At 39.2% G+C, this 105,628-nt stretch overlaps 8 protein-coding genes across 11 annotated transcripts; 4 read left to right on the top strand and 4 right to left on the bottom strand.

The window, feature by feature from the left end:
* The first annotated feature begins 12,820 nt into the window (after positions 1-12,820).
* On the top strand, positions 12,821-24,134 carry GPRC6A (G protein-coupled receptor class C group 6 member A). The gene is made up of 6 exons (XM_054630509.2): positions 12,821-13,014; positions 14,629-14,932; positions 16,771-17,598; positions 19,987-20,199; positions 21,562-21,685; positions 23,014-24,134. The coding sequence occupies exons 1-6, from the start codon at positions 12,821-12,823 to the stop codon at positions 24,132-24,134; spliced, it is 2,784 nt and encodes a 927-aa protein (XP_054486484.2).
* Positions 24,135-28,858: 4,724 nt separating this feature from the next.
* Positions 28,859-32,929, top strand: FAM162B (family with sequence similarity 162 member B). Its single transcript, XM_054628811.2, has 4 exons — positions 28,859-28,999; positions 29,429-29,540; positions 32,217-32,325; positions 32,519-32,929. The coding sequence occupies exons 1-4, from the start codon at positions 28,882-28,884 to the stop codon at positions 32,615-32,617; spliced, it is 438 nt and encodes a 145-aa protein (XP_054484786.2). The 5' UTR covers positions 28,859-28,881; the 3' UTR covers positions 32,618-32,929.
* A 132-nt stretch (positions 32,930-33,061) lies between these two features.
* KPNA5 (karyopherin subunit alpha 5) lies at positions 33,062-53,348 on the bottom strand. Its single transcript, XM_054628810.2, has 14 exons — positions 53,190-53,348; positions 50,991-51,124; positions 48,611-48,712; positions 48,428-48,527; positions 47,563-47,657; positions 46,625-46,756; positions 46,268-46,356; positions 45,003-45,102; positions 43,268-43,431; positions 42,173-42,251; positions 41,079-41,204; positions 40,095-40,222; positions 38,278-38,456; positions 33,062-36,714 (listed from the first exon to the last, which is right to left on the bottom strand). The coding sequence occupies exons 1-14, from the start codon at positions 53,191-53,193 to the stop codon at positions 36,527-36,529; spliced, it is 1,620 nt and encodes a 539-aa protein (XP_054484785.1). The 5' UTR covers positions 53,194-53,348; the 3' UTR covers positions 33,062-36,526.
* A 22-nt stretch (positions 53,349-53,370) lies between these two features.
* Positions 53,371-62,246, top strand: ZUP1 (zinc finger containing ubiquitin peptidase 1). 3 transcript variants are annotated; one of them, XM_077175218.1, is made up of 9 exons: positions 53,371-53,635; positions 55,327-55,443; positions 56,377-56,486; positions 57,239-57,407; positions 58,911-59,099; positions 59,412-59,580; positions 60,212-60,363; positions 60,701-60,921; positions 61,532-62,246. In XM_077175218.1, exons 1-9 carry the CDS (start codon positions 53,509-53,511, stop codon positions 61,577-61,579), a joined length of 1,302 nt encoding a protein of 433 aa, XP_077031333.1. In that variant the 5' UTR covers positions 53,371-53,508; the 3' UTR covers positions 61,580-62,246. The 3 variants fall into 3 exon arrangements, with proteins under 3 accessions (XP_077031333.1, XP_077031332.1, XP_054485540.2); XM_077175217.1 differs by lacking the exon at positions 59,412-59,580 and adding an exon at positions 59,180-59,252 and having other exon boundaries at positions 53,371-53,803; XM_054629565.2 differs by having other exon boundaries at positions 53,373-53,803.
* Positions 62,247-63,430: 1,184 nt separating this feature from the next.
* RWDD1 (RWD domain containing 1) lies at positions 63,431-74,250 on the bottom strand. 2 transcript variants are annotated; one of them, XM_054629395.2, is made up of 7 exons: positions 74,090-74,250; positions 72,364-72,429; positions 71,007-71,137; positions 69,898-70,041; positions 68,776-68,908; positions 67,609-67,671; positions 63,431-65,862 (listed from the first exon to the last, which is right to left on the bottom strand). In XM_054629395.2, the coding sequence occupies exons 1-7, from the start codon at positions 74,160-74,162 to the stop codon at positions 65,750-65,752; spliced, it is 723 nt and encodes a 240-aa protein (XP_054485370.1). In that variant the 5' UTR covers positions 74,163-74,250; the 3' UTR covers positions 63,431-65,749. The 2 variants fall into 2 exon arrangements, with proteins under 2 accessions (XP_054485370.1, XP_054485371.1); XM_054629396.2 differs by lacking the exon at positions 74,090-74,250 and adding an exon at positions 73,281-73,418.
* Positions 74,251-76,974: 2,724 nt separating this feature from the next.
* Positions 76,975-80,538, bottom strand: CALHM4 (calcium homeostasis modulator family member 4). Its single transcript, XM_054630388.2, has 2 exons — positions 79,256-80,538; positions 76,975-78,489 (listed from the first exon to the last, which is right to left on the bottom strand). Exons 1-2 carry the CDS (start codon positions 79,811-79,813, stop codon positions 78,085-78,087), a joined length of 963 nt encoding a protein of 320 aa, XP_054486363.2. The 5' UTR covers positions 79,814-80,538; the 3' UTR covers positions 76,975-78,084.
* Positions 80,539-85,725: 5,187 nt separating this feature from the next.
* On the top strand, positions 85,726-103,404 carry TRAPPC3L (trafficking protein particle complex subunit 3L). The gene is made up of 5 exons (XM_054630588.2): positions 85,726-85,954; positions 87,791-87,888; positions 90,524-90,623; positions 101,185-101,370; positions 102,426-103,404. The coding sequence occupies exons 1-5, from the start codon at positions 85,733-85,735 to the stop codon at positions 102,543-102,545; spliced, it is 726 nt and encodes a 241-aa protein (XP_054486563.2). The 5' UTR covers positions 85,726-85,732; the 3' UTR covers positions 102,546-103,404.
* On the bottom strand, positions 90,980-100,565 carry CALHM5 (calcium homeostasis modulator family member 5). The gene is made up of 2 exons (XM_054630587.2): positions 99,945-100,565; positions 90,980-97,215 (listed from the first exon to the last, which is right to left on the bottom strand). Exons 1-2 carry the CDS (start codon positions 100,482-100,484, stop codon positions 96,826-96,828), a joined length of 930 nt encoding a protein of 309 aa, XP_054486562.2. The 5' UTR covers positions 100,485-100,565; the 3' UTR covers positions 90,980-96,825.
* Positions 103,405-105,628: the final 2,224 nt, after the last annotated feature.

Here is a 105,628-nt window from a genome sequence, read left to right as displayed (position 1 = left end):
GATGTGGAAGTGAAGGGAGGGCACCAGGCAAGGGAAGTGGCATCCTTCAGTGTGGGGCTGGAGACTTCTGCTCTCAGTGGGGACAAGAAGGAGAGGATCTTTCATTGCCCACCTAGTCCAGCTCAACAGCTATAGCAGGGCTGCACTGGTGCCTTTTGACCCCAGCAAGCTCTGTGAACTGCCAGCCCTGATGCTGTAAAATCACAACAATATGGTTGAACTTTATCTGTGCAGCCAACAGAGTGAAAAGTTAATATGGAACTGCAATAAGCACAGACTACCCAGGAGGAGAATCATTCAGCTCCATCAGGAACATGTGCGTGTGTATCTACACAAAAATTCCACAAGAAGGTAAATTGATTACCCAAAGGATGCTATTGCCTCCATGCATGACTATTCCCACCTTCTTTTTATAGGTTCTCATTCTGCCTTATTAGCCATTTCATAGCTTTTGTTATATCATCCTAAACTTTCTGAGTTTCTGTAATTTTGAAAATCTTTTCCCAACTTGGTATGGAAAAGATGGACAAACCTTGCCCTGCCAATAACTTTAAAAGCAGGGCCAGGTCTGTGGAAGCATCAGCTTGTCTGACAAGTTAATTCAGTATAGAAGCTTACAGTTTCCTTTATAAGGAACAATTGCTGGCATCCAGTAGATGGTGATGTTTAATAAGGTATTTCCTGGTCTGTCTCCAGCTGATAAAGCCAGACCTGTCTCTCTGTCTCTTTATGTCTGGATATTTTACTCACTGCCTCTTCCTATGATCTTCAAATGAAAACCCATTCTGTTTTATATAGAAGTGGGCCTTTCTGTTTTTCTTCCCAAAGAACAAACTTCAAAATAAATAAACCATACAATTACACTAATCCCTTTCACAGTTTACATGTCTCTGTCCTCTACAAACCCAGAGAGACTCTATGCTCTGTAGGTTAGTTGAGGTAAACTGTACAGTTCTGACCTTATGTGGCTACATGTAAGCAAAAAATCTCAATGCTTACCTCTCTCTTCATCTCTCTTCAGGTAATGTTAAACAGTTGTCTCAGGTTACTTATCTTGATTTTGAAATGCCATTTTTGCCAAGTATGTATTCTTTTTTCCTGTGCCAAATTGGGACAAAATGTTTGTATTCATATAAGTACATGCTCCTACAAGCTTACAGACTGAACAGCCACTTCACCATTCATGTATTTGCACTGTGCTTTGTTGGGCACATTCAGGGAAAAAGATATTAAGGAGGCCAGCAGAGTTTTGCACTCAGCAGCTATTCAAACACCTTGTGTTCCTCTATGAATGATCCAAGAGTAGAGCTGAGCTTAGAGGATATGTTCACCCTTAAAGAAGTGATTCTGAGAGTTTCTGCAGGTACTCCAAACAGGTCTATTAGCATCAGTTCTTGTATAACTAGCCTATCTGCAAACAACTTCTAAATAGGTGTTAACAGAAGCAAACCACTAAAGTCAAGGGACTATTCTCTCTATGCAAAGCTGAGTCCTGAAGGTTCTACCACCAGCTGGGTGCAGCTCACTAAACTGCTCCATTCACAGAGAGCTCACCACTTCTCAAAACAAGTTTTGTGTCCCCCTCTGTGTCTGCCTGTCCACCCTGTTCCTAGCCACGCACTCCTTCTGCTAGCATTCAGCACTTGTCGACGCTGCTGTATCAGTTTAATTTAGTGAAGTAACAGGAAACAAGGCCAAGAGAAAACAATGAAGGGCTTTCTGATATTTCAAATTGTTAAATGAGCCCAGAAGTGTGATCAGAGCCAGAACGTGCGTGGGATGGTACCACTAGGACTGAGGGAAAGGGAAGGAGGATGGTCAGGATAGAGGACATATAAGAATGGAGGGGAGAAAGATTTCCTCACTTTTGCAGCAATAAAATCTGCTGAACTGCCTATGAAACCACAGACCTATTAATGGGTGATGTGCAAGATGTGCTTTTTAGATTAATGAAGCTACCTTTAAACAAATAATCTCACATAGTTACTGTGCAACTTAACAATTCTGTCACCTCTTCCTTTTTCCTTTCCTTCTTTCCTTGCTTTGCCTTGCTTTGCCTTTCTATTTTAAAGGAATATTATCAATGTTTTTCCAGCTAGGCATGAACAGAAGCATGCTGCACTAGGAATCTACTAAGTGCTCTGTATCTGAATCTAGTGTTCTATTACTCTGAATAATTCTGGTTTCCTCTCCAGAATTTTTTTTTTCTTGAGATCAATTAGCCACACTACACAAAGGCACAGGGACAAACAGTGCCTTCACCTGGAAGTTGCTCAGGCCCTCAATTAATCTGGAAACAAAAGCACTGCTTGTCCCTTTGCATATTCCCATTTCTAGCATATGCTGTGCTTTGAGATGGAGGAGTGAGGCTTTGAATGATGAGGAGGTGAGGCTGTTTCCTGCATGGAGAGACACTCATGCACTGCTAGCCTCTGATTTGCTTCAGACAAGTGTTTTCTAAGGTCAAGAACCAAATGTTTGCTGTTGCTGTCCCCTGTTTTTCACTGATGAAATGGTGTTTCCCAGTAATGAAGAAGTTATAGCCAATTATTTTAAAATTTGGGACAGAAGAAAAAAATATTTTTTCCTTCATTATATATTTGGGCAATATTTTAAAAAGTATTTAATAGATACATTATATTTAAGACAATGTGAGAGCAATTCAGTGCCTGATGCAAAAGCAATAGTATCCTTCCCACTGACTTCAATGGGCTCTTGATTAGGTCCTTATTTGCTAAGCAAACACTTGATGAAAGTTCACATTGTCACATGTACACAGTCAGAGAGGTATTGTGCTCTAAGAAAATTCACAGCTTCTTGCTGGTAACAGATTCTGGAATCTGGTCTGGAGGAAAATTACCTCAAATATCTGCATAAGAGGAGTTAATGTTGCTTGCTGTCAAAGGTCTAACTTCAACCACAAAGTGGTCATACTGTTTTCAGCACTTCTGAGCATAAATCCTGGCCAAGGACAAGATCCTTGGGGTAGCTGGGATAGTGGACAGAAAGCCAGGCATGCCCTGGGGAGGGCACAGTATGAAACCTTGCATGATGCAGAGGATCTAAATTGATAAGGATTTTTTTGATAAAGGGATACTGGATGTGCTCAGTAGCAGGCAGGTTCCTGGTGGTCAGGGTGCCTCCCAAATCCCTGACATTAAATGAGCCACCTTGCCTGTTTCCTGCTCTGTTTAACACACCAAGCTGAAGGAGGCTGAGTATCTCCTCAGCTCCAGCCAGCCTGAGCTAGTCCTTTCCTTCACCCAGAACACCTTCAACACCACCTGTTCCACCTGCTACATGTTTTGAAAACACCAGAAAGGTCTTTGCTGTGTGTCTTATCAACAGATGGACTTTGTGATTAAGGGCAGAGAGCATTTGTGCAGGATTTAGCAGTACATCCCACTGCAATCTGAACTAACTCAAGGTAAGGGCATCCTGAAGTGATGCCTGTGTTACTGTGATGGTAGTAAGGGGTGCTCCAAGAAACAGGTTTATTCCATGCTTTTAGCGTGTTGGATTTACCCTTCTCCAGTTCTGTTGCCCTTGTTTGAATTATAGGATCATTTTCATAGATTATAGAATCATTAAGGTTGAAAAAGATCTCCAAGATTATCAAGTCCAACTTTTGACTGAATACCACCATGGCCACTATACCATATCACATTATTTCAACAGCCAGGGCATTTCCACAGAGAAACTTTGTAGATATCATAATACATTCTATTTCGGGGTGAAGAATGGTAACAATGGCAACAGAGGCCAGCCCTTGGTCTTTATCTAGCTACATTTTATTTTTTCATATATTTGCATATAAGCTTGCAGAACTACACATGGATGTATGTGCACATTTATCAAAATTCCAATCAAATACTACTGCTACACGCCATTAAAAACAAGGCACTTGGAAATGCTCAGTTTAGGAATTGGAAATAACATAAATAAATCAGACTGAATAAGGGTTAGACCTTTGGAGAAAGAGAAAGCTCTCATGGGAATTAAATTCCTGATGAGAAACTCTGGTGACTAGGTTTTTTTTTCAAAATATTTGTGTTGGATATATGGGATTAAACAATTCTGACTCTAAAATTCACTTTCCATTTCTCTTCTTTTATGTTTCCCTTACATTTATTTCCTAATAATGTGATGCATATGCTACATTGCCACATATTAAAACTTGTGTCTGCAAAGCCTTGGTACTTTATAGATCACATTGTGATCTTTTATTGTGATCTTTGAATTGGAAGGCATATTGGGGCATTTCTGAACATGATAGTCTCACACCTTATCTGGAGATCTATCATGTTTCAGTCCTGGGGGGTACAGATGAGTGTAGTTTAAACACCTCTGCAGAATTAGGCTGTAAATTACTCTGGTGTAATGCAGAAAATAATTTAGTTTTCTGTTTTCTAATTTCTCATTAATGAGATAGGACTAAATGTGGCACCTGTGCAGAGACCTTTTTTACTGCCTCACTTCTTGTAATCATGATATTACGAATCACTTTTCATTAACCTGCAGATATATCCACAGACTCTAATGAGAACTACCATCATCATCATCATTTTATTATCATCATCAGATTTTGATTGTGCCTTGTTGGTGATTTGTGAATGCATTTGTGTGGAAATAATGGCATTACCTTTTTTAACCAAGATATTATCTCAGGGACAATAAGAAAATATTTGCAGTCTTTCAGTACATAAAAGTGGCTTACAAGAAAGATGAAGAAAGACTTTTAAGCAAGTCCTGTAGTGATAGGACAGGAAGCAATGACTTAAAAGTGAGAGAGGGTGGATTTGCATTGTTTATATAAGGAAGACATTTTTACAATGAGGGTGGTGAGGCACTGGAACAGGTTGCCCAGGAAGCTGTGGATGCCCCATATCTGAAAGTGTTCAAGGCCAGGTTGGATGGGGCTTTCACCAGTCTGGTCTAGTGCAAAGTGCTCCTGCCCATGGCAGGAAGTTTGGAACTTGATGATCTTTAATGGTCCTTTTCAGTTCAAACCATTTTATATGTCTTGACAGTCTTCTGCCCTTATTAAACTGCTTAGACAAATGAATGTCAAAGGATTCTGCATCTAAGTACATTCTGCATATAAGTACATTTATTCTACAGATCTAGAAGAAGCAGTATCTGCATTTCAATGTATTAGAGGTAAAGATTTTAACAATTTAGACATTAGATGCCCCACAAATATGATTTTTCTTGTCACTAGGAGTGACATTAAAACAGAGCTCCCCCAGTGGGTGGTGGAAATTTACATAAAAGAATTGATGTGTGAAAAGAAGTAAACCATTCTAATTTAAAATCAAACCAAACCAAACAAACCAAAAACCAAACCAAAACAACAGATGGAAAAACACTATATGAATTGACCTCAAACTCCTTAAGTTCTTTTTCTTGCTGCCCCTCTGGATTATTTCTAAATGATAGAAGCCCCTTTTTCTATTGAAAGAAGGGGAATCCTTAGAACAACCTGTAGTACAAGGTTTTTTACTTATCTTTTCAAACTTTGGAGTGGCCCCATCTAACAGAAAAGACTGGTAAATATTTCTATCTTTTAAACACAGAAGTATTTAAGTATCCCTCTAGGAAAATACTAACTTTTTTTCTTTTTTTTTTTCAGATGAAACTTCCTTGCTTTTCTATGAAATCATGAAATTTCTGTCTGGCAGTGTGGCAATAACCATTTCATTTATGTAGGCCATGATGGAAGTACCTGAAAACCGCCGAAAACTGAATGCCTGAAAATCTACTGGAGAAAATATCAACCAGTCTCTGGCAACAAGTAAAAGAAAAATTCACATAGCTAATGTAATTTTGCTCTGTTATTGGTTGATCCTAGTAAATTTTTGCTGTCTTTTGGATAGCTGCTGGCATAACTTGTTTCTTCCAGTTAATAGAGGTCATGCTAGTTGTTCTATCACCCTCAGCTTTAAAGGCTGGGTGATTGCAAAGAGATTTAATGCCAAACTTAAGATCAAATTCATTTGTGTGCTGGTAGCCATTTCATATTGTATTTCTAAAAGAATGTGGATAAGCAGAATGCTTGTGAGAATAAGCGCAGATTAATTGGTGTATCCATCCTTGAGGTATTTCTTCCAAGATAATTTCTTGTCAGGGAACAGAAATTACAGCAAAAATTTTTTTGCTCTTTTCTTGTTAGTCAAAGTCACCAATGCAGTATTTTTGAATATGTAAGCTGTCCTTGAACAATAGTGCACAATATTCTGTAGGAAGTGTATAAAATGTTATATTACTCTACAATATCGTATCTGTGAACTTTTTAGATATAAACATTCCCAATGGTGTTAATGTGTGAAACTTTTTTTCTTTTTTCCTCAGTCTTTCAATCTGAAGGTTGAAGTCAGCCTCCAGAGTGATTCATGGATTTACTATTTTGGGTTCTTTTCCTTATCTGAAAGGAATTTTTATGAGCGTCACCTGTTCTGCCTGTACTCTCTTTGCAGGTGTATGTTTACTTTTATAACACAATCAGTTAAATCTTGTAAGGTGAACTGAAATCTTTTAAGATCTCAAAAGATCTTAACCAAAGTCAATTAAAGAGTCCAAAATAAGGGTGACAATGACAACCTTGAATCAATAAGCATCAAACCTGGACTAGGGCATAAAACCTCTCTACTTTTGGGAATCTTGTTCCTTTCCTGCAGAGCTCCTCACAGCTGGGGAAGGAGCTCTTAACAGCTTATCTCCTGTACAAACATAAGGAGATTTAAATTCTAAGAAACAGAGTTCCCCAAGACCTGCTGGCTGAGCTCAGGACTGCCTAGAGTAGTTTGTCCTGGGAGGAGCCTCAAATCCCATTTGCATCTTCTACAATTTGGCATTTATGGGCCCCTATTCCCAGATGCTGTTGAGTGTGGCATTATCACAGAACTACACAATAGATGAAGTTGGAAGGGACATCTGGCAATTCTCCAGTCCAATCCCAAAGCATCTTTCTCTGTGTCAGATAACTAAGTATTCAGGGAAAAGATACATGGTTTCGAGACAGTGACAAGATAAAAGTTTATGGAATGGAAAAGTGAAGACCTTCTCTTTTCCTGGTGTGCCATTCTAGGTCCTGTCAGCCAGCATGTTTCGGAGACATGGACTTGATTTTCTTTTCTATCTGAAGAGTTTTAAGTCCTTGTTTTCCAAATGGGTTCGTGTTAAAGTATACTGAGGCACAGAAGCAAATTAATCCTCTCTTCTTATTATTGCTGATATTTGAATAGATATCTTCTGATATTTGAATAGACGTGAACATTTGGGTGAGTACTTTCATGATACATTTTAGTAATTAAGGCATTCCCTTAAAATTAAGGTCGACCTGACTTTCAGTCCCTGCTTCCAAAACCTATTTTCATTTCTCTTATTCAAGTTACTGTTTAATATTAGCAGTTCTCTTTTATCTCCAAAATGACTGAAGAAAAATGTGAATATTTTTAAGGAACTTAGGTGGGACAAGAAGTGCATATTTTAAGGAACTTAGGTGGGACAGAGTTAAAAAATCACTAAATGCTCTTTGCAAAGTGATTTAATGAGAATAAGCACAAGGTCACTAAGATGGCTATCTGGATTTCTGTGGTTACCTGTCCCTCTAACAGCTCGTATTCAAAACCAACACTCTCAGATCCTCCACAATCAATACCCTTGGAGATGTCTAAAATGTGTAACCATTTACATTTTTTAATTACTATAAACCTAATTTTATTTTGAACTCTATTCCTTATTAATAATACTGAGAGTTGCTTAGCACACACTTCATACTTGCTTGCCATTGGCATTTTTGTGTGACGTGATCTTCAGCCCAACTTTCTTACTGAGAGGCATTTCCAAAACATGCTAGATATACAAGGGAATACAACCCCAGGCATTTCTGAATTTGCTGGGTCTCTTAGGAAGGTTCTTACTGCTCTGGCAAGAAGGGCTTTCTCAAACAAATTTTCAATGACATTCTAGTAAGTATGGGACACTGGAAGAAGAAAGATTTGAGTCCCCTCCTTTTATGCAGCAAAGATGTAACTCTAGGATTGAGAGCAGTCACGGGCAGAAGGACCCTTGGCCTCCAGCCTCTCAGGAGAAAGCCCAAATACCTAAGTTAGAGCTTTTCTTTCCCTCTGAGTGACCTTTTCACTACAGGCTGGGACCAAATATTTGCATTGTCAACAGATGAATAACATTTTTGCTCTCTTGTTTTTCAATTAAAAGAGGGGGAGATGGAACAAAGGAGAGACATAAAACCCGAAAAATTCTGAAATGTCATCTCAATAAGTTGGGTCATGCCTACCATGCTGGCTTTTATGAAAAATTGTCCTGCATCCAACCAATGTAGCTGACTGTCTTGGGTGGGTGGGATAGGATTAGGTTTGCTGGATTATTTAAAAAAAACAACCAGGTCCTTTACAAGTAAATTCAATTTTGGAACAGCTAAAAATATATTCTATCAACATCAGAAAATTCAAATCCCCTTCATTTTTTCACAATAAAATTGTGTTTGACTTGAAATTTAATCTAATTATATTAAAATATCAGAGAAAAGCTAAGTGAAACAAACATATCTGACCAGAACTAAAAAAAATAAATATAGGCATTAGTTCAAATGTAGGCCCTTTCACATCTCTGTTTTAATTTCTTGTACTCTTTTCCTAGCATAAACAGCAGAGGTGCACTGAATGAGTACAACATGGACTAATTACTAAAACACTTTCTGTAAAAGAAATTGTTGTGAGACTGCCCAGGATATCCCTGACAGTCCAGGGAGGAGGAGGAGGTTGAAGGCACTTCCATGCCCCAGCATCTCAGTTTTCAACCAGAAGTACTCCAACAAGGTCATTTGCATCAGGGGAAATTCAACTTTCAAGGAGCATCAGGAGACACGTTACAACATTGTGACCTGGTAAAGAAATATAGGATTTGTCCTTCCCACCATGCAGCTCAGCTGACATCCTCTAGAGGACAAACTCAATGAACTTGAAAATTGAGTTAGTTTGTTTCTCAGGAATTAATGTGAGCTGTTGGCTTCCATCCAAATTCCATTTCACTGTTCATGTATTTTTTTATTTTTATCTTTGTTTTTTATAACAGACCAGAGATAAAAATAATGGATATTTATCTTCCCATTTTTAATTTTCATATTTAATATTAATCTATATCAGTCCTAATAAATTTGAGAATTTTTAAATGTACTTGAAATTAAATCATTAAATGCCTCCTTCTTTTTTTTTCTCCCATTGTTTGAACTTCCTTAAAAGAAATTTAGTAAATCAAAATCACTGTGTTAAAGACTGTGGTCCTATTGATGAAGAAAGCTGGCAATCCTAACCAATATTTAATCTTTTTAATTTTATTTGAATGTTGCTGGCTTCTTCAAAAAGGACAATTGCCATTGTGTCAGTGTAAGTTGTGGCTGAGTGAGGGGGGACTACCCTACTCAAATGAAATTCAAATGTTATTCAAATGAATAACAGTGAGAATATCCAATTTTTTCTTTCTTCCCTTAGCTATCGTGCATGTCTGGCCAAGGATTTTGCTATCTGATGTATGTTTGGAAACACCACAATTAAAACCAGTTTAAAACAGAAAGTCATGAAAAATGTCTTTCTCCTTTAACAGTACCTGACTGGATGGGCTTCAGATAAAAGATTTTCCTGTTGGAATCTAAGCCAGTATCATCTCCATGAGAAACAACAGCTAGGACAAAGAAGTTCAGCCAAAATGTTGGTCTTTGTTTCATGTAACAGTGTATAGTCCCTCTTTGCTGGACAAAGCAACTGAGAGTTGCAAAACTTCCTTCTGCACAAAAGCAGAGGGATGTGCCTGTCCAGGTCTAGAGGCTGCAAAGACAGGAGGAGCAGGTGATGCATTCCCAGGTGTCCACTGCTCTGAGGCTACACCCTGTTGGTCTCACACTCAAGTCATACCCAGCTTCTCTTGCACGTTGTTAATTGTGGGTCTTTTCAACACTTTGTCAAAAATTAATTAGGCATAAATTTACAGGAGGTTACCTGAAGGATTAGTGCTGAGGGCTTGCAAGGGCCATCCTCCAAACCCCACCAATTCTGGTCTTTCTCAAAGTCCAGGTGGGAGTAACCACTTTGTCATGGCAACCAGTAACTCTGGGGCACACAGAGATACTGACAGGATTTCTTTGTCTCCTACAAGATCCTCTAAGGCCTCTTAGAATTCACCTATGGCTCTCACAGGAGCTTTGGGATTGTTGGGTCCTGTTTTCCATCTTTGCACAGTCCATTAGAGGCAGCTTTTGAGAGATGATGGTACCAAATTTTACCAAATTTCCCCAACCCTTATGCTTCAATCTACCTGCCAGGAAATATTCCTGTGCTGACAACTGTGAAAGTCTGGTGCTGTGCCCATGAGATGCCACTACATTTGAAACAAAGAACACTTTGTACTGTACAATTATTTCTATTGCATCCAAGTGCTGAAGAAAGGATATTTGCAAATGGTTCAAGTCAATTCTGCAATACTAGGCTGAGATATATTAGTAAAACTATTGCATACCTCTCATTGCTAGTAGTAATTATGAGATATAGGTCTTGAAAATAAACAAAACCAATAAACCCTCTTTCTTTTGAAAACAACACTGTGACATAAAATCCGTGAAGTTGACTTGAAAGCACACCTCTTTTTATGGTGTTTTTATAAATAACATGAAATTATGCATCAATTATATGTGATGTTTATTTTGTCAACTTCCACTTTCCAAAGTGATCAAGTAAGGATTTTCTATTTGTAGCTAAAATCCTCTTCTATAGAAATTAATATGCTTTTAGAGACTGGCCAGAGTAAAGTTCCTTTTTTGCTTCTAATAATAAACCATAACAAATTTGAAGTTTAAAATTATCAGTACTGTGTTTCCATTGAGTCCTTATAATAATATTTAGCGTTAAGCCCTTAAAAGCTACATTTTATACTAATATTTCTTACGACTTGTTTAAGGAAATAGCTAGCTCCAGTCTTATGCCTTACTTACATCTAAGTATACACAAGTTTTATATACAGAATTATATGCAAGGTAAAGGAAACACTAGAGTATGTGGAACCAGGCTTTAGTTTGCATTACATGGCTGGAAAGGAGCAAGTACGTGAATATTTGCAGGTGAATATCTCATAGCTCAAGGCCAGCATCTGACTACAGTTAATGCTGTTGTAAGTCAAGAGGAAAACCTTTGGAATAGCTGGAATTTTTGTGAGTCAGAGCAGAAGCAGAATAAACTGGTATCAACATCTGCCCATAAATAAATATGTTCATATTTATTAAAGAAAAGGCACACAGCTGTTTACTATTTGCACTGACCCAGCAGTGAGAATCCCACATGGAAAGAAAGAAGGCAGATGAAAGAAATACAAACTGTTTTATTAAAATAAAAAGACCAAATGTTAACTTGAGATTAACATTTTTACGCATGCAAGTATTTTGCCTATTTCATTTGCATTTACAAGAAGTATCTTGGTTGTAAATAGATATTTTACTACAAAGAGACTATTGAGAAAACAAGCAAAATATAGTAATTTGAATAATTTATACAGTATGCATTATGGTTATCAGAAATAATGCATAACAGACAAACTGTTTCTAATTTCCTTTGCCAGTAAATAAACCTTGGTTGAAATTTTCTGTGTAAACCTAGATTTTATACAATCACAGACAATATATGCTATGACTGAACCCATTCTTTTGGGAGTGTTTTGGCATACTGCCAAAAGAAGCAAAATCTGAAGAAGCCATTAAAAGAAAACAGGAAATAAACCAATGTCAGAAACAGAGATCAGATCAGACCAGAGATCAGATCTGTGTCTCTCACATGAATTAACTTATTAGCATAAGTCACGTTTCTGTCCTAAGGAGGTTCACTTTGATGTTTAAGATTGGGGTTTATGAAAACTGAGAGTCCAGTTTCTGCTTCTCTTTTCCCTGAGTTTCCTTCTGTCACAGCATCTGATTCCTGTGGGTCTGAGGGGAGCAGTGATGGTGAGAACAGCCACTTCCCATTCCTCCCACAGCACAGGAGCTGCTGTTCGTGCACTGGTGTCCTCAGTCAGACAGGGAGGAAAGCAAAAACTGGGACTAATGTTATTGATTCCCACTGTTCTTGTGTTTATCACATTAACCAGCAGCAGACTTGGCCTGGTTTGTTAATATGGAACCTGATCCAAAACCCACTGAAGTCCCTAAGACATGTACCTCAGAACCATGAAGATTAACTTATCCAAATGATTTTTATACAAGGATTTAAAAACATATAAGGGTTTGAGAGAAAAGCAGTCTTTTGGTAGTTTGGGGTTGGGATTTTTGAACCAGAGTCTGATATAAAGCACATTGTGACAGGGTTTTTTTTTTATTTTAGCATTTTCAGACCAGGCTCTTAAAACATGGTCACAGCAGTATCACTACTACCATATTATATAATTACTTCTTTGCACACTGCACTCAGCTGGAAGGAATTCAAAACAAGCCCAAATTTATACCAAAATATTTGCCACGTGTTTCAGATAAGATATCAGAAACTTTGAACACAACATGAGAGATTTAATGTCCAGCACTTCCTTTTAAACCCATTTATCTTTCTCCCTCCCTCTCCACTCTCACACCACTGCACCCTCACATTTTATTTGACAGCACTGCTTTAGTACCTTCAATAAAAAAGCCTTGTCCAGTGAGACAAATACAAGCACCTTATGAGGTGTGACCAGCTTTTGAGTGCAGCCTTTGTGCTTTGCTGCTCTTTACAGATGACACAAGGGCCCTTGCTGGCACTGCAGACCGATTGACTCAAAGCTGGGACACATGGCATTTGTTATCTTTTTGATCCCCTGCTTCGTGGTCGGCACCGACATCGCTTTCTCCTGCCAGAATGCTGAGGACTTTGTGGGTGCCAGTTCTCCAGGAGACATCATTATTGGAGGCTTGTTTGCAGTTCACAGTGAAATGCTGCATCCAGAAGAAGATCCCATCAAGCCGGTGATTCAGAATTGTGCTGGGTGAGTAATACTGGAAATTAAAAATACAGCAAAGAAGAGAGCACTGACACTGGACATGTAACTCTTATGTTAAGGTCAACAAATTCTGGTTCTTTTGCTTTGCTTAGACTTTAAAAATTCCTTGGACATCACATAAATTTCATGTAAATTAATACAGGATGACAAAATATGGCCAAGTTACAATAAAAAATACTGCAGTTTACTGAGGAAGGGAATGAGCATTTTGATCCTATTTCAATCTTCACAGGTAATCAAATAGCCTTGGATGTTTGTATTATCATCTGATTTCCATGTATATATATTCCATATAGCTAATTTGCTATAGGTCTGACAGACTCAGCTGGGCATCTATTAATTAGTTTTTATGAAGCTGAACCTACATGATCTGGACACAGGCAGACTATTCCATTTTTCCCAAGCCCATAGGAAAGTCTGCCTCCCATCTCTTGGGCAGCTCAGTTATAATCTATTATAGTACCTTGCTGGTGAGACTGTAGTTATTTTTTAAATGACCATAATTATTACACTTATAGTATAATTGTGGCTTTATATTATATGGTAGCCTACATATAAACACCTTGTCATGCATGCATTCTTTGCATCAGAATATTTATTCTGTTGCCTCCAAATCCTACTGTGCTTGAAACGTCCATTTTTCTGGAATATATAAAAAGGAAACCTGGTGAAGAATTTTATTTTAAGTACAAAATAAATATTTCCTAAGACCAGGAATTCCAAACATGCATTTTTTAAAATTAAAATATAGGTGCAAATCCACAAATTTTATTTGAATTTTACAAATTTTACAATTCCCACATCTGAATCTAATAATTAGCTAGGCATGCAGGTATCCATCTGGATTTATGTCAAAATGTTGAGTAAGTTGATAATTCTGTCTGTCTTCCATTATTTTTCTATGGAGACATAAATTATCTCCAGTCCATCTGAAATTAAATTTAGATCACAAGATTTGTAATCTTTAGAGAAGTTTGCCTGAGAGGAGAGTTTGTCATATTGTAGACATTTTGTGCTATCTCAGTTTTGATTAATCACCTATTATAACATCCACTGGAGATCAGGGGAAATATCTGGGCTAACTTCATCAGGTCTGAAGAGTATGTTAGAAACATCAATGCAACCACTACAGACCTTGACCTCTGAAATATTTTCTTCTATTCTGAAATATTTAGTACTTCCTTTTCTTTTCTTCATGCCTTTGGTAAAAATAAATACATTTTTAAAAAACTTAGTGGGCAGGTATAGTAAACTAGAATATCTTCACTGACTTTGACAGATGCTTCCTGAAGATATCACTTGCAAATTTTCATATATCATGAAAGTTAAACTTTTAGTACCTTTTTCTTTTCCAGAAAAACACTTTTGTTCAAGTATATTTTCAGCTTTGTGTTTATTTTACTTATTCTCCTGTTAAATGAGAAAAAATGGTTTTTAATCTTTTGTGCACTAAACCCAAGCAAAACACACAAAACTTACTACCCATCAGTTCTTTTCAGCAGTTGTAAAATTCTAAGGGATATGCTCAAAACAGACTTTGCTTCACCCTTACTTCCAACAAAGTTTTTCTAAAAAACACCACCTATATTTCTCTGACAGCTTTGAAATTCAAGTTTTTCTTCAGACACTTGCAATGATACACGCTATTGAAACCATCAACAACTCAACGCTGTTGTCTGGAGTTACCCTGGGCTATGAAATCTACGACACGTGTGCAGAAGTTACAAAAGCCATGGCGTCTGCCCTGAGATTTCTGTCTAAATTCAATTCTTCTGAGGATGCCGTGGAGTTCAAGTGCAACTACTCAGACTACATCCCAAGAGTCAAGGCAGTCATTGGAGCCAGCTACTCAGAGGTGTCGATGGCAGTGTCAAGGCTGTTGGCTTTGCAATTGATCCCACAGGTAGGTTTGAGGCAACTATTTTATTTTGGACAGAGGGTCAGATTTACCATGCCAAGAATTAAGGCTCTAATCACAGGACTTGCAAAAGCCACATATTTACTGCAGGGCAGGATTTGGTTTATCCTAAGGACATCAGGATGGGTGGGCTTCAGCTCCAAGTGGAGGCCTTGATTCACTTACCCCAACAAAGGCAGTAAGGGATATTTTATATACCCAAGGCACATTTATCCAAGTGTTTTTCCAGGCTCATGCTGGGCTCTTGTCAGTCTGGCAGTGCCTTTGGTCAGTCCTGGTTTCTCCAATGTACCTTGGATGATACTCAAGGACGTTGTTCAGGCAGCACAGTTACAGCTGACATGAACACTTTGCCTGGTGGTGAATATGATAATACTCAATCTCAAGCTGAAAAAAAAAAAAAAAAAAGAGACCAGATCAGATCTGATCTGTCCAGAAATTCAGGAATTCTCTCCAGCCCAAGAGAAATTAAATTTGAAATCAGTAAAAATTATGGACAGGGAAGTGAGGAAGATTGCTCTAAAACAAAGATTTTCTCCTAGTACTCTTCAAACAATTGTAGAAGTGAAAGAGTACAACAGTTTAGATCCACACTAGTCCTTCCCAAAACATTCTTTTCTATTTCTGACCTCTCTAGGACTAGTAGAGTCCCACATTTGTGCTTAGGCTGTGCTAACCTTTTTACTGTCACCTTTGTAAAAAAATTGGGGTCAAGGTCAGGATTAAGAAGGAAGAAACAGATCCACTTCCACACCATCCTGTCTTGCACTTTGGTTTTGTCAATAGATATAAATTAACCAAATAAGTGGAAAAGACATAAAATCTGAACTAAAGATAACTTCTAACTGAATCTTCTCCTCTGCAACGGTAGGAAGTAATTCTGACCTCCAACGCCACCACAGGAACTGTAGTGAGTATGAAAACTAAAGTGCCACACTTGAACATAATCAAAAGGCAAGTGACTAAAAAAATCTGCAGTAGAGCGTAGATGGAAAATGGGAATCCACAGATTTTTCTTATCAATAGCATCTGTAGTGTTCTGACACATAAGATTTTGGTATCCCCTCCAGACAGGTGACTCTTGTTTTGGAAAGCTTAAATTTACTTTTTAAGAACTGTCAAGAAATATAGGGGAAAAAAAAGTTCCAACAAAAAAATAAGAAAGGATTAAAACTGGAGAGATTTAAATAGCAATGTTCTTTTTTTGTTTTTCCAGCTACATTCACAAGAAAAAGATAATAAATCTTTTGCATGAAAAAATTATAACGTTTTGTATTATTGGTTACTGTTTGTTTGTCTGTGAGGTTCTTCCAACCTATTTAATGATCCTTTTGAAATATAATAGTTAAATATTGGGGAGAAAATATGTGTGTGTGTGTGTGTGTGTGTGTGTGTATACCATACTAAAGCACTCAGTGATAGGAAAATACTACAAAATATAAGAGTACTAGCAATTTGAAAAGAAACTCAAAAAATAGCCAATATTTAAAATATTGTTTTGAAGAGCATATTGATGGTATCTGAACAGAGTAAAACAAAATCTTTATATCATCATTACTGTCATATCTATTTTGAAAGATTTTGCTCTCAGCCTTCACTGAATTATGTGGAAGGGAAAAAGTGTAACTAGTGCTGGGCACAAGTCTGCATCCTAAGAGCAGGGAGAGAGAACCTGCCCCCTTTAGCTGCAGCTTGTAGATGCTCATTCACAGGAGGAGGGAGCCTGGGTCAGGTGGGAAGAAAGAGCAATCATGGCAACTTTGGAACTCTTGGCATCCTTTGGAGGAGAACATATCTGTAACTAAATTGTTCACTCTTCCTAGGTCAGTCCTGCATCATCAGCTGAAATCCTCAGTGACAAAATCAGGTTTCCTTCTTTCTTCAGGACTATCCCCAGTGATTTTCACCAGACAAGAGCAATGACTCACTTGATCTGTGAATCTGGGTGGAACTGGATTGGAGTAATAGCCACTGATGATGACAATGGGCGGTTCGCTCTGGAGAGCTTTGGGGTCCAGGCCATGGCAAACAATGTTTGCATAGCTTTTAAAGAGATGCTGCCAGCCTATCTCTCTGACAGCACCTTTCACACCAAAGTTGATCAAGCAATTGAGAAGATTGTCAAGGAAAAAAGAGTAAATGTTATTGTTGTCTTTATGAGACAGTTTCATGTGCTCAAACTATTCAAGAAGGCAATTGAGAGGAACGTTAATAAAATCTGGATTGCAAGTGATAACTGGTCAGCTGCAGTCAAGATCAGTACAATTCCCAATATCAGACAGCTGGGAACCGTTGTGGGATTTGGATTTAAAAATGGAGACATCTCCTCATTCCAAGAGTTTTTGAGAAACCTTCATAAAAAGCCCACTGAAAACAACAAGTTTTTACGTGAATATATGATGCTTTTGTCAGTCTGTGCACACCTGGAATTTCATGACTTTCAAACATGCATTGCAAACCAGTCCCAGGATAATCTATTGGAAAATGATGGGAGTAAGCCTCAGATCTGGAGAGATGATTTTTTGAATGCTAATGTTGAACCAGGATTTATCCATAGTACTATGCTTGCAGTCTATGCTATAGCTCATGCCATTAAAGGGCAATGCAAAGACAGAGACTGCAAGGATCCATCTGCCTTCACTCCCTGGGAGGTATGATGCTAATTCTTACAGGTCTCATTCTCTCTGCCTAGGTTTCATTGCATTTTTGCCACTATATTCCTGGAGATAAAAACTTGGTCCTTTTACCAAATTACTTCTTATCAGCTATTTGACTATAGTGGTTGGTCCCATTGCTACAAACCACCGTGATACATATCGTGAGTGCTCTTGAGTGATGGGGATACTGCAGGATAGGAGCATCCACCAAAGAGTTACAATTTTCCTCTCTCCTTTCTCTCACCACTGTATCTGTTTTGTCTTAATTCAAGTATTATCCTCCATAATGAGCCTCTACCTGAAACTGAAAATGCAATACATTGTACCTCTATCTGATCTTGACTTATATATAAAGACATAATCTTTAAGAGGGGTGAGGTATTTGTTATCACACTACTGGGTGGGAAAAGAAGAGGAAAAATCAGACAAGTAAACCTGACCTGACCTTTTACCCAAGAACCTGCTCAGGACTATTCACTTTTACACACTTTTACTCAGAAGATTAAACAAATATTCACTTAAAAGTCAAACAACCTCTGAAGCACTCTGATTTGCCCTGACCTCTTACCCTAGGTCAGGATAGGTCAAACCAAGATATAGGATTTGAAATAAAAACCAACTAACCAATAACCCAGTAACAATCAGACTAATTACACGAATTAGTAAACACTAATAGGACAAATTCAGGGCTGTTTAGCAGGAATGCAGCTTTATGGAGCTACATTTACACCATAAATGGACTAAAAGCCAAGCCATTCAAATTAACTCCTTTTAAGTTGTTAAGCACTCATGAAGAGAACTGAGAGATAATTATTTCCCCTATGATGTTTTCATAACATGTTTCTTCTACATGAAAATTCAACCCTCTAGGAAAGAAGACATATATGTACAGAAAACTCTTAGGATCTAAATAATCCATATCATACATCTCCAAATACAGAGAAACAATAAAATGATTGTTATTACAGACTTTGCAAAAAATACTAAAAACCAGTTGCACCAAGAGGTTGCTAAATATTAGCCCCTTCTGTCTGAAGCTCAAGATATATTCAAAAAGCTCTGGTGTTCTATTGTTAGACAAATTGAAAAAGTGGAGAACAGAAAAATTAATTTACTAATCTAAGCATATAGAATGAAAAAACCCTACTCAGTTCCAGAAAACTATGCAGCATCCAAATAAAATGCACCAATCAAATTGATTAGAAACACACGGGTTCTTCATAAATTATTATAAAGATTTATGTATTATAAATACATTTTTAATATATAAATAAATATAAATAATATATATTTATATATATTATTTATATATTTATATATTTATATATTATTATAAAATTTATATTATAAATTATAAATGCCCAATAAAATTGCATTATACATGACAAGATGGCATATTATATACACTAGATGCGTATGTGTTACTAGATGTGTTACATACATTTGACAAAGCCTATTGAGGTAGTATACATGTCAGCATATTTGTTAAATGCTATGAATATCACAAATGGACCCCTGTAACAGCACGATTTTCAAATGCAGTTGAACTCAGTTTCACCAAACATTGAATTTTTTTCTTGTCAGTTAATTACTGTTGCCAAAAAAATCACTAGGCCTTCAAAATAATAAAGCTTTTGCTTCAATTAAGAGCCATGGCAGCTAATGGGAGTACTTCAATGATCTCCCCATGAGCTAGGAGTGGAGATATATAGTGTGCCTTAACCTGTCCTTCTCTAGACTCACACAGACCTGTTTCAGCTGTCTGTTTGTGATGAGGGAGGCAGAAGTTTTTCCCCTCTTGAACAGAATGGATTGCAATATGAAGCTGGACAGTTGCCTTGACAAAGCATATATATTGTTCATTGATTATTAACAGTTCTGAGTCTCACCTTGCCATACAAAATTTCAGTCTGAGTCACTGAAAGTATCTAGCTGGGAACAGTGCTAGATACTCCCAGTCATGCTGGGAGAATTTACTCTGGAAGCAAATGTTGCCCAGATTGACTCTGCTGACAGTGAAGTAACAGCAGGAGCACTGCTCACCACTGGTCTTTACAAGAAGGGGAGGGCCGAAAGATTCTTAGGTTATACAAGCAAAAATATTTGTTCTGAATATTACACAAAAGTTTTCAAGGCTGGAAAAAAATACTATTATTATGATTTTATGAAATTATGATTCTTTTTAGTGATAGATTTTTACGGCCAGCATGATTGTCTGTATAATATAACTCCATAAACAAAATGAATTCAAATTTTAATATTTTCCTTTGTCGTAAAAGCATTTCTTTTTAACTTGATATTATCATACGTGTGCTAAACTACTCAGGTTGTCACACTGACATGATACTGGTGTATGTTATCATTCCTTAAACTTATGTGCAGCTCCTTGAAGAACTTAAAAGAGTTGTAGTCATTGATGGTGATAAGGAAGTCAAATTTGACTCCAATGGCGATATGAGCACCAGTTATGATGTCCTCCTTTGGAAAGAAATTGATGGCCACATGGAAATCACCACTATGGCAGAATACAATGCAGAGAAAGGTGGCTTTATCTTTGAGGATGAAGAGAAAAAAAAAGATTTTCTGGCTTTAAAGGTAACTTTTAATTTGTTGACATAACGTGTGAAATTTATTTTAAAACATTCTCCCTGCAGCACTTGCTACTGAACATGTGCCAGCTAGAAATCTCTTGTGTGATTTAATATTTTCATCTTAGAGCAAAGAAACCTTTCTGAGTTTATTCAACCCCTTTCATGCACCCTGAGATGCATGTTAGTCTATGAGCAGGCTCAGTGATACAAAATCTATTTATTTATTTCTCCTAGAATGTTAGGTCTGTCCTAAGGACGATATTACAGAATCTTACAAAGAGATTTTAAAATAAAAAATGATGTTATATAAAAAAGCTCTCACACACCACATCTTTTTTTTAAACATGAAGATTCAGATGTGTTGATTTCATTGTTTAAAAAAAAAAGTTTTGTTGTTTATTAGAGCTGGGGTCAGTAACATGAGTAGGTGTTGCCACCTGGAGCCCCAGCACTGGTGTAGACAGGACTAGCGGGTGGCCCTGGCCAGTTCCAGCTGGACAATCTGTCCTCTGTGCATGGGTGGATGTCTGAGCTCATGGCACAGCTCTGTGCTGCAAGGCATTCCCCACTAATGGGACAGGGAGAGGCTGCTAACTAGGTGAGCTGGATTCTGGTCTCCACATGTGAACTTAGCTGAGTAGAGAAGGAAACCTCAAACCTTGTCCCTCTTTGCGGTGCAAGGAATGTCTCCACCTCCTTGTAAAATATCATCTTAGAAGGAGATGAGATTGCAGTGTGCCTCGGGACAGATAATTTGAGCAAAAAAAATGTCTTTGGAAGGAGGACATGAAGGGAGACCTCAAGACAAGGCCCTGATCACAGACCCAGGAGTGGAGCTTCATGACTCAGGGACAAACTGGCGAGGGTCAGGAGTGTTAGAGCTGCAGTACAGAGCACCCTCCAAAGCATCTCCTTCCAGCCAAGGTGTCCCTCCTGGGCTCTGATCAGCTGAGCAGAGCATCAGGATCTCATTTTTGAAGCAGTTCACTCAAATTTCCCTTCAGATGCTTCTGTGCATTCTTTGAAGGTGATCCTCTGTAGCCTAAATGCAAGTTCAAAGCCGAAAGAAAGACTTTGATCTTGATTTTAAAGGTATACACAAATCCAGAAATTAGCATTCAGGGCCCAAAAATAAAATTATTAGGTAAATAATGCCCCATTACTCATTGACTGTGTGGAGAAAATACAACAAACATGGACCCTACAATGTCTGTTTTTCAACATAATTTTCAGGTTTCCTTAAAATATGTATGATTAAAAAAAAAAAAAAAACTTCAAATATCCTGGAGGTTTCTATTAATGTTCCCTTATAATTAGCTGTACCTAAGATGATGATCTCTTTTTTTTTGCCCTCTGCACACTGCAGAAGGTTCAGTCAACATGCTCCCAGCCCTGCAGTCCAGGCCAGGTGAAAAAGGTTACAGAAAGTCCACACACATGCTGCTATGAGTGTATTTACTGCCCAGAAAACCATTACAGCAACCAAACAGGTAAAAAAATAGTATTATCCAAATAAAGGCTTATTTCTACATCAATGCAATTGTTTTGCTTGGATATAATGTGCCTTGAGAACCTTGGGTTAAATTTTTGAATGGGATTTAAATATTTATTTATGACCACTGTCCTGTAAAACTTGGTATAAATGCTTTTTTAAAGGCCAAGTCTAAAGTAATTAGATTGTCCAGCTGACTAGCATTATCCTTTGCTAGGATGGAAATTCTGGCTGATTTATCAGTGAGATTTACTCTCATTAAATAGAGCCTTTCCTCCCTGTCTTCCCTTAGTACATTCAGTCTAGTCAGGAGCAATTCCTTGACTTTGAGGGTGGTGAGGCACTGGTTGTCCAGAGAAGTTGTTGTGGTTGCCCCATTCTTGGAAGTGTTCAAGGCCAGGTTTGACAGAGCTCTGAGCAACCTGGTGTAGTGAAAGGTGTCCCTGCCCCTGGTGCAGGAATGGGAATAGATGGTCTTTGAAAGTCCTTTCCAACCCAAAAGGTTGGAAGCCTATGAATCTATTAAGTTCAAGGGTTATGTAATTTACTAAGCAGCACATTTTGTGTCTTACCACAGAGTACTGTGTAATTTGATAGAATTGTACAGCAATATTTTCTAGTATCAAATCTGATGTATACTTTACCACTGGTTTAAGCAAAATCTTTTAAAGGTGAAAATTAAATATGGAGAAGAGAGATGGAATTAAGAAAATTAAGGTAGCATGTATTTTAATATCCTGAGAACAGAAGAAAAGTAAATTTTATCTGCTTATTCAAATAATTGTGAAATTTCTCCATATCAGAAAATAGGAATTGCAAAGCAAAAGTACCTTTCAAATCATTATCTAAAGCAATGTTTGTTCTTACTGTTGTATTTTAAAAGCTATCTGTAAAGAGAATATTATGGTGTTTTCTTGTTAAAATGGCAAATGAAAGAAAAGCAATTCAAATTTTTGCAATAGAATTCATTCCTCTAGAGTCATTGTTCAGTTTTCAATAACAGTTTCACTGGTCACTTTTCACTGGTCAGTGATGAGCAAGACAGTTTTAGAAGCCTGGTCGTTTTCCCTCCTCGCCCCGGTCTGCAGGCAAGGCAGGGAGCTCCAGGCATTTGTGCTTGGCTCCTTGTGCCTGTGCCACCGCAGCCACCGCAGCCCTGCAGCTCCTCCCCCTGGACAGCGACAGCCGGACTCAGAGCCAGGCAGACCCATCTTTTCCCTTTAGCATCCTTTCCCACGTTGCTCCTGTATCTCAAATCCCTACAATCCGCTTTGCAGTTTATTAACTTTAGGGTTCTAAGATATCTTCCCTTTTTTCTGCTTCCAGATATGGATTACTGCTACCGATGTAACAACAAAACCTACTGGGCTCCCGTCAACAGCAGCACATGCTACAGGAAGACAATCTATTTCCTTGCCTGGACTGACTGGTTTGCTATCTTCCTCCTCCTCCTCTCTGCTTTTGGGGTTGTGTTGGTCTTGTCCATTTGTGTAATATTTACCAAAAACTTGGACACACCAGTAGTAAAGGCGTCTGGTGGTCTGACTGTCTGCTATATTATTCTCTTCAGCCACTTCTTAATTTTTTTAAGCACTGTCTTCTTCATAGATATACCCACAGAATTCAAATGTAAAACTAGGCAAGCACTCTTTGGTATAAGTTTTACACTCTGCATTTCATGCATTTTAATAAAGTCACTAAAAATTTTACTAGCTTTCAGCTTTGATCCCAAGCTTCAAAATTTCCTGAAATGCATGTATAAACCTATTCCCACTGTGGTCACTTGCACTGGAATTCAAGTTATCATTTGCACCTTCTGGTTAATATTTAGGACACCTTTTGTAAATCAAAATTTCTCAATCCCAAGAGCAATAATTCTGGAATGCAATGAGGGATCTATTGTAGCTTTTGGGATTATGTTGGGCTACATCGCTGCCCTAGCATTTATTTGCTTCATATTTGCCTTTAAAGGTAGGAAGTTGCCAGAGAATTACAATGAAGCTAAATTCATCACTTTTGGCATGCTAATTTACTTTATAGCATGGATCGTGTTTATCCCTGTCTACGCAACCACATTTGGCAAATACTTGCCAGCAGTGGAAATCATTGTTGTTTTAATATCTAATTATGGAATCCTCTGCTGCACTTTTCTTCCAAAATGCTATATCATCATTTACAAGCAAGAAACAAACACAAAATCTGCCTTTCTCAAAATGGTTTACACTTACTCCTCTAAGAGTGCAGGCAGCGTTGCTGTTAGTCAGGCTTCTCTAGATTCAAAGTCTTCCAGCTTCCGAGCCACTATCACAGACTCGTGTAAAACTGAGATTGACTCTGTGAATGGAAACTGCCATTTCCAAGTGCCTGGGCAGTCACTAATAAAAGGAAAAGTTCTTTCTAAAAATGCTGCAAGGACTATGGTTAGGAAGAGAGTCTCCAGCATATGACTGGCCAATGTTAAAGTACCAGAAGTTAAAAAGCCATTTTGGGGAGCCATTTTTCTTTCAGATCTCTTTCCTTTTGCTGTCTGCAAGGAGGGCAGGCCACATTAAACATCTTTTCCTGTACTTAGGCAGTTATCCACTACCAGATCTGAAAGACTTTCCTGACTCCCAGAGTCTATCCCTTGCTACTGCAAACTCGCTGATGTGCAGTCCCCTTCAGCAGCTCCCCTCCTTCCCCATCCAGCCCGCATTGACCTGTGGGAAGCTATTCTGCAACCTCCCTTCCTCAAGTGAGGCAGAAGCAGCACAAAATTATTATTTGTCACAGTCATGTAAGTGGGACCACATGAGTTTCCCCACTTCTTTCACCTCTTTGATGCTCAGCTGTTTAAGGAGCTCTTCTTCTCATCTTGGCCCCATTTTACAGATCAAAGAGAGCCTTGTCCCAGCCTTTGTTTGCCAAGATAAACAAGTCCAGTCCCTTAGTCTCCACTTTTAAGACAGGCTTTCCAGTCTTCTGAACTTCCAAAAGTAACTCTTTTCATCTGGTATAAATGAATCTTTTTTTTTTCCTCCCCAAAATTGCACTTCTTATTCCAGATGAGTACTGTAGTAACATTTAAGTTTTCTTGTGTTTACTTTCATGGTAATGAACTAGAGACAGAGCTATAAAGAAATTAGAGAATTCTGCTGGAGCTCTGTAGTTATACATATGTTCATCTGCCTTTTTTCCCCATACTCAGGAGAGACACATTGATTCACCTCATGCACCTCCTCTGATGCACAAGGAGAGTGAGCCCCAGGTGTCCTTTTATTTGAGAGTGTAAAGTCAATGTGTAATGTCAAAACTTAAAACCACCAATTGATTCCTCTCATTAGCATAAATAATGTAATGACCAGTATCAGCATGAGGGTATCCTGGAAAATTCATGGGGGTTGATATATATTTTAAAAAATGTGATTTTCAATGAGAACATGACAATGCACCGATACAGAGAAATAGCACAAGGATGACCTGGCATGATCTGCACTGAATGAGTCTCTGCTCTGTAGCTCCATGAGCACAGTTGTGCTGTGCCTTCTGTATGAGAGGGAAAGGGCACATTCAGAGGAGGAAGAATTTTTCTGTCAGGATAATGGCACCACAGAGCTTTTTCAGACAGAGCTTAAACAGCAGAACTACATTGTCGATACAGGAACAGGAAAATACTTCTCCATATTCATAAAGCCCAGAACACAGAAACTTTGCTACTTAAGTTCTGTGCCATGTTACTATAAAATAATACTAAATCCTTGTTATTGTGTATCTATTAAGGTATTTTAAAGTCATTTGAAAGGCAAGAGTGCAATTCACATACAGATTTGTGTAAATACATATGTTCTATTGCTGATTGCAGGAATGAAGGTTTATGTGTATATATTTGTATGTTGAATGCTATTTATACTTCAGTTGTTGCAAATACTTTTCTGCATATGAGGTTATGTATGATAAGGTTAAAATGCCTGCAGTGTGACAGCCAATGCAGCAAGAAGTCTTCCCCTAAAAGAGAGAAGCAAAGCTTACATTTCACAACTGTCAGCAAATAGCTGGTTAGAAAAGTTAATTTGGCTGGAATGTTGTACCTGTATTTACTGTTTTCAAAAGTGTTGAGTGTAGCATGCCTTGAAGCTATATGAAAGGGAATGATTAAAGCCATATTGATGTTTAAAATTGAGTTTGCTTACTTAATTTCCTTACCTCACCCCATGAGCTTCTGTTTGGCCTTGAACAACAGCAAAGCACACACCTGTAAGGTTTTTTCCACTATGGACCTCAGCCTGCTTAGAACCATCCTTTAGATTGAAAGCTGTGTGTGGTCAGGGATTCCTCCTGTGGGACAATGAGGAGAATGTGTTGATGAACAGGGCCTGGTGACAGCAGTATGAAGGTCTCTACCAAGGTATCTCTGAGAAAGGACATCACATATGGCAGCATTTCAAGGAGCCTTACATGCTCCATCTAATTCTCCATGTCTTTTGTACAAAGCACAGTCCATGGTGGAGCAGAGAGGATGTAACAGGTTTGGGAGCTTGACTTGACAGCAAAAAAGAGACTTTATACCAAGATGTGCTACATGGCTTTAAATGCCTTGTCTGTGAGAAGCAAGTGATCATAAATGTAGATAGAACATAAAGGGATTTTGCTACCCTACACAGAGGATATGAAAAAGCTTAAAATAGGAGTTTATTATGCCAAAGTAGCCTTTGTGCACATTCTCCTGCCGAGGGCAGTAAGTATTCCAGCAATCTAACTATTCCTCTTGTCAGCCATGGGGACATTAAATGAGCCTGAAACAGATTTTCATCCCCAGAGCACAGAACAGGAATCACCTTCCAGAGTCATAGCCAAGTCTTACCCTGGTGTTCCCAGAGCCATGGCCCATAGGTCAGGCCAAGTGAGGCCAAAGGGACCAGCTCTTTTTTCTGGCCCAGAGCACACTCTGCTTGCTTACTTTGGAAAGATTTGAAACCTTTGAGAGGTTTCAGGGTCTTTCCAAAAACTTCTCAAAGCACTAACATCCCACAGGCATGTTTTCCATCTCTGAGATCAATAGAGAGAACAAATGTCTCCAAATACAGTGCTGTTCACAGAGAAATCAAAGGGGAAAATGCAGTTTGTTAAGGTCAGCAGGAGGCTGCTCTGGATGTAAACATTATTTAACATTTTTAGGGCTTATGTCATCCACTGTTAATAATGCTAAATGCTGCATTCTGAAGCCACTATCATACTATGTAGAATATCTTCAGGGAGAATGAAGACCACAAAGGTCACCAAGTGTTTGACATCCTCTTCTCCAGAGCATAATTCCCTCAAGATTTCAGTAACTCTGGCTGTGTAGATGGCTTTCAGCTGCCCACATTCTTTAGAGCAGTTCTTTGGTGAGTGCTGGAAACTACGTGAACTCCAGGCTCCCTCGCAGCAGCTCTTCTGATGGCCATTGGAATTCTAAATGTGTGGGTGACTGTCAGGAGGGGCAACTGATAGCTGTGTCTGGGATGCTGCTCATGATGAATGACACTGAGCCCAGCCCAGATGTGCTGACTCTTCCTACCCTTCCCAGCTGTGTCTTCAGGGACAAGGAGCACTGCTTGACATAGTCACACTATGCCACTCTCTTTGAGCAAAGGTAAAGTATCATCCTCTAGGTCATTTCTGTTGATGTGTCTTCATCTCCTTGACAACATTCTGAAAGAGGGCACAGCTGCTCAAGGAGTGCGTGTGTGCATGTAAAGAGGTGCATCTCCTCCTTTTTCTTGTATGCTCTGCTCCTGAAGAAAAGATAGCTGGAGGTTTTGGCTACAAATTGTTCAAAACTCCTCTTTTGGGCTGTCACACTGAGCACAGGACTTAGGCTGTTGCCAGACAGTGATCTCTCCCTGGGGAGTGGGACTTCCTCTGTTCATCTGCAGCTATTCTGGCTTTGGCTGATGCACGTAAAATCTTCCACTGCTTGGTGCATCAGACACAGCTGTGTTGAGACAGTCGTAAACTGTCATGAATATCACGCTGACACAGGCTGTTACTTACTAAATGTCTATTCTGTGCTGGTTTCTCTGAATTTTTTTTATGGTTTGTTTCTTTGTTTTATTTTGGAGGGGTTTTTTGGTTGGTTTTTTGTTTGCTTGTTTTGTTTTTTAATCAAAATCTGTCCAGGATGTGAAGAGAAAAACAACAATTTTTATTTTTTTTTCAGTTGAAGTAGATGGAAAAGCCTATGATGAGAATCAGTATATTTGAGCATGAAAGCAGTAAAATGACAGAAACACAGATGTGGGCAGGTTTGTGTCGCAGAACTTATACTCTACCTAGTATCATAAAATGGTTTGGGTTGGAAGGGACCTTAAAGATCATCTAGTTGCCATGGGCAGAAACACCTTCCACTAGACCAGGTTGCTCAAAGCCCCATCAAACCCTCCAGGGATGCGGCATCCACAACCTCTCTGAGCAACCTGTGCCAGCGTCTCATCAACCTCACAGGAAAGAATTTCTTCCTATTCTAAACCCATTCTGATTCAGCTTAAAGCCATTACTCCTTGTAATGGGAATATAGGAATCACTACATGCCCTTGTAAAAAACCCTTCTCCATCTTTCTTGTGGGCCACCGTTAGGCACTGGAAGGTGCTTTAAGGTCTCCCTGGAACCTTCTCTTCTTCAAGCTGAACAACCCCAGCTCTCCCAGCCTGTCTTCACGGGAGAGAAGCTCCTGGTCTCTTGTTCTTGTGGCCCTCCTCAGGACTCGCTCCAGCAGGTGCACGTCCTAACATGAAGCTGAACTACCGCGTCTGTTTCCTTAGCTGAGTTTTGTCTCGGACGGTGGCCTTTCTTCACTTGAGTTGCAATCCGTGAGTGTAGTAAGTGAACATGATGCCTTTTCGGGAGGACCGATCTCGCCGGGTGTCGGCGAGAAGGAAGGGTTGGCTGGAAGGGTTCGCGGGGCGGGGTTGGGCGGGGCGGGGCTGGGGTCGCTCCCGCTGCGACAGAGGGTCCGGCTGCGGCAGAGGGTCCGGCCGAGGGAGAGGGTCCCGCTGCGGCAGAGGGTCCGGCCGAGGCAGAGGGTCCCGCTGCGGCAGAGGGTCCGGCCGAGGCAGAGGGTCCGGCCGAGGCAGAGGGTCCCGCTGCGACAGAGGGTCCGGCCGAGGCAGAGGGTCCGGCTGCGGCAGAGGGTCCCGCTGCGGCAGAGGGTCCCGCCGCTCCTCGCCATCCTGGCCATGCTGCCGGCGCGCCTCCGCCCGGGGCGGCTGCTGTCCGCCGCGCCGCTCCGCCCGCCCGCGCCGCGGGGAGCGGCGACCACCGGGGATCCCACCCGGAGCCCGGGCACCACCCGCGGTAAGGGGCTGCTCGCCGAGCCGGGGGGAAGCGGAGGCGCCGGGATCGGCCCCGCGGCGGCGTCCCGGGGCTGACGGGGAGATGGGCGGGCGGGCGGCTCGGGACCGGGACCGGGACGGAGCGGGGCTGCGCTGCCCGGTGGGGCGGCCCGCTCGAGTGGTCCCGAGCGCTCTCCTGCTCGCTTGGGTAGCCACAGCCGCGGGCGGAGGGGAGGTCGAATCAGACCCGCAGAAATACTCGCTGCGTGCGGGGATATTCCAGAGACGGCGCGGAGGTGACTCTGCGTAGCCGAAACCCGGAGATCTAATCCCTAAATTACTCTTACAACAACCAAATGGGTAGGGTTTTTCCCTTCTACACCTTACTGTCAGTCATAATTCTCTTTTAGTGCACGGTTTACAAAGTGGGGTTTTTTTCTTACTCTTTAAGCTGAGCAGGCTCACAGGGTGGTTGCAAGTTGCAAACCTTCGAAGTTTGACAAGAAAATCCTCCTCTGGACTGGACGTTTCAAGACAGAAGAAGAGATTCCTCTGAGGATCCCGTAAGTGCACTGGCCTTGTCCAAGGGTAACATGGAGCTGAAGGGAAAGCAGTGCTGTGATCCTGATTCTGTGGAAGATTTAAGGCTTTTCCACAGAGCTTAAAACGATCGGTTTTACAACACTGAGACTTGGAAACAAATTAGAGGGCAAGAGAATTTCCTGTCCTGGTTAGAGGTTAAGATGAGAAAATGTTCCTTGCTGGAGTCCCTAGAGCCTGGGATTAAGAACGGATCCATCTGAGTAGACAGCCTTGGTTACATTTATATACTGGCTTGTTTGTTTTGCTTAGTCCTAACACACAATCAGAGAGAGATGTTGTTGGTAAACAATATTTTTTGTTTATAGCTTGCATAAACTGTTCTAAGGGAGCTGTCACTGAATGACTACATACAATAAATTATTTTTTATCATAGAATTTGAGGAAAAATAGGGAAGGAGGTAATGAGAGAAGAAGCCCTCATCAAGGAAAACTGAGCACTTGACATGGCTTTAGTCTCCTATTCTTGCTGACCCACTGGACTAGATGATCCTAGATGATGAAGGTCCCTTCTCACCCAAACCACATAGACTCTACAGTTCTCTGACTTGCTGAAAATTAGCAACCCCTAAGGGAGTCAGGCACTAAACACCTGAAACCCCTCTAATGTTTAAGGCTCCCTTTTCTTAGGATGTTAGATAAAGACATGGCATTTGTCAGTCATACAGACACATGCAAAAAAATCACTCCTTTCTGGCCTGGCAGGTGAGTGTTACCACTGTGCTTTCTGGGTAAGCAAAGTAATTTTAGAACTGTAAGACTATACTACACAATACAATACTGTAAATAGTAATATACTAGAAGTAGTTGATTGTTAGTAATTGAGGCTCAACTGTGGCACTGTTTTAACTCGTCAAACGAAGAATTGCAAGGTGTGAACACAACCTAACTGCTGAAGATTGTTTGTACTATGAAACAAATCTGCAGGCTTTTTTCAAGGCTATTGTGGTTTCTTTGGGATTTTTCTTAAAGCCCCAGCTGTTGCTCACTTCAGCAGAGGTTTGCCTGGAGTCATGATTAAGGACTGCATAGCAAAGACCCTAATATGCAATTAGGGAAGAACATTGTCTGTTTTCCTTAAAGCAGATGCAGAAAGCAGGGAGAAAGTGAAAATCTGCCTCAGAGGAGTTTCAATTAGTGCACTGTGAAATATAATTAGGCTAATACATCAGACTAATAACATTTACGGTTTTGCTTTTGTTGCCACAAATGGATTATTGGATTAACGATCCTACGTGCCAGTCTGATGTGCAGTTTGTTTTGAAGATGATTTTTATCATTGTACAAACCAGAAGCAGCTCCTTAGAACTGCAGGCATTGTTAGTCACCTGCAAGAAACAGTGTGCTCAACGTGCTCCTCCTGTGTGCGCTGGCAAAGAGGGGTTGGTACAGCACTGCCACCCACGGGATCTGTTCTCTTCCACCACACTGAACCTTAGAGCAAAGCACTGCAGCACTCAGCCTTGGTGCAGGCTTTCATGGGCACTCCCAAATCCCCAGCTCTGCCCCATCCCACCACATTAAAGTAAATCTAAAGGTTTTTTGAAGGAAAGAGAGCATTACAACATGTTTACTTAGAACACAAAATCAATTCTTTATGCAACTATTCTTTTTAGACACATAGTTCTGGGTTTATACATATGTATAAAACATATATCTTACAAATATATCTGTCTATATATATATAAAGCATTCCCATGATGAATTATGAAAGGAAAATGGTGCACAACCAGTATTATTATGAATATCTTAAAAATTGTACTCCAAAGTATAATGTTTGACTTGGAAAAACTTAGCTGAAGGTTTTGGGACAATTTTCATGATTTCTGCTACTGCTGGTTCCCCAGGGCCACACTGCTGGCTCAGAAGAGAGGAGGGTGGAAATGGGAGCTGTACCAAAGCAGATTGCTGGGATGTAAAATGCCTCCTTTGCACTGACTACTGCCAGAGGACAGCAGTTTTCACTATTTTTGCCTTTGATGACCAGCAAAAACAATCCTGTTGATTGTTCTTGTTTAGGTCTGTGCTCCTGAAATAGCAAGGTGGCTGACATCAGCTGCCCACTTCTGTCAGGCTGCTGCTTTAATAAAGAACTTTATTAAATAAAACCTTTAACTCATAGGTAGTACAAACTCTGCTTTAATCAACAATCCAAGGATGTAAAGTCCTTAGCCTACAGAACACCATCTGAACAGGTTAGATACAGCAGTAATTGATTTCTAAAGTTAACTTTGAATAAAGGGAACTTGCTTTTACTCCATCCAACACCACATATACATGGTAAACTCCATCTGTTTTAAACTGATAACCCCACTCAATTTTCACTATGTTTAGAGTTTAAGGTGTGATTTCTGGTGTATTTATCCCAAGCATTAAAAGCAAACATTTATTGCCTGAGCAATTTTTTTCCCAGCTTAAAAAACCCCAAAAACAGTCTAAATCCACTAAATGTTGCTTTGCCACGGGAAATGGATTAGGATCAGAAAAATGGCTGATACATAACTAACCGCAGCAAGCTGAAGATGCTTGTTTCAGAAGCTAATTCTATATTTATTTTTTAATTGTGATGTTATGTCTGCAATGCTTTGAAGAGATACTTTGCCTTTTTTAATGACTCAATTCAACTACTTTAATTGCAGGCCAGAGATGCTAGACAAGGCAAGAAACAAAGCTCGAGTGAAAGCCTGTTACATCATGATTGGGCTCTCAATTATTGCCTGCTTTGCGGTGATTGCCTCAGCTAAGAAGGTGAGGTATGACCATGGAGCGTACTTTAAAATAATGGAATTCTGTGAAAACCAAGAGCAGCAGCTGAGAGCTGCTCAAGCTTTAGCTAATGTAGTCTCTGTCACCCCCGCCACCCTAAGTGGCTGTTGCCCATTCCTGAGGCTGGGCAGCTTTCCCTGGGTGCACTCTTACTCCTACGCTTTTACTTCCTCAGGCAGCGGCGCGTCATGAGTCCTTAACGAGCCTGAACCTGGCAAAGAAGGCCAAGTGGCGGGAGGAGGCTGCGCTGGCCGCGGAGGCGAAGACCAAGTAACTTCACCTGAAAGTCCTTGGAAGAGCAAAATTAACTGCTGCTGAGAGGAATTAGTGAGTTTCACCCCTAAATGGACAACTGTAGTATGCACACCCTAGAGCCAGTAAGGGCAGTTACAGCATCACAAAAAGAAAAGGAATGGCTCTTTCATTAGGAAGATATTAAGGATATTTGTTGCATAGAATTAAAACTATTTAGAATGTTTTGCATATGATTAAAAGCAGTAATTAGTTTTAAAGGGGATGAGGTAGTTTCCTAAGAATGTCAGGTACCTTTGGTTAGATAACCACAAAATTTTTACACCCAAGAAATTTTCTGTCTGGTGACAGTGCACAAATTGCCACTTGGAACTCATTGGCATCAATGCTGTATTCAAAATGGTATTTGCATTTTTTAGCTTTAAGAAGCAACACTTACTGAATCACTAAATAAATACAGTAAACATCTGTAAAATAGGTTTTATTGGTTTCTGTATGGTATTTGGAGATTTAACATTCCATAATATTGCATACTACTTATATGTGTTCTGTTACAGTAATGGGCCTTTGGCCTGGACTTAAAGATGCACTATTACTATCTGAAGTTAATACAGGTAATTTAGATTTCTGACATTATATATGTAAGACATTGTGCCATAAGTAACTAGAATTTCTTATTCCAGATTTCAGTGAAATCCTGAGGTCACAGTTTAAGTCCACGTATCAATTTGCAGACCTTTTGCAAAAATCCTCAGCTGTACAATTTAATAAATTCAAACCTACTGAGAATTAACCACGGAGGAAAGACAATAGTGCATCTTTACTTGTTTTTAAAGACAGGCCCAACAATAAATAGTTTCCAGTTGCAAACTTGTTCTACAGCAAACATTTCTGTGCCAACATTATTACTATTTTCTGATTGCTGCTACGAACAGTGTGTAAAGCAAATACTAGAAAATTAAAAAGCTGTATGAACCAATCCTCAGACAAAAGTGCAATGATGAAAAAATTAGATATGATTCATTGTAACAAGAGTAGAGAACTAATAAAAAAATCTTATGCTCTGCATAGTTGCATAGATTAGCTGGTTAGTATTCACATTTAAGCAGAACAAATGGTACCCTTTTAATTAAACTCAAACCCCTGTATTTTTAAAAAGACTTTGTAACTGATGGGACACTTCACATTGCATATAAAATGCCAAACTTAGAGATTTTCATATCACAGTTTTGTTTCTCTCTCCATACTAGTTTAATCTCTTTAGATATCATCATAATCATGCCCCTACCTGCAAATGAGTACACCGGAGCTGACCTTAAGTCATAATCTCTGGTTTTATTTTGTTCATTTATGTGCTTCTAACAAAACATGATATAAACCCAGTGATAAAATAGGAGAGACCATCCTTTAAACGATTTTCACTAATATTTTTTAACAATATCAGGGTAAACCAAATGTTGAGTTTAAAAAAGATTTTCATCATCCTAAGTCCATCAATTTTAGTCCCCTTTCAAACTATTCCATTAAATGTATCAGAGGCATGAAATATAGTTTGTCTAAATGTGTAAAGTGCAGTCACTAACCGTCCACAAGATAGAATAATATATCCACACAACTGAAGACATTCTTTCAAAACAAATATAACACTTTAAATCTCCCCTCTTTTCTTAATTTTCAAGTCTTTCAATTAAGATTTTCATAGTTGAGATTTGGTTTAAATAAGAGAGGTTTATAAATGTAGTTTTACAGGGTTCTCCAAATAAAAAGCAGGCACAGCTGGTTGTTATCAAAACAAGGTTGTTAGAAACAAAGGAATACCCTGTTACCTGAATATTTCTCTTACGCTAGAACACTGAAATTCAGCATTTGCTAGTAACCTTGGTAGATTTCCATGATTGTTACCCTGTTCTTTAATAGATGGGCAGTGGGGAGATCATGGGAAAGAATGAGGGTTGGTGTATGAAAACCTAAAACTATGAGAGTAAAAAGGGCGTAAGTACAATCACCTAACATTATATGGAAATTTGGCAGCTGTACTCAATATTATCACACTATTCAAAACTGTTGTATGCTGTACAAATCTAGGTTTAAAGTGTCATTTGCTAAAATATCTCATTATTCAGAGTTCATAAAGTAACAGCACTCCTATATACACTTCTTACACTTCTATCTTCCACTAAAAAGACTTCAAAGGGAGGTTGCTTCCCTCCCAGTTATATCTTAGTCAAAACTGACCATTAATTTAGAAAATCCACTTCAAGTCCCACATTCAATTACAATATAGAATATATTGCTGTAACATCAAAGTGAAACATCTTAGAATCTTAACTTGCATGTAAAAAAAATTCTAAATATAAAATGGTACTGTAAATGATACCACCTTTAACCTGTATTTTTCAGTGCATTAAAATATTATTTAGTGACAAGCACAGTGCCATGGGTAAGTGATTTGAAGTTAGAATTGCAGCCTTTTATGAAGCACGAAATGCTCTCATATGTCACAGATTTCACTTAACCCAGGAGTTTGATGTTAATACATTAATTACAGGTAATAAAAAATAGCATACTTCAGAGTTAACCCAAAGTATTAATTTCTCCAAATGAGATATACTACTAATACACCAGAAACACTACTTATATGCAAGTCAAAGCAGAGCATACATTTTTCTGTACTCAAAACTGTTAGCATAAATATTAGAATTCTGTATCTTTTAGTGTTTAACAGCAAACACTGTATATTGTAGAACCTAAATATTTAGATGACAGTAACTTCTAGTTAGTTTTGGTGTCCACATACTTAATGCTATTTACAGTACAACAAACTTTTCCTTCCACTGGTGTGATTAACTATTCATTTTTCACTGCAGTATTTCTATTGTCTTACCAAAAGCAAACCAAATTCATTAACCTAAGGAACAATTCAAGTGGCAGTAGCATACTTGGTCAAAAAACAACACCTACTGTCTAAACTTTTAAGAAGCTATTGTACTAAAAGGCAAACATTGCAATGTTTCTCAAACTAAAGTGGTGTTACCACATCTTGACAGAAGACAGCTCTACAACATCAGCTTGGTGATTGGTGCACATCACCCTTCTGTCAGTCCTAATTGCAGCTTTCTTGTGGTAACTGCAGCGGGTGCTTCCACTGCAAAGTACTGCAGTTGTGGCTGACTTGTAATGCCATTTAGCAGCTTTCATTACAGAGCCAACATCTAATGACCAGCAAGGTCTCTGCTGATTCCAATTTGAAAACCTCTGAAATAGTCCTCTTCCCACATAATTCAGAAAGAACTTTTTCATATATTCAATATTATATTAGGTAATTAGCATTATATATGTATATCTATTATGTCTTTAAATACATTTTATAAATAAATTCCAACAGTGTGTTGTAAAGTAAGTAATGCATAAAAGTTTCACAATTTAAATAAATATTTTTCACATTCCAATTCAGCTTCTTACAAGCTCATCTTTATTTCATGCCTTAGTTTTGAAGCAATGTTTCTGCTTCAATACAAGAGGTAGATTTGATAGAGACTGGGCAAGTCAAGCCTACTGCCAAAAATTCAACTGTCAGTAACTGTATTGCTGATATGAAGTTTGAGACTACATGAAAAATTCAGAACTACTACCTAAAATCCTACCAAGTCTTAGCTAAACAGTTCTTGTTAAATCACATTTAATGCTTTTAGACATGATTACTCACAGTTTTTTTCTGTACATAAGAGATAATGAAGAAAACAAATACAAAACAGAGAACAGTTGTCCCTAACACAATATATAAAAGTGCATGAGCTGTTTCTTCATCTATTTCTGTAAAACATATTCTGCTTTTCCTCTAACTTTGGCCATAAAGAAAAGACCTCTGAGAAAAAAAAAAACCCAAACCATACAAGTGTTTAAATTTTATGCTTATATTCACTTCAGTAGTTTAGAGCTGAAACCCCTCCATTGGAGCCTCCTGCTGTTGAAACACAAACTGCTGCTGACTTTCATCCACCTGAGGTGCAATACTAGAGTCCTCTTCTTCGACACCAAAATAATGTTCTATGAGTTCAAAAGCCTTTTGGTAGATCTCTTGGTTTTCATGCCTCTGTAGAAATTCAATTTTATCAAGTCCTAAATTCAAAACAGAAAATTTTCAAAAATATAGTTGCTTAAATTAATGATTAATTCAAATGGAAAAAAGCTTATAGTATAACAGTACTTCTTAAAACAAAAGATGCAATCCCAAGTCACCTCAATTAATTTGCTATCACTAGTTCTTAATATCCTAACCAATGTATTTCTAGTCTTCATTTTCTGCTGTCCAAACTCATTTTAAAACTAAGCTAGAAGCATTTCAATTAAACAAATATCCCAATTTCTGTTCTTCTACTCTTAAGTCTCCCCCAAGTCTAAATTCTATCTCCACTCATGGAGCAGTCACTAGACACAGTCCGGTATCTTTTTTTGAATTAATTGTAAGATTTAAAGATTCTACCTTTTGGAAAGCTTATCATTTTGCAAGTAGAGGACATAATTCAGCAAAAGGAGCAGAGGTTAAGTGCTAGGCAGTTAGTTAGATTAATATAAAATTTCTGTTTAGCTCTTTAAGGTAATGTAGTTTCCACTTAGGTTGGATTAGAAAGAGCTCAAATGAACCCTTCTGGTGACTGCAGAGGCCAAAGCAATGATGGTGATATAATCAGCTGTTTTCCTTACTTGAACTTATACTCTACATCTTCAGCAGCCTATGCTTAAGTGCTAAAGAAAAGAAAAGAACCTAAAGAGTCAATACTTAAAATTATGAATGGACAGAAAATCTATAATACAATAAATTCCATTAAAGTCTTCAGTACTTACTCCTCTTATGCATTTAATTGTTAAGTTCTGCAAGCATGCATTTGATTTAAAAAAGTGAACTCAGTAACAGGGAATTCAGATGTAAAGACAGCTTTACAGTAAAGTTAATACCACCTAATCAGATGCAATGTGGTCAATTAGAACAACAGTTCTATTAGTTACTAGCAGTTTCTGAAATATAAATGTCTGACAATTTTGTCAGAGCTACAAAAAAGGCAATTCTCCAAAAAGTATGCCAGTTTCATTATAAGCCAATTGTAAAAGAATCCAGTCATGAGATTCCACAAATTAGAATGCATTTATATAGAGGTTTAATTCAAGAACTTTTATAAGAGACTAAACAAAATACTTGCAAAAGTAAAAACTTACTTTGTTTTATGACCTGAAGTTGATTTTGCTGTTATTGATATTTACTATATTAAAAAGCAGTCCAACTTTAGTATCAATTAAATAAACCCTGATCTTACATCCCTGCTGGTAATGAAACTGTATCAGACAGGACTATGTATCAAAAACTGTATTTAGGAATGGCTGATAAATGTATGCAAAGCATGGTTCCAATAGACTGGGATACCTGGGTTAAACCCTTCTGAGAATGCTTCTCTAGAGGGACATTTAAACTGTCCGCAGACAAACACCCAGATGTTTTCTGCATTTAACCACTTTCCCCTAAATGTAACACTACTTACTTTGTGATACTTTATGTCTACTTCTGCTTGGAGTAATTCTTGTATTAAAACTTACCTGCAAATTTCAAAATGACTAACAGTGGTCTTGTTTTCACAGCCTGGAATAAGGAAGTTCATGTATGCAGTTTTACAAGAAGTGTGTTCTTACCATAGGCTTCCTCTATGAGGGCACAGTAAGGATTAACGCCGATTCCATTTTGCTTTGACTCTTGTTCTCCGAGACGCAGAATATTTTCAAGTCCATTTAAAGCCACCTGTACTATTTTTGAATCCATCACAGTCAGGAGGTCACAAAGAGGCTTGGTACAACCTAGTGCTACCAAATACCTTTATAACAGAAACAAAACAGAGGAAGGGGAAAAGAACTGATAATCCAGAACGTTTATTCTGACATAGCAGTCTACTGCTATAAATACTTACTTTTGCTAAAAAAAGTGGCTGAAACAACAGAATTTCTAAAACATGCAAGAATACAAAGAGAAACTTAGCCCAAAATGAAATAAATATTACAACTTATCTTAATAAAACAACATGAATGTGTGTATTCCTAATTGAAGTGTGAAATCTGTAGTCTTTTAAAATTCTTTTTACTACAGTCTTCAGGTGGGCTTAATTTAATATAAAAGAAAAAAAATTTATCATGAATTTCTTTTCTCAGGCAGTTGAAATTTTTTAGTGGTAAAAATATCAAGTAAACACATTAGATACATGTAAGAACACTGGGCACTGTTCTGTGCTAACACAGTCCACACTAGCAGTCCATTAAGATTTTGGCATCACCTACTATAAAGAGAAGGATGTAACTGTAAATACAAGGACAAAAATATTGGGATTCTGAGTACCCACTCCTTTTCACAATTTTGAAAAAAAATTGTGTATAAACTTTCACAAGTCATAACCTGTGTCTCTGCTTCTCTAGCATGTAAGTAAAATGATGACAGCAATGTTTGCCTAAATACAGTTTAATTCAGTTTAATTTAATTCAGTTTAATTTAAAACTATCCTGCAGTTAGGCAGAAGTACCCTGAGGACATTAGGAGGACTAAAACTTCATGACACTAGTAATATAAATGTATTTTTGATGAAGAGCCAGCCATTGCTATGGTATTATATGCATATCTACCATTTGAAGATCCTGAATTAAAATTTATTTTTAAAATGCTGGATTTTGAAATGTTACATTATAAGCAATTAAAAGAGATTCAAAAAACCAAGATACTTTGTTATCCCAGTTATCCCTCTGATAACACTTAGTGGTTATAAGAAAATCAGGATTAGTTACATTATAAATAAGAACATACTTCTTGCAACAGATCTCCCAAATATGCTGGAAAAGTTGTCACATCACTTTCAGTTCTGGCTTTCATATAATACAGTAACTTTTAAATCAAATTATCAGCTAATGATTCAAAGTGATCATTATTCTACAGTATTCAGATAAACCAGAGAGTATTTTATTCTATCTTTGCAGCACATAAATAGCTACTGACAATAAAAGTTTAATCAAACTCATTTCTAAGCAAGTTTAGATACCGGCCTTAAAATAATGGTGATAGTGAAGTTAAAATACATGAAGAAACAACTAAAATCCCTGAAGTCTGTCCCCAAATGTACAATCCCACTGCACAAGCTTTCTAAAGAACCCCCCCCAGTTTTCCATTTTCAAACACTGAAACTGTTCATCACTATTCCAATTGTGTTTGACAATGTAATATCCGCTGTAGAAGATAAGCCTGTTGCACCCTTTAGGTGCAACACCCCTGAAAAAAAGTAGTAATTATTTATTAAGTTTGTTGCATGTACTTCTTGATTTTTCTGAATTTCTACATTTTCAAGTTGGATTTTCAAGGAAATCAGGCTATGTTTAGGATTTTGTTGCTATGACTGTCAAGATTCAAATGCAGAAATCCATATGCCCTATAGAAGATCCTTAAGCAGAAAAAATAGTAACACACACAAACTCACCTGATCTGTTCAGGGGTTCCTCCTGACGTTGCATTAGTTATGGCCCACGCTGCCTCTTTTCTGGTGCGAAATTCAGCTTTTTGGAGAATTTCAATCAATATTGGAAAAATATTTGCATCTATAACAGCCTAAGAGATGAAATGGTAACAATTTACAACCATTTATAAAGATTTCAGAACACTTACAGCCTTAAGTACAAGAATCAGTGATGCCTGCTGATATTAAAGCAAAGAATATTTTGTTTAGATGATGCCATACAAACTATAAATGCTAAAGTGAAGTTCAGAACTATTCCAACATTGCACAGCAGTGGCCATCAGAAAACCTTTGGTTTTTTATTTCTCTGTCTCTGGTGGGCAGAGCCCAGCTTACTGGATTGGCCCATTTAAAAATCATACAACACATGCTGAGTTTTTGAACTGAAGATCAAGCCTCGGAACAAAATTTTTAATTTTACGGAGGTCCTGTGGACTCCATTGAGAGACCATGTCTGTAATTGGAGACTTTATTACATGTTTTAAGTTACATCAGGAAGTGACATTTTCTTCTCTGATTGAAGCAGAAGGGAAAAAATAATTTTGGAATACGTATTCTGATTCAGGATTCTCATTTTTATTGATCAGAACCTTCTTTCAGATAGCCCCAGTCACCTGGAACAATACTCAGGATGCAGTAGTTTCCACAAAAGTACAACTCAGTGCTAGTGACATCATGTCGGGCTTTTATCCAAGCAAAATATTCACCATTTATAAACTAATTCACTTTTCACTGGACAAATTTGTAGTAGAAATTGTGACAGCTATTTCTATTTAAAATAATATCTCAAAGTTTGGAAGAAACAATTTAGGTTAGGTAAAATTATAGACAGTTAGGACTAAAACAAATAATACAGAGTCAGTGCACTATCCATTTACATCTTGTGCAGGAAAATCAAGTAGTAAAATGAAAACAAAACCAACCAAGTAACAAATTCCCAGGCTTTACCTGAATCTGAGCTCTGTTTCCTGCAGTTATATTAGAAACAGTCCAGCATGCTTCTTTTCTGATAGATTCCTTGGGACTACTAAGCAAGTGCAAGAGACACGGTAATGCAGAGCAGTTTAGAATCACCTAAAATAATTTAAAAATTGAAAACTGGGTTGTACTATATATAGCCTTGTGCAATATACATATATATATATATATAAATATAAAAGCATTTTACAGAGGACTTCAAAAGATCTTGCAACACATTTAGATTATACGAAGTGCCATATCCTGCAAAATTAAAGTGTTCAATGCTGTAGTGTGTGATCAGACAATCCAGCAATTTGAAAGAATCTGCCTTCAATTAAATTCAGACCAAAAGACCGACAATAGCAAAACTAAGTAAGGCTACTTAAGGCTAAAATATGAGTAAGTCAAAATGACTGACAAATGCACATCTAATTTGTATAGTTATTTGTTAATTTTTTAAGAGATAAGGTTTTTCATTTAATTCCTTAGCAAAATCTTTTTTTCTAGGGCTCACAAATTATGCAGGTAACATTTTTCCTTATGTTCTGTTTACACTAGTACTGCCAGCCTTTTAGAGACAATTATTTTTAAAGTAGGACCTGTCATCCTATTTCCTGCATTACTTCAAAATCAATGCCATTGTCTAAAATTAATAAAATAGATCTTTAGAATAAATTACATCAGTAAGACTATCACATACAAATTCATGGACAAATTAAGTATAAGCATAGCTTAGAAGTGAAAACCTTGATTGCTTTAATACTTGAAAAAGGGGAGCCATAATAAGTAACTGAACCCCCTAAAAGGAAGGGAAAAAATCCAAAAAACAAAAAAAGGAACAGTCAAAGTACCATACAGAAACGAAGCAATCCTTTATACACAATGCTGTAAAAAAAAAAAAAAGTTCATTCTTTTATTAACTTGATGCTTAAAATAGCTTAAACTATCAAATCAACAACACAGATTTCTAGAAAGCCTCTTTCAGTGACATATGCAGATACCTGTACTGGACATGTATTTTGTTAAAGTTTTCACAAAATTCTGTCATGCCAAATAACTTTTCTTAAATCAACTAGTCTTACCTGTGTTTGGATATCATCCCCAGTAACAATATTTCCAACTGCTCTTAATGCAGGGGATACCACCTTGTAATCATTATGCCTGGAGACAAATATTATATTGCTTGATATTACCAAGTGTTAAAACAATAATTTTGCATTTTCAGCAAACAAGGGTTTACTTCAGATGCTAAGTATTTAGTTATCAAAAACACTGTATTACTAATTGCACTTTCCCTGTTTAGCCAAATTTGACTACTACAACCCCACAACTGAATTGTTGATTCAAAGACTGAGCACCTCTATGGAACAACACAACTTAGAGCAATCTGCTCAGCAGATCCATTTCACTAAGCTCAAGTATTATTAAATACGATACTGGAACATGTGTCATTCAACAGCAACAGAAACAGAGGGGGTGTTATGAGGTGTATACTGAAGTTTACTGTGTTTTGTAAGCAAAATTACCCCTTTTGTGAGTCAATAATCCTATAAGCCAGCACATGAAGTCCATTTTCAGCTGCCTGATGTGTGGGGGAAAGAAATTACACAGTTGTCCTAGAGCTTCTATGGAAGAGAAAGCAATCTTCCCCTGTGCTGGGAACTACTATCCCAGACCTACTCTGCAGTCCCATGTGAACAGAGGGACTTAGTCTCCCTTTCCAGGAAAATAATGAACCATAACCCAAATATACTGGAACAGTTTAAAAATGGCTCTAGCCAGCCTCTGGACTTCACTGAGTACAAGAACTGTCTGTAAAGCAATTATACATCCTAGAAAGGAAAGTACAACAGTGAAATAAAAAAAAAAAAAGAAAAATTAATTTACAATTCAACATTGGTCTTCAGTCTTTGCCCTTCTATTCCTTCATGTATATGAATTCCCTCATTAAATTTTAAGGAATATAAGGAAATACTTTGGAGAAAATTTTTTTCACTGTCAATGTCAGGAATAATTGCAAGAGCCAAGTAAGCTAGCAAGCAGCTTAAAAGATTTCAGACTGAATTCATGTTCATCACTTTCCATAAAAGTAAATTATGACATCAGGTGAGAAAACACAGCTTAATTTTAACATTAACAGTACTATAAGACATTTATTTGGTGAGAAGAAGACTTACATAAGCAGCTCTACCAATCTTCGACACACTCCAGAATCAATAACAGCCTGAATTTTATCATTGGGACCATCTGAAAGGTAAGAGAGGGCCCAGCAAGCATCTGCTAATACATCCGGGTCACTGCTAAACAACAGTCTTGATAAAACATTTAAGCAAGGGGCAACCTAGGTTAAAGAAAAATATTGCATAAAATTAGGTGTTCCATACTTTTCAAGTTTCAGAGAACACTCTGCAAAGGCATAAATGTGCAAAACCATTTACTGCTCAGGTACACAAGGTCATTAATGAATGAGGACCCAGGTGGAACACTTTCTAATTAAACCAGATATCCAATTCAAAACAGCAAATTGGATAAATTCTGATTCACAGCCTATTTATTGAGAGGTACTGTATTAAGTATATAATTGTTCAGCTTAAATAAAAAATCATCTGCTTTTACAGGAATTGCGGATGCTTTTTAATCATTCACGGAGCAGAATCTCTAAGTAATAAAAGTTTGGGTTTGTTTTTTTTTTTTTTTGCTGGCTTTGCAGAAGTACTGGCAGTTATTTGTAATAACCAACCTAGAGTAACTCACACAGCACCCAACATTCACTGTACTGGTGAAACAAACAATGTCTCATTTCAGTTCTCACTGCCACTGTACCCTCAGGCCTTCATCCCTGTAACTTCTGCGCAGAGCCAAATGAACTATACCATCTTAGCACCATTTGGAACCTGACAGGTGTCTGCTGCACAGCCTGGGAATTACATATTCTTTGTAGAACTTGATTCTTTACCCTACATGGGTTATGCAAATTCAGTCTCTATTATGTGTCCAACTGCTGCTATGGAAAAGGGCAAAAAGCAGAAGACTTAGTCTTATTAGCAGCTGCCTATAGGGCATCCTTTTCCTGTGAGGTTTTGTATTCAGGCAGCAAAAAATCTTTTTTTCACTACCAGAACAAAACACTAGTAAAGGACATAGGTTAGGCAGAGTCATTGTGAGCTGATCAGTTAACATAAGAAATCCCTTTTTGTTAATATTTCTTAAAAAATTAATAAGTAGCAATAAATACTAGTTAGTAATCACTAACTCATGAGGTAAAACTCTCTCTAGATTAACTTTAATGATCGTTTAAACTCAGTCTCTTCGACCAGAATATCCAGTGTTAATCATTTTTAAAGTCATTAACCTTACCAGAAATTAATTTCATATTGAAAAAAAGCTAGAAGTCCTACTAGTCTCTAGAGTCTTTACAGCCACATACTAGAGAAAAGAAAAAAAAGGGGAGAGCATACAGGCTCTCTCTGTCATCATAGTCTGATTTAACTGCATCTGACAGAGCAGGAAACTCACAATTTTATTCATGCAGCATGCACTCACAATTATAGAACAACAAAATAAAAATTGAGGAAGCTTCAACTATAACTCACATTCTCTACAACAGTTCTGGAGAAAATACAGTCCCACATGGTTAGTGCTGAATGTATAATTTGTCCATCACTTCACACCAGTGTATGACTATTTGCACCAGATTATAGTCTCAAGTTTTTAAGTGATATGATTTTATTGCTGATCAGTGCCAAAGTAGATGATTTTTCACAGATACAACAGATGGGCAAGACTGTGTGATGACATTAAAAACATAGAAAGTATGTCTATATTCAGATTCAAAGATTCTGTTTTATAAAATATTACAAACATAAATATTCTTTAGCTTTCTGATTTCTCAAAATTACTACTTTATTATACCTTACTGAAGTCTGGAGGTGGGTTCTTTCCTCTACAAAGATTTGAGAGTGCCCAGACTGCATTTCTAGTTGTTGTAAGACGATTCGAATTTGTTAACAATCTGTGCGAAACAACAATAAGAAAAAAATTAATTTATTTTTAAAATTTAGTTAATTTTCTGGGTATTGTTACCAAAAGAACATCACATAAGGAAGAGAAATTCTATTATTGATCACTAGTTTAAATTTATTTATCTTCATATCTTACATGCTGCAACTATTTTCTTAAAATCAACTGAATCTGAGATTATTTTGCATAATTTTGGGAGGTCTCGCTCCCAAATCACATACAAGCATATAAAGTAAGCAATTGCTTATATGAAAGATCATTCAACTAAACCTTTCTGAGGGTCTTTAGAAGGGGCTAGGAGACGCAATCCTGCATGAAATGAACTTTGATGTTTTCATTCAGAAAATGCATATAATAATAATAATAAAAATACTTCCATAAAAAGCTGAAACTTGAAAGTTCTTGTAAAAAAATTAACACATTACTTCTGCTTTTGCCAAATAGAACATGAAATATTCAACACCTGAAAAATCAGGTATATAACAAAATGTCTAAAATGTTAATTCTTTAAGCCCTTGGTGAAGGTAATCATGTTCTCCCCTGCTATTTTACAAATGTTTCATTTTATTACTTTAAGTGGTAATAAACTGAGTAACATTTGTCTTGTGCAAATTTTTCCCTGTGATAAAAATACAATGGTAAGCACTAGTAAATGCTGGAATGATATTCCTAGTGAAGATAAATCTTGTGGAATACAGCTCATGTAACAACTATTCTGTCAGCTCATCTCAGCAAGCAAATAGATAAATAGGAAGACTAGAGCTTGGAACTACTGAACAATAGCGGGGAAAACAGCCCATTGCCTAGGCAGATGGAAACGTACAAGAGGGAATCAAATTATGTCTCGCACCCCATACATTCAGAAATCTGACAACACCGAGTTGGCACAATACAGAAATTTCATACCTGTGAAGTAACACTTGCCTCCTTTTGAAAACATAGAAAAGCTTCCAGTCATGAACTAATTAAAGATATGCATGAAGCTCATGTAATCCAAAACATTAAATTGCTTCTTATTATGTTGTTATGATTCTCAAATTAGACAAAAAACTTTATTTAAAAAAAATTACTTATATTCTTTGCAAGTAAATTCTAAGCTGAAGTTTTCATTTATCAATACACATACAATATATTATAGTATAGTTTACAATACTTACTCTAAGAGAGGTGGCAATATTCCACAGTTCAAAACAAAGTCTCTGCATTCTGCATTATCACCAGCAATGTTCCCAAGAGCCCACACTGCCTTAAAAAGCAAAGCATCCAAGTAAATTTATACATACTTGCAAATCAACTTTTACAAATATTCTATATTTTTACAGCAAATATTACAGAATAGAAAAAAAATCCATGATGGGAAAAAATAGTGACAGTAAATTTTTATCTTCCTGCAGGCAGACCAAGTAGCTAGTAGGCAAATGGGGGTCAAAGCCTCTGTAACCCCACACACCCCAAAAGAGATATTCATAACTGAATTTTAAGTAGTTATAAAAACCCCTCAAGAAGACAGTTACCTGCTCCTGTACATCTTCATGTTCTGAACTAAGCAACTTAATAAAAATGGGAACAGCTCCAGTTTCAATTACAACTTTGGTGTGTAAGAAAGTTCCAGATGCTATGTTTGTCAAAGCCCAAGCTGCTTCAAACTGTTGAGGAACACAAACATAACCATGTTAAACCACTCAACAGTAAAACTTAGAATCATGACATGAAGTTTGACACAAGAGTTTCAGAGGTTCATTTTCCAAGTTTTTTTCCTTTCCATTGACATGCAGTTATTTTTATAGTACTCTACACACTAAAAAACTTGGCATTGACAAAATCTCTATTTAGTAAGAACTTCCATTAACTACATTATTTTTAGGTTTTGGCTTACAGAACTAAGAAAGATTTTGAGTCACTATTAACTAGTACAGATACCTTTTATTTACTCAATACTAAGTTAATTCTTCTAGAACAAATGTCCAAAAGGCCTAAGTGCTACTCCAACGGAGGAGTAGACAGAACTAGTTACTCCTACCACTAATTAGATATTTTATCAAAGATTTTCTAAAAGGATTTTAAACAAGCCTGTCAGTTTCCTGTATTTTTTCCTAAGATTTTAGCTGAAAAGTACTACAATATATTAAACACTTAGTAAGACAGATTCTGCTCACATATCATTGCTGATAATCTTAATATACCGCTCTGTAAATCCACTTGAACACCTTTTGCTTTCAACACCCAAGTTTTTGTCCAGCTGAATACATGACCCTAAAGACTACTATGAAATTCACAAAGTCAAGTCACATTTTTAGCAGCAATAATGAAAACATATGGCTTCAGTGGTGAAAAATAATTATATTTGGTTATTCAAAACCCCCACCAAACAAAACAACATGCGCCTTCCAAAGCTCTTTTGGAAGGTTTCTAATCCCATTTGAAACTCCCAATCAGTACAAGCTGAACTCACTTGTAGAGTGTAATTTTCACTTCTCTCTAGAAATTTCACAAATCTCTGTACTACTCCCGGTTTTTGAATGACTTCATCTATAGGTGGATTAGGCTCTAGGGAATAAAAATAAACATATTTGTGTTAAAAGACCAAATAAGTTCCTTTTTCAGTATGACAAAAAACATGAATATGATTTGTAGATCTTATCAAAATTTCATTCAATCCTTTTCTTTCCAAAAGGAGTTACAAACTTTTCACCTGCAGAATATTCTCTATGAAGTGGTACAATGTAGTAAACACCCTGTTACATATAATAACAGTAACACATACTTTTACCATTTGCATGTTAGTAACATCACAAAACACTCTTCCTTCAAGCTGAACAACACTTCAGGTTGGTGGAAGAGCAATTATGGTTACTGGATGCTATTTTAAAAGACCAAGCACACCCTTACCTATCATGCTGTAAGCATACCAGCATCACCTTAAGACTGCATGTTTTACAGCCCCAACAAAAACAAGTTACAACTCTTCTTTGCCAGCCATGTAATTTTTTTTCCCCCATGAGGAGAGAATGGGAGGAGAAGCTGAATCACTGCAACAATTATTCTAAATATGTTAGTGTGCAGTTAAGTTACTGCCCTGGACACCTCAATCAAAAACATCCTTGTTTTTTACTTTGAAAGACTTAACATTGAAATAATGAAGATTTCTGTATTTAGCCATTAGGTCAGAAGAGATTTGGCACAGTTTATAAACAGAACTACAAATTTCTGCAAGATGTATTTCAAAATAAAACATAACTAAATGTTAACTGACTCTAAGTATAATTCATAATAACACAAAAGGAAGCAACTAGAAAAAACAGGCAATGTTTACCTACCTTTAGAGAGCAATTTTCTGAATTTCTGAGTTGCTGTGAGTTGCTGATCAGGATCATCTGAAAAAATCATCTGTACCATATCTACAGTAATAACTTCTTCCTAAAAATGAAAGGAAGATTTCTTATAGTGTAGTACTACACACACTAATAGATAGCATTCTAAACACACTCTGAAGTATTTACCTCTGGAATAGGAACAGTAGAGCTGACATCAGGATCCTGAATTGGGCTTTCTACCATGGATTCTTCATTTCCCGGGAGAGACACGTTTCTGCGTTTAAACAGCTGAACAAAGGGGACATTTTTGGGAGATGTTAGGAGTAACCAAAGTGTGGGTACAGATGACATACACTTGAAGAAATGCTTTCGCCAATACCAGTCAAAGAATTTTACCTACTCACCTTCCTATTCACCCATGCGAGGGAAATTTTATACAAAAATTTAGAGAACATAAGGGAGAAAAACTATCATATCTGTATCTTGAGAAACTGCACAGCAACACTTCAGGTAGACATTCAGAATAGATTCTTACTAGTTATAAAGATCCATAATATTTTCCACAAGAAAAAGAAGATACAGATCTTTTTGCTTTTAGTCTTTTATCCCTTATAATTACCATGCATTTTAAACAAGAAATAGTATTCTACAAGCTACTTTCCCCTTCCTTAGTTCTTAGGCTAAAATCACCAACACAGAGGCAATGTTTGTGTTTCAGCACACTGCATTCCGCCCTTCTACAGAAGACTACAAAGCAGCATCTGTATTTTATACCCAGCTGGGGAAAGATTAAACTAGAAAGATAATTTTCATATAGAAGAGAAAAAAATAGTGTAGCTTCAAGGTGAACTTCTGAACCATGCAACATTAAACATTCACTATGTCCAAAAACTGCTTTACAATTAGCTGCACACACTTTCTATGCTCAGAATACATACCAGCACTGTAGTATTTAATAAAATATATGCAATGAGTGCCTCTTCATTTTCTGGCATATAAGCAAAACATTCACATTGACCTGTTCTCTTCTAGAAACCAAACCTAAATTTTTATCTTTTTTCCAGTACTATACTTACAACAAGTGTAACCAACAAATTTAAGAATATTTACATTTCTGCCTTTAGAAAGAAATGATAGGCTCTCAGGCCATTGACTAAGATTTTACCTGTAAGCATAATAATGAAACCACCTATAAATCCTGACATTTTGTCCCTCTAGGTATCTACAGACCTAGGCTTCTGCTGTTCTACATGTCCAAAACTGCAGAACAACTCCATGTTTACATCCAGCTCTATTTCAACAGGAACCTAAACCAAGGCATTCTCTCCCCTGTTTGATGAACTTATGGGTTGGGTGTAATTCTGGACACAAGGCAACTAGAGAATACTGAGTACAAGTGAGGCTTAATTCCATTTAAACCCACAAAGGAACAAGAAACAATATTGCACTTTTGGAAGACCAGCCATTCTTTCTCAACACTCAACAAGGACACAGAAGCTCTTGGTTGAAAAGTATAAACTTGGTTGGTCTTTCTACCAGTCACAATTTCTTCTGGAGCACAAGCAGTCTCATCTCCCTGCATAAACTCATTCTCAGGTCAAGAAGAGCTGAAAAACACCAGTCCAACAAACTAAGATCAAGCAGACCATAACAGTAGTCTCATAGTTACTAACAGTCAGCATGGGAGAGGAAACACCCATTATTTTCATAATTTATCTAGGGAGTATTTACTACAAAATATGTAAACAAAACTTTCAGCAGGAACTGCAATGCATTACCCATTCAGAGATAAGTGCTCTAGTACCACACCACTTCTGACTCTTACTGCTCTGGCCCAAATAATTGAAATTCTTTTTCCATGCACCACTTTCCCAGTAGAAGGGTAAGCATTCCACCTCACAGGAGATTGTAGACCAGAGCTTGGGACACTCTCCAGGTTGTGGGAGACAAAGTCATCCACTTTAGACCAAACAGAAAAACAAACTACCTTCCTTATCTTCCTGAAGCTACTAAACATTCTGTGAAGAGGAACTATGACAAACTATTAAACAATACAATGTTCCATGCACTCTGATCACTAAAAATTCAATGAGAACAGAAGTTTGTGTAATAGTTCAGAGACACTAACTGGTAGCCACTTTATTAAGCTGGTGCAGAAGAGCTCTTAGGCAATTTGAAGCATGGTATCAAAGATGAAAATAATCTTCTCCCTTCACGCACCAAATTTGACTCCAGCTCTAGCAAAGAATGCAAGGCTTCAAATTCTTACTGGAAATATGAGTGTTCTTTTGGTCTAGTCTCACATGTATAAACCTAGACTATGGACTGATGTTAAAAGTCACAGCTCTCTCCTCTGTGTGCCCTAGTTACTCAAAAGAGCTTCTATTCATCTTTTTATTATTCTACTGAGAGGTGCCCTGGTGCTTCCCACAAATGCAAAGAAAACAGACATTCAACCTGGCATTCCTGGATTCCATTCCAGAGGATGAGTGTGTTCAAGTCCTTTCAGGCCCCTGAATATAGCTCCACAGGGACTGAACAGTGAACAGCTCCCCAAGATGCTTACCTGCTCTTCTCTTTTCTGTTTCCGAAGCTGGATTCCTTCCTCCTCTCTTCTCCTGCGCATTTCTTGGGGATTAAGTGCATTATTCTTGTAGCTTTTCATTCTGAAGTTATCTTTACCTGGGCTCGCCATGTTGTCTATTGAAAAAATACAAAATTACTTCAAAAGGTCACACCTGCCATCTCTTGTACAATGAAAATATCTACAGCAGTCACTATATATTCCTGCATCTGTTTGCAATATCGAGTTCATCAACAAAAATCTTTAATGCGGAAACCACAGAAAACCTAGGCCTAGATAGGAATTTCCAAACTGCAGATTAAACTACAGTTCAAGTCCAGAATCAGATAGAGCATTAAAGGACATAAGCTACTGTAAAAAGAAACTATGCATCTTACAAGCCAACTGAAAAACAAAAAGCTGCTAGAAAGACATTATGCTGCTAGATTTTGATTCTGTCAGCAAGCAAGCAAAAAAACTTCCTTCCTCCTCTCATAAAGATGACATTGAATGTATCACAAATAAACACAAACCCAAGAAGAAAACCTGCAGTAATTACTGCTTCATTTAATACCTTATGGCATTGTTTCTTTACTTTCATTATCTCACAAACATAACAGGATCTAAGGGCTATGCTTTTCCTTCTAAACTGTGTGCAGGAAAGTAATTTAAGGGTCAGTAACACACAGACAAGCATACTCTTTTTCATTTTAAACTAAGAAAATTATTGTCTCACTCCAATTACCAGTTCTTTTAATGGATTTAGAAGATTAGAATCTAACTGTCATTTCAGGTGTATCAGCTGTGGAAAGATAAAAGTGACAGTTCACCATTCTGTCACCAGAACGATCAAACAGAGTGGAAAAGGTTGCTAATAGCACGGTGCCTTTTTATAAAGATAGAACTGAAGCCTTCATCTGAGAAACAACTGTTAAAAACGGGACTCTACACAAACTATCACTCCTCTGGAATTCTACAAGGAGAAAACATGTAAACTACAGCTCCTGAGCTATGCACAATTCTCTGGCAACTTCCATGCTGAGACAATTTGTTTTGGGGTTTTTGTTTGGGTTTTTTTTTTTTTATGATCAGTACCAAGGACGACTAAGCCATAAACACAAGCTATGAGAGGAAAACAGACTGCAGACTTAGGCTGATATCAAGGCACCACCGCAAGGACTCAGCAGCCTGTTTCACCCAAGTATCTGCTTCACAAGAACCTAAGTAAACTACTGACATCTCTGCACAAGGCTAAGTGTGCCACTGTCTAAGGAAAATTTCTAGCAACAGTCATGTAACTTTATTTTCCCAACAATGCCACTGGATTATCTAGCCCTAGAACACCATCCCTTTCTTAATCATTCATGCCTTGCTAGTTTAGTTGTGCCAGTGAAACTGTCAGGCCGAGAAATGGACTGAACAAGAGAAATGCACGTTCAAAGTAACCCGGTCACCACTTCTCTGAAAAGTTACAGAAGGTCAACTGGAAGGAAGGTCCCATCGAAACTGGTTTTAAAAAGAAAAACTGAGAAATTTATAGCTTCCATCCTACCACAAGGCTTTGAATATAGACATCATAAAGGCAAGAAGACTGGCAGTCCCTGGTTTCACACTGTCTGCATCTAGATCCACGCGAGTCTTCACTTCTGTGCTACAAAACTACACCCGCTTTAACATTAAATCCCTCCACCCACCACATCCTGCATTGCACCCACTTGTTGTGCATAGCCTAACACCTATCATGCCACTTTTTTTTTTTTTTTTCCCTCCTTCTTGCCTACCTGGGGTTCACTAAACACGGCGGCTCGCTGTCCCTCCGCCCCCTCGCCGGCCGGACGCTGCCCACAGGTTTCGCACCGGCCAAGTCCGAGACAGCCAGGACCGACTGACCTGTCAGCCTGACAGGCCGGACACCCACCCACCCACCCAGGCTACATACTGCGAGGAGAGGCGCTCTTCATCCCGTCCCCAGCAGAAAGGGTGGAAAGCCCCCTCCACCAGCAGCAAGGCAGGGAAGGGGCGGGACGGCAGAGCCATCTTTCCTGAGGAAGCGGACACCCCATCCCAGCCCCGACAGAGCTGCCATGCGGGCAGCGCCGCCGGAGCCAGCGGCAGACCGGCCTGCACCCGGCACCCCGTCCCCCAAGCGTTGCAGCCTCTGCTGCCCCTACCCGCCGGCTCTCAGCGCCTTTCGCTCCTTACCCATCGCGGCGGACACGCCCGGCGCCCGGCGCCGTGCAAACACGAGCTCGCCGCTCCGGAGCGCTCCGCACCGGCAGCACACACCGATGCAAGATGGCGGACGCCGCCCCGCCGCGCGCCGCACTGGTCGGGGGGGCGGGGCCCGCCGCTCCCAGCAGCCTCTGCGCGGCTCGCGCCCGCCCGGGCCGGGAAACCGCGCTTCCCAGCGGGAAGTCCGCGCGCGCGGGAGGGGCGGGGCGCGAGGCGCGGCGGGCGGGAAGGAAGGAAGGAAGGAAGGAAGGCGGTGAAGGGGCCCGGTGTCTGCGGCGCCGCTGCGGCCATGGTGCTGTGCGACGTGTGCGGCCGGGCCCTGCCCTCTGAGGCGGCGGCCGGGCGGCACCCACGGCGCCCGTCCCTGTGCCGCCGCCAGCCCCGCTGTCCGCTCTGCGCCACCGCCGTGGACTGCGGTGAGCTCCGGCGGCACATGGAGACGGCCCACCCGGAGCCGGGCCCGCCGGGCTCCCGGCACCCCGGGGCGCCGCCCGAGTGCCCGTTCTGCGGGGAGGCGGCGGGGCGGGAGCTGGAGGAGCACGTCAGGGCGCGGCACGGGCACCTGCTGGGCGCCCCGGGCACGGGTGAGCGGCGCTGGGGTGGGATGGGTCTCCGCGGGGATCGGGGACGAGGAACCGGCCGGGGGATAAAGTTGGAGCAAAGGAAGTAGTTATGTGTTTAGGTAGTGTAGTTTAATGGGCTAATTTAATTAGTTCATTCTGGGTGTGATGAGAATTTTATTTTGTCTACCTGGCCGAATGCTGGTAGTTAATTAAGAAACTTAAGGGTGGCATCTCTGCTGGTGGGTAATACCCTTAGACTAACATTTGTGATGAAACAAGCTACATATACTGACTAGATAAATGATGGTTAAGATGCAAAATGTGCCTGTACGGTCAACCACACTGCATCATCTGTGATTAAAATGTTTTTCGTAACAAATCCCCCCCCCCCCCCAAGAACACACCCACCCCACACCCAGGTCTTAGCATTGAACAACATTTTACTTCCATGTGTGCAACTAATGCAGGGTTTGAATAATTTACTTGCCTGCATGGCAGTTTCTGCTTTAAAAATAGTTGTATTAAGGTGTTTTAGTTTTTTATGTATTTAACAGGTTTCAGGAAACTGTATTTTTCAGGGTTACGTTAAATGCTTCTGGTGAATGTAGATGATTATACCACCAAGTTTTCCTCCAACCAGTCATAAACATTTGGCTGGGACAAATGCCTTCCAGAAACTGCTAACACAGGGTATCAATTCTTGTGCTTCATGAACAGAGGAAGGTGCAGATAAATCCTAGGGACTCGAGGAGAGCTGTAAAGATGGAGTCAGGCACTTGTCTGTGGTTCCTAGTGACAGATCAACGGGCAGTGGGCGGGCAGTGGGCGCAAGTCAAAATACGAGGAATGCTATTTAAATGCAAGAATGCTTCTTTCTACTGTGAAAGTGGTTAAACACTAGAATATGTTCCTCTGGGGAGTTTGTGAAGAGTCTATACTTGGAATTATTCAAAAAATGACTGGGAAAAGCTGTGTGTAACTTAACCTATTTAATGTGACCATTCTACCAGGGACTATATAATCTCCAGAAATCCTTTTGAATTTTACCTATACTACGTGGTACCCTCAATAATAATCCTAAAACTGCAGAAAGAACATTTATTTGAGGAGATGTGGGAAGACCAACAAAATAAGAATGACACCACTTTTTATTCTTTCAGGCCAACAACTGCTGTGTTATTACGTGAATGTTAAATTTTTCTGTTAGCAGAACACATCTTCTTATTAATGGTTTGATATTTCAGACGAAGCATTTCTTGGTACAAATGTTGTCATAGCAAATTGTGATCTGTAAGTTAAATGGGGAAAAACTTAATCAAAAGAAGGAAAATATGTCTTAAATTTTTCATGTATTTAGGTACAAATTCTTAACTGCTGAAGAGAGTAACAGCTGTTTAGAATTTGCTTCCTTTCACTGAGGAATTTCAGTGGCAACACAAACTTCATCACTGTGTATTTGTTTTAGATTGTATATCAGTTAGGGGGTGATTCTTGCAGAGAACCACAGGAATTGCATTAATCAAGGAACTGAATTTCTTTTTCAGACACAGGAAACACTGAACAGCTGTATGAATGTCCTATGTGTAGTCTTACCTGTACAAACATTCAGATTCTTGAAGAACATGTGAATTTACACTTAGAGGAGCATAACTTTTCAGAAGGTATGTGAAAGGGCACAGGCTTGATAATACTTGAAAGCATTTGCAGGTATTTGCATGTTGTGAAGAAGAGTGTAGAATCTCACATGAAATTTAAAAAAAATATATTTCTGTATTTAAAGGGAATTTGGACGCATGTATAGTGAAGTTAACATAGCTAAGGTCCTATCACTTGCCCAAGTGCTCTCGTTTATTACCAGGCTAATAAGGAAGTCTATGCATGGTTGCCTGCATGCTAGCCAAAGGAAAACCTTGGAGCAAAAAATCTTTAAAAGACAACCGTGATATATATTTGTTTTTCTAGCTCTATAGAAGGTTTACATAAGTGGAGTTTACAGCGGCACATTCCACTGTGATGAGTTGAGAATTTATAGCTTATGAAAACTTCATTTCTTTCTCAATTTATTTCTGCAAATACTTTGCCGATTCATTAATCATAGCATTAAAGTAAAAAATCTAAATTAATTTTATTTTATAACATGGCTAAGAGAATCTTAGGGATTCCCTATTCAGTTCTCCAATTGTAAATTTTTGTCACTTCCTTGTGAGACTGCTAGCAGTGGTCCTAGATGCTAATAAATGGTATTAAAGGAGCTGAGACTTCTTGCTAATAGTGAAGTGAAACGCAGTAAACAAAAACTGTCTTCTCAGTGCTGCAGGTATGTGCATTATTTGCCAAGTAATTCCTCCAGTAACTGCATGAGCTTTGTCCAAGTCAAGAGTCTGAGTCTTGGTAGACTGAATGCTGTCAGTCCTGTTCAGCATTCATTGCTAATAGCTCAAAATAATGTGGGGTGCATCTCCTAAAATTAATGCCCAATTGTGTTTACATATGTCTGCTTAGAAAGGAATCTCTAAAAATTAAACAAATGATACCTCAAAGCGTTACTGCCCTCCTGACCAAGTCCCCTCACTTTGAAATGTTTCCTGGGTCAGGTGGAGACATGAGAGATCTAGAACTGGCTCGGCAGCTCCAAACTGAAGAAGATGAACGACAGAGATCAGAAGAAGAGAAGCGAGAGAGAGAAGAATTTGAAAAGCTGCAGGTACACTCTTGTTTCTGAATTGTAAACTTGAAACCAGTTGTGCCTTTAGAAGCTGAGTATCTTGGAATTGTAATGTCTGGAATGGCCTTACCAGGTCAGACTGTGCAAGCCGCACAGTCTGTGTTGAGGTAATGGTGCAGGGATGGGTTGGAAGCAAATTCAGTCTCTTGGCAATGCTGATCCTGGCAGAGTGCTGGACATGACAGCCTTGAGCTACTTGGCTTTACAGCTTTGAGTGGTGCTGGCTCAGGATGGGGCTGGCTGCTCCCTGTGCTTGCTCTTCTGCTCTCCCAGAACATCTGCTGCCTCTGCTCCAGCCAGCTCTTGTGCTCTGCCTTGCAGTGCAGCCTGGAGCATATTCCTTGCCAGAGTGCCAAAGGCTCTGAGCATCCTGGCTGTCCTTTACTGGAATACCATCACCTGCTCCAGGTCCTGCTTCCCTCTGTCTCCCATCTCACAGCCCTGGTAACTCACTTCCCACTCACACTACCTCCTTGCCAGACTACCTCTGTGCCAATGGCTCTGACAAGAGGGAGCAGAGGGATGTGTCTGCTCTTCTAGGTGTGGCTTTCCTAGTCCCATATTCATGTTCAGGAATGAAGCTTGGTCTTCAGCTCTAAAATAATTGTAATTCTGAAGTTTTTATGTCTCACATTTTTTCAAAGTTACTGATAGTGATTTTGAGAAACTGCATGGACAAAAGATGAATTTTAAAAATGTGATTTAAATCATGTGCATTCCATCCCTAACAGAGACAGTATGGTTTGGATAATTCTGGTGGCTTCAAGCAGCAATATCTAAAGAATATGGAAAGAGAAGTTGATAGAGGAAGGATGCAGCCCTTTGAATATCATAAGAGAAAAGCTGACATGATGGAAAGTTTGGCTTCTGGTATAGATGATGGGAGAACCAAGACATCAGGTAAAGATGCTGAAATTATACAACTAAAACTGTACTTTCTAGACCTTAGATTGTAGTGACCAAACCAGTCTTTAACAGAACGTATAATTCATTGCTTAATATTGGCTGTGTCCTAGTTCTAATCATAATTTTCCAGATCAATCCAAATTGTTACAGTCCTAAAGTCCTAAATAAGGAAATGAAATCATATCTTGGTATCTTTTTAATCTTTTTAATCTGTGTTCTAACTTGCAGCCTGTTTTTCTTTTCTTTTCTTTTTTTTTTTTTTTTTTTTTTTTGCTGTGGAACTTGGAACCAAGTTGTCTGGTTAAGGGCACAGATAGTTGTATTATATGTATCAGAAGATGTACATGTCTTATCACAAGCTGGTTGCCCTTGACTCTGTGCTTGATCACTGCTTAGTACTCATTGGTTCCTAATCCAGTGTAGCTGTTCAAATTTGCAGCAGCTTTTTGTCTTGTGTTTCTGTTAATTGCTATATTGTGTAAGCTGGTTGCAGGTAAGCACAGTGTTCACCTGATTACAAAGCCCAAGAGAGGACTGGGAGGAGTAGACATCTACTTGGTACATCTTCTCTTGAATGTTTTATAGTTGGTGCAGAAACACAGGGCAGATGGGTCTCTGTGTCCCTTTCAAAGGCTCCCTTGTCTTTCCAAGACCACAATTCAATGGTCTTTGAGCCTATTGCTGGTGGTTCTGGCTTACAAAATATCCAGAATATTGGTTCTTGACAGGTAAAATAAAATTTCTTCTGTGAAATGGATTACATGGAAATAACACATTTAAAGTTTTCGTTCTTGGTAATGATTTAGATTTCTTAGAAAATAATTTGTGGAGACTATGGAATAATTCTCTTCACAACAGCATGGCTATGAAAGGACTTTGAGAATTTACATATATGAATTGGAGAGAGCATTCCCAAGCATATTTTTTCACGTAACAAAGGAGAACTCGGAATATCCTATAAGAGTATTATTTCAAAATATTTGCAGTGATTCTCAAGTTCTGTGCCATTTCTGCCATTCCTTTTTTTTTTGGTTTTTTTTTCCCCCTCTTAGTTTCTCCAGGAAAAATAAGTTGGAGGGAATAAAAGGTTTACATAGTATGCAGAAGTATTGCCATGTTTTTAAGATGAGGTTGTACTGGAGTGGCAGGGACATAGGAATGCTTTATTGATAACATACTTTTTCTATATCATTGTAATAGCTCCTTTGACTATCACAGTTCATAATTTAGTCCAAGCTGTTTAATTTAAAATAATCATTGTGTAGCAACAGTGGAAAAATAGATCTAGTTTTGAAAGCTTCATAGTACATAAATTCATTAAAGACCTCTGAAATTAAATAGGGGCAATTTCCACTGCTTTTGTGATCTGGGCTCTAAATGTAATGAAGTTTTAAAATAAATTGTATTAATCTGTATCTGTTCCAAGTTGGGGAAGGAATCTTCTGGTAAATTTAGTAGTACCTTTTACAGATAAACTTCATATTTTGTCTTCTTTAGGAGTCATTGAAGCATTGTGCAAGTACTATCAGAGTGAGAACAAAGATGTGAGACGTGTGTGGCTTTCAGCAGGAGTAGATCATTTCCACTCATCTCTGGGTGACAGAGGCTGGGGTTGTGGTTACAGGAATTTCCAAATGCTCCTTTCCTCACTGTTGCAAAACAGCTTCTACAATGACTGTCTGAGAGGTATTAAACAAAATGCTGCTTGTTCCACGTACCTTGGATGACAACCTGCTGACTGATGTTTTGCCTTTTCATTTACCCAGCAAGTCTTACAAGGTCAATGATACCTATTAAATGGTGGTTATACCACTGGAACTTACTGTGGAAGAGTCAGAGGTGAATACTGGCAAGAAATTGTGTGGTTGAAGTTTTGCCTTTAGTTTTTTTAGTGCATCTTTGTAACATCAACTGCCTGTTATAGAAGAAGCTGAATAGTTTTAATTAATAGACTATTTCAGTCACTGTAACAACAATTCAAAAGCTTTTCTGTTCCAGATACTACACTAATTCCTAGTATCCCAAAGATTCAGTCCATGATTGAAGATGCCTGGAGAGAAGGTTTTGATCCTCATGGGGCATCTCACTTCAACAACAGATTACATGGTTCCAAAGCATGGATAGGAGCATGTGAAATTTATTCACTGTTAACCAGTCTCAGGATAAAGTAAATATTGCTTTTTGTTGTGGTTGCTATTATTAACTGCTGATTTAAGTCCTGTAACTTTAAAGGTTAGAATCCCCAACTGTGTGATGATGAAGCCACCTTAGTGACTAAATTTAACCATATATAAACAAACCTGATTTAATGCAGCATGAAGCTGTATAACTACTTACAGGTACATGTAGCTATTTATAGGAGGTATATAAACTGAGTAACTGCTTGGATCATTGAAACTTGCTGCTGAGTTATGCCACATATGCATAAATTAAAGCATTGATTAAAAACTTCATTTCTCTGAACGTTTCTTCTCATAAAGAATCTGAATTTCATCTATTTTCTATGGCTTTTAATTGGATTCTATAGCATACATGTATAACATACAAAAAAATGTAACATTAATTTCTGCAAGTTTCCCAAGTTCTTGTTAGACTGAACAGAATAGAGCACTTCTTTCTTATGTAATAAATTTTCCAGTTTGTGACAGTATATGTTTCATTGCTTTGTAATTATGTCCCCTACTCTTGTATCAAAAAATAAGAAAGTAAGGACCACTGGGTGCAGGAGGCAGGGACCCAGATGTGAAAAGAAGCAGCCTGCTTGAAATTTTGTTGTTTTCATTCTCAATGTTTTGTAGGTGCCAAATCATTGACTTTCACAAACCCACTGGCCCTATGGGTACACACCCTCGCTTGTTTGAGTGGATTTTGCATTACTATTCTGCAGATAATGAAGGTGGTGCAAAGGTGGTGTGTACTTCCAAACCACCTATCTACTTGCAACATCAAGGTCAGTGTCACAATGTGCTGGTTTCTTACTATTCTCTATCTCTCTTTATATGTACTGCAATTCAGAGCAGCATTTTTTAGTCCTTCTTTGTTTAATTGAAGGCTTGGTTTTATTTCCTGTAATTTTCCTATTTCATAAGAACAACATTAAAGTTTGTATTTTTATTGGATGGAAGAGCTGAATGTGATTGGGATTTCAGCTTTTTGACATGTACTCTTATAACTGTCTTCTTAAATTCTGAGTAATGCCTTCCTTGATCTGAAAATCAATTATAAGTAACAAGGTAGTAAATGGGATTTGTGTTTCTAAACTACTGAAACTCTTGTTTTCATAATAGGTCACAGTCGTACTGTTGTTGGAATAGAGGAGAAGAAGAACAGAAGCTTATGTTTGCTACTGTTTGACCCAGGATGTTCTTCCCAACAAATGCAGAAACTGCTGAAACAAAACAGTGATGGAACTGGTCTCAGACTACTTCAGAAATTTGTGGGTAGCCTGAAAGAAAAGCAATATCAGATAGTGGCTGTAGATGGGGTGCTCTCTTTGGAAGAGAAAGCTGTAAGTATCTCAGAAAACAGTTTATGTTTGTGAAAATTTAGGACCATCTGCATCTCTTTGAATGCATATGCATATATGGTTACAACAAATTGATTCTGAGGTGTTCCAATTCTGTGGTGTCGTATCAGCACTGTTCAGCATGTTCAAGCTTCAGGACACACTTTTATTTAAACAATGAAATAACTGGCAAGTGAATCACTTGCTCAGCTATATTTAATGTGTATGTTGAAATGAGGTATTGTCTTAAGTGTTTTCTGGCCCTGAACATGTCAGAAGTATCAGTGAAAAATGACCATCCTCTCCTCATACTGGAAAAAAGCCTTAAAATTCAGGACACAGTGTAAAAAAGGTGTTGTTTTGGATTTGGTGAGGGTGGTGGTGTTCATTTGGTTTTGGTTTGCCACTTTTTTCTTCTTTTCAAAAATCTGATTTATATTAAAAAATATCAGTTGTTTAGAGTGTTGTCTTGGAAGCTCCCATTTAAGTAAGATGGAACGGAACCCCTAACACTCGTTAAGATTACTAAACTGCTAATTTGGAAGAAGCTCTTTAAAGTGCTGGTTTTGTTCATCAAAGTATTTTCTTTTCCTCTCTCCCCACCTGTTTTTAGGCTCGCTGCCGTGCTTCTCAGGTCTTAACATCAGAGAAGATTCCTTAAAGGATACCTTTGTAACCTGCTTCTGGAACTTGCTGGGTGCAAAACATTAAACTTCTGGACTGTGACCTTAACTCAACAATTTTTAGACTTAAACTGTGTCTCCATAAATGCTCAGAGCTCTGGGAAAGCACAACACTGGAGTAAACCTGTAGTTTTTGTGTTCAGTCAAAACTCTGGCATCCTGATTCAAATGTAACTGTGAGGTATACTGGTCCTTGTCTCACTAAAAAATGTGTTATTTTCTTAGTTGCTTAGAATTAGCAACACCTACTGTCTTGTAGCAAATTATGCACCGTTGGTAATCAGCAGTGGATAAAGATACTATGGAGCTACTTCATTGGAGTTCCTGTCATGGTTTACCTCTGTAAATGTATTTATGCTGCCACTGTGACCAGTCCTCTGTTTCTTTACAATTCAGTCTGTTGCACCAGGGATTAATTTACCAGTAAACTTCTTTTCAATTAGCTGGCTTCTCTAGATGTATCACTTGAATCCGTGCGCTTAGGAGGTGGATCAGTGTTGGCATTGGCTGAGAGGTCTAACAAAGCAGTGTCCAAAATAGTGTGTGTGTGCTTTAGGTGCTGTGCAAGACAGTTCTTTGGGGTAGAGGAAGAAAATATTCCTTTTCTACCATGAATGAATAAAATTAATATATTTTTTAAAAGTGTTTATTCTATTTTCACTTCATCCTTTTTTTTTTAATTTCTATTTTTTCTGTATTTTATAATGTATATCCCAAAAGGACACTGCGTTTTGACTAGTGCCTCTGTTGTGCGGGGTTAATGCCATTTTAGAGGCTGGAGCTGTCTGCTGAAACAAGTGTCTTGGGTGTTTGAGGCATTTTACATCCTTTTACCTAGGATGTGCTGCTCTGGTTGAATGTCAGAGCCCTGCCCCTTCAGGAGGGGAGCTGATGGCTGGGAGGGATGGTGGAGTGTGTTGCAGAGGTAGTACAGGGTGCTTTTGCTTTACCAGCTTTACCATCATGCATCCACCTATTGTAATTGGAGTTTAGATACATCCCTTTCCTTTAGACTGCCTTCTATGCTGACACCCAAATACAGGTGTAAGAGCCTTAACTGCTTTCTCTCATGTTTCATGTGCTCTGGCAATAAGAACTTGTTATTTTTGGAAGCAGTGAAATGTGAACATGTACAGATATTACAATCCATAAATCACTGATTTTTCTGAAATACGTGTAAAATTTTAAAAAATAGTTACAATAATGCATTTATTCAGTAGGTATGTAGAAGTGGCCTTTAAGCTGTGAAAGGTTTAAATAGTTAGGACACTTAGAGGGGTTCAGACTAGGGAAGAGAGTTCCTGGGAATTGGGGGACTATCAGCTCCATGTTAGCCCTGGTCTGTGATGCAGGTGTCAAACAAATGGAAGGACAGAAAGAAAAGGAGAGATGCCAATAATGCAATCATAATTTGGATGCAAAATCCTAGTTTTGCAGCATGCTTGAGATTATACCCCTGGCATCTTGATGTGGTAGGTACCATCCTCTGAGTTTTAACAGAGCTCTGGCACCAACTATTCAAAACACAGCTGTTCAAAACTAAATTCACTCTGGTCAAGGTGCAGTGTTGCAACTCACTATTGCCTCCATGCATTACAGTGCATGCTTTGAACTGAGGCAGTTAAAAACAACATACAAGAAAGGTTGTCAGCACCAGGATTTTAAATTACTGTAATTCTGTCAAAGTTTATAAATGGGGTTTTATTCAGTTAATATGAACTAGTTTTCAATTTAATCCAAAGTAGATAAGCAAATTCAAATATCCCAGTTAAAAAACCCTTCTCTCTGTTCACTTTAGCAAACTAACACACACACACACAGAGCCAAGCTTATTCTCAGTCAAATTCCCTTTTTATTTCAGATGTTAATTGCTAACAAAGCTAAACAAATCTGCAGTTCAGACTGAATCGCTACAACTTCTTCCAAGGACCTGGAGGAACAGATTTTATGCAATTTCTTTGTCACGTCAACCCTTATTATCTCCTCTGCTTTGAAATATAACAGCAAAAACGCATTTTCACATTTTAACTTGTTTTACATAATTTTAACATTTTTAAGCTATACATTCTCTGCATGAAAACCAATAAATATGTTAGTGTGAAAACAGACTAGAAAATTTCATTATTCTAGAAATATAATTCATGAGAAACTTTCTTTCATATGTAAATGACTTATCAGTGATCCACTTGGAAAATTTTCTGATTATCACATTTGCACAGACTACACAGGATTCTTGGATTTGGTCCAAATTTAGAGAGCTCCAATTCACTCCTTTAATGAAAAAATAGCAGTTTTAAACATACATAGCTAGAAATGGAAAGCAACCTTAGGAATTAAATGGGGTTTTATGCAGCTGAGTTGACACATACCAGAAATAAGTTCAGCGCTGAAGAGCATTTTAAAGCATCCTAGCAATTACACAGGAAGCTGGATGTAGTAACTATGAAGCTTTCAATCCAACTGTCTCTTTGGAAAAGACAAGATTTAATATCACATTAGCTCACAATTTTTTAATGTATCTGGTAACTCTGTTGGAGCACAGATCCTGCTTATTGCTTTGAAACATAAAACATTATCATTGAGACCTAGATGCTTATCTAGGGTTCTTAGTAGCCAAAATTAAAAAGATCAAAGGGACAACAGTAAGAACAAAGGCACATGGTTAATTTATAAAAGTATTTACAGGGTACTTAAACACTTATTTCTATCTACTAGAAATTCATTTACCTTGAATAAAAAAAAGGGGAAAAAACAGGTTAAAGGAGGTCATCCTAAACAGATGTTCTTGAGTGATATGAGCAGAGAATCTTATAACCATTAAATTAATTCCATAATTAAATTTCTCATCTTGACTATGGAATTTTCAAATACTAAAATTCATAAATTTATTATTCCTCTAAGCAATGTGATACTTTAGTGCAACCTTCTTCAAAGATTGAAGCTGGCACAGTTAAGGCAGTCTACTAACAGTGTTTAAAATTCAGCACACAGTGTTTAATCATTGAGGTGCCTGTCTCTCTGTTTGGAAAGCTGTCTTTTGACACCATCATCGCTCTAGCACTGCAGTTTTAAACACAGCATGTTTAAACACTGCAGTTCTTGCAGTTTGGGCTTTTTGGAGGTGGTAAGGGAGGAGTCCAACAGCTGTTAGCTCCAGAAACAACTCTGAAGGATGGGCAACATCCCCAAGTTGATGTGTAGTTTTACTGCATTCTGTGCTAACCTTTACAGGCTGCCAACACAATGCTTCTAAAACTACACCAGTTACATTCAAACCTGTAGAGCACTCTGTAAACCCTGCTGCTGCAATGTGCACTCCACTCATAGTGTTTCAATACAGTCTGCTGCCAAAAGCAAACTCATCAAAACCCACTCAGGTGGGTTTTGATTTTTCATAGAAGTTCATTGAGGCACACATTCAAAAAAACCCAAACCATCTCTGAATAAACCAACCAAACTTCAAGAGGCTTCACATTCTGATTTTTTTTTCCCCCTCCTGAACTGAACTCACCATTTTGAAAATATTATTCATGACTATGGCAAAAAAATTCATTCTAATTGTATGGAGATGGTTTCCACTGGACTTTAATAAGGCTGTACAGTAAAGGTGACTTGTGCTGTCTATCTACAGCTGATAAATTGGGGCACCAGAACTGACTTGAATTATTAAAAAATTCCACAGGAGGAACAAAAAATAAGTAACTGCATAGTATGTGATCCCTTTTATTCACCATAGCTGCCCATGTTTACCCCAGGTGGAAGACAGCAGAAAAGCTGCTCAGCATTCAGATGCAGGTGTGTTTAGTGCTTGCTGTAACATCTTTCCATCTTGCATGTTGCCACTCTCTTCAAATGACAATTACAGAAGTAGGGAGAAAAAAAATTAGAGAAAATAGAAAAGTGTTTTCAGACAGATCAATATTTCTCAAATTTTTCATTTCAAATATTAAGTAAATTTATTTATAGTGAAAGTCATCAGAAGACCATTCTCCTGGATTTAAAATATGTTGGTTTTTTTCTTTGGAAAAAAAAATTAAGAAAAAAGAAAAACAATACACATTACTAAAACCACAGATGCTGTGGCTTTCCTGCCTGCCCCTCTCTCCTTACATATGTCCATACTGATGACAGAATCAGTTCAAATAAGTCTAATCACTATCTAAATTAACAGGGTTGTAGTCAGGGTCATCCTCTTCATCCTCCAATTCTAAATCATCCATTTCTTGGAATAAAGATTCATCAACCTCCACATTGTTTCCAGCTGTAAGGAATAGAAAGATACTTTAATTTCATGCAACAAGGAAAACATTAACAACAAAACATACAAGATTAGTTCTTCAATGTAGGTAACTGCTAGCTTACTTGGCTTTTATACATCAAATAGATGTAAAAAAGTAAATGCCACATTTTGTCTTTCTACAGCTGAAGTTTTTTTTTCTTTGTATCAAAACCCAGTCAAGAGAAATGTCACACAGAACTTCAGAATTCACTGGGAGCAGGAAATTAACATTTACATTTGCCAGAAGCAGAGATTCTTTCTCCCCAGGACAACCAAAGCAGGAGCTCAGGACCTCACAGTTGGAATAATTACTACCATCCTAGTGAGATAAATGCACAGGGTTCATAAAAAATTCCTTACACACCATATACTGACATGCATGCATTTGCTTTCAGATTTAAATTTTAGAAGAAAGATGTAGCTTTGGCTACTTTCACATTTTCTTCTGAAAGAGATGCTACTGACCTAAGGATAAAACTTGAGGACTGGTATTTCATTTTTATATATCAACAGTGACATCTTCTGGTCACCAAATAAAGTTTCTATTATTTCACTGGGCTTGAAGCCACCTATACAAGATAACGCCATTATCCTCTGAAAATTAGTAGTACATGCTACCATAATATTAAAACAAACTTAGTAACCTGTTGCATTTATGACAGAATGCAAGCAGCAATAAGTATGGCAGTTTTAATCACCAGTAGCAACAGGATTACAAATTAATACATTAATCTCAAATCATCTGGGCACAGAGCCCAGGTAGAGGTCTGTTCCTCCCTTGAGGCAGCCAAATGTGCCATCAACAAACCATCTTCAATTTAGGTATTTTGTAGGAAGACAAGATTAAATTATTCCCTGTTAAAGAAACTAAACTTCCCCATAACTACCATTTTAAGTTTATACTCATTGACATTCATAAACTTGTTTTAAATTGTTACTTGCAGAGAAGAATCTTGACTCTCTTCTGCCTGTGTTTTGTGATACCAGTAGATAATGCAGCTGCATTAAAGAACTGTCTTACCTCAAAACTCGGGTATTTTAAACTAGGATACTAAAAAATGGTACAGCAAATTAAACAGGTATGTTACTGTGAGTACGTATGCTTTTATGTGCTTTATCTCCAACTGGTTTTCCACGTTTAATATTTTTCTGGCCCAGGCTTACAGAATTTTCATCTGGCACCAGGTCAGTATTTTAGGTAAGGTAAGAGGCCCATCTGCAGGAACCATGAAAAAGAACTGGGTTGCACAGAAGCCAGTAACATTTATTTTGACCTGCAAGATGTTTACTATTGGTGTTGAGGTTCAGAGAATAGATGACAAAAGTTCAAGGCCTATGCTTGAAGCCAGGGAAGGCTGGCTATTAGAAAAAAAGAAATCAGGGCTGAGTTGGGTTTTTTTTAATTTTGTTGTTGCTTTGCTTTTTTTTTTTTTTTTTTTTGGTTTTTTTTTTGGTTTTTTTTTTCTGTTTTGCTCCCAGTCCAATCATTTAAATAGAAGCAACGTAAGTAAGATCACCTCAAGCACAAGGCTGCAAATAAATACACTTTATCATCTTGAAAAGGTTTTGGTTTTGGGAAAAGTTAAAATTCTGTTCACTCTGCAAAGCAGTACCTCTCAGGGATTCTGATACAAGATGTTAAGTCAGAAATGCAACACAGATTTTGCTTAGGAATTTTGACCTTTTTAAGCCACTGACTTTCAGTACTGGAATCAAATAGGAATTTACCTTCCTCCAAGAACTGGATGTCAGAGGTGTCAAGGTTGTGATCCATTTCAAACAGCTGTTTACCTAGAAATAAAATAAAAAACAATATAAAAGCAAGTACAGTTCTGAAGCAACTCTCAACCCAAGGCAACAATTAGTCAGCATGTGTATTTTAGTCTTTTCAAATCAACCAATTCTAGCCTTTTCTGCTTTTAACTGCTAATTTCTGTAAGCTCCCCATTCTGGTTTTTTTTTCATTCATCCAGGATTCATCCATACCAACAAGTGAAATGGGTCACTGTAATGTTATTAACAGTTTAATAATGGGGGGCAGCAAAAATTTACACTCCAGAGCCTGTGTTCATCTTGCATTCCGCATTCATTTAGTCTTCATCTTGCATTCCACAAGAAATCCTCCGTGGGAACTGGGAAGGAAATCAGCTGACTCCTCCACCTTTTTTCATAAATTCTCCCATTCAAAAAGCAACTTGGATCTACACAAATCACCAGCTCCTACACACACACACAGCTGTGAAGGCAACATTACAGAAGAGTGAAGCTTTTCTGACTAGGAGGGACAAGAAGAAAAGCTCAGGACTCTTTCCACATAAATCATCTGTCCTCCATCTACATTGCTCATGCAAGCTTCCACAAGCAAGACTGCTTGGTGTCCATGGTAATACTGGAATCACACTAATGACATCTGAGAATAAGCTTGGTTTTGATTTTCTAAAGGGAAGCTTTCACAAACTACATTTTTATAGAGAAAAAGAGACACCACATAGTAACAATACTTTAAAGAACAGGAAAACTAGAAGCCTGATTTCTGTTATCTCATCTTTGCAGATTCCCAAATGCATACCCTTCAGAGAGAAATCAAGCATGTCCCCTGTCCTGTACTGCTTTTTATGAAACTTAATACTATTAAAATTTCCATCTCTGTCACATTTCATCAAAACTAGCCAGAAGTGAGGAGAAAACAGAACAGTGATACAGCATGACCGCATTGGTTATGTTTTTTCAGTTAATCAGGTCAAAAGTAGATCCAGCATCACAGGAGAACCAGTTCAAAGCTAAGCCATGCAGACTATGGAGGAGGATGCTAAGACCAGTGTAAAAATTACTTTTAGACTTGTCATTATAGGTTGATAGCATTGCAGAAATTTCACAACCAGTATTAAAACATACCACTTAGCTTATTTTTGCCCGCTTGTTCTTCTTCTTTCATCTTTTTCCTTTTTATTTCTAGAAGCTCTGCATCAAACTTGGCTTTCCAATTAAGGAAATTCTCAATGGTAACAGGAGTGCCATGAAAACGTTGCTGGAAGAATAGAAAACAAGGCTGCAAACACAACTTGCAAAGCTACAGGTGAAGATAAGCATTCTCTTAATTATTTAAATTACAACACTCCAGATATACTGCTTGCTGTGAAGTATTCTGAGAAATTAATCCTAATCCTGAGAGTATATAAAGAACACATTCTTGTGGTTTTTGTCATGGGAGTCTCTCCTTAGAGAACTATACTGAGGTGAAAACTCTCGTGGAAGAACCCTGCATACTCCTTTTGGACCTAGAGAGCAATAGTTCACAACTCCCCACTAATGTAGTGTATTTATAAGTAGGCAACACTTCTTATCAACACTTAAGTGCAATCTACACTGAATTATTGCCTATTAAAATATATTAATCATTTTATATTGCTGAAACAGAAAAAAAAAATTATTTTTTCTCAGATATTTCTTTGCCAATTTTCAGAAATACAGAACCTTCCAAGTCCCATCACCCTCCAGCTATTTCTCAGAAAGAGAGTGAAGACTCATCAGTTGGATTTATCACAGCACAATCCACAAATGGTGAAACTATTTTATAGGAGGGCAAACAAGTACTGAAGATTGGTCCCACTGCTTCCACCCTATCCACTCAGTCTACCAAGGCAGACAGCCTTCCTCAAATCACAGAGCCCGTGTGCAGCATGACATATTCTAGTCTTTTTTGCTCCCCATTCCCTCTTGCTTCCCCTTCTTCCAGCAAAAAAACTGTCCACAGCAAACCTGATTTCATTTGGGAAAAATCCCTTAGAAAGTAATGCTAGAAGGGACTGTGAACATGCAGTTAGACTCTAAAAAGACTGCTTAAGAAAAAGGGGGGAAAAAAGATCACTTAAGTTCATTTAACAGTCTACGTTTCAATTAAATAATCTTTAGAATAGCTGTTCTTTTCCCACTGCAACTGAGAACTGCTCCTGCATCAAACCAATGCATTTTAAAGAAGCTGGAAGTCTTTTTCGTTGAAGACATTATTTTACACACCTTCTCTTCTTCCTCTGCTTCTCTTTCTTTCTGTTTCTTCTCTTCTTCTCTTCGCGTTTTTATTTGATCCACTATTTCATTTAATTTCTCCTGTACTGCTGAGACTAGAGTGAAGATCATTACCATTCCTAAATTTTCTTCTGCCTACAACACAAAGAAGAAAACTTGAAACAGAAGAACCTGAATGCATAAATATGTTTATAGAAAGGAGGATGTTGTGCAAATGCAGAGGGCCCAGCTGACACATTCTGCACCAGTCTCAAAAGCTTGCTGTAAAATTCAAATTCAACCAGCCAGTTAATCAAGTCAGTTATCCCCAAATGGGTGTGCAGCAAAACACAAAGACAAACGTCTGTGATTGGGTTATTAAACATTATTAAACATATCTTCTGAAAGGCTTTTTCATTAATAAACTAAAACCTACAGTAGAAACACAACTCCAAAATTTGAGTATCATAAATTGTAAGAGACAAGTCACTCAGGACCTTTCTTCTCTTGGAACAGTTTACACCTAAATTCTATTACACGCTTCTTTGAAGTGAGACACTTCATATTATGCCATATAATATATTATGGCAATTTTAAGGCAGTGAGGACTTGTCAGAAATTCCTGAAACTAAAGAAGTGGTTCCTTTTTTCCTTCACAATGCATTCTCACTGATCCTAAAGGTTGATGAGATCCACCCTCCGAACAGTTATGTTATCAAAAAGAATCAAGAATCGATGTGGCATTTTTTAATATTTCCAAATGAAACTGAGATAGCTTATTTTCACAAATTTTATATATATATATATATATATATATATATATATATATATACACACACACACACAGTTAAACAAATTCACCTTAAGCTGGAAGTGGAAAAGAGGGGAAGCCCTAGTGCACTTCCATTTCATTATTCTACATTATTGCACACACTGAATTAGCCTTATATCTTACCTCAATGATGTCATTCACCAAACTCAAACCACAAAGTAAGTCTCTATAGTATGGAACAGGTTTCAGATCAGTAGCAGATACCTCTGAAAACAACTGATTTGAGAGAGAAATTCTAGCCCATGTGTGAAGTGTATCAAGCTATAGCAAGATATTCTGTCTTTCTTACCTGCTGCTCTAGCAGTTTTATTATGTCCATGACATCATTATCATCAAGATTCTCCTGTGAGACAATTTCATATAGTGGAGTTTCATCGGGGTATTTTTCTCTATAGGTAAATTTAAGGGTAGTTTGGACAGCTACAAGATAAAGAAACACATATTCTTATGGTGATAACTCTGTATAACTTTAATGGTATGTTTTCCTACTGCATCAACAGCCTAAAGATTATAGAATATAAAATATTCTTGCCTCTAAGGAACAGTCTTCTTACACAGATGTTAAAACAATATGAACAGATTTAAACATAACCCAAGAGTTCAAAGAAATTAAGATGATAAAGTTTACACTTGCACCAACTATTTTTTTTAAAACCTACTCATGTCTGAAAGGTCTTTAGGAAGACTGAAAAACCTTCTGTGGTATGACAGGTACTAGAGCAGTAATCTCCCTCAGAATCTACCTGAAGCTGGAAAACAGCAAGAGTCGTAATAACAGAACTAGAGAAAATCTCAGCATATTAACACCTCAGGTTCTGTGTGCCTGGGTGAAGTATCAACCTCTGTGTTGGGTTCCAGGGCTCCACACTGTGGACAAACACACTACGTCCAGTACAAATTATTAAGTAGAGAACTGCCTAAGGAAAATTCATTCAATCTGAAACTGCTCAGAGCCAGGCTAACATGGAAACAAGGCAAAAGAGAATCAAGTTCCTTTTACACATCCTCCCAGAACACCAAGGAGAAGCTTTCCCTTAGTTCCAGACTCACAGTTCTTGGCAGCACAGCAGTCTGTGCAACACAGACTCTAAGCAGGGCTTATTCCTTTCAAACTAAGTAAGGCAGCACCAGTTTATTCCTTCTGTTATAGCATCCAGAATAGCAGCTTTCAAACTTGCTTGGAGTAAGGCTTGCTTACAATATGCCCACGCAATTGTTGGTACTCAAAAAATACACAGGGACTTGGGACCCACAGCCTTCTGCTCTGGAACTGCTCCTTAAGGGCTGCATATTCACAGCACACAGACTCAACTCTCCCACGTAGCTGGCACACACACACAGTTGCCAGAAAACAAATCCCCTCACAACATGTCTGTAAGCCACTGAAAGGATGGTGACAACCCATGCTTTTTGAAGTTACACTACAAAGCCTTTGAGATTCAGCAGAAAGCAGTCCTACAGTGACAGCATAACATTTCTGCAAACTGAACAAGGATCACCCAAATCCTTGAACTATATTTGCGAGGGAATGTTTGCTGTACCAGGCCCCTACAAGGATCTAAGTGGAGGTATACACAGCTGTTGGTGATAGAATTCAATTTAAACATATACAGGAGAAGTTTCTGAGTAAGACATGATCAACTTACTTTCATCATTTTCTCCAGCTTCAGATGTCACAGTGATTGTGAAAGTTGTTGGCTTTTCTGACAGTACTGTTCAAAGGAAAAAAGCAAGAGTCAGGGAGAGTCCTTAAATCAATTACTTCTTCACATCAGTGAAACTGAACTTCTTAAAAGACTTATAAAGAAAGTAAGCTCTTGATACAGTGTTTTTAACTTATTAAGGTAATACTTTTCAATTAACAGCTATTTTCATACAATGTGATGCCAGGAATCTCTCTGAATGAGACCATACATCATCAAACAATGCCAAAGGGTTTCATTTTTGGAAAACTTTCTCTTCTGGAGGTTTCACTGTTCCAGAAAGTGCAAATCAAATGAAACAACTTCTGGTAGTGCACTGACTGCATGCGGAAAGCTACCAAAGCTGATTTGCTTTACTGCACTAAATGTGCCTGATGAGCATCCAGTGCACTCTTGACCGTGGACTATTTTTACAGTATGTCGGCACCTATATTTAAAACAGCTTAATGCAAGAAATGCTACTAACCAAGCAACATACTAGAATCAAAGTGTGTGAATCAGGCAGCTAGAAGACAGACAACACAACATAGCAAGAGCTGTGACCTGCATTTCTCCCAGGCTAAAAACCTCATTGCACAATTGTGGGTTGCAGACCACATACTCATGTAAGAGGTGCTCTGCATCTCTGTTATAACCTGTGCCCAAATTAGTGCACATGCTCTCAAAGTATCAATTGAGTTTTTGCCTAATTGCTAATGTACTACTACAATCTTTATACCCCTCTCCTCTCTTGGGCATAAAAGCATGAGTGAACAATAACTCTCAGTAAGCATCAGAGTAAAGGCTGTATAAAAGAATATGACTGCCATATCAGTTTCAGATATCCAGCATCCCCAACTATCAGAGATCAGTTTATATACCTTTACATAATCTTTAAAATAAAACCGAAGGCCTGAATAGATTTTCAGATTGAAGCAATAGGCAATTGTACTGGGCAAACGTTTGTGTGATGAAGTTACTGCCAAATAAGATGCTGTGGAACTCTAGGCAGAGTAGACACTGTGCAGGAAGGAAACAGAAAATGCCTCAATTTTTCCACTGTTAATATTCTTTGGATACAGAATGCCAAAAATCATGTTGGACTAAGCAGCATTTAGATACTCTTAATGGTTTGATGGTAAATTGAAAATCCTGAAAAACTGATGAACCAATGTATCCACTACATGAAAGTTCCAGCAGTATAACATGCTGCACCAGGGAATTAAAGCTTGCCTCTTTTTTTCACCTGCAACGAGGTAAGGCAGGTCCTGGAAATAAATTTACGGAGGAAACAGCATCTGTAAGCACCCCAAAACATCCCATGCCTCACGACCGCGACAAGCTTGCTAGCGGATAGGAAAACCGCTCGGCACACAAACCAATTCCCAGGGCTGCATCTTTTGAAAGGCTTCTCCGAAGAGCATCCTTCCAGCGCAGGGGACCGGCTTGCCCACGCCGGGCTGGCTGCTGTGCCAGGGCGCTGAACGCGGCAGGGGCAGCCCACGGACCGGGCCACAGGGGCCATCGAGCGCCTTGCTCTTCCCGGCCGGGGAAAGCGAACCAACATCCCGAGCACCCACCCGAGCCGCGCCGCTCGGAACCCCCGCGGGACGCGCGGCAGCCCCGCCGCGGCCTCCCGCTCCTCCCCCCGCTCGCCGGCTGCCGGCCCGGCCCCGGCGCGGCCCCGCACCCGTGAACGAGTCCGGGTAGATGGACTCCAGCGCCTCCAGCTCGTTGCGCTGCTCCTCGCTGTAGTCGGTCATCGTGGCCCTCCGCCCACGGCCATGGGCCGCCCGCACCGCGACGCCGCCGCCACCCCCGCCCGCGCCTGCGTTGTCCCGGCCCCGTCCCGGCCCTTCCTAGCATGCCTCGCGCTCGCGGTAGGCGGGAATGCCGCCTCTGGGCTGGGCTGGGCCGGGCTGCGCTGCACCGACGGAGGGAGGCGGCGCGGCTGCCATGGCGGGAGGCCGCGCACGGGGAGCCGGCCCGGCTGGTCCCCGGTGCCCTCACAGCCGCGGTGCCCGCTGCTCGGTCAGCTCCAGCGCTCAGCTCCGGGCAGGACGGAGCGTACCTGGCGTGCGGGAGGGATCCTGCTGGATCCCAGCCCGCGCTGCTTCCCCGCCCCTCCCGGGAGCGGCGGCCTTGGCAGAGCTGAGGTCCGCAGTCCCTGTGTTGCACAGACTAGGGACGGTACGGTTCACTCTGGGACGTTCTTGCCTTGAAAATTTACAGGGATCAGCAAACTGAAGGGGGTTCAAATGCGATACTCCAGGTAGTGTGTAAGGGTACCGTGAAGGCAGCTAAATGCCATTTCTGCCAGAAACTGGAAGTTTATTCGATGCAGCTGGTGATTTGCACCTTGAAGTTAAACAGCGCCTGCAAACTTCCCAGGAAAGGTTCACCGTGATTTCAGGAGTCCCATCGCATCGGCGGCATTGCCATGATGTGTGTGCCGAACAGGAGTCACCAAGGCTAACGGTACTGGGAGCTGCCATGCTTTGGGGTTACCTGCCAGGATGGATTTAAGACTGACGAGGGTTAAACAACAGCAGACCCTGATGGGTACGTGGTACACAGAGTAGATGTAAGGTGCATCTCGTTCCTGGCCCCATGGCTAGCAATTTTCCCACAGATACATTTTATAAGCACAAGGTTTTCAGAAAAGTTGCCATGGGCATAAAGACAATAATTCTCAAGTGAGTAAACTGAAATTCTAAGTGGATTATTGGGTAAGATTATTCATTTCAGCAGAGTTTGACTGTTTAACTGTACCAACTCAGAGTTGTCTGTAATCATAAATTAATTTAAAAGCTGTTCCTTCACTAGCAATCCATGACATGTTTCAAAGAGGAGAGGAATAAAGGGAAATACCCCAAAACTTAAAATACTACAGCTGTAGTACTATGGATTAATATATACTAACAAAATGATAGTGTGTTTAGTATATTGGCAGGCTGACTTCACAGTGACAGTATTTCCACTCTATTTTAAATTACATGTCATTGTGAAAAATACAGGGCAAATAGTAATCAGGACAAAATCAGAAGCCATGAAGCCTAATTTAAAAATCAGGTGAGCAATATATAAAAATAATTTTACAGGTTACTCTTAACTGCAAATATTGCATCATTTTACAGTAGTGCTGTAAAATAATAGAAGTGGAAAGAATTCACATGGACTAAAGACCACAGGTTTTGGTCATTTGGATCCAGACATCAGCATAGAGGTTTTCTATCAAAAACTATCTAGCTTTCTATCTAGCTTCAGGTACACAAATCAGTTGCATGTATTCCAGATTACAGTGTTCCATCTTAAATAAAAAAAAAACCAAATATTTTTAAAATTAAACCAGAAGTTGTGTTTACTACCAGAGGTACATTGTGTCCTAAGGAGTTGACATAAACAATGCAGCCCCATTACCTTTTATTAGGTTTGCATGGCCAGATTTTGGTAGCAGGGGCACTACAGGGGTGCTTCTGTGAGAAGCTGCCAGAAGCTTCCCCTTTGTCCTGCAGAGCCAATGCCATCTGGCTCCAAGACCTGCTGCTGACCAAGGCTGGGCACCATCAGCAATGGTGGCAGCACCTCTGGGATAGCAGGTTTAAGAAATGAGGAAAAAGACCCTGAGCAACAGAAATTGCAGCCAGAGAGAGGAGCGAGCAGAACAGCTCTGCAGACACCAAGCTCAGGAAGGAGTGAAGCAGGTGCTACAGGCTCTGGAGCAGGGGTTCCCCTGCAGCCTCTGGTGCAGACCATAGGGAGGCAGCTGTGCCTCTGCAGCCCAGAGAGGTCCCTGGTGGAAAAGATCCACCTGCAGCCCCTGGAGGAACCCACACCAGAGCAGGTGGGTGGCTGCAGGAGGCTTTGATCCCACCGGGGGCCTGTGCTGGAGCAGATTCTTGGCAAGACCTGTGGAGAAAGGGGTCCCCACTGCAACAGGTTTGCTGGCAGGATTTGTGACCCTGCAGGGAACCTACCCCGGAGCAGGTGGCTCCTGAAGGGCTGCCCCTGGTGGAAGGGACCCACCCTGGAGCAATTACTGAAGAACTGCAGCTTCTGTAAAGGACCCACACTGGAGAAGTCGATGGAAGACTGGCCCTGGGAGGAAGTACCCTATGCTGGAGCAGGGGGAGAGTGTGAGGAGCCCTCCCTCCAAGGAGGAAGGAGCATCAGAGACAATATGTGATGAACTGACTGCAACCCCCATTCACTCACACCCCCTGCACCACTGGAGGGGAGGAGGTAGAAAATTTGTGAGTGGAATTGAACCCAGAAGAAGGAAGGTGGTGGGGAAAGGTACTTTAAGAACTAGTTCTCATTATCCCACTCTGATTTCATTGGTAATAAAATAAACTAATTCCTCCACATGGAGTCTGTTTTGCCCTTGACAGTAATTGCTGAGTGATCTCTCCTTGTCCATATCTCAACCCATGATACTTTCCTTATATTCTCTTTCCCCTATCCTAATGAGGAGAAGAGGGACAGAGCAGTTCTGACTCCTGCATTTTCTAATAAAATGTACTAAATAATTAGATTTTTCCACTTAAAGCCCCTGGGGTCATTTATTAGGAGAAGATAGCATCCTATAGTGTAGCATATGGCTTTGGAGCCCACATATATATGTGTACATGGCAAGGCAATGCAGGAAGCATTAAAAAAAACTATGGCATGCATTTCCCTCCCACTTAGAGTTAGAAACATCTGCACAGGAGGTTAGAGAGGAGATGAGTAATATTATATCATACCAAACTGACTTAACACAAAAACATCATTAAGCCTTCTTTCACAAAATTAAGTAGTTTTTAATCACAGTCATTTTCATGGGCCTAGAATATGTATAAATTACAAGTTTACAGAGGCAAAGCAAACCCTGCTGTACAGACTGAGATTTTTCTCATCCTCATTTGCTATTTGTACAGTAGCCAAGCACACAAACACCTTGGAGATTTTGAAGTATTTCCAAATAGGAGACTGACCTTGATACTGCTTTCAGCCAGAATACATTTCAGCTCAGTTTGCCATATGTTAAGTGTTTGTTCATACAGCTGCTATGTGTTACACACCTCCACCATGTGCCTCAGTGGAGATTTTTTCTCCTTATCAGAATTTAAAGTTCTCTCATCATTGTATCTAAACTCAGCCTTTGATGATAAAATTTCCCCATATGTTTCTTGCATGCTACAGTAGCCCCAGACTTAACTAGTAGTTAGCTCAGTGTAGATTACCTATATAATACAAAAAAAATAAATAGCAGAAGAGGAGAAATAAGTAATTTCTGCTAGGTGTCACTAAGGAAAAGCTGGATAGCTGCCCTTGCTCTATACAGAATGGACCAATTCATAGGATCCAATCAAGGTCTACCTCTTAAAAATCCTTTTAATGGAAAAAAAATTAAAAGCATTTGTAAATAACTTTCTCAGTACAACTATTAGAAAGCAGAGAGCTGAAGCTTGAAATAGCCCACCCTAATCTAGGCATAGATCACCACATCCCACAGGAGTCAAAACACCATCAGTAAAGGCAGCTGTAAGCAGGTGCTGGTGGACTACATTAACAAGATTCACTTGCTCACATAATTTATATATCAATGTTATACTGTATTGGAAAGTTCCAGTGCGGCTCAGGTCTGACATAGAGCTAGACAGGTTCCTGCTTTTCTGCAAAGTATTGTGGGGTCTTGGATCTTCAAAGCTGTGTTATGATCCCAGGATCTTCATCAATCCTCAGATACTTTCCACTTGCACGCTCCTTGAGTGCCCAGTCATGGAGGAGGCTGTAATCATAGTGCTCCTTATCCACTCGTTTCAGAAAGGCCAGTCCAGAAATGGCCTGCCACTCCCTGAGAGATGGGATACGAATTTCCTTTACATTCTCACTTCCTGGGACAAAGCCAAAGAACTTCCTTACATTCTGCATGGCATAGAGCCTGGAATGCTGCTCTGTTGCCTCATCAAAAAGCTCCTGCTCATTGTGGACATAGCTGTTCCAGTATCTGAAGTGTAGAAAGCTGAGCGGGGAGAAACAGCTTGCCAGGCAGTAAGAAAGGAACACAGTGATGACCACCACAGCAATCAAAAGCCAGCCAGCCACCTTACCAAAGAAAAAAAAAAAGAAAATAACTGTTAGACCTGGAAATACTCACAGTGGTAACTTTTGAGCACCAGAAAATCCGTAAGATTAATTTTACTTGCTTTTCCTAAATAATAGCAGTAACAAGGTATAAGCCTGGAAAGCATCTGTTACCACCAAACCCAGTCCATGCCTGCTGGAGGCAGCCATGACATAAGATCACTTACTCCTTTCAAGTTCAAGAAAGTTCTGAAGATTTAAGACTATTGCTTTCTCAGCTATTATTATTATAAGATAGGCCACACAGGTCCTAGACTATATTAGCTTATAGCCTGTTTAAAAAAAATTTTCTCTCAAGTAACAACTTCAGAGAAGTTGCTTCTCCTATTTACCCAGTATGCAAACTTTTAGAATTGAGTCTGATCTAAACCCCAAGATTTTACATGGGTTCACACAAAGCTCTCACAGCCTGGGCTTCTTAGTCACATTTCTTCTGCTTTAATGAAGAAACTTCATACCCTCCCTGGCTCTTGAACTTCCATTTGTCATACTTGGTATTATTTTTCAGGATACTACACAAGGAAGAATATGTCCTCAGGCAGCAGGTAACAAATGGGACAAGCAGATATAGTAATTTATAAAGGTCAGTTCCACTTAAAAGAAAAGAACATACTTCAAAACACATGGAGATTTAGCTCTCAAGGCAGAGGACACTGATCTTGTTTTATGCCTGCTAGATTAGCTTCACCCCTTACCATCAAGTTTACAGGCAACAGGAGTTACTCACTTGTGACTGGTATCGGAGGAGGAGAATCACTTCATCTCTCGCCCGGGCCAGCTCTGGAGGAACCAGCTGCCTGCAGGGAAATGTAGCCAAGATCCTGCTGCGCTCAGCAGCGGTGACATTAGGAGCAGCTCCATAGTAATGCACAGGGATGTACTCGCTCACAGCACAGATATAATAGGAGCCATTTATCAGGGTGACTGCAAGCCACGTGACTGGAGCAACCAGTGCCCTCCCTGTGATGCTGCACAGGACAAAGCAGAGCAGTTTGCATTTCAGCAGCCAGTTTGATGACATCTCCCTCTCAAAATGAGAGCTTTTGCCCATAACAAGCCTCCAAGTCTGGTTGTTCAGGGCATAGCCAACAATCAGAAGGATCAGTGCAGGCACTCCTAGGAAAGCCAGCCCATAGATAAGGTTCTGTCCAACATGACAGGGACAGCTGAACGTGAAAAAAGAGAAAAGTTGCTGCCCACCAATTGTCAATATTGCAATTATTGCGTTAGCAATAACAACCTCTTTGCCTTTTAGAAAAGTTAACCACTTTGGAAGGAACGTCATTTTAGATCCTATTCTTTACCAGATTCTTTTGATTTAAGTCAATACTAGCTTTTAGTTATATTTAACTAGTGTTTATGGCAGAGCAGAATAAACACCAACAGCTTGAAATGAATGCCACCAAACAACACCCAAAAACCCCCTACTAGTCTTTCTCCTCCCACTAGTTTTCAGTGGGTTGTTTGCTAGCTTTAAGTATGCTTGCAGACATTCACTGATGTGTTTTAATTGATTCAGTGATTTATCTCAGCTGTTCTGGAAAATTGAGCTTTCAGGCTGTTGTGAGCTCTGCCAGCCCATTGCTAATTGTCTGAAATTAACAATAAATTCCCCCTACCTTTTGGATGACATAAAGTGCTATCAAACTGATGGCTAACCTGTCAGGGTTAATTGCTAAGCTGTTTTCTAATCAAGAGTAATTAGGAGAAACGTGGCATGAAACTAGTAAAAAAAAAAAAAGGAGCCTTCCAGCTATTCTTCATAAAAGATCATCCAAACAAATCCTTGGCAAATGGACAGATTAAAAAAAAAAAGAGAATGCTTCCACTTTTAAATAAATTTATAAAATATTCTGTAAGTTGCACAGTGTTTGGAATCCCAGTGCTGTTTGCATTTGATGTCAGTTCTCAGGCAATTAATTGTTGAAACACTGGAGTCTGAGAAGTAGCTAGCTGCTGGATCATGAGGATTTTAGCGTTTCACCTCTAGGTGGCAAGAAGCTGGCATCTTTTTTTTCCGGGGGAGGGAGGGTTGATGTTTGGTTTTTGTTTTTTTAATTATATATATATATATATATATATATATATATATAATCTGCTATTCACAAAATGTCAAGCCAGCTGGTATTTATATAGTGTGCTTGTGATTACAGTTCTAAGATTTTCTGCAAGTATAGTCAGTCCTATTCCATGGACAGAGATAAAAATTTTTCAATTAAGCGTTTCCACAGCTGGTTTCTGGATCTTGGGATAGATGACCTGAGCTCTTAGCATCTCTCACAAATCAAGCCTTAAGCAGGGGTCTGAAAAATTGAAAACATTTCACTTTTGATGATTTTCTCTGGATCACACTTTTTCTATGGTCACACTTTTTCTATGGTCACACTATCCAGTAGTTCTACACATTGCATAACCTAGTCTGATCTGAATATGCAAATATTTGTGTTTCAGTACTGAAAAGTCTGACAGTCTGTCATATAAACATTCTTATCAAGAAAAGGAAAAAGGTAAAAGTTAGCCAGAAAGTTTATGGGGAAATTTGCCTTCCCATTACAGATGTCTATCTCCAGCATGGGGGGACTTGGTTGTGTGGTATAATAGGTCTGCACAGCCTCTTCTCTCCCCTTGCAGAGAGGGTTGCTAATAATAAATTTGATCTCAAACAGCAGTTTTAGCACCCATGGTGTCTGCCTGGATGGCAGCTGTTGCACACAGGGATGGCCTGTTACACGTGCCTTGCCTGTTCACTGGGCAGGACCCTGTTCCTCCAGTGCACTGTTAGGGTGGACACCTGCTTGTCTCGTCCCCCGTCACCATCTGAGAAGGAGGTTCTTGCTGGTAACTGGCTCTCAAACAATGTGATGCTGTTACACAAAATTAAAAGCAGTACAGAAACATGCTGAAACATCCAGCAGCACTTTATCACAGCTTTTCTGGAACTTGTTACATTCCTTAGTTGTTTGGACACAGTAAAAGCACAATAGAGCTGTCTGAATATTGCCATTTTAAACCTTCATTTTCTTTCAGTTACACAGGATTTTCAGTAACTTTTTTTTTGTACTAGTGACATTATATTTCGGAAAAAAAAATCAGTGAAATAAACCTATCAGGCTATCACAAAATTATTTTATAAAAGTCTTCTGTTATGCCTCAGTTCATTTTAAAATCTCTGATTCCTTCTGAGATTACTTTTGGAACCTGTGTCTTTTGTTTATAAGGGAGGAAGGCTTTCCCAAGCATCACTTGTTTACTCAAGAAACACATTAGATGTGAAACTGAAGTGGTATCCAACACTGAAATATTAATAGTCAGCCTAAGGCTGTTGAATGAGGCAATTTATACAATCAATACAACAACTTTGTGCTTCTGCATTTTCATTCCTTGGCATTTGCTTTCATTGCCTGCTGTAAATGATCCTGCTGGGTCATCCTATTATGGAACAAATTACAGGGTTGGATCCAATTAAGAGCTTGGGTGGCACATCAAACTTTAAGTACTTGCCTTTGCAGAGGAACCCAGGGTCCTGAGGTAGACATTTAGGCTCTTTGTCCAATTCCAAGGAAGAATTAGGACTGGATGCAATCCAAAATACCACTACCTGAGGTGACAGCTGGCTGGCCTATGAGGCAAAAAGATGCTTATAGCTGACATCTCAGGCAAATAGGATCCATGGACAAACCTTAGTCATGGTTTTGCTTTTCATATTGCAGGGCTCTGTCAGCTTGAATTCACTGCCAGTAAATTCTCTTATGAGAAGGAGAGATTTTTTATTTTTTCTTTAAGGAGTGAGAATCATTTGTAATTTCTTTTAGAACATGATGTTTGGAAGACAGATTTCACCTTCCCATACGCAGCAAACAATTTTTATTCTCCTTTTTATTGAAATAAAGCAACCATGGCAAAACAGAGAGATTTCAGCTCCCTTCTCCACCTGATCTAGTAAAAACTCATTCACTCATCTCTTTCTTCCAAAAGCTCAGTTATTATTAGTGATGAGATGTGACTGTGCTGCAAAGAAGCTGTGTTCTCCAACTTTCCTGCCATAGTTGTACCAGTTGTGCTTAGTTTCGCCACAGAGAGGATTTTGATATTTACTGGATCAAAAAAAAAGACCAGAATTTTGTTATCTAATGGCCAGGCAAAGTTCAGGAGGAAGAGGGAAGTGATCCTCTATTTTCCATCTGAAGTCTGGAGGAGGAGACTGAATCCTGGTCGTGTGTTTTCACCACTGAGTTAGCAGTCAAAAGGCCCATGTTCTGTAGCTCCTCTAGCTGCATTTTGAGCTCTTTTGCATGGATGTCAAGCCCACCTGTGCATGTTAGCAAGCATGGTATGAAAGCACCTGCATGACAGATTTCTTGTGGGAGTAGAAAGGAACACTGCCCATGTCCTGTGAGCTGCCAGGTCATGGTCTGGATGCAGGCTGACAAGTAATTTTCATGGTCTCTTTGGCCTTTGGAGAAGTTCCTGTCCCCATCACTAGGACAAGCACTGATGAAAAAAATAACAAGTTTTATGCTTAGGGAAGGACAGAAATCTGTTAATGATTTTTTTAAAGCTTACATATTTCACTTCAGAATTCAGCTGTGTTTTATAGGCAAATTTATGAGATTTTAGGTTCCTGCAGAGAGCAGAAAGGAGGCGCTCAAATGTCAAAACACCCTCTTGAGAAACACAGCCTAAACAAGGAAGTTTCAGCAGGTCAAACTGAGAATGCTTCCCAGGCAGGGCACTACAGCAAAGTGACAGCAATGGCATTGCTTTACTTGGAAACATGGCAAGAGCAGCAGCCACACTGGACTCCTAGTAAAAGCACTCGTGTGATATGAGAAACCTGTGTTCAAGTTCTTTTTTTCACATAGCTTCAAATCCTCAACACCTACCTCCTTGTGATTCTATTTTCTGTCAGAGAAAATTTAATACAAGGTCTATCCATCTGAAAAATGGAGAGCAAAAGAAAGCTTGATCCTGTATTTTACTAATTTGGACACTCACCTTTTGTGGTTATTGCATTCTTGTTTTGGCTCAAAGAATTTTTTCACTGGGTTTTTTTTTTTTTTGGGGCTTTCTAATTAGGCAATATCTAATTTATGATTTACTTCTATGTTGCACATATCATGTACTTACATCTGCAGGTGTCAGTTTTCCCATAATAGGCAGTCCATTGCAAGAGACAGAGTGCTGATGCATGCTTTTATGTGTGCTTTTGAGCTTCGGGATATATTTTGTATTTGGTTTTTGTTTTTTAGTTTGATGGGAATTGAGAGAACTGATGTAGTCTAATGCTCAAGCCCTGTGAAGACTCACCTTGGGGCTGAACACTAAATATGTCGCCTGAAAAACAGGACAGAAAGGGAGGTGGAGGGTGATTCCCACTTTCTCACTATTCCAATTGCCTTGGATTACTTCTAAGAAGTATATGCTTAGGATTAAAACAGGTGCCAGATGTGTGCCTACCTCTACTCTTTTCACAGGGCTGCAAGACAGTCCACCAAGGACTTGTTTCCCTCACTGGACCCATTGAATCCAGTTTATTTAGACACACCATTTCAGCTTTGTTTTCTTAATAATGTGCAAACCTTTTGAAATGCAGTACATTCTGCTCAATACACAGCAATATATGTGTAAATTTACTTGTGTGCACATGGGCATGTCTGTATTTTTCAAAGGATGTTGATGCGTCCTTGCCACTGCACTGTCTGGTGCACAAGGTTCCTCATGATTATGGTATTAATAATGCAGGCTGAAGTAATTAATCCATATATATTCTGAACCACATAAATAGAATTGTGCTCATTTATGAGTAGTCTTAAGTGCTTTGTGGTGGGTTCTCTAAAGCTGAATTATGCTAATTATAATCTTTTACAGGTTGGGGTTTTTTTTTAATGTAATGCAGTACACTTTCTTGTGGAATATGGGATTATTGTTGCAATGTGAGGCATATTTGATGCTTGTCACCAGTTGGAGACAATCAGAGAAACAAACTCATCGCAGACTCAGTTTAGAAATGCAAGTAAATATCTAGAGAATTGTAATGCCTTAGTTTTAAAATTTATTAAAATTTAGATATGAGAAGTACCTACAATTGTTTCACTTATAAAATGGAGTAAGGTTTTACAGGGTCAGAAGAGCACCTGAAAAAAAAAATGGAAGAGGCAATTACATTGTAAAATTGTCAATACAAGTTCATTCTGTGTGAAATAAAAGCAATTTGGATTACTGAGTTTTACACAGAAAAAACTGAAAATCCTTATTTTTCCTGGTTAAATTGTGTCATAACTTTCAACTACCATTTTTAAAATAATCTTCCTTATCTCAAATTAATCACATCTGAATGCCTTCTGTGTATCTGTATCAGTAAATATATGTAATTGTATTCTAGCACTGGATCTATTAGTTAACAGAAATTAAATAACAGCATGGCATTCAGAGGAGGCCATATATTTTTACTTCCTTTCCTGAGAAGACTCAGTTGGAATGTATGTGCAGGTAAGTCCTATAAGGAATGACAACTACCTGATTAATTTCTAAATTCACCAGTGACCATCGTTGAAGTTCATTGCAAATCAAAACTACCACGTAGGCCAAATTTACCACAGGGGAAAATAGATGAACTAAGCCTGGATGTTCATTGCAAGGATATTAAGAAATAGGGGCTATAACAGGTTAAGAATGAGAGAATAATAATTCTATACACCCCTTAGGAACATGGTTAGTGAAAGTGCCATTTGCACAAGTTGGCAGCTGTACAGGTACAGAATTTATTCCTCTGGGAAGCTGAGTTCTTTCAATCTGCCCTGGCAGATTTACACGAACATGGTGGTAGCAGTGCCTTAAAAGCCACACTTCCCCAACTTAGGCAGATATTAACTCTCCAGACTACAGCAGTAAGAGTTGGCAGACTACTATAGCTTCTTTAGATTGAAAACAATCAATTTTTATTTCCCTTGTACAGCAGTATCTTGCAATTGTGTTTTTATCCTTTAGAGCTGAAGTTTTTGTTAGCTCTCCAAACACCAAAGTCTGATAGAAACAACAAAATAAATTTACTGTCCCTATAAATGTAAGACCTCTTCTGTTTGACTTCCCATTTGTGCTAGCTGTGTATTTGATTACAAACAATTTCTATGGGCAGAGTGATTATTTCTGTTGTGGACAGTGGGAGATCTGTTGCCAGTCAAATTCCTCCCAAAGGGCTCAGTGCATGCAGAGAATAGGAGGAGCATCAGCAGCATTACAGACTGCAGCAAACACATCTCATGCAAAAGACAGAAGAGCAGAGAGGAGAAAAGAGAAGAGAAAGAGGATTGAGAGAAGACTGTGCTGCTTGAGGAAGAAAAGATATAAACTGACAATCAAATACATCAGGAGTTACACAAGCAGCATGTCTCGGTCACCAGGAAGAAAGCAGGAGAACCACAAAATAGTAAGATATTTTTGTAATGTGTTATTAAAATAGTGCATGGAGCAAGGGTAACTTATTATTTTATTGATGCATTTTATACATTCCTATTTCTGAACAATCTGAAAGTACTGAAAGGATGGGGGTAAGATTGGTAGTACAAGAGCTGAGCTGCTGGCAGCATTTATGGATGCTATTCCTATTGCTGGGATTCTGTACAGGCTTGGGAGAGAGGGGCACAAAGTTTCTGGGAATGCAATCTGCTCAGAAACAGAAGTCTAAGTGCTTCAAGTGTTTATGGTCTAAGATGTAAATGGCAGGTAAGTTTACATACCTCTGTGGTTAGATAGCCATTCAATGAAACACAGAGAGAAGGAGATCTCTGTTCTATGCTTGAATGGTTTGACTCCAAACAAACCTTTCTTCAGGAGTTAAGAGCCTTAGGGCTTTCTCTGTGGTGAATGGTGATTTTTGACAGGAACTGGGCTGTGGAAAAATTCCTGAAGACTTTAAGACAATGTTGTATCAATTTCTGAAAAGAGGACAGAGGGTCTCCACTGAAAAACAAATAGAAGAGTGTAATAAAATTACAGTTAATATACCTAAGTTTACAGACAAAAAGTATTCCAATGGATTGCAAATGTGGCTGATAAATTTGATTACATTGATATATTATGCTTAAGTTTCTCTGAGGTAATTTTCTTGTTGCAACAGAGACTTTTTGCTGAACAATAATAGCAAAGTAATACAGGACCTGTATGACATCCATTTACTCCATTGAAAACTTGTTACTGAGAATTTGGCCAAGAGTAGAATATTTTTTTAAACAGGAGTTATCACTAAAATGAGTTTGGAAAATGATTCTGCTTAAGATTTTGAACAGTGACTTGTTAAAACAGCAACACTGATTAAACTCCAAACTTCTGATGCAAAGGAAGCAGAACTTTCCACCCAGCTGTTCTTACTTTGCTAGTGTGATTTGTTCTGTTGTTTTTAATGTATTCACTATTATTTTTCCACAGGCTAAAGACAAAAAGCAGCACTGATCTGACCACATGCCAGAGGGCTATAGCACTTTAATTAATTGATGTCCAAGAAGTTTAGTAAGAGTCAGCCCAATCTCTCACTTAAAGGACAGCTGCTACTCCTGCTAAATACAGACAGTTCTGCAGTGCACAGATGTGATCTGACAGGGCAGGGAGAAAAGGAAACTCTCCTCCAAATTGTTGGAGACCTGAAGACCCCACAGTAGTGCTTGTGGAAGGACCAGTGCAGAGATATACCTTTGGCATCTTCAGTTGCTCTCCATGTTCCATGGGAGCTGCAATCCTCCCCATCCCTTTCATCTTGTTGTTATTCTTTACCCTTGTCCTGAATTATACTATTTTTTCATTATTCTGAGCTAAATTTTATCTACTTTTTACTTTTTTAGAGAAAGCAGCTAATGATTTGACTCAGATCAACCCTGCCTTTGTGAATTGTTGTGCTACTGCAGAAGGATTAATAGCTCATTGCCTCTTTTCCTGCTGCTGTTTGTTATTATTCTTGGATGGCACTTGACAGAATTTGTCAATCCAGCTTACATACACTCAAGATGGAAGAATTACTGATAATAGTAACTCTGAGTATACCAAGAAATCATACTTATGACAACCAAAATCCTTTACAAACTCAAGTGAGGATCAATATAGATTCTGTCATGCTTGAAATGTGGATTTCAGTGATTATACATCCATGGACAAAAATTTCTTTATTAATTTAAATGTTATTTTTTACTTGCTTTTAATGAGCAGCAGCTTTAAATCATGTAAGAGTTGGATTTTAGCTTGCTTCATTTTTGATTTTCTTATTTTCTGACAGAGCAGAGAACTTTTTGTACTCACATATGGGGCCTTGGTAGCCCAGCTGTGCAAGGAGTATGAAAAAGATGAAGATGTCAATGCCTGTTTAGATAGAATGTAAGTACTGCTTTAAATGTTCCGTTTTATCCATAATGCTGTTTGTTTACATATATATTACCTTTCAGCTTTTTGTTTGCTATCTCACAAGCATTCTGTCTATGGTTATAGAGAAGACAGGAAAAAGGTTCAATATTCTCTCAACAGAAACAACAGTAATTTGTGAATTAAGATCAACAATTAGCTTTTTAATTTTCTGAGGAAAAGTGTCAGGATTGTTTTCATAGCTTACACTTGTTCCTTGCTGATCCTTTAGTTATGCTAATTATTAATATAATCTTCTTAATTTCATATCCTATATCCCTCACTGGGGTAGGGACAAATGAGCCTCTCACCTTTAAAAGACCATACAGCAATGAGTGAGATAGCACAAATGTCAATGAAGGTGAATTTTTACATGGATAACCTCCTTGGAAAATGAAGATCCAATGTTTACAAGCCCTGTCATCCTGACTGAGATTCCTAGGCATTGCTACCATAAAAATGACAATATAATGGAGAATCAGCAAGAAACAACTTTTTAGCTAGTCAACAAGAACATATAGTAAGGCCTATGGCAGAAGAGTTAGGCTTCTATTTCTGGGCAAAGTGGACATGCAAAATGGATTTACAGAAATCACAGTGGACAGAATAACCTTACCACTTTACTATGAACCTGTAAGTTTGTAATCTAGCTGTAGTACAATAACTACCCGTGAGAGTAAATTTTAAAAAAATCATTGTTTGGGAAAAAGAAAAGTAATTTATTCACAAACTTATAAGGGATAACATCCCTCAGATACTTTTTTGTATTCATCTCTCATTCAGATCTGGTGAAAATCATACATTTAAAATATGCACAGGCTTCTTCAATGATGCCATGGTGGAAATTACTAGAGAGCAGTTTTGGAAGGTGTGGAGACAGATTTTGCTCCTTATGTTTTCATTATTGCAGTTGTTTCTATAAAATCTTTTTATTTTGAGGAAGACTTGATCATATAATGACAGGTTTCAATAAAAAAATGTGTTCTTTACTTCTGTGATTATGAAACAGCCCAGCTTCACAAAGAAACCTCACATCTCAGCAGACCTGTGACAGGTGGGGACAGTGTACTTATCTCTCTCTCTCGGTGTACATATATAGTCTGTAGTGAGAAGGGTGTTTCTCACTGTACAGTTGCCAAGTAGCTGCTTACCAGTCTGTTATTAATTTGACTTTGCAAATCTAGGGCATAAAAGTTGAAATGTATCTAAGTAGTCTTGTATGTCACTAATACATACCTTGATAAATGCTGATGACACATTTGCCAATGTTATTGATACTTAGGCAATAGATAAATATTTAATTGTTTCTAGACACATGACATACTGCAACTTTAATCTTCACACTGCCAAATCCACTTTTTGGTCTTGTCATCAGCTCACTGTCTTCTAGCCAAAGATGTTGTACACAAACCAGTAAGAAACTCCACAGAGTTCAGGCTGCTTCACTGAGGGTGTAGGGCCCCCGACAAACAAGCAGACACTGCCAACATCCACGTAACTGGGAATGAAGAATTTCCTGAAAACATTTCTGAGCTGAGTACCCATTCTTATAAAATGTTTGTGTCGATGTCTTTCCATTTTTCAGAAAATGTTTGGAGTCACAGCTGTTTTGCAAGCTAAGAAGTTATTGACCTTTGTTAATGTGTCAGAGCTAAATTAATATTTGTTTTATAAAAATTCCATTATCTTCCATCCCTTTTTGTTTGTTTTTCTTTTTTTAATTGTAGTATTTTAAATACAAAATGGACATGGCAGTGTACAAGAACCCTGCATTTGTTGTGGCAATGAGCGACGCAGGGACCCCAGGCAGGTACAAAGGAGTGCTCCTTATTGCCAAAAACCCAGCCTTTTGAAGCAGTTAGCCACTAACCAGTTCACACAGTTTTAAGGCACAGCAAGCCCAAGTCAACCAACCACCATACACCACAATGCAGACAGGATGTGGACATGTGGCAGTCACGTCTCACATCTCTCACTTCTCAGCTCTCACGTTTCTCTACCCTTATTCCAGCCGGGTCACTCTCCCATAAGTTCCCTTCTACTTAGCCAAAGCCTCAGGCTGGAGCCACGTTCCAAGGCCCTCCCTTTATAAAGCCTTTACCTATTGGTAACATGTGTTAACTAACAACTTCTGGGGTTTTTTTTGGTCAACCAGTTAGATGAAGGGAGATAACATGTTAGAAAAAAAGACAAACAGGTAATTGTGAAGGAAAAATTATAAATGAGGTGAAGAGGTAAGAGGAGAAAGTGGAAGAGATCAGGTGTGAGTGCATTTCCTATGGCATCTGAATACTGCAACAAGGGTGCCCAGGACTGGTGTCCATACGTATAGACAATGTGCAAACTGTGTAGACAGTTCATATCATCCTTGCCAGGACTATCATGCTTAAAGAAGTATGATTCCTTAAATGCCTACAGGAACAGCAGTCCCACTGTGCTGTAAAATGTGCTAGAAAGAAGAATGTAGACCAGCAAAATGTGTTGTCATTAAGTCCCTCAATTAGGATCATGCAGCTGTTTTGCTGAGGAAGCGCAAGAGACGCATTAGGGAGATGGCAGGTGGAAAGAAGTTCCCCATTTACAATGTTGCCTTTCCTTGTTTCCTCCTCAGGGGATACAGCATTGGCATAAGGCTCATTGATGACTTTTTGGCTCGTTCAGCTGTGAAAAAGTGCCGTAGTTACTCTGAAACAGCAGACATGATTGCACAGGTAAATAAGATTTGCATTTTCTAAAGCGTCATCAGATTCAGTGATCTTAGGTTAAAATTATGTATTCCCTTCCTTTTTTCCCTTTTAGCAGCATAAGTCTTAACTGTCTCATACAGATTGTAAACTTTGATTTTTTTACTTCTGCCATTTGTCTCTTCTCATCATTGCCATAATTATCTTAGATATCTTATTACTTTAAAATGGTAATATTAAGAATAAATGGCAGGATTTTCTGCAAAATGAAAAATCTCAGTGGTAGCAAAGAAGAACTGTAAAAAAGTAAAACGAGAGAAACATTTTCCTGACTACCCACAAATTTAATAATAAAATCAAAAAGATAAAATCAGAGCATGCACTTTCACTTACTTTGATGGAAATTTCCCTTTTATTGAGTAGCCGTTCACACTTCTGTCAGAAACAAAGACACAGGTTTCTAAAGATTGTTTGCCCCCACTGGCAAGTTAGAATTCCAAGGAATTTCAAAGAGAAATTTAAATAAGAATACATAACAAAGTTCCTCAGGGTAAGAAGCTGAGTTGGGATAGGGACTCATTGGAAATGGTGAAGACAGCTGAATGAAACGGATGAGACAAGCAGCATTTCAATCACTGTTTTAAAATACACTGCCTCATTTAACAAAATTATTCCAGGCTGCAAAATCAAATTTTTGTTCAGTTTTACATTCTTCTTCAGGTGGTATTGGTACTTTATTTTCACATACATGTCAGATACCTGGTTTTCTGGGTCTTATTCCTCATAGTTCCCTTCTTTATAAATGGATTATTACAGCTGAACCTTCATTCTTAAGTACATGGTATTCAACAGCAAAGTGCAGTGAGAAATTAACAATGGAAAAAGATACTGTTTCTCTGCAGCTTGTACTTCCAAAGAGACTTATTAAGAGAAGTAAAAAATTACTTGGAAAGATTGGGACAAACATTAAAGCACACGCTGTCCCTTTGAAAGACTATTTTTAGCAAACTGAAAGGAGTTCTGTAGTAGGAGTATAACATTTCTGAGGCAAAATGTGATATAGACAGTATTTTCATATTTCTTTGGCAAAACAATTTTTAAATAATCTTCAAGCGCATTTGTCTGAGACTCATACCAACAAAACATGTCTAAAGGGACCCAGTAAGGAGCTGCAAATACTCTATCAAACTTTTTAGTTCAGAATCATGAAGCTGTTTACATGATCTCCTTAACTCTTCAGCAGAAGTGTTCCCAGCCAGGAGAAAGTGCTTAAATACTTAACTGCATTAAGTCTTCAGAGTTATAAATCTGTTTGAGGATGAGTAAAACCAGTTCAAAGTTAAAGTAATTAAGACAGTTCAGCAATTCAAATAGTTAAAGCCAAACCACTTGTTAACATAGCTATTATCCTTCAGTTCTTTGGAAAACAAAGAAGTCTGTAAGATCAGGTTGTAGGTGTTCCCTGTGGAAATGGAAAGAGATGAAGCAAAAGAAAAAAAAAGTATAAAATGAGAACTACAAAGCCTGCTTCCCAGATTAAGAAATAAATACTGGAGGAAAGGTGCACCTAAAGCAGTGACTGGGAGCTTAAAACTTCCACGGCCACTTCAGACTGCAAAGCCTGGGCTTTACTGCTAACCTATACTGGCCTGGAGAAAGGCCAACAAGTTTTGATGAGGAGCCAAAGTGAGCCCTTCTACACTGAGTTCCCATGGTGTTCACTGTCTTCTCATGCTGGTCCTGTGACTTGGCAGGGTTACAGTTGGGATTGAATTAAAAAAAAGATGAAACAGGCTTTTTATTTGTTGGGTGTAAAAGTAGGCTTTCTGGCAAATTGGGGTAAGAAATGGAAACCAATTGAGGAATGATATTAAGAACAAAGCCCAGCTAAAGAAGTAATGCCCAAGATGGTACTCAGAATTTGGATCTGAGTATAACTGAGGATTACTTTTGAAATGAGGTTGATAATTTTTCTCGATAACCCTGCAAAATCTAATTTTTAATTCAAGTTCTCCTCAAAGACCTTGATGTAATTGATCTGATCAAATGAGTTGCAAAAAACAGCTTCTGGTTTTAGATCTAATATTTATATTACATTCACCAGCACCAGGAGGTGTTTGTGTGTGCCAGAGGTGGAAGCAGCCTGACCATACCCTCTGGTCCACAGCAAGCTGGTGCTGGCTCACAGGCTCCACTGCTGGATTAAAGAGTGCTGTGCCTAAGGATAGATCTATTCCTGAAAAGCAGTGGCTGCAGAGATGGGCTTTACTGTGGACGCTCAGTACTCTGTGAACACAGGAAATTAACATCTCTGGAGGTCTTTGAAGAGAGCTTCCTGGAGGGGGATGACAAAGGATGGGGTAATCCAATCATGTCGCCCCTGTCCAGAGCTGTAGGACAGGAAAAGTCCATCTCTGTGTCATGGAAGGTGCTGCCACACCAGGTCCCTGCATATTGACTCATGGCCAGTTTGAAGGTCTGACAGAAGCTGACAGAATTTATGAAGCTGGCAAATGTTGGTGTTTAGATCTCAGCAGGGAGAGGGAAATGCATAAGCAGGTTGCCTACTATGGTAGACAGTAAACAGGACATTGAAGTGCTGCACTGTGGAGAGTAAAGAAAAGGTCAGAAGACAAGTTTGGAATTGACAACAGATGACAACAACTTTAATATATCTTACTCTTTCCAAACACTAACTGGAAAAATACTAAGAATGAAAAATATGCTAGCAGAAATATTACTTTGGCTGCCTTTCCCCTTTTAAGCAGATGAATTCTGGCCCTTCATTAATCTTGTTATTACGTTGTCTGAAATCATGGTTTCAATTTTTTTAACAGTCTGTACTTACTTACTTGGTGTCATGACTTTTGCATAAAAAGTGTGGAAGTGAAAAGTCCCCAGTAGTATGTAGAGGGACTGAAAAGTTAGTGGCTTCCTAAATATTTCAGTAATTCTAGGCTGTGTTTGAGCACCATCAAAATGTTAACAATTTTTATTCTTGCTGCTTGAGAGAGATGGAATGCTGACTGAGTTTTTGAGAAAGGGCAGAGAATACATTTTTAATTCAGACTGCTTAGATCTTATTTTCTCATTAAGCAGTGTATAATGTCATAGCATTGTAACCAACATTTTCAAAAGTGAGGTTTTACTTTATATGGGCATCATTTTGCTGGCAAGCCTATGTACGTGTCTAAACAGATATTCTTTTTTCTTCCATTTCATGGATAAAAATGAGACACATTTATGGGATGCATGTTTTAAACCACCTCATTCATTTTACCTTCTAGTCTTTTGGAGTCACAAAGGCTGAAAAGACCTTTGTTTTATGCTCTGAGAAGCTGTAAATGGTAGTTTTAAAGTAGTTGCTGTTCAGTTATAGCCTGGTTTTAAGAAAAAAATCCTTTTATTCATTGATTTGCTTATCTATGCACCTAAATTATTGTTGCTGCCAAGACATTTTCATAATTTTCAGTTTACAGCTTTGCAATTTGGCCTTAATTTGGTGCTCCATTGCAAACCAGCTACTTCTTTTGCATAGTTTCCATGCAAGTTCTCTTTTACACAAGAATTTTTAACAATAGAATTTGGACAGATGCATCATACCATAATGTAAAGTACAGCTGAAACTAAATTGAGAGCATATGAGGGCTTAGCATGGTTAAAAAGTCTTTATTCTTATAACAAACACTTCAAGTTTAATGGAGCAGCAGATGTGTAGTGGAAGAAGAGCTAAGAGAATTTAAAGACTAAACCAAAGGACAGACCACAGAAGATTGAACAGAAGTTTCTTTTTTTCTTGTACATTCATATTTTGATGGGTATCAGAATTAATGCAAAATCTAAATTTTCCAGCAGAAAATGTTGATCTTGCTGTTTGGTTTTATTTGTTGGGTGTTTTTCTCTCTCTCCAGTTTGTTTTGGACAGTGTTGACAATAGTCTGTCTCTTTCTGCCATGGTAGCTGCTGGATTCAGGAACAACGTTGATAGAAAGCGGATTTTGCAATAGCCCCTTGAAGGACGAAGTTACATTTTTCAAACCCACATGCCAGTTGAAAACAGAGGGTCAAACTGGCTGTTATTCCAGTCTGTTTTCATAGAAGTATTCTAGGATCCACATCGAAATTCCATTAAGCCACAGGCATTTTGGTAAAAGAGCCACACAGCCCTGGGAATGGGGATCAGGGAGATGGGCTCCTATCAGGCACACATTGCAGCACAGAATGTTCAGCAGCTCCTGAGGGTGGAGACACTCTCAACATGAGCTACCTGCAAACATGAAGCAGGCAAGGAGGAGGAGAGGGAAATTCATCTTGGATTTGCCCCTCCACAATAAAGCAGAATATAGGGCTGGGAAGTACTGCCATTTCAGATGGCCTGGGCCACTTAGGTGCAGAGCCCTAAGCTTTCTTCTGAGGGAAAAGAGGATACCAAAAGCTCTAAAGGGGATCACTCTGTCCTCCTACTTGTCCCTCTACCAGCTGTGCTTCTGTGTACCAGCTATTATATCACACTGGAGGCCTTAATTTACCTCCACCCACTTGTTCCCTGTACTTCTTTCATCAACTCATTAACCTACTTGCTGTCCTCCCCATTGCATCCCTACTTGCTTTGATTTTCTGAGGAAGGAGGTGGAGAGACAGTTTTGAAAAGGGAAGTTTGGCCCAGGCAGCGGGGCTGTCCTATTAACAGGTATGTTACCTCCCTTTGTATGCAGGGAGGAGGTGAAATGGGGCTGGACAGAAGATATTGGGGCAGTTCTCATGAGGAAAGATAAAATCAGACTAATAGGAGGGGTCATATAGCCTGGAAGTAGGTAGATGCTATACCAAGAGAGGCTCCTGGGGAGAAAATGGTTGGTGTATGTGCCTACACAACAGGCATCTGCTGTTGTGACTTTCATTACAGCAGTGTTGCATCTGTGCTTTCAGCTGCAGCAGGCTCATTTAAGCATATAACATGTTTTAAGTATGATGCTAAGTGGGTCATCTGGGATGAAAGAACTTTAAAACATTGTCTCAAAGGTCACAAGTTCTTGAAAACATAAGGAGAAAATTCTAAGCAGAGAGTTGAATTAGCGCTTGTGTTTTATTTCATAAAGGGTAATGGTCTGTATATAGATGTTTTTACCCACTGAAGAAACCAAATGAATGTGAGACCAGCTGGGCAGGATATCCTGGTTTGCTGAGAAGAGCATGATTCAAGCACAGCAAAACTATGATTCTTTGCAGACTCAGAGAGACTGGCAATAAAATGCTGCACAAAAGCCTGCCCAGCTACCCCAGGGAAAGTAATTTTGTTCTCCTTTTATACAGCATTTGCGAATACTCTGAACACCCTGAGCCATGTGATGAATTCCAAGTGAGTGACGTAAAGCACAGGGCTCTGGGATGAAATGTGTTTGTCAGAGGCACTGACCATGCAGTTGCCTCACCTGCTGGTTCTTCTTGCTCCAGAGACCAAGTTTTCCAAGGATCTTCAAAAAAATGAAAGTCAGTTTTCTGCAAAAATGTTTTCTTGTCTTAAAAAGTGGAATTTCCTTCTAGGCCTTCTGTTGTACACTGGCTGCAGGCCCAGAAACAACAATATTACAGAACACTACAGGCTGCACCCAGTGCCTGAAACTTGCTGAAAACTAGAACTTTATAACCATACAAAGAAAAAGTCTAGACTGGGAGCAGATAACAGGGAGATGTCCTACAGAGGCAAAATATCCAAAGACAGAGAAGCCTTGAGGGATCGCTGGTGCCTCAAAACAAGGCTGTACCTGCAATTGGCCTGGAAATGACCTGGACAGAAAACCTTTACTTTCTGTGTGTTGGCTGTCAGAAAGGCACACGTATCTTGTTATTATATTCACACACTTTAAATGACTTTACTTGTTGACAGTCTCTAGATTTACATAGGACAAGCACACTATTTTACATAACATTTTTAGCACACTTTACATAGCATATTGCTAAAACCCTCTTGTAGAAGCCATTACTCCTTTCTTTGTACTCTCATCTCTTGATGCTGAGCTAGTGACATGAGCCCTGGGTGCTGTGGAGTGCTGCAGCCTTTTCACTCGTGTAGGGAAATAATTTAATTCCATCCTTTCGGAGCAAGTAACTAACTGGGAGGAAACATGATGAAGAAGAAAGAGGCCATTGTGAAAAAAAACATAGAGATGAAACCAGATAGAAATATGCCTATTAACAAGATACAAAAAAATCTGAAAATATACTTGGTCTATGGTACTTCCCTTCTATCCGCAAGGTCCAGCATTGTCTCTCTTTCCTCACTGGTTCCCTTCTGGCCTTCTTCAACTAGCTTGTGAATCGTGCTATAATGCTGTTTGCTGCTGCTGAAAGAGTAGAGCTGGGAAGCATCTTCCCATGCCTGAAAAGCTGGCAGGGAAATGGGTTCTGGTTCCTTGTTTTCAAAAAAGCACTTCAGGTTTCGCTCGCTCAGCTTGGTGGCATACAGCTGGAAAATCTGCTCCAGTTGCTCCTTCTCCGTCCCCTCATACACTCTCCAGAACATCAGCTGGAGGTGGCTGACTTTTGACTGGCAGCTGGCACAGCAAGTGGTTAGCAGGGAGAGGAGAGCTGTGGTAACTATCACACACCAGCCTAAAATCTGGGAAGGCAAAAGAAATCAGTTTCAGGTTAAAAAAGACCCAAGTGAAAATGTTACTTGAATCATGAATGTCTGACAAAGTGACCACACTTTGTTTGCATTTGGTGCTGGCCTTGATGTTAGTGGGACATCCACATGGGGACTTGTCTTAGGTTGGAAATGGGGGTGTGTATTCTATTCCCATCTGTTAAAGGTGGGGCAGTAATCTTCTGTTAATTGGGCAGTTCTCTTTATCTCTTCTACAACCAATCCTCCCTCCAGGAGATATCTGCTGTTCATGGGCCATTGAGTTGCACTGCATAACTGATAAAAATTACATCATCCCATTGTGAGAAGCTCTGCCCAGGGGGAGGAGCCAAGCATTCCTACCTGGATATAATCTAAGATTAGGAACAACACAGTCAGCCTTTTCCACTGGATTCAAAGAGGAGCAGCCTTCTCCCACTGGATACCCAGAGGAGCAACTGTCCTCTCCACTGGATTCCCAGGGGAAGACCAGGCCCATCTACACCACCATCAGACCTTCAGAGAAAACCTTCACCTCTCTACAGGATCACTGTTTCAGCAGAACCACGCCTGCCACTGCAGGAGGACTTCAGTCACCATTTAATGGGACTGCTACCAACACCCTGACCCACAGGGTGTCAAGTTGTATTCTGACTCTGTCAGTGGTTTCTTTTCTTTTCTTGTACTATTAATTTTTTATTTTTAATTTTCCTATAAAGAACTGTTATTCCTATTCCCATATCTTTTCCTGAGAGCCCCTTAATTTCAAAATTATAATAATTTGGAGGGAGGGAGTTTATATTTTCCATTGCAAGGAAGGCTCCTGCCTTCTTTAGCAAACACCTGTCTTTTCAAACCAAGACAGAACTGAAGAGAAAGAGTAAATCCATCAGCATAGAGGCTTCTCAATACTGCTCCTTTTGGTGTCTCTTTGGTAAAGGGTAAAGTGTTTTCTAACTCCTGAAAGCATTACATAAAACTACCCAACAAGAATTACTAATTTTAAATCATGAAGAACTACAAAACCAAAAAGGGCAAGTAACTTTTGTCCCAGATCAACCAGCCTTTTAAACTGTGACCACTGTTAGATGTTTTGTTTTCTGACTTCTTTTTATTAGAGAAAACCTCCAACAAAACAACTACATAATTAACCAGCATCACTTAACTCCTTTTTTCTGTAGCAGCTTCAGATGTGGACAAAATTCTGTCAAGAACATTTTCAAAGAAAGAGCTACTTCCATAATTACTTCCTCAGCAAGAGGAGAGAATGGAAAAATGTGCTCAAACTGGTTATTGTGGGATGTTCTCCTCTAAGGAGAGCAGCAGTGGGAACACAATTTTTTCCTGCCTTGTGCCACTGACCTAGCCAATAGTTTCACTTGTCTGATCCACTGTGATAAGTTAAAAAAAAAAATTTAAACTTGTTTTCAAACACTGGAAAAAGTTCCAGTGTGGGACAAATATTCTAGGGCTTAGAGGCTTGTATGAACTGATTGGATGGAACTGATTTCCCATGCTCAAATGGTGATGATATGGAGAGTGAACTCTCATGTGAACTCTTGCACTGATGTTAAAAAAAATAACCACCAGTAAAAATCTGTGTTTAGCTGATGTAATATCGAAAGTTTCTTCAGGGAAGTCTGTGAAACAGAGAAGTTTGACAAACAACCATTCTTAGGAATTGGTATAGAAGAATAGTTAGAGCTTTCCTTTATGTTTCCCAATCACTTTGTACTGACTAGCAATTTCTATGGGTACTTGAGAAATCGCTCTTTTTAGCAGTTTTTCACTTTCTTGCAGCTTGGAAAATGAACTCATATATTCTCATGGTAATACTGAATCCTTGGTCTTTCAGTATTTCCTATACATACACCTTAAAGTCTCAAGCACTATTTGTTGTTGCCTTCTAAAACTAACAAACAAATTGCTTTGTCTGCAGTGCAGTCATTGTCCTGTTTGCATGAGGACTTAAAAATAAAACCAGCTCTTGGAAAGGAAATTGTTCCAGATGGATACAAAAACTTGCTGGCTCCACAGAGTGTTTTCCTTTTTCTGTAGCTTTTTTTTTATTCTCTCCACCGTTTTGATTATTTGCCTCTGAATTTATTTCCATTACAATGCCGAGAGCAAAATTGTACTGCACAAATACTGTAGAAAGTAGTAAGATCTCAGCTTTGCATGATCTGCTTGCTTTATTGTTTCTCACTTCCTCCAAGCAGGACAAAAACATGCTTACATTTGTCATCACAAAAAAGAGGAACACAAATAGAAGCATATTATTTAAGCAGTCAAAAGATATTTCACAAATCTTATTTTCCAGTATTTTTCTGCTGTTAGTGACCTACAGTTATCACAATGATTTAAAATAGGAGAGCGTGGCATGAATTTTTTAATAGGAACAGACCCCATTAATGCAGTGATATCTGTTAATTCAGCCTCCAAAACAATCCAGTTGGGTTTGGGTTTTTTTCCCTCCTTAGACCCATCTCCATTCAGGAAGAAAGCTTTAGGTTTTCTCGTCTTATTGACCCCGCCATCAGTGAGGACCCCTAAGAAATATGGAACAGCTCAAACTGAACCAAAAGATGGATTGATTGTATGCCAAAACATTGTTTACATGAAGCCAACAGTTTTAACAAAACTTCTGACATCAGGATCTTCCACAGATAAATCAAAGCAGCAGTACAGCCTGGATAATGCTCTTTGTTTATCATTTTTCTTACCTGGGACTGTGCTTGAAGTGTTCTTTTCAGTTCATCACTCTCTGAAAAGGGCAAGGAACTTTTGTCACAGGCTACCTTGTGTAGCTCTTCAAAGCAGCTCTCCGATTTGCTGTGGCAAACTGCTTGTAAGTAGGCAGGATTTTTCAAGCCACTCATGGCACATTCGTAAAAAGTCCCGTTGAGCAAAGCCACGGAAAGCCACATCACTGGGGCTACCAGAGCATTTAAAGTGATTTGTCCAAAGACGTAAAAGAAATGGCAGATATTCCCTCTGGGGAATATTTTCCTGGGATTCACCCAGCAGCCTGTAAAGAGTTTCCAGGTCTTGCTGTTCAAGAAGTATCCGATAACCAGCAAAACAAGAGCTGGCGAGAAGAGAAATACCAAACCGTACCTGAAGTTTTCGTTGCTGCAAGGGCATCTGAAAGCAACAAGAGAAAACACACGTTCACCTCCCATTGTCAGCAGCGCCATAAAACTGTAACCTATAGCGGTTTTCCGGTTCATAAAGAACTTCAGGATTGTTTGGAATGCATCCATCTCTGGTACTCACTAAGGAGGTGAAAGCCGGGACGGTTTCCCTCCGCTGGCAGCGGCGTGAGGCGGGGCAGAGCTCTCCGAGGAGGCGCAGCCCGGCTCTCCCCGCCTGCCCCCGCCCTGCCGAGATAGCGCCGTGATGTCACTGCTGCAGAACGCTGGCAGGCCAGATGTGGCACATCCACAGCGGCATTCACCCGGCGAGGAAAGAAAGCAGGCAGTGCTCTGTGGGACCAACTGAGTTTGCAGTCTTGGAAGCCTTGTTCTCGGTGGGCTGTTTGTTTTTTGAAGTGACTGCAAATGGAAAGATCAGAGTTGCGGGAGATCTTGAGCTGTGATTATAAAAGTTGCTGGTGAGGTAGTGAATGACCTAATATAGATGCTAATGGTCCCAAGGGAGTATGACATGACTGAAAGGAGATGAGTGATAACAGTAAAACCACTTTGTGTCGGGTTGTAAATGTAGGAACTTCAAAGAAGAACAGCTCTCTGTTGTGTTTTCCTGGAGCATCACACAGCTCTAGATTTGCATTGCTGGTTCAAGCTGATCGCAGAAGAGACAAATGTACTTTGATTTCTAGCCTGTCTGGCTCTCCCCCCTTATTTCCTGGGGTAAAATTGGTCTACAGGATACTTCTCTCTAAAATTTCACCTCTGGTTTGCACGCAACACATTGAAGCGGCAGAGTTTCATTCTTTTGCAGGTTGCTTTCAAGATGTATCTTGGAGTCACCCCTAGTGTGAGCTGCAATAGTGTCACAGGGAATGAATTCTCCTTAATCCTGGACAAAAACCCACTGGTGGATTTTGTGGAGGAGCTGCCAGCGGAACGAGCGTCACTCTGCTATTGTAACCTCCTCTGTGGTGTGATTCGAGGTGCCTTGGAAATGGTAAGGAGGTACACATCTGTTTTCTCCATTCTTTCCTAATTCACAGAAGCACAGGAAAACAAAATCATTTGTTCAGATAAAAGTAGGAAATATAGTATTGTTTAACCTCCTGGGTTAAATGTCTGTATCTAGATAAAAGAGGACAAGGCTGATCCTGGATCCTGAGGTAGAGAAGCACATGGGAGTATCTCCCCTCCACACTGTCCCTGCCTGGCTGTTCAGTCTGTTCAGTGGCTGACTTGGGTGCAAAAGCCAGGTGGGATCAAGAAGACAGGTAACACTTAAAGTGGAGGGACAGAGGGGCATGTTGGGTTCCTCCACTGCTCTCGGACCCTATAACAGTTCCCTGCACAGCTGTAGCCAGTAATAGTCATCCCAGATGCTTTCCAAATATGTCAAGATAAATAATACTCTTAGGTTACTGTGGTACCTGCTGAAAGAGAGAACGAAGTGTGGATGAGTATAATGTTAAAACCAAAGCATCAGAAGTGTATCAGATGGCAATCCAAATTTTGTTCTTAAACGTAAGGTTTTTTGTAAAGAAATAAATAAAGGGCATAAATTGAAAATTTCTGACCTGTAGAGCTTCTTCAGGGAGATTACTTTTGGGCTGCTTTTTTTTCTCAGTATGCGATTCTGCATAGATCTTATATTTCAAGAGACAAAAACCTCAACCCTGCGGTGTTATGTACATACATCAGTCTCAGAATTATAGCATCTGATACACGACCCAGTAACAAAAGTATTATATCATAACTCTTAGTACATGACTAGGAAAATCTGTGATCACAAAATCATTAAGTATGCAATTTAGGTTTTTTAGAAGAAAGCAAAGCACTGGGGAGAAGGGTAATGTGCTATATAAATTCCAGTGTCTATAAACTTCCTTTGTGTTAGCTTAGTTGGGAAAGCTATTTTAAAACAATTTAGATATCCATTTCCTATGAAACCTGGGAAAGGGGGTCCTCTTGTGGTAAGAGAGAGAGAAAAAGCTCATTAGGAGGGTGGAAAACTGGGCATTTTTTTGCTTAACTAATCAACCTGATTCTTTCCAGGTTCACTTAGCAGCAGAAGTTTCCTTCCTCCAGGACAGGCTGAAGGGTGATGCTGTGACAGAAATAGGAATTACATTTTTAAGGAAGCCTGAAGACAGAAAGCACAGAAGGAACAAATGAAAGAAATATTGGGAGAAACCCTTGCCTGGGGATATTTTGTGCCTTTTGTTTTAGAAGAAGACAGGGTAAAAGTGGCTTTGCTGAGTCAGCTGTACCAGTCACCTGGTTGAAAGGTGAAGAGAGCAGGGCAGCAAAGAGAAGGGGCAGGGCAGGGGAGAGCAATGTTAATTGTTGTGGCACAGATATCAGTAAAAAAGATTGAAATTATCTGCCCTTTCTTCTCACATACCCAGGCTCTCGAGCTTAATGGAAGTTCTATCTCAGTATTTAGTACAGTAGTATTTATTTGTCTGTATACCAATTGTTTTCAGGTAAAGCTGATGACCTTTACCCATTTTGTCAGTAATATTTCAAAGCATGGCTGCTAGAGGTGCTTTATTTCCCTGTCTGTGTGTGGTTATCCACAAAGGATTCCTCTGCTGCCATTGCTGTATGCAGTGTCTTGCTCACAGGTGCATGTTTTGATGTGTGATGCTTTGCCATTCATTGTCCTCCACACTGGACATCCTGCTGTCTTTGAAACCAGGGAGGTATGGGTCTTCACTGCTGCTGCTGGTGTTCTTTCCAGCTCTTCAGGCTCCACATGCAGCTTTGCTGGCACTCCTGCTCAGTCCTGTGCACACTCCAGGCTGCAGCACTCTGACAACTGCAGCGGTGCTTGTGTCTCACCAAGCTATGGGCCTTTCCATGTCAGCCTTCTCTCCAAGAGCACTGATCTTGTGACCAAACTGAACAAAGCATGATGTATTTAATGTGTAGCCATTGTGGACCTGTACTTGAATTAACTTGAATTAAAATTCTGAGATTGCCACACAATCTTTAACTTTAATTAAACTTGAATTAAAATTCTGAGATTGCCACACAACTGGTTGGGTGGTCGCGTTTTCTGTTCTTACCTGGCCTTCACAACCAGCTGTTGAACATCTTCCTCTTGGCTGTGGACTTGTTACCACAACATGACTGGGAAGTAGAGAAAGAGCAGCCTCAGAGAAACCCAAGTTATAGGATAGGTTTAAAGTTGTTTGGTGTAATGCGAGATGTCTGGATAAGGGTTTGACAAAACCCCAGGTCCTAGCACACCACCCTACCCACAAAGCCACCTTACCCTCTTCTCATCAAAACACTTCTTTTAAACTGAAATACCAACAACTAAGGTCAGTGTAGCCCCAAGTTAACTCTGATTTTATCACTGTGTTTTGTACCTTCTTCTCCTATTTTTCCCTCAGTCTGTTTACATCATGCTAAATGAGGGCATCTCTTACCTTGGGTTCATTCTCACCAGACCTGTACAGTCCTCATGATAATCTCTCTCCCTTTGTTTGTCTTAATGGTGTGATAAAGTGGTGGCATAGCAGAATAGCTATGCTCAAGTGAGCAATTTTGAAGGGAACAAAAACTAAATTATTTGTTACACAGCCTTGGTCTCAGCCCAGCTGCTGTTACCTGCTACCAGTAAGAAGTGGCAACATGTACATGTAATAATATGTTATAACAAGTAACAAGATTCCCTTTTTTTTTTAAATTATAATTACTGTTTTTTTTAATTAGAGCTGAAATGTGTTGTAGAGTTTGTCTGATTTCACTGCCTGTACAAGAGCCCTCAGTCGGGCTTTTGCTGGTTGAGATGTACATGTGGCTGACCACAATGAAGGCTGTTTATTGACAATGGCCATTTGTACTTTTTCCAACAACACTAACCAAATATTCTCTTCTTTAAATTTATTATTGTCTTGAAAGTGAATAACCTATACTGTCCTTGTTTTCTTAGAGAATTACAGAACTGTTAAGGTTGGAAGAGACCCCTGAGGGTCATCTAGTCCAACCCCACTGACAAGGCAGGGTCACCTAGAGCAGGTGACACAGGAACATCTTGGGTTTCTGTGGTTGAGATGACCTCCAAGGTATTAGAAAGTCTTTTTTTCCCAGCCCTGCACCCAAAGAAGAAGTCGAGATTCATCGATTCTGCTTTTCACAGTTGTTTATTTTTCTTATCTATTACATTCTTTCTTTGACCTGTGAAATCTGTCCAGCAGGTCAGGTTGTGGCACAGTGACTGCTCTTGGGGAGGTGTTAAACTTTTTGTACTAACACCTTGGGGAGGTGTTAAACTTTTTGTACTAAGAACTACGCGTACTTTATTTACAATAATTTTCCAATACCTATCACCTATGTTAGACAGTCTGTCTCTACTCTAAACCAATCAAAAAGTGTCATCATCACAGCAGAAGATGGAAGATGGAGGACAAGAAGAAGGAGAAGAAGGACAGGACAGGCCCAGATTCCTCCATCTTGCCTCTTGAACCCCCATTCTAAAACCCCAAAATTCTACTTTTTTACCCTGTGACAAATTAACTATCATTCTACTCAAACTCTTGTGGTTTGTAAATCTTCACACAAAGTTGGTAATTTTTTCCATGGACTAAAATCGAAGCCACAGGTGGTTTTGACCCTGTGCCAAGGTCTCTCTGAGCCCTCTGCTAGGGTCTCAAATCACCCAGAGCGGCCAGAGGAATGTCCTGGGTCCCAACAGGAACAAATCTAGGTGAGTCTGGATTGTCTCCAGAGAGGGAGACTCCATGACCTCCCTGGGCAGCCTGCGCCAGTGCTCTGGCACCCTCAGTGTAAAGTTCTTCTCATGTTGAGGTGAAACTTCTTGTGCTTTAGATCGTGGCCATTGATCCTCCTCCTGTCACTGGGCACCAATGAAAAGAGTCTGGCACCCTCTGCGGTAGCCGTGACTTTAAAATTCCCGCCTGCGCCGCCGATCCCGCCTGCCAGCAGACGGAGCGGGAGGAATTCGCGGTTTCGCGGCTCGGCGGGCGGGAGCCGCTCCGTCGTCAGGGACGCGCAGGATCAGCGTTCAGCTCTGCCAGAGGCGGACAAAAAGGCACGGCACCAACAGACAGGGATGGGAGAGCGTCCCTCCGACCGGAGCAAGTCCAGGTTTTATTCCAGAACGTGGAGTAACACCCAGGAGAAGCCGCCGGATCGAAGGACGGCGGGGGGGGGAATACACGTGTATTATATAGGAGAAACGGGAGGGGGAGAGCTCAGACAGGCAGCGAATGGGGACCCACGGTGAG

This window comes from Agelaius phoeniceus, chromosome 3, assembly GCF_051311805.1.
Source record: "Agelaius phoeniceus isolate bAgePho1 chromosome 3, bAgePho1.hap1, whole genome shotgun sequence".
NCBI lineage: Eukaryota > Metazoa > Chordata > Aves > Passeriformes > Icteridae > Agelaius > Agelaius phoeniceus.
The sequence above is the reverse complement of the archived record's forward strand: the minus strand, read 5'-3'. Positions and strand labels throughout refer to the sequence as shown.

Excerpts from the sequence above, each read along its gene's own strand:
- GPRC6A (XM_054630509.2), top strand. The coding sequence starts at position 12,821 with ATGGCATTTGTTATCTTTTTGATCCCCTGCTTCGTGGTCGGCACCGAC. Across the intron at positions 14,933-16,770 it reads CTTTGCAATTGATCCCACAG|GTCAGTCCTGCATCATCAGC; the intron begins GTAGGTTTGAGG and ends CACTCTTCCTAG. Across the intron at positions 21,686-23,013 it reads CCATTACAGCAACCAAACAG|ATATGGATTACTGCTACCGA; the intron begins GTAAAAAAATAG and ends TTCTGCTTCCAG.
- FAM162B (XM_054628811.2), top strand. The coding sequence starts at position 28,882 with ATGCTGCCGGCGCGCCTCCGCCCGGGGCGGCTGCTGTCCGCCGCGCCG. Across the intron at positions 29,000-29,428 it reads GAGCCCGGGCACCACCCGCG|CTGAGCAGGCTCACAGGGTG; the intron begins GTAAGGGGCTGC and ends TTACTCTTTAAG. Across the intron at positions 29,541-32,216 it reads GAGATTCCTCTGAGGATCCC|GCCAGAGATGCTAGACAAGG; the intron begins GTAAGTGCACTG and ends CTTTAATTGCAG.
- KPNA5 (XM_054628810.2), bottom strand. Across the intron at positions 46,357-46,624 it reads ATGAAGATGTACAGGAGCAG|GCAGTGTGGGCTCTTGGGAA; the intron begins GTAACTGTCTTC and ends TTGCTTTTTAAG. Across the intron at positions 40,223-41,078 it reads GAAACAGAGCTCAGATTCAG|GCTGTTATAGATGCAAATAT; the intron begins GTAAAGCCTGGG and ends TTCATCTCTTAG.
- ZUP1 (XM_054629565.2), top strand. The coding sequence starts at position 53,509 with ATGGTGCTGTGCGACGTGTGCGGCCGGGCCCTGCCCTCTGAGGCGGCG. Across the intron at positions 56,487-57,238 it reads AAGAATTTGAAAAGCTGCAG|AGACAGTATGGTTTGGATAA; the intron begins GTACACTCTTGT and ends CATCCCTAACAG. Across the intron at positions 59,581-60,211 it reads TTAACCAGTCTCAGGATAAA|GTGCCAAATCATTGACTTTC; the intron begins GTAAATATTGCT and ends AATGTTTTGTAG.
- RWDD1 (XM_054629395.2), bottom strand. The coding sequence starts at position 74,162 with ATGACCGACTACAGCGAGGAGCAGCGCAACGAGCTGGAGGCGCTGGAG. Across the intron at positions 72,430-74,089 it reads CTACCCGGACTCGTTCACGG|TACTGTCAGAAAAGCCAACA; the intron begins GTGCGGGGCCGC and ends TCCTTTGAACAG. Across the intron at positions 65,863-67,608 it reads CATCCAGTTCTTGGAGGAAG|CTGGAAACAATGTGGAGGTT; the intron begins GTAAATTCCTAT and ends TATTCCTTACAG.
- CALHM4 (XM_054630388.2), bottom strand. The coding sequence starts at position 79,813 with ATGACGTTCCTTCCAAAGTGGTTAACTTTTCTAAAAGGCAAAGAGGTT. Across the intron at positions 78,490-79,255 it reads TCCTCCGATACCAGTCACAA|GTGGCTGGCTGGCTTTTGAT; the intron begins GTGAGTAACTCC and ends TTCTTTGGTAAG.
- TRAPPC3L (XM_054630588.2), top strand. The coding sequence starts at position 85,733 with ATGCAGAGAATAGGAGGAGCATCAGCAGCATTACAGACTGCAGCAAAC. Across the intron at positions 85,955-87,790 it reads AGCAGGAGAACCACAAAATA|AGCAGAGAACTTTTTGTACT; the intron begins GTAAGATATTTT and ends ATTTTCTGACAG. Across the intron at positions 87,889-90,523 it reads AATGCCTGTTTAGATAGAAT|GGGATACAGCATTGGCATAA; the intron begins GTAAGTACTGCT and ends TTTCCTCCTCAG.
- CALHM5 (XM_054630587.2), bottom strand. The coding sequence starts at position 100,484 with ATGGATGCATTCCAAACAATCCTGAAGTTCTTTATGAACCGGAAAACC. Across the intron at positions 97,216-99,944 it reads CACTTCAAGCACAGTCCCAG|ATTTTAGGCTGGTGTGTGAT; the intron begins GTAAGAAAAATG and ends TTGCCTTCCCAG.